The 144,179-nt window shown below is 38.0% G+C and overlaps 1 protein-coding gene, 1 non-coding gene and 1 pseudogene across 3 annotated transcripts; 2 read left to right on the forward strand and 1 right to left on the reverse strand.

The window, feature by feature from the left end:
* The first annotated feature begins 6,122 nt into the window (after positions 1-6,122).
* LOC136127716 (U6 spliceosomal RNA) lies at positions 6,123-6,228 on the forward strand. Its single transcript, XR_010656170.1, has one exon. It is a non-coding gene; the product is annotated as a U6 spliceosomal RNA (small nuclear RNA).
* Positions 6,229-40,272: 34,044 nt separating this feature from the next.
* Positions 40,273-110,849, reverse strand: ELMOD1 (ELMO domain containing 1). Of its 2 annotated transcripts, none has more exons than XM_065882151.1 (10): positions 110,754-110,849; positions 85,987-86,132; positions 85,821-85,849; positions 84,876-84,973; positions 81,668-81,797; positions 60,570-60,703; positions 56,640-56,708; positions 53,143-53,193; positions 51,910-52,043; positions 40,273-41,480 (listed from the first exon to the last, which is right to left on the reverse strand). In XM_065882151.1, exons 1-10 carry the CDS (start codon positions 110,768-110,770, stop codon positions 41,308-41,310), a joined length of 981 nt encoding a protein of 326 aa, XP_065738223.1. In that variant the 5' UTR covers positions 110,771-110,849; the 3' UTR covers positions 40,273-41,307. The 2 variants fall into 2 exon arrangements, with proteins under 2 accessions (XP_065738223.1, XP_065738222.1); XM_065882150.1 differs by lacking the exon at positions 110,754-110,849 and adding an exon at positions 56,115-56,138 and having other exon boundaries at positions 41,308-41,480; positions 85,987-86,131.
* A 32,096-nt stretch (positions 110,850-142,945) lies between these two features.
* On the forward strand, positions 142,946-143,453 carry LOC136126878 (rRNA N6-adenosine-methyltransferase METTL5 pseudogene; annotated as a pseudogene).
* The last annotated feature ends 726 nt before the right edge of the window (positions 143,454-144,179 follow it).

Here is a 144,179-nt window from a genome sequence, read left to right on the forward strand (position 1 = left end):
CTCTCAGATGCTAAAACCAGCTGCTTACAGATCTCTTTCCTTACTCTCAAAGAACATGATCTAAATATGAATCATCACAGGCACCAAGATCTTGACTAGAAAATCCTCCTAGTGACACAGTATCCTATTGCTTGAGAGATGCCAAGGGAATTCTTTCCACAGTTTGTTCCTCATAAGAGGGCATAGTGGAAAAAGCAGGGCTTTGACAGCAATTAAACTTAAGTTTTAATCCTGAGTGAGCCACTTATTAGCTTTTGATCTATGACAAGTAAGTTAAATTTCCTAAGCCACAACTTTCTAATATAAAAATGGAGATGATATCACCTACTTCAGAAGGTAGTGGAAAAAGTAGGAATAGTGCATATAAAGCACCCAAATATAGATATTCTATATAAATTATAACTTGTAATTATGAATTTTAGGTTGAGTCTCGTTCCTAGAATGGAGCACCATTTCTATATACAAGGTAAGCTTTTGAGGATTAAATGCCCCACCAAGTTTCACATGCTAATCAATGCATTTGTGTGTTGGAGGTAGGGGTATGCATGAGATAAGACAAGAATAAGAAATAAGATGCTGGGACTTCCCTGGTGTTCCAGTGGTAAACAATCCTCCTTCCAATGCAGGGGACACAGGTTCGATCCATGGTTGGGGAACTAAGATCCCACATGCTGCAGGGTAACTAAGCCCACGCACCTCAACTAGAGAGAGAAAACCCACACGCCACAACTAGAGAGAAGCTCAAGCACCACAACGAATGATCCTGTGAGCCTCAACAAAGATCCCACGTGCTGCAACTAAGACCCGACACAGCCAGAAAGAAGAAAGAAAGAAAGAAAATATTAAAAAATAAATAAGATACTTATTTTCATCTTTTTGGTAAAATTTTAGTATTCTCTTCCACCTGTCCTTTCTTATTCCTTGTTTCTCATTTAAAAAATATATATACGTTAAATAATATAGTATTTAAAGTATACTTTAAAATCAAAAGTAATACATCAATGCATTTTTATTTAAAAAATGAACACAAACATCTTTGTCATTCTGGTTTTTTTCTGACTGGGGAAAGTCAAAATAGCTGCTACTATAATGATGAAATGCTAGCAAGTAAATAACCAAGGCTGGCTCTCCCTGTTAGAAGTAAAAATTGTATTAACTATTCTCATGCATTAACTATTACATATGAAGTTTAGAGTCAGTTTTTCAAATTTTACAAAAATTGAAATTTTGATTTTAATTACATTGATTTATAAACTGATTTTACAAAATGTAATACCATTTAAAGATTAAATACTTTCAGCCATGAACTTGGTGCATTTCTCCAAATTTCTTAGTATATTTAAAAAAAAATGTCCGTCAGTAAAATTTATACAGTTAACCCTTGAACAACATGGTGGGGTGTAGGATTTCCTCCTTGCAAGGATTTCCTCCTTGCAGTCAGAATCTTCACATTCATTGCTCCTCTGTATGCACAGTTCCACATCCAAGGACTTAACCAACACTTGCATTGTGGCATTGTGTAGTACTGTAGTATTTACTATTGAAAAAAATCCATGTATAAGTGGACTCATGCAGTTAAAAAAGTTAACTGTAGTGTTATTTAAAAGATCTTATATATTTCTCCTTTTAAAAGTTTCATAATTACTTTATTTTTTAAATTGAAGTATGATCAAAATAAAACATTAATTTCAGGTGTACAACATAATGATTCAATATTTTTAGATATTATGAATGGTCACTACAATAAGTCAACATCCTTCACCATACATGGTTACAATTTTTTTTCTTGTGATGACAACTTTTAAGGTTTACTTTCTTAGCAACTTTCAAATATAAAGTATTATTAACTATAGTCATCATGCTGTACATTACACCCCTATGACTTTTATTTTATAACTGGGAGTTTGTACTTTTTGACCTTCACCCATTTTGCCTATCCAGTCTCTGGCAACCATTAAGCTGTTTTCTGTATCTTCTTTTTTTCTTTAGATTCCACATATAAGTGAGATCATACAGTATTTATTTGTCATTTTCTGTCTGACATTTCATTTACCATAATGCCCTCAAGGTCCATTCATGTTGTTATAAATGTCAAGAATAAATTCTTTTTTCTGAATGAAAAATATTCATATATATGTATATAACATTTTTTTTTCATTTATCCATTGATGTACACACCACTTAGGTTGTTTCCATATTTTAGGTATTGTAAATAATGCTGTAATGAACATGGGAGTGCATACATTTTTTCAAGTTGGTGTTTTTATTTTCTTTGAATAAATACCCAGAAGTGGAATTGCTGGATCATATGGTAGTTCTATTTTTAATGTTTTGAGGAATCTCCATACTGTTTTCCATAGTGGCTGCACTAATTTACCTCCCCACTAGCAGTACACAAGCATTTCCCCAAAGGTTTTATATATCTGCTATTAGATTTATTCCTACATATTTCATAGTTTTTTGCAATTATGAATGGAATATTTTTCTATTAATTAAAAAATTAATATTGCCATGAATAGTATGTTTATTTTATTTTTTTAATAAATTTATTTTTTTATTTAAATTTTTGGCTGCATTTGGTCTTTGCTGCTGCACGCGGGCTTTTCTCTAGCTGCAGTGAGCAGGCTACTCTTCATTGTGGTGTGCGGGTTTCTCATTGGGTGGCTTCTCTTGTTGCAGAGCATGGGTTCTAGAATGCAGGCTCAGTAGTTGTGGCGCATGGGCTTAGTTGCTCTGCAGCATGTGGAATCTTCCCGGACCAGGGCTTCCCATGTCCCCTGCATTGGCAGACGGATTCTTAACCACTGTGCCACCACAGAAACCCAGTATGTTTATTTTATATCCAGCCACGTTACTAAACTCTTGTTAGTTCCAGGAGTCTGGCAGTTGTTGCTTTGGAATTTCTAGTTGGACAATCACATATCAGGCTAGTAGTGATGTTTCATTTCTTCCACTCAAATTTGTATAGCTTATGTCCTTTGTATTCATGTTGCATTGGTTAGGTTCTCCAATAATATGTTGATTAACAATGATAATAGAGGACATCCTTTACTTGTTTTTTTACCTTAATGTGAATGCTTCTACACGTTCCCCTTTAGGTATGATATTTGATGTAAGCTTTTAGCAGATGACTTTTATCTGGTAAAGAAAGTTTCTTTTATATTCTGAATTTGTTAATTAAAAAATTCAGGGTATAGTTTTACTTTATCACATGCTTTTCCAGCATCTATTGAGATGATAATATAGGTTTTTTCTCATTTGATCTGGTAAATAATTAAGCTACTTTTATTCCTGGGATATATCCTACTTGATCACAATGTATTACACTTTCACTACACTATCAGAGTCAGCTTACTGTCTTATTTAGAATTTTTGCCTTTGTTCATAAGGGGGATTGGTTTTTCTTTTCTTTTCTTGTGTTGCCCTTGTCCACTCCAGGTTTGGTAATAGAATAACACTAGTCTTATAAAAGTTGGATAGCTTTCAATTTTCCCTTTATAACTTGTAACATTTTATGTAACATTGGAATTATCCTTTATTGAGAATTTCATTGGTAAAATTGTCTTGGTGGAATACAATTATTAGGAATAGATCTCAGACTATACAATTTCTTATATGATTACTAAGTTATTTAGATATTCTATTTCATGGGTCAATTTGTATAAATTATATTTTCTCTTAAAATTTTTTATTCTTCTTGGATTTTAAATATATAGGAAGTAAGGAACTCAGACCAATACTTGTGAAAAAGTAACTAGGAAAGCTGAAAAAAATAGTTTAAAAAATAAGTTTGTAGATTCTGGTAGCTAAGAAGGGAGTGAAGAATTACAAGGTCAAGATCATGGAGGAAAGGGAAGCCCAAGAAGTGAACTCAATATTTGGGAGTTTTCTTTCCCTATTAGTTTCTAGATTATGAAGTGACTGAGAGGGTGAGTAGTGTTTTAAGCAGCCTTTAGGACCTAAAGGAATAAACATTTGAATTCAGAGTCCTTCAAGAAGAGGAGTAAGCTCCTAGTCTTTGGGTAAACTCTCAAAATATTACCCTAGAAGTAAGATAAACCAGAAGTAAATTGGCCTTCATAGTAACTGAAATCCAGATTTTTATTCAATCTGACAATCTCTGTTTCTTAATTTGTATGTTTGGACCATTTACATTTAATGTAATTATTGATATGGTTGGATTTAATACTATCATTTTATCTGTTTTCTATTGGCCCCCCTTTTTGTTTTTCTGTTTCCATTTTCCTGTGAATGCTGTGTATTCCATTTAAATTTATCTATTGTCTTTTTGATTATATATATTTGAATAATTATTTTAGTAGTTTCTCTGGGGACTGCAACATACAAAATTTCATGGTGTACTTAGAGTTAATATTTTACCACTTCAAATGAAATGTAAAAATCTTATAATCATATAGGCCCTTTTATCCTCCTTTATTTATATTGTAGTTGTCATATGTATTGCATACACTGAAAACCTCACAATGTTATCTTTTTGTTTTTCATAGTCATACATGTTTTAAAGAACTTAGAGAAAAAATATCTTATTTATCTAGATATTTACTATTTCTGTTGCTCTTTCTTCATTCCATGTATCATTCTGATATCATTTCCCTTCCCCCTCAAGAACTTCCTTTAACATTTCTTTTAGGGTAATTCTGCTGCCAACAGATTCCCTTAGTTTTCCTTCATCTTAGAATGTTTTTATTTGCTTTTATCCTTGAAGGATATTTTCACTATATATAGAATTCAGGGTTGACCATTAGTTTCTTTCAGCACCTTAAAAATATTCTACTGTCTTCTGACCATAATAGTTTCTTATGAGAAGTCTGCAATTATTCAATTTGTTATGCTCTATACACAATGTTTTATTTCTCTCTGGTTGCTTGTAAGAATTTTTTCATTATTTTTGGTTTTCAGTAGTTTGGTCATTATGATTGTGGTTTTCTTTGAGTTTATCTTATTTGAAATTCACTGAGCTTTTTGAATCTGTAATGTCATGTCCTTCAACCAATTTGGGATGTTTTCAGCAATTATTTTTTCAAAACTTTTTTCTGCATCAATTTATTTTTCTTCTTCTTTTTGGACCTTAGGAACAAAAATATTAGACCTTCTGATATTTTACTACAGGTCTCTGAAGCTCAGTTCAATTTTTTAAAAATTGCTTTTCTATTTGTTGTTCAGATTTAATGGTTTCTATGCATCTATCTTTAACTTCATCTACTCTTTCCATTCTGATATTAAGCCCATCAATAAATTTTTGTTTTAGTTATTTTACTTTTTAATTTTAAAAGTTTCCATTTAGTTCTTGTTTTATAATCTCTATTTCTTTGCTTTGATTTGCTCAAAAATGACCACATACACAGATTTAGGGGATCTATTTCTCCAGCTCTCTCCTTTCTATAATTTCCTGAATATATTTTAGCACTTTTCATGGTCCTTAGAAAGCAGAAGTGTTGGCCTCTCCATGCTGTTACACACTTTCCATAACTGGATCTGCCTTAGGAGCAAAGGGTAGAGAGAAAATAGAAAACAATTAGAGTATTATTTCCCCAATACTCTTAAGACCATAGGAATTCCTTTTCCCAGTTCTTCTGTAATAAAGGACTTTCTCTGACTTGTAGGTGCTTGCAAGATCATGACTGCTGCTCTGTTGCAAGAGTGCAGCTTCATGACTTGCCACAGGGCAGGGTCAGGAGATTAGTAAAAGAAAAAATGGGGGATTACCGGCATATTTACAATCCTGCAGGGCCCCTTACCTGGTCTTCTAACTAGAAAAAGAAAGTTTATATTGGAGCTTTTCTGTTCATACCTGCTGTGCAGTTCTGGGATTTGGGTTGCCCTACAGTCTAAGTTAGGAGATATGGGCAGAAAAACAAAACCCAGGAAATTCACCACTGTAATGATTGTTATATGAGTTTTGAGAAGGTGATAGCAAGTTTATTCATTTTAGCCAAGACAAGAAGTCCTTGAAGTCTAGATTTGAATCGTGTAATCCCTGATTGGCTTAAGGTGAAACAATATTGTTAGTGCCACAGTAGTCTGGCAGAGCAAATGAAAACTCTAACAAGAGAGACTTTCTATCATAATCCTAGGCTTCACTTTAATTAAAAAAAATTTTCGTGCTTGCTTCTGTGCACATATATTAAAATTGGAATGATACAGAGAAGGTTAGCATGGCCCCTGTGCAAGAAAGAGATGCAAATTCATGAAGCATTCCATATTTTTAAAAAAATTTCATATGCAGTATCTGGCACTCAATAGAAAATAAATAGATACATGAAGAGAAAAGGCAAAGTAATCAAAAATAAGAGAATGATGTTCTTGGGTTAGAAGAATCAATATTGTCAAAATGACTGTAGTACCCAAGGCAATCTAAGATTCAATGCAATCCCTATCAAATTACCAATGGCATTTTTCACAGGATTAGAACAAAAAATGTTAAAATTTGTATGGAAACACAAAAGACCCAGAATAGCCAAAGCTATCTTGAGAAAGAAAAGTGAAGTTGGAGGAGTCAGGCTCCCTGACTTCAGAATATACTACAAAGCTATAGTCACCAAAACAGTATGGGGGCTTCCCTGGTTAGGCAGTGCTTGAGAGTCCGCCTGCCGATGCAGGGGACACAGGTTCGTGTCCTGGTCTGGGAGTATCCCACATGCCGTGGAGCAGCTGGGCCTGTGAGCCATGGCCACTGAGCCTGTGCATCCAGAGCCTGTGCTCCGCAATGGGAGAGGCCAGAACAGTGAGAGGCCCACGTACCGCAAAAAAAAAACCAGCAAAAAACAAAAAAAACCAGTATGGTACTGGCACAAAAATAGAAATATAAATCAATGGAAGAGGATAGAAAACCCATGCACCTATGGTCAATTAATCTACAACAAAGGAGAGAGGACTATACAATGGAGGAAAAACAGTCTTTTCAATAAATGGTGGTGGGAAAAATGAAATTATAACACTTTTAACACCATACTCAAAAATAAACTCAAAATGGATTAAGGACCTAAATATAAGACTGGACACTATAAAACTCTTAGAGGAAAACATAGACAGAACACTCTCTGACATAAATCACAGAAATATCTTTTTCAATCCATCTTCCAGAGTAATGAAAATAAAAACAAAAATAAACAAATGGGACCTAATTAAACTCAAAAGCTTTTGCACAGCAAAGGAAACCATAAACAAAACAAAAAGACAACCTGCAGAACAGAAGAAAATATTTGCAAACAATGCGACCAACAAGGAATTGGTCTCCAAAATTTACAAACAGCTCATGAGGCTTAATATCATAAAAACAAACAACCCAATAAAAAATTGGGCAGAAGACCTAAATAGATATTTCTCCAAAGAAGACATACAAGTGGCCAAGAGGCACATGAAAAGATGTTCAACAGCATTAATTATTAGAGAAATGCAAATAAAAACTAAAATGACATATCACCTCACACCAGTCAGAATGGCTAGCATCAAAAAATCCACAAGCAATAAATGTTGGAGAAGGTGTGGAGAGAAGGGAACCCTCTAACATTGTTGGTAGGAATATAAATTGGTACAGCCACTGTGGAAAGCAGTATGGAGGTTCCATAAAAAACTAAAAATAGAGTTACCTTATGACCCTGCAATCCCACTCCTAGGCATATATCTGGAGAAAACCATGGTCCAAAAGGATACATGCACCCCAATGTTCATTGCAGCACTGTTTACAATAGCCAAGACATGAAAGCAACCTAAATGTCCATCAACAGATGAATGGATAAAGAAGTGGTACATATATACAATGGACTATTGCTCAACCATTAAAAAGAATGAAATGCCATTTGCAGCAACATGGATGGACCTAGAGATTGTCATACTGAATGAAGTAAGTCAGACAGAGAAAGACAAATATTGTATGGTATCACTTATATATAGAATCCAAAAAAAAGTGATACAAATGAACATATTTACAAAATAGAAACAGACTCACTGACTTAGAGGATGAACTTATGGTTACCAGAGGGTAAGAGTATGGGGAGGGATAGTTACACAACATTGTTAATCAACTATACTCTAATATAAAATAAAATATTAAAAAAAATAAGATAAACAACAGACAATAAAGAAGACCCACAGAGAGTATAGCTAATGGAGTTATTAGACATGGACTTTAAAATAATTCTACTTAAAATGCTCAAGGAAAAATTATACATTGTTATGAAGTTGTCCCTTGTATTCTCTCATAGCTTTTAATAGTCTTTGTATCTGCAATTTAGTCTTCTTTTAAAAGGATTGCCGAGGGGACCTTGAAGATGGTGGAAGAGTAAGACACGGAGATCGCCTTCCTCCCCACGGATACACCAGAAATACATCCACACGTGGAACAACTCCTACAGAACTCCTACTGAAGGCTGGCAGAAGACCTCAGACCTCCCAAAAGGCAAGAAACTCCCCACGTACCTGGGTAGGGCAAAAGAAAAAACAGAGACAAAAGAATAAGGACGGCACCAGCACCAGTGGGAGGGAGCTGTGAAGGAGGAAAAGTTTCCACACACTAGGAAGCCCCTCCGCGGGCGGAGACTGCGGGAGGCGGAGGGGGGAGTTTTGGGACCGCGGAGTAGTGCACAGCGATGGGTGCGGAGGGCAAAGCGGGGAGATTCCTGCACAGACGATCGGTGCCGACCAGCACTCACCAACCTGAGAGGCTTGTCTGCTCACCCGCCGGGGCGGGCGGGGCTGCGAGCTGAGGCTCGGGTTTGGGTTTTGGACGGAGCTCAGGGAGAGGACTGGGGTTGGCGGCTTGAACATAGCCTGAAGGGGTTAGTGCACCACGACTAGCCGGGAGGGAGTTCGGGGAAAAGCCTGCACCTGCCGAAGAGGCAAGAGACTTTTTCTTCCCTCTTTGTTTCCTGGTGCGCGAGGAGAGGGGTTTAAGAGCGCTGCTTAAAGGATCTCCAGAGAAGGGCGCGAGCCGCGGCTAAAAGCGCAAACCCCAGAGACGGGCGCGAGTCGCGGCTAAAAGCGCGAACCCCAGAGCCGGGCGTGAGCCGCGGCTGAAAGCGCAAACCCCAGAGACGGGCGCGAGCCGCGGCTAAAACCGCGGACCCCAGAGACGGGCGGGAGACGCTAAGGCTGCTGCTGCCGCCACCAAGGGGCCTGTGTGCGAGCACAGGTCACTCTCCACACCCCTCTTCCGCGGAGCCTGTGCAGCCCGCCACTGCCAGGTTCCCGGGATCCAGGGACAACTTCCCCGGGACAGCGCACGGCGGGCCTCAGGCTGGTGCAACGTCACGCCGGCCTCTGCCGCAACGTCACGCTGCCTCTGCCGCCGCAGGCCCGCCCCGCACGCAGTGCCCCTCCTTCCCCCATCCCCCAACCCCCGGCCTGAGTGAGCCGGAGGCCCCGAATCAGCGGCTCCTTTAACCCCGTCCTGTCTGAGCGAAAAAACAGACGCCCTCCAGCGACCTACACGCAGAGGCAGGGCCAAATCCAAAGCTGAGCTCCTGTGAGCTGTGAGAACAAAGAAGAGAAAGGGAAATCTCTCCCAGCAGCCACAGAAGCAGCGGGTTAAAGCTCCACAATCAACTTGATATACCCTGCATCTGTGGAATACCTGAATAGACAAGGAATGATCCCAAATTGAAGAGGGGGAATTTAGGAGCGAGATCTATGATTTTTTTCCCTTTTCCTCTTTTTGTGAATGTGTACGTGTATGCTTCTGTGTGAGATCTTGTCTGTATACTCTTGCTTCCACCATTTGTCCTAGGGCTCTATCCGTCCATGATTTTTTTAAAAAAATTCTTTTTCTTAATAATTAAGTTTAATTGTAATAACTTTATTATGCTTAACCTTCGTTCTTTCTTTCCTTCCTTCCTTCCCTCCTTTAGACAACGAATCACCCCAAATTGAGGAGGTGGTCTCAGGGAGCAGGATTTATGATTTTTCCCCCTTTACCTCTTTTTGTGAAGGTGTATGTGTATGCTTCTGTGTAAGATTTTCTCTGTATAGCTTTGCTTCCAACATTTGTCCTAAGGTTCTATCCGTCCCTTTTTTTTTCTAAATATTTTTAAATTCAATAACTATATTATACTTTATTTTATTTTTACTGTATCATCTTTCTTTCTGTCTTTTTTCCTTCTTTCCCTCCTTCCTTCCTTCCTCCCTCCCTCCCTCCCTCCCTCCTTTCTTTCCTTCTTTGCTTCTTTCTTCCTTCCTTCCTTTCCTCCTTTCCTTCTTTCTTTACTCATACTTCTACTAATTCTCCCTACTTTTTCTCCCTTTTATTCTGAGATGTGTGGATGAAAGGCTCTTGGTGCTCCAGCCAGGAGTCAGGGCTCTGCCTCTGAGGTAGGAGAGCCAACTTCAGGACACTGGTCAACAAGAGACCTCCCAGCTCCACATAATATTAAACGGTGGAAATATCCCAGAGACCTCCATCTTAACACCAGCACCCAGCTTCACTCAACGACCAGCAAGCCACAGTGCTGGACAACCTATGCCAAACAACTAGCAAAACAGGAACACAACCCCACCCATTAGCAGAGAGGCTGCCTAAAATCATAATAAGGCCACAGACACCCCAAAACACACCACCAGACGTGAACCTGCCCACTAGAGAGACAAGATCCAGCCTCATCTAGCAAAACACAGGCACTAATCCCCTCCACCAGGAAGCCTACACAACCCACTGAAACAACCTTAGCCACTGGAGACAGACATCAAAAACAACGGGAACTATGAACCTGCAGCCTGCAAAAAGGAGACCCCAAACACAGTAAGATAAGCAAAATGAGAAGACAGAAAAACACACAGCAGATGAAGGCGCAAGATAAAAACCCACCAGACCTAACAATGAAGAGGAAATAGGCAATCTACCTGAAAAAGAATTCAGAATAATGATAGTAAGGATGATCCGAAATCTTGGAAGTAGAATGGACAAAATGCAAGAAACAGTTAACAAGGACCTACAAGAACTAAAGATGAAACAAGCAACGATGAACAATGCAATAAATGAAATTAAAACCACTCTAGATAGGATCAATAGCAGAATAACTGAGGCAGAAGAACGGATAAGTGACCTGGAAGATAAAGTAGTGGAAATAACTACTGCAGAGCAGAATAAAGAAAAAAGAATGAAAAGAACTGAGGACAGTCTCAGAGACCTCTGGGACAACATGAAACGCACCAACATTCGAATTATAGGGGTTCCAGAAGAAGAAGAAAGAAAGAAAGGGACTGAGAAAATATTTGAAGAGATTATAGTTGAAAACTTCCATAATATGGGAAAGGAAATAGTTAATCAAGTCCAGGAAGCACAGAGAGTCCCATACAGGATAAATACAAGGAGAAACACGCCAAGACACATATTAATCAAACTGTCAAAAATTAAATACAAAGAAAGCATATTAAAAGCAGCAAGGGAAAAACAACAAATAACACACAAGGGTATCCCCATAAGGTTAACAGCTGATCTCTCAGCAGAAACCCTACAAGCCAGAATGGAGTGGCAGGACATACTGAAAGTGATGAAGGAGAAAAGCCTGCAACCAAGACTACTCTACCCAGCAAGGATCTCATTCACATTTGATGGAGAAATTAAAACTTTTACAGACAAGCAAAAGCTGAGAGAGTTCAGCACCACCAAACCAGCTTTACAACAAATGCTAAAGGAACTTCTCTAGACACGAAACACAAGAGAAGGAAACGACCTATAGTAGCGAACCCAAAACAATATAGAAAATGGGAATAGGAACATACATATCGATAATTACCTTAAATGTAAATGGACTAAATGCTCCCAGCAAAAGACACAGATTGGCTGAATGGATACAAAAACAAGACCCTTATATATGTTGTCTACAAGAGACCCACTTCAGACCTAGAGACACATACAGACTGAAAGTAAGGGGATGGAAAAAGATATTCCATGCAAATGGAAACCAAAAGAAAGCTGGAGTAGCAATTCTCATATCAGACAAAATAGACTTTAAAATAAGGACTATTAAAAGGGACAAAGAAGGACACTACATAATGATCAAGGGATCGATCCAAGAAGAAGATATAACAATTGTAAATATTTATGCACCCAACATAGGAGCACCTCAATACATAAGGCAAATACTAACAACCATAAAAGGGGAGATCAACAGTAACACATTCATAGTAGGGGACTTTAACACCCCACTTTCACCCATGGACAGATCATCCAAAATGAAAATAAATAAGGAAACACAAGCTTTAAATGATACATTAAACAAGATGGACTTAATTGATATTTATAGGACACTCCATCCAAAAACAACAGAATACACATTTTTCTCAAGTGCTCATGGAACATTCTCCAGGATAGATCATATCTTGGGTCACAAATCAAGCCTTGGTAAATTTAAGAAAACTGAAATTGTATCAAGTATCTTTTCTGACCACAACGCCATGAGACTAGATATCAATTACAGGAAAAGATCTGTAAAAAATACAAACACATGGAGGCTAAACAATACACTACTTAATAATGAAGTGATCACTGAAGAAATCAAAGAGGAAATAAAAAAATACCTAGAAACAAATGACAATGGAGACACAACGACCCAAAACCTATGGGATGCAGCAAAAGCAGTTCTAAGGGGGAAGTTGATAGCAATACAAGCCCACCTTAAGAAGCAGGAAACATCTCGAATAAACAACCTAACCTTGCACCTCAAGCAATTAGAGAAAGAAGAACAAAAAAACCCCAAAGCTAGCAGAAGGAAAGAAATCATAAAAATCAGATCAGAAATAAATGAAAAAGAAATGAAGGAAACAATAGCAAAGATCAATAAAACTAAAAGCTGGTTCTTTGAGAAGATAAACAAAATAGATAAACCACTAGCCAGACTCATCAAGAAAAAAAGGGAGAAGACTCAAATCAATAGAATTAGAAATGAAAAAGGAGAAGTAACAACTGACACTGCAGAAATACAAAAAATCATGAGAGATTACTACAAACAGCTCTATGCCAATAAAATGGACAATCTGGAAGAAATGGACAAATTCTTAGAAATGCACAACCTGCCAAGACTGAATCAGGAAGAAATAGAAAATATGAACAGACCAATCACAAGCACTGAAATTGAAACTGTGATTAAAAACCTTCCAACAAACAAAAGCCCAGGACCAGATGGCTTCACAGGTGAATTCTATCAAACGTTTAGAGAAGAGCTAACACCTATCCTTCTCAAACTCTTCCAAAATATAGCAGAGGGAGGAACACTCCCAAATTCCTTCTACGAAGCCACCATCACCTTGATACCAAAACCAGACAAGGATGTCACAAAGAAAGAAAACTACAGGCCAATATCACTGATGAACATAGATGCAAAAATCCTCAACAAAATACCAGCAAACAGAATCCAACAGCACATTAAAAGGATCATACACCATGATCAAGTGGGGTTTATTCCAGGAATGCAAGGATTCTTCAATATATACAAATCTATCAATGTGATAAACCATATTAACAAATTGAAGGAGAAAAACCATATGATCATCTCAATAGATGAAGAGAAAGCTTTCGACAAAATTCAACACCCATTTATGATAAAAACCCTCCAGAAAGTAGGCATAGGGGGAACTTTCCTAAACATAATAAAGGCCATATATGACAAGCGCACAGCCAACATCATCCTCAATGGTGAAAAACTGAAAGCATTTCCACTAAGATCAGGAACAAGACAAGGTAGCCCACTCTCACCATTCTTATTCAACATAGTTTTGGAAGTTTTAGCCACAGCAATCAGAGAAGAAAAGGAAATAAAAGGAATCCAAGTCGGAAAAGAAGAAGTAAAGCTGTCACTGTTTGCAGATGACATGATACTATACATAGAGAATCCTAAAGATGCTACCAGAAAACTACTAGAGCTAATCAATGAATTTGGTAAAGTAGCAGGATACAAAATTAATGCACAGAAATCTCTGGCATTCCTATATACTAATGATGAAAAATCTGAAAGTGAAATCAAGAAAACACTCCCATTTACCACTGCAACAAAAAGAATAAAATATCTAGGAATAAACCTACCTAAGGATATGAAAGACCTGTATGCAGAAAATTATAAGACACTGATGAAAGAAATTAAAGATGATACAAATAGATGGAGAGATATACCATGTTCTTGGATGGGAAGAATCAAATTGTGAAAATGACTCTACTACCCAAAGCAATCTACAGATTCAATGCAATCCCTATCAAACTACCACTGGCATTTTTCACAGAACTAGAACAAAAAATTTTGCAATTTGTATGGAAACACAAAAGACCCCAAATAGCCAAAGCAATCTTGAGAACGAAAAAAGGAGCTGGAGGAATAAGGCTCCCTGACTTCAGACTATACTACAAAGCTACAGTAATCAAGACAGTATGGTACTGGCACAAAAACAGAAAGATAGATCAGTGGAACAGGATAGAAAGCCCAGAGATAAACCCACGCACATATGGACACCTTATCTTTGATAAAGGAGGCAGGAATGTACAGTGGAGAAAGGACAGCCTCTTCAATAAATGGTGCTGGGAAAACTGGACAGGTACATGTAAAAGTATGAGATTAGATCACTCCCTAACACCATACACAAAAATAAGCTCAAAATGGATTAAAGACCTAAATGTAAGGCCAGAAACTATCAAACTCTTAGAAGAAAACATAGGAAGAACACTCTATGACATAAATCACAGCAAGATCCTTTCTGACCCACCTCCTAGAGTAATGGAAATAAAAACAAAAATAAACAAATGGGACCTAATGAAACTTCAAAGCTTTTGCACAGCAAAGGAAACCATAACCAAGACCAAAAGACAGCCCTCAGAATGGGAGAAAACATTTGCAAATGAAGCAACTGACAAAGGATTAATCTCCAAAATTTACAAGCAGCTCATGCAGCTCAATAACAAAAAAACAAACAACCCCATCCAAAAATGGGCAGAAGACCTAAATAGACATTTCTCCAAAGAAGATATACAGAATGCCAACAAACACCTGAAAGAATGCTCAACATCATTAATCATTAGAGAAATGCAAATCAAAACTACAATGAGATATCATCTCACACCAGTCAGAATGGCCATCATCAAAAAATCTATAAACAATAAATGCTGGAGAGGGTGTGGAGAAAAGGGGACACTCTTGCACTGCTGGTGGGAATGTGAATTGGTTCAGCCACTGTGGAGAACAGTATGGAGGTTCCTTAAAAAACTACAAATAGAATTACCATATGACCCAGCAATCCCACTACTTGGCATATACCCTGAGAAAACCAAAATTCAAAAAGAGTCATGTACCAAAATGTTCATTGCAGCTCTATTTACAATAGCCAGGACATGGAAACAACCTAAGCGCCCATCATCGGATGAATGGATAAAGAAGATGTGGCACATATACACAATGGAATATTACTCAGCCTTAAAAAGAAATGAAATTGAGCTATTTGTAATGAGATGGATAGACCTAGAGTCTGTCATACAGAGTGAAGTAAGTCAGAAAGAAAAAGACAAATACCGTATGCTAACACATATATATGGAATTTAAGGGAAAAAAATGTCATGAAGAACCTAGGGGTAAGATAGGAATAAAGACGCAGACCTACTGGAGAATGGACTTGAGGATATGGGGAGCGGGAAGGGTGAGTTTTGACAGGGCGAGAGAGAGTCATGGACATATACACACTAACAAATGTAGTAAGGTAGATAGCTGGGGGGAAGCAGCCGCAAGGCACAGGGATGTTAGCTCGGTGCTTTGTGACAGCCTGGAAGGGTGGGATGGGGAGAGTGGGAGGGAGGGAGACGCAAGAGGGAAGACATATGGGAACATATGTATATGTATAGCTGATTCACTTTGTTATAAAGCAGAAACTAACACACCATTGTAAAACAATTATACCCCAATAAAGATGTTTAAAAAAAAAAAAAAGGATTGCCAACTTATTGTTTCCATTAAATGGGTTGAGTGGAGCTTGAGTTATTTGTATTAGAATATGAGGAAATCACTTTAGGGCTTCCCTGGTGGCGCAGTGGTTAAGAATCCACCTGCCAATGCAGGGAACATGGATTAGATCCCTGGCCCGGGAAGATCCCACATGCTGGGGAGAAACTACTGAGCCCGTGCACCACAGCTACTGAGCCTGCACTCTAGAGCCCGTGAACCACAACTACTTAGCCCGTGTGCCACAACTACTGAAGCCCAGGTGCCTAAAGCCCATGACCTGCAACAAGAGAAGACACGACAATGTGAGGCCCATGCACCGCAACAAAGAGTAACCCCCACTTGCCTCAACTGGAGAAAGCCCGCGTGCAACAACAAAGACCCAACATAGCCAAAAATAAAAACAAACAAATAAATTAATTAACAAAACAAACAAAAAAAACCCCACAGAGCTTCTCAGAAACCAGTCTGAAAGCCACCTAGTAGTTCTTAATTAAAAAAAAAAAGATCTTTGCATTTGTGGAAAGTGCAATACCCCAATCGAATCATCTTGCAGTCAGCTTTCAATCCTATGGTCAGGAAGCATTAGTACAAGAACATAGGATGGTCTTCCCTGGTGGCACAGTGGTTAAGATCCCACTTGCCAATGCAGGGGACAGGGGTTCGAGCCCTGGTCTGGGAAGATCCCACATGCCGCAGAGCAACTAAGCCCATGCGCCACAACTACTGAGGCTGCGTGCTGCAGCTACTGAAGCCCGTGCACCTATAGCCCGTGCTCCACAAGAGAAGCCACCGCAATGAGAAGCCCGCACACCACAAAGAAGAGTAGCCCCAGCTCACTGCAACTAGAGAAAGCCCACACATGGCAATGAAGACCCAACTCAGCCAAAAATTAAAAAATTAATTAAAAAAAAATCTAACTTGAGGGTTGGCAAACTTTAAAAAAAAAAAGGAACATAGGAACTAGGGCCCCTGCCGGCCGCTGGTGGGGGACTCTGACACCCAAAGAGATGGGAGGAACCCCAAAGTGAACTGGTAGGATGTAGGCAGACTAAGCAGGGAGGAGAAGTGGAGGCCAGACAGGATCGGCATTCCTGAAACTGGGGAGATCAGGAGAGACAGGCGGGAGGGGCCCTCCCAGCTCAGAGGAGCAGGAGAGGAGAGGAAGGTGTTTGCCCCACCCCCTCGAGCCCAGGAAGCCTGCTGTGCTCCTATGTGAGGTCCCTGGCCATCTGAGACAAGGGGTGGGGGGCACACCTGTGCCCCTTCTGTTCCTTGAGCCTAAGCCCCACCTTCCACAGCCCCTAGGGTTTTTCCAGCCCTGTGGTTCCTGAGCATTGGTCTCACCCACCACCCAAACCTCGCCTTGCTTAGGCACCGCCCTCCACAGCCAAGGCCTATCCCCCCATTTTTTTTTCTTCCTCCTCTATTACTATTGTGGTACTGTTGTACCTTCTGGTTGTTGATTCATCTATATTTTTATTTTTATATTCTTCCTAACATGGCTGTTAGTTTCCTAGTCTACTTTTTTTTTTTAAACATCTTTATTGGGTTATAATTGCTTTACAATGGTGTGTTAATTTCTGCTTTATAACAAAGTGAATCAGTTATACATATACATATGTTCCCATATATCTTCCCTCTTGCGTCTCCCTCCCTCCCACTCTCCCTATCCCACCCCTCCAGGCTGTCACAAAGCACCGAGCTAATATCCCTGTGCCTTGCGGCTGCTTCCCCCTAGCTATCTACCTTACTACTTCCTAGTCTACTTTTATTCTTTACTTTGTTATTGTTGGGTTTTTTTTTCTTTTTTTTTTTCTTTTGCCACCCCAGGCGGCTTGCAGTATCTTGGTTCATGAGCCTGGGAATGGGCCAAAGCTCCTGCAGTGGGTGCTCTGAGTCTGAACCACTGGATTAACAGAGAACCTCAGACCCAGGGAATTTTCATCAGAGTGAGGTCTCAGAGAGTTCCTCATCAAGTTCCTCATCAGCACCAAGACAAAGCTCTATTCAATAGCATACAAACCCCAGAGTTGGAAACCTCAGGCCAAACAACCAGTAAGACAGGAATACAATCCCACTCATAAAAAACAATGTGGGCAAAAAAATATGTCACAGATGAAGGAACAAGGTAAAAACCCACAAGACCAGGTAAATAAAGAGGAAATAGGCAATCAACCCGAAAAAGTATTCAGAGTAATCATAGTAAAGATGATCCACAATCTTGGAAGTAGAATGTAGACACAGATTGAGAAAGTAAAAGAAATGTTTAACAAAGATCTAGAAGAATTAAAGAACAAACAGAGATGAACAACATAATAACTGAAATGAAAAATACACTAGAAGCAATCAATGACAGAATAACTGAGGCAGAAGAATGAATAAGTGAGGTGGAAGACAAAATGTGGAAATAACTGCCCAGGACCAGAATAAAGAAAAAGAATGAAAAGAATTGAAGACAATCTCAGAGACCTCTGGGACAACACTAAATGCACCAACCTTCAAATTATAGGGGTCCCAAAAGAAGAAGAGAAAAAGAAAGGGTCTGAGAAAATATTTGAAGAGATTATACTTGAAAACTTCCCTAACATGGGAAAGGAAATAGTCACATAAGTCCAGCAAGCACAGAGAGTCCCATACAGGAAAAACCCAAGGAGATACACAGCAAGACACATATTAATCAAACTAACAAAAATTAAATTAAAGAGAAAATATTAAAAGCAGCAAGGGAAAAACAAAAAATAACATACAAAAAATCCCATAAGGTTATCAGCTGAAACTCTTCAAGCCAGAAGGGAGTGGCAGGATATACTTAAAGTGATGAAACAGAAAAACCTACAACCAAGATTACTCTACCCAGCAATGATCTCATTCAGATTCGATGGAGAAGTCAAAAGCTTTTCAGACTAGCAAAAGCTAGGAGAATTCAACACCACCAAACCAGCTTTACAACAAATGCTAAAGAAGATTCTTTAAGTGGGAAACAAAAGAGAAGAAAAAGACCCACAAAAAAACCTCCCAAACAATTAAGAAAATAGTAATAGGAACATACATATCGATAATAACCTTGAATGTAAATGGATTAAAGGCCCCAACCAAAAGACACAGACTGGCTGAATGGATACAAAAACAAGACCCATACATATGCTGTCTAAAAGAGACCCAATTCAGACCTAGGGACACATACAGACTGAAAGTGAAGGGATGGAAAAAGATATTCCATGCAAATGGAAATCAAAAGAAAGCTGGAGTAGCAATACTTGTATCAATAAAATAGACTTTAAAATAAAGACTGTTACAAGAGATAAGGAGGGACACTACATAATGATCAAATGATCAATTCAAGAAGAAGATATAACAATTATAAATGATTACACACCCAACAAAGGAGCACCTCAATACATAAGGCAAATGCTAACAACAAGGAAAGGAGAAATCGACAGTTACACAATAATAGTTGTGGATTATAGCACCCCACTTTCACCACTGGACAGATCATCCAAACAGAAAATAAATAAGGAAAAACAAGCTTTAAATGATACATTACACAAGATGGACTTAATTGATATTTATAGGACATTCCATCCAAAAACAACAGAATACACATTTTTCTCAAGTGCTCATGGAACATTCTCTAAGATAAATCCTATCTTGGGTCACACATCAAGCCTTGGAAAATTTAAGAATATTGATATCGTATCAATCATCTATTCTGACCACAATGCTATGAGATTAGAAATAAATTACAGGAAAAAAACTGTAAAAAACACAAATACATGGAGGCTAAACAGTGCACTACTAAATAACCAAGAGATCACTGAAGAAATCAAAGAAGAAATTTAAAAATACATAGAAACCAATGACAACAAAAACAAGACAATCCAAAACCTATGGGATGCAGCAAAAGCAGATCTAAGAGGCAAGTTTGTAGCAATACAATGTCACCTCAAGAAACAAGAAAAATCTCAAATAAACTATCTAACCCTACACTTAAAACAACTAGAGAAGGAAGAACAAAGAAAACCCAAAGTCAGTAGAAGGAAAGAAATCATAAAGATCAGAGCAGGAATAAATGAAGTATAAATGAAGAAAACAGTAGCAAAGATCAATAAAACTAAAAACTGGTTCTTTGAGAAGATAAACATAATTGATAAACCCTTCACCAGACTCATCAGGAAAAACAGGGAGAGGTCGCAAATCAATAATATTAAAAATGAAAAAGGAGAAATCACAGCTGACACTGTAGAAATACAAAGGATTATAAGAGACTACTACAAACAACTATATGCCAATAAAATGGACAACCACGAGGAAATGGACAAATTCTTGGAAAGGTACAATTTTCCAAGACTGAACCAGAAAGAATTAGAAAATATAAACAGGCCTATCACAAGTAATGCAATTGAAACTGTGATTAAAAATTTTCCAACAAACAAAAGTTCAGGACCAGATAGCTTCACAGGCAAATTCTAACAAACATTTAAACAAGAGCTAACACCTATCCTTCTCAAACTCTTCCAAATAAATACAGAGGGAGAAACACTCCCAAATTCATTTTACGAAGCCACCATCACCCTGATACCAAAAGCAGACAAAGATATCACAGAAAAAAAGAAAATTATAGACCAATATCACTGATGAACATAGATGCAAAAATCCTGGACTAAATACTAGCAAACAGAATCCAACAGCACGTTAAAAGTTTTATAACCCATGATCAAATGGGATTTATCCCAGGGATGCATGCATTCTTCAATATACTCAAATCAGTCAATGTGATACACCACACTAACAAATTAAGGAATAAAACCATATGATCATCTCAATATATGCAGAAAAATCTTTTAACAAAATTCAACACCCATTTATGATAAAAACTCTCCAGAAAATAGGCACAGGGTTTCCTTGGTGGCACAGTGGTTAAGAATCCACCTGCCAGTGCAGGGAACACTGGTTCAATCCCTGGTCCAGGAAGATCCCACATGCCGTGGAACAACTAAGCCCGTGTGCCACAACTACTGAGCCTGCGAGCCACAACTACTGCAACCCTCATGCTTAAAGCCCATGCTCTGTGAAAAGAGAAGTCACCAGAGTGAGAAACCTGTGCACCACAATGAAGAGTAGCCCTTGCTCACCACAACTAGAGAAATCCCATGCACAGCATTTAAGACCCAATGCAACCAAAAATAAATAAAATGAATACATTTATAAAAGAAAAAGTTTAAAGAAAATAAAAATGGGCATAGAAGGAACCTACCTCAACACAATAAAGGCCATATATGACAAATCCACAGCAAGCGTCATACTCAATGGTGTAAAACTGAAAACATTTCCACTAAGATCAGGAACAAGACAAGGATGTCCACTCTCGTCACTCTTATTCAACATAGATTTGGAAGTCCTAGCCACAGCAATCAGAGAAGAAAATGAAATAAAAAGAATACAGATTAGAAAAGAAGAAGTAAAACTGTTGCTGTTTGCTGCTGTCATGATAATATACATAGAAAATCTGAAAGATGCCACCAGAAAACTACTAGAACTAATCAATGAATTTGGTAAGGTTGCAGGAAACAAAATTAATGCACAGAAATCTCTGGCATTCCTATACACCAACAATGAAAAAGCAGAAAGAGAAATTAAGGAAACACTCCCATTTACCATTGCAACAAAAAGAATAAAATACCTAGGAATAAACCTGCCTAAGGAGGTGAAAGACTTGTACTCAGAAAACTGTAAAACACTGATGAAAGAAATCAAAGGTGACATGACATAAACAGATGGAGATAAATACCATGTTCTTGGATTGGAAGAATCAGTACTGTGGAAATGACTATACTACCCAAAACAATCTACAGATTCATTGCAATCCCTATCAAACTACCAATGGCATTCTTTACAGAATTAGAACAAAAAATTTTATAATTAGTAAGGAAACACAAAAGACCCCGAATAGTCAAAGCAATCTTGACAAAGAAAAACAGAGTTGGAGGAATCAGGCTCCCCAACTTCAAACTATAGCACAAAGGTATAGTAATCAAGACAGTGTGGTAATGGCACAAAAACAGAAATATAGATCAATGGTACAAGATAGAATGCCCAGAGATAAACCCATGCACATATAGTCAACTAATCTATGACAAAGGAGGCAAGAACATATACTGGAGAAAAGACAGTCTCTTTAATAAGTGGTGCTGGGAAAACTGGACAGCTACATGTAAAGGAATGAAATTAGAACAATCCCTAACACCATACACAAAAATAAACTCCAAATGGATTAAAGACCTAAATGTAAGACCAGACAGTATAAAACTTTTAGAGGAAAATATAGGCAAAACAGTCTTTGACATAAACCACAGCAAGATCTTTTTTGACCCACCTCCTAGAGTAATGAAAATAAAAATAAACAAATGGGACCTAATAAGCTTAAAAGCTTTTGCACAACAAAGGAAACTGTAAGCAAGATGAAAAGACAACCCTCAGAATGGGAGAAAATATTTGCAAATGAAACAACAGACAAAGGATTAATCTCCAAAATATACAAACAGCTCATGGAGCTCAATATCACAAAAAACTAACAGCCAAATCAAAAATAGGCAGAAGATCTAAATAGACATTTCACCAAAGAAGACATACAGATGGCCAAGAGGCACATGAAAAAATACTCAACATCACTAATTACTATAGAAGTGCAAATCAAAACTACAATGAGGTATCACCTCCCACCAGTCAGAATGGACATTATCAAAAAATCTAGAAACAATAAATGCTGGAAAGGGTGTGGTGAAAAGGGAACCCTCCTGCACTGTTGGTGGGAATGTAAATTGATACAACCACTGTGGACAACAGTATGGAGGTTCCTTAAAAAACTAAAAATGGAACTACCATATGACCCAGCAATCCCACTACTGGGCATATACCCTGAGAAAACCATAATTCAAAAAGAGACATGTACCACAATATTCATTGTGGCACTATTTAGAATAGCCAGGACATGGAACCAACCTAAATGTCCATCGACAGTTGAATAGATAAAGAACATGTGGCACATATATACAATGGAATATTACTCAGCCATAAAAAGAAACAAAATTGAGTTATTTGTAATGAGGTGGGTGGACCTAGAGTCTGTCATACAGAGTGAAGTAAGTCAGAATGAGGAAAACAAATACCGTATGCTAACGTATATATGTGGAATCTAACAACAACAACAAAAGGATACTGATGAACCTAGTGGCAGGGCAGGAATAAAGAGATAGACATAGAAAATGAACTTGAGCACATGGGGTGGAAGGGCGAAGCTGGGGTGAAGGGAGAGTAGCATCAACATACATATACCTCCGAATGTAAAATAGCTGGCTGGTGGGAAGCATCAACATAGCACAGGGAGGTTGGCTCCGTGCTTTATGATGACCTAGAGGGGTGGGATAGGGAGGATGGGAGGGAGGGTATATGGGGACATGTGTATGCATATGACTGATTTGCTTTCTTGTGCAACAGAAACTAACACAGTATTGTGAAGTAATTATACTCCAATAAAGGTCTATTAAAAAAAAAGAACATAGCATTGCCATTTCGCTGAAGTTTGCTTATAATAGCGATAACTTAAAAAAGCACTTTACATTAAGTTATTCAGAGCAACTTTCTTAAAATACATTCTTTTATGTAAAAAAATTCAGTACAAAAATGAAAATGTATTTCTCCTCTCATGTCTCCTTTCTCGCTACAATGTCCAGTAATAATTGTCCTTTGCTATTCACGGGGGATTAGTTCCAGGACCCCTGTGGATAGTAAAATCCAAGGATGCTCAAGTTCTTTACATAATGTGGTGCCTCTGTATCTGCAGGATCCACATCTGTGGAGTCAACCAACAGCAGATCGAGTGCATTTTTATCCCTTCTGTTTAAACACTTTATTTACAGTTATGTGATTAAATAATCACAACACATATTCTAATTTTTTTTTAAATGTGATTTGGAATCTCCATAAGACTATGAACAGATTTTGCAGCAGAAATTTTGTAGGTCAGTTGTGAGTGGCACCATATATTCAAAATGCTTAAAGAAAAACTTCCAACCAAGAATACTCTACCCAACAAATTATGAAGGAAATAAAGAGTTTTCCAGACAAGCAACAGCTTAAGGAGTTCATCACCTCAAAAATCAGCATTACAAGAAATGTTAAAGGGACTTCTTTAAGCTGAAAAGAAAGGCCACGCTAATTAGTAACAAGAAAACATATGAAAGTATAAATCTCACTGGTAAAGGTAAATATATAGTAAAAGCAATAGATTAATCACTTATATAGCTAGTGTGAAGGTTAAAAGGCAAAAGTAGTAAAAATAACTATAACTACAACAATTAGCTAAGGGATACACAAGGTAAAAAGATGTAAAATGTGACATAAAAAACATAAAACATGAAGGGGAAGAGTAAAAAATGTGATTACATGGGTATGAGGTACATCTACATTCAGATATCTTTAGCTAAAATCTCAAGAGATAAGTATGTTCCATGCACATAGTTGCTTTTTCTCTTTCTTCTCAAAGGGATTTCAAATCTGGTAGGGCATGAAGTCCTATGATATATCCTTTCATCAATCCCACCATCTCTCTTTATTTTACATTCTATCATTACTTCTGAAGGACTTAATTGTGATCTAAACAAGATATAAAATCTGGGCTTCCTTGGTGGTGGAGTGGTTGAGAGTCTGCCTGCCGATGCAGGGGACATGGGTTCGTGCCCTGGTCCAGGAAGATTCCATATGCCACAGAGCAGCTAGGCCCGTGAGCCCTGGCCGCTGAGCCTGCGTGTCCCGAGCCTGTGCTCCACAACGGGAGAGGCCACAACAGTGAGAGGCCCGCATAACGCAAAAAAAAAAAAAAAAAAAAATTTGTTTCTCAAAAAAAAAATAATATAATTGGTTGCAGCTATAAAATGAATGACACCATATATAGCACTGTGGGGGAGTGGTGGGGAGAGCAGTATCCTGCATTTAAGGAGACAGACTCTTTAAATGGCATGAGCCTTTCTGGAAATTTTCTAGCTTTATTTGGGCTCCCTCAGGAGATTCACTTCATACCTGAATGTGTGAACAGACGCATGCATGGCAGAGGGCGCCCCAGTATAACACAAGAGCCCCAGGGTCACTGATTCTTGGTTGCCCTGGGGATATCTGTTCAGTGGACATCTGGTGAGTGCCAGGTACCTATACACTTTAGGCACTTTGGACGCAAGATGAATTTGGCTAACTTCCTGCTCTCAAACTTATATTCAGTCAAGTAGAGGAGATGAGAGTATGTGTCAACTAAAAATAACAAAAGCTAACATTTATTTTCTACTTACTATGTTTCACACACTATGCTAAGGGTTTTGCCTTCAATCTCATCTATTCTTTGTAAGATTTCTTCAAGCTGGGTACAGTTATTATAGCTGGCATCACACTGTGAGAAGTGCTATAATTGAGGAATGAGCGTGATTGGAAAGAAATAAGAAAGATTTAAGTCTACCTGAGGGAGTTAGAGAAAGAATAAAGTGACATTAGCTATTTACTTCTTTGCTTTTTCCTCAACTCTGAGCTGGCTGAGTGCACAGACTGCATCTTGTTCAGTTTCAAAACCTCATAACCTACCCTCAATAAATATCTCAGGAAAAAATGAATGATGTTTGAGCTGGATTTTGAATGTTGAGTAGATTTTCACAAAATAGGAAAGAAAAAGGGGCCTTTTAGTCAGAAGGTGAAGCATAAAAAAGGCAGTGAGACATGACTGTGATATACTTAGGGAATGTCAAGTAATTTGGGGTGAGGGAATATCAGGATACGAGGTAGAGAGTGGGAGAAGCTGGAAAGTAGATTGGTGTCTCAGCTATTGCTGTGTAACAAACCACCAAAAATGGAGTTGCTTAAACAATCAGTATTCATTACTGCTTATGAGTATACAGGCTAATTTGGGGGTTCTGCTGATCTGGACCAGATTTGGTGATTTCAGCTGAGCTTGGTCATAAATCTATGGTGTTCTGATGGGTAGGCTGGAGGCTGGCTTGCCTAGACTGGCCTCATCCTCACATGTGGTTGGCTGGATGTTGGATGGGTGGATAGAAGTGATTGTGCCACGTTTCTCTCATCATTTGGTAGCCTAGCCTAGGTTTGTTCACATGGCAGTGGCAGAGCTCCGGAAAGTGAGTGCAAGTAGGTAAGGTCTCTTGAAACCTGAGCTTGGTATTGGTACTCTGTCATTTCTGCCACAATCTATTGGCCAAAGAAAGTCACAAGGCTAACTTAAATTCTAAGCGTGGGGAAATTGACTCCACCTGTTGATTGGATGAGCTGCAAAGTCAAATGCAAAAAGGATAGTGATAAAAGGGGTGAAGAATTGGAGATATGTTTGCTCTCAATCTCTTACAGCTGTGGTTAGATACCATCTGAATACCAAGTATGAACTTTATTTTGTAAAAACCGGAAGCTTTCAAAGTCATGACATAGATTTGGGTTTTAAAAAGATATCTCTGGCAGTAGTATGATACACAGTTTGAAGGGAGGAGTGATTAAAGGCAAGGTGCCTATGAGGTGCATAATGCAATAGTCCAAGATATTATGGGTTTAAACAGAACCCTATGACTTTAGTTCATTCCAACTAAACTGACAAGTTAGATCAAAACCACCTCTTCTATTCACTGCCCCACCAATTGATTTTGTGTAATTAATCCTTAATTAATTAAAGATTTAGTTTAAATATGTGAGCATATAAATTAACTTAGATGGCCTCTAAGTTTCTTCCCTATATTGTTTCCATTATTCTAAAATAAGAACTTGTCTATGGATATTCCAAATGGCTTGCAAACAAAATACTGTCTGAAGCTTTTTTCTTATAAAAAGAAATGTGGGTTGTGGGAATCAAGGAAGATTTTTGAGCAAGAGAAAAATGTGATCATAGATTCCACTGGGAAGTTAAATTTCACAATGAAGAGTAGGATAGATTGATGGGTGAAGGTTATGTTGAAGGGAACCATTTGGAGCCCATAGAAATAGTTCATATGTGAATCATAAGGCCTGAATTAGACAGTGGGTGGGCCCTGGGAGTGGATAGGGAGGAATGTATCTACGGGGTAATTCTAAGATTAGAGAGAACTTGGAGCCTGGCTGGATGTGGGGATAGGACAAGGGAGAGGAAGAATTGAAGGTAATTTCATTGATTCATGTCCACCTTAAATCTGATTCATTATATCACCAAGATCATATTTTATAAAAATTAAATTTTATTGCTTATAAAAGTAATACCTAGTCATCATGGAAAATATATTTGCTCTTTAATTTATTTATTGAACAAATATTTAAGAAGTACCTCCTATGTGCCAGTCACTGTTCTAGGCACTAGGGATAGAGTAGAAAACAAGTGAAAGAGAAATTCCTGACTTCATGGATATTACATAGAGAAAAGGAAGGGGGAAAAGTGAGGAGAATTGCCCAGATCCTTTCTTCTGCCCTTACTTAACATTTTGGAATATCTCCTCTATATCTCTCTGTCTCTCTCTCTCCTGAGCTTCTCTTCTATCTCTCCCTCTCTTTTTCTCTCTTTCTCCTTCTCTTTCTGTGTATATGTGTCTATTTAGCAGCATTTTGGTCTCTTAAATATATGACTTTTCTACCTTAAATTATGGTATAAGATTTCTCTTCCCCATGTTAGTACCTATTCTTCATTACTGTCTCTTAGCTGTGTGAACCTAGGCAATCTCTATGCCTCAGTTTCCTTATCGCTTAAAATGGTAGTACTTCCCTTTAAACACTGTTGTGAGGGCTGACTTGATACACTTAAAGTGCCTAGAATAGTGTATGTTACGGTGTAAGCACTCAATAAATTTAGCTGTAAATATTATTTTTATTATTAATATTTTAAATCATCATTAGTTACTACTATATTACTTCTTTTTTTTAAATTTGGCCCTCTCTTTTTAATAGCCTTTTTAAAAATTTTATGTATTTTATTTTTTTATTTTTGGCTGTGTTGGGTCTTCATTGCTGCGTGCAGGCTTTTCTCTGGTTGCAGTGAGCGGGGGCTACTCTTGGTTGCGGTGTGTGGGATTCTAATTGCAGTGACTGCTCTTGTTGCGGAGCATGAGCTTTAGGCACACGAGCTTCAGTAGTTGTGGCTCGCGGGCTCTAGAGGGCAGGCTCAGTATTTGTGACACATAGGCTTAGTTGCTCTGAAGCATGTGGGATCTTCCTGGACCAGGGCTCGAACTCGTGTCCCCTGCATTGGCAGGCGGATTCGTAACCACTGCGCCACCAGGGAAGCCCTATATTACTGTTTTTAATTATTTAGATTGCTTTCATTTTAAAGTAACTCTAAATGGGCATTTTTAAAATACATCTTTATTGGAGTATAATTACTTCGCAACGTGGTGTTAGTTCCTGTTGTACAACAAAGTGTATCAGCCATATGCATACATATATCCCCATATCCCCTCTCTCTTGAGCCTCGCTCTCACCCTCCTGATCCCACTCCTCTATGTCATTGCAAAACACTGAGCTTATATCCCTGTGCTATGCTGCTGCTTCCCACTAGCTATCTATTTTACATTTGGTAGTGTATATATGTCGATGCTACTCTCACTTCACCCCAGTTTCCCCCTCCCACATCCTGGGTCCTCAAGTCCATTCTCTATGTCTACGTCTTTATTCCTGCCCTGTCACTATGTTCATCAGTACCCTTTTTTGTTGTTAGATTCCATGTATATGCGTTAACGTATGGTATTTGTTTTTCTCTTTCTGACTTACTTCACTCTGTATGACAGACTCTAGGTCCATCCACCTCACTACAAATAACTCAATTTCATTTCTTTTTATGGCTGAGTAATATTCCATTGTATATATGTGCCACATGTTCTTTATCCATTCATCTGTTGATGGACATTTAGGTTGGTTCCATATCCTGGCTATTCTAAATAGTGCCACAATGAATATTGTGGTACATGTCTCTTTTTGAATTATGGTTTTCTCAGGGTATATGCCCAGAAGTGGGATTGCTGGGTCATATGGTAGTTCTATATTTAGTTTTTTAAGGAACCTCCATACTGTTGTCCACAGTGGTTGTATCAATTTACATTCCCACCAACAGTGCAGGAGGGTTCCCTTTTCACCACACCCTTTCCAGCATTTATTGTTTCTAGATTTTTTGATAATGTCCATTCTGACTGGTGGGAGGTGATAACTCATTGTAGTTTTGATTTGCATTTCTCTAATAGTTAGTGATGTTGAGCATCTTTTCATGTGCCTCTTGGTCATCTGTATGTCTTCCTTGGTGAAATGTCTGTTTAGGTCTTTTGCCCATTTTTTAACTGGATTATTTGTTTTTTTGATATTGAGCTCCATGAGCTGTTTGTATATTTTGGAGATTAATCCTTTGTCTATTGTTTCATTTGCAAATATTTTCTCCCATTCTGAGGGTTGTCTTTTCATCTTGTTTACAGTTTCCTTGTTGTGCAAAAGCTTTTAAGTGTCATTAGGTCCCATTTGTTCATTTTAATTTTTATCTCTATTACTCTAGGAGGTGGGTCGAAAAAGATCTTGCTGTGATTTATGTCATAGAGTGTTCTGCCTATGTTTTCCTCTAAGGGTTTTATAGTGTGTGACCTTACATTTAAGTCTTTAATCCATTTGGACTTTATTTTTGTGTATGGTGTTAGGGAGTGTTATAATTTCATTCTTTTACATGTAGCAGTCCAGTTTTCCTAGCACCACTTATTGAAGAGACTGTCTTTTCTCTATTGTATGTTGTTGCCCCCTTTGTCATAAATTAGGTGTCCATGGGTTTATCTCTGGGCATTCTATCCTGTACCATTGATCTATATTTCTGTTTTTGTGCCAGTACCATACTGTCTTGATTACTATACCTTTGTGCTATAGTTTGAAGTCAGAGAGCCTGATTACTCCAACTGCATTTTTCTTTCTCAAGATTGCTTTAGCTATTTGGGGTCTTTTGTGTTTCCATAAGAATTGTAAAATTTTTTTTCTAATTCTGTGAAGAATGCCATTGGTAATTTGATAGGGATTGCATTGAATCTGTTGATTGCTTTGGGTAGTATAATCATTTTCTGAATATTGATTCTTCCAATCCAAGAACATGGCCTATTTCTTTATCTGTTTATGTCATGTTTGATTTCTTTCATCAGTGTTTTATAGTTTTCTGAGCACAAGTCTTTCACTTCCTTGGGCAGGTTTATCCTAGGTATTTTATTCTTTTTGTTGCAATGGTAAGTGGGAGTGTTTCCTTAATTTCTTTTTCTGATTTTTCATTGTTGGTGTATAGGAATGCCAGAGATTTCTGTGCATTAATTTTGTTTCCTGCAACCTTACCAAATTAATTGATTAGTTCTAGTAGTTTTCTGGTGGCATGTTTAGGATTTTCCATGTATACTATTATGTCATCAGCAAACAGCGACAGTTTTACTTCTTTTCAAAATTGTATTCCTTTTATTTCATTTTCTTCTCTGATTGCTGTGGTTAGGACTTCCAAAACTATGTTGAATAAGAGTGGTGAGAGTGGACATCCTTGTCTTGTCCTGATCTTAGTGGAAATGCTTTCATTTTTTCACCACTGGATATCATGCTTGCTCTGTGTTTGTCATATATGGTGTTTATTATGTTGAGGTAGGTGCCCTCTATGCCCATTTTTGGAGAGTTTTTTTTAATCATAAATCGGTGTTGAATTTGTCAAAAGCTTTTTCTGCATCTATTGAGATGATCATATGGTTTTTATTCCTTAATTTGTTAATGTGGTGTATCACATTGATTTATTTGCATATATGGAAGAATCCTTTGCATCTCTGGGATAAATCCCACTTGATCATGGTGTATGATCCTTTTAATGTGCTGTTGGATTCTGTTTGCTAGTATTTTGTTCAGGATTTTGCATCTATGTTCACCAGTGATATTCGTCTATAATTTTCTTTTTTTGTGATATCTTTGTCTGTTTTTTGTATAAGGGTGATGGTGGCTTCATAGAATGAACTTGAGCGTGTTTCTCCCTCTGCAATTTTTTGGAAGAGTTTGAGAAGAATCGGTGTTATCTATTCTCTAAATGTTTGATAGAATTTGCCTGTGAAGCCATCTGGTCCTGTCCTTTTGTTTGTTGGAAGATTTTAAATTAGTTTCAATTTCATTACTTGTGATATGTATGTTTATATTTTCTAATTCTTCCTGGTTCAGTCTTGGAAAATTGTACCTTTCCAAGAATTTGTCCATTTCTTCGTGGTTGTCCATTTTATTAGCATATAGTTGTTTGTAGTAATCTCTTATAATCCTTTGTATTTCTACAGTGTCAGTTGTGATTTCTCCCTTTTCATTTCTAACTTTATTGATTTGCATCCTCTCCCTTTCTTCCTTGATGAGTCTGGCTAAGGGTTTATCAATTTTGCTTATCTTCTCAAAGAAACAGCTTTTAGTTTTATTGATCTTTGCTATTGTTTCTTCCTTTCTACTTCATTTATTTCTGTTCTGATCTTTATGATTTCTTTCCTTCTACTGACTTTTAGTTTTCTTTATTCTTCTTTAGTTGTTTTAAGTGTGAGGTTAGATAGTTTATTTGAGAGTTTTCTCTTTCCTTGAGGTGAGATTGAATTGCTATAAACTTCCCTCTTAGAACTGCTTTTGCTGTGTCCCATACGTTTTGGGTCGTTGTGTTTTCATTGTCATTTCTTTCTATGCATTTTTAAATTTCTTCTTTGATTTCTTCAGTGATCTCTTGGTTATTTAGTAGCACACTGTTTAGCCTCCATGTATTTGTTTTTTTTACAGTTTTTTTCCTGTAATTGATTTCTAATCTCATAGCATTGTGGTCAGAATAGGTGTTTGATATGGTTTCAATTTTCTTAAATTTTCCAAGGCTTGATTTGTGATCCAAGATATGATCTATCCTAGAGAATGTTCCATGAGCACTTATGAAGAAAGTGTATTCTGTTGATTTTGGAAGGAATGTCCTACATATATCAATTAAGTCCATCTTGTGTAATGTATCATTTAAAGCTTGTTTTTCCTTATTTATTTTTTGTTTGGATGATCTGTCCAGTGGTGAAAGTGGGGTGTTAAAATCCCCAAATACTATTGTGTAACTGTCGATTTCTCCTTTCATTGATGTTAGCATTTGCCTTATGTATTGAGGTGCTCCTATGTTGGGTGTATAAGCATTTATAAATGTTATATCTTCTTCTTGGATTGGTCCTTTGATCATTAGGTAGTGTCCCTCCTTTTCTCTTGTAACAGTCTTTATTTTAAAGTCTATTTTATCTGATACAAGTATTGCTACTCCAGCTTTCTTTTGATTTCCAGAATATCTTTTTCCATCCCTTCACTTTCAATCTGTATGTGTCCCTAGGTCTGAATTGGGTCTCTTTTAGACAGCATATGTATGGGTCTTGTTTTTGTATCCATTCAGCCAGTCTGTGTCTTTTGGTTGGGGCCTTTAATCCATTTACATTCAAGGTTATTATCGATATGTATGTTCCTATTACTATTTTCTTAATTGTCTGGGGTTTGTTTTTGTGGGTCTTTTTCTTCTCTTGTGTTTCCCACTTAAAGAAGATTCTTTAGCATTTGTTGTAAAGCTGGTTCGGTGGTGCTGAATTCACCTAGTTTTTGCTAGTCTGAAAAGCTTTTGACTTCTCCATTGAATCTGAATGAGATCATTGCTGGGTAGAGTAATCTTGGTTGTAGGTTTTTCTGTTTCATCACTTTAAGTATATCCTGCCACTCCCTTCTGGCTTGAAGAGTTTCAGCTGATAACCTTATGGGATTTTTTGTATGTTATTTTTTGTTTTTCCCTTGCTGCTTTTAATATTTTTTCTTTAATTTAATTTTTGTTAGTTTGATTAATATATGTCTTGTATATCTCCTAGGGTTTATCCTGTATGGGACTCTGTGTTTCCTGGACTTGGGTGACTATTTCCTTTCCCATATTAGGGAAGTTTTCAACTATAATCTCTTCAAATATTTTCTCAGACTCTTTTTCTCTTCTCTTTCTGGGACCCCTATAATTCAAATATTGGTATGTGTAGTGTTGTCCCAGAGGTCTCTGAGATTGTCTTCAATTCTTTTCATTCTTTTTCTTTATTCTGGTCCTGGGCAGTTATTTCCACCATTTTGTCTTCCACCTCACTTATTCATTCTTCTGACTCAATTATCCTGTTATTGATTGCTTCTAGCGTATTTTTCATTTAAGTTATTGTGTTGTTCATCTTTCTGTTTTTTAGTTCTTCTAGATCTTTGTTAAACATTTCTTATATTTTCTCAATCTGTGCCTCCATTCTGTTTCCGAGATTCTAGATCATGTTTACTATCATTACTCTTAATTCTTTTTCATGTAGATTTCCTCTTTCCTCTTTATTTACCTGGTCTTGTGGGTTTTTACGTTGCTCCTTCATTTGTGACATATTTTTTTGCTGCCTCATTTTTTTTTTTAAGAGTGGGATTGTATTCCTGTCTTACTGGTTGTTTGGTTTGAGGCCTCCAACACTGGAGTTTGTAGGCTATTGGGTAGAGTTGGGTGTTGGTGCTGAGATGATGAACTGTGTGAGACCTTACTCTGATGAATATTCCCTGGGGTCTGAAGTTCTCTGTTAGTCCAGTGGTTCAGATTTGGAGCTCCCAATGCAGAAGCTTCTGCCTGACCCTGGGCTCATGAACCAAGATCCCACAAGCCACCTGAAGTGGCTGTAAATAACAAAGTAAAAAATAAAATTAGACTAGGAAACTAACAGACATGTTAGAAAGAATAGGCCCCATGCCCATATGTAGGGAGGGCCTATGCTTAGGACCCACAGGGCTAGAAAAGGCCCTGGGGACTGTGTGGGTAGGGGTGGGGCTTAGGCTCAAGGAACAGAAGGGACCCAGGTGCCCCCCCACCTCTGGTCTCATAGGGAAGGGGACCTCACCTGGGAGCCCAGCAGGCTGCCTGGGCTTGAGTGGGCAGGGCAATCGCACTCCTCTCCTCTCCTGCTCCTCCCAGATGGCTCGTCCTGCCTACCTCTCCTGATCTCCCCAGCCTCCCTCCTATGGCCCCAGCACCCACACGGCCTGGATGGGGCTTTGGAGGGGGTGGGAGTACCAGCAGGCTCCCTGGCTCAAGTGGGCCAGGCAATCGCCCTCTGCTCCTCTCCTGCTCTTTGCAGAGAGTCCCTCCCACCTGCCTCTCCTGATATCCCTGGCCTCAGGGACGCCAATCTTGTCTGGCCTCTAATTTTCTTCCCCCCTCAGTCCCCCTACATTCTACCGGTTCACTTTGGGGCTCCTCCCATCTCCTTGGGCATCAGAGTCTCCCACCAGTGGCTGATAAGTGCCCTAGTTGTGGGGAGACACTGACTCCACATCTTCCCACACTGCCATCTTGACTCCACCTCCCCTGCATTATTTTGATTGTCATCCTCTTGGTGCTTTCAAGCTCCTGGGTTCGTTCTAGGTTCAGACTTCAAATAACTTCTCTGATTGATTGTTGCCAAGTTGCAGCTAGGTGGTTTCTATTCAGGTAAAAATTTGGTTAGTAAGTGAAGACTTATTTGTTTTCTCCATCATGTAGGAGTTTGGCCACCCTGACTGACACCTTGAGAGAAGGAAACTCTTTGAGAATGGCCATCAGTGGGAGTGTGCTTCTGGGGCAGCACCAGCTTTGGCTACTGTAGGAAGCTTCTCAAGAAGCATTTGGGATGGGAGGGCAGGCCATCCACCTGGGACCTCTGTCCATATTGATGTCAATTTTGGGGGGCTGCTATAACAAAAATACTATGGAATGAGTGGCTTAAACAACTAACATTTGTTTTTCACATACTGGAGGTTGAAAAGTCCAAGATCAAGGTGCATCTTTGGTATCTGGTGAAGACACTCTTCTAGGTTTGTAGATGGCCATCTTCTCACTGTATCCTCACAGGGCAGAGAATGAGAGAGAAAGGGAGAGGGTATGGAGAGAGAGAGAGAGAGAGAGAGAGAGAAAGCTCTATCCTGTCTTTTCTTATAAGGATAAGAAAAGGCTCTTATAAGGGCTTTCTTATAAGGGCTTTAATCCAATTCATGAGGGTTTTACCCCCAAAGGCCCCACCTCCTAACTCCATCACATTGGGGGTTAGGATTTCAACACATGAATTTGCGGGGACACAAACATCCAGTCCATAACAGCCCTCCATCTTCTCCATACTAACTCCTGTTTGTGCCTCTGGGTGCATGACAACAAAACATGTAGTCCTTTGTTAGAGATGGGCACAGGGTCAAGTTATATTGACAAAGTAAGTTGAGGGAAAACAAGGGAAGTGTTTGATTTACTTCTAAACTATTAAAAATTGAGACTAAACCTCAATATCCTCTAGAGCAGTACTTCTCATTCAGTAGGTCTGGGAGGGGCCTTCAATGATTAATTTCTAACAGTGCTCATGCTGGTGGTCTAAAGACCAGACTTCAAGAAGCAAGGCAGTAGATTTTGACTATGAGGTCCATGAGACCAAGGGCACCATATTCTTTTCCATTTTTTCCCCAGACTTGCCATGGCACCTGGCACAAAAATAAATTCTCAATAAATGCTTGCTGAATCAAATTAATGTGGGACATGGGCTACAAGGACAAATTTTATAGCTTAATTTTCTGTTAGAATAAGCTCACAGCCAAAAACCAAATAGATAAAAGCCAACCATAATTAAACATGTGTTTAGTACTTTGGAGTTTCCCAAGCCCTTTAATTAATGATAGCTTATTTGATTTCTACTCTTACAATAATCTTCTGAAAGTGAGCTGTCATTATTATTTTTCCATTGCAGATGGTAAAAGCCAAGTCGGAGAGGGTAAGTAATTGGCCTAAGGAGGCTAGCAGTACATACACTGGAATATGGGTCTTCTGCTTGCCAGTTTTTTCCTGCTGTACTCTGCATAAATAGTAAAAACTCTTGTTATCATACTGCTTGAGGCTGTTGATGTTCCTGTTCCACAGTAATTGCTACATACTTGGCACAGAAGAGCTAATACATCTAGAATTAAGTGTATGGGTGTGATATGAGATTTGGCAAAAAATAACTCACAAGCTCTCTCTGGGCTTCTAGGACAAACCAGATGCTCCTGAAGGCTCTTCTGTCTCTCAGCAAAAGAGGCTACATCCGAGCTCAGCTTCCCTGAGGACCAGAGATTTCCTTCCTCAAGGTAGCATCCCATAGACCCCAAAGTCTACAGGACAGGGCAGCTGGCAACCAGACCCAGGCTGTGTGGCTACAGAGTGTACCGATCAGATCATTCCCTCTGCCAAGGTTGCTTTCAGGTTTGCCCCCAAAGAAATGAGAACAGTAAGGGGCAGGAGCTCTCCACCTGAACCCAGACCAACAGTGTGTCACAGCACACAGGCCCTGGTGGCCTTGGGACAATGAGAAGCATTCACACCCTTTTTTCTCTTACTAATCCTTGCTTTAGAAACTTTCCTAGTAAAATCTATTCCAAACCCATGTCTTGGGATGATGTGGAATTCACTCGAGCCCTTGCATGGTAGGTGGCAATCACGAAGGGACTCCCCACCCCCACCCTCAACCCTGCCTTAACTCACCTTGCATGACAGAGGGGGTTTAACTGTTGTTTTACACTCACCTTTCTCTTCTCTTTGCCACACTTTCCTAGTTGCCATCAACTTTCTTCTATAGCCTCTTTTGCAAGGCAGACCACAGTGCTAGGTACATAATAGATAAAACAATAGAAAGGTACCAAGTCAACATTTTATTTTTTGCTGCTCTACCCTGGTTTCCGTGAAGCATCCCAGGGATGTTAACAGATGACATCACACGTTAGTGTGCCTATGAGTAGTAGCATTCTGGAGACTAAGTCAAGTCAATGGGGCACAAGAATCTTGGCAGTGAAAGGAATGTTTTATTTACAAAGAGTTCACATGTTTGAAGTTCTATGAGTTTCTATTTGCACAGATACGCCCTGAGTATATCGCAGCCAGGCCCTGCAATGCCCCCCTTGCTGAGGTTTCCCACAGCGGGGCCAGAAGGAGTTACGCAGGCTTCCATTGCTCTTGTGGGGAGACAAGGATCAGGAGACAGAGATCACAATCTTATGGGAATTGTTCTTTCTGTATCAAGGAAGAAATTCTGACCAAAAATGTGGGAAGTCCTGAGGGACAGTATGGCAAGTATGAATTCATCCTAAAGACATCTGAGCAAGAAATGTTATTTGCATATAGTATATTATCACTTGGGGGGTAGGTGTGTACATGTGTTTATAATCTACACTGTACAGTACAAAATAATTCCAATTAAGTAGATAGCATAATGATTAAGTCAAGGCTTCAGGACCTGGGTTTAAGATCTTGCTATGCTATCTTATCTATCTCTATTATCTACCTATATGTATGTATGTATCTATCATCTATCTATCTATCTATCTAACATCTATCTATCTATATTACCTTTTGACCACCTTCACCCATTTGGCCCACCCCACACCTCATGCCTCTGGCAACTACCAATCTGTTCTCTGTATCTAAAAGGTTTATTTAAGATTTCACATATAAGTGAGATCATACGGTATTTGTCTTTCTCTGACTTATTTCATTGAGCATAATGCCTTCAAGTTCCATCCTTGTTGTTACAAATGGCAGGATTTTCTTCTTTCTCATGGTTGAATAATATTCCACTGTGTATATAAATACATCATGTTTTATCCATTCATCCATCAGTGGACATTTAGGTTACTCCCATGCCTTGGCTATTATAAATAATGCTGCAATGAACATGGAGGTGCATGTATCTTTTTGAGTTAGTGCTTTTCTTTCCTTTGGATAAATATCCAGAAGTGGAATTTCTGGATCTTATGGTGGTTCTTTTATTTTTTTTAGGAACCTCTGTACTGTTTTCCGTAGTGGCTGCACCAATTTACATTCCCACTGACAGCGCACAAGGGTTCCCTTTTCTTCACATCCTCGCCAACACTTGTTATTTCTTGTCTTTTTGATAATAGCCATTCTAACAGGTGTGAGGTAATACCTCACTGACGTTTTCTTTCTCTTGAGACCTTTGGTAATATATTTTAAATCTCTAAGCCTGTTTGTCTAGAAAAGCAAGCATGCAATCTCATTTTGTATGTTGCTGAGGAGATGAAATAATGAAAGGAAATGGCTAGCACAGTCCTGGCACATGGCATCAGAACTCACTAAATGTTAGCTCTTAAAAAGGAATCCATACCAGTATCTTTTTCATCTTCTAGGACTTGATGTTATACTTTGTTCTGCTTTTCTGCCATTTTGTTTCTAGATTAGAGCTGTTACTTCTGTCAAGCTCCCTGAAGAGTCAGAGGCATTGCTTTGTTGGAGTACGTGTCACTACAGCTCAAAGTTTCCTAGATGTTGCTATGGGCCTAGCTGACACTTTCCTTTTTGTCTGTCTCTTTTTTTCTTCTCTCCATCTCCCATCCCCTAGCCCCACACTCCACCAACCCTGGTCCCCTCCTCATTCCTATTCAGTTTGGATGGCCCCCTATGTTTATGGATCAAGATAATTTGTGGCCATGGAGTTTGATGGCCAGGTTTTATTTCCCCATTGCTGACTTCCTACAAGCCCAGCCTGTTCAGCTGACCTTCCAGCTCAGACCAAGCCCATACCTCTGATGGGTCGTTAAGATTTTGGGTAGTATACATCAAAATGTCTATGTCCCTATGATGTACTTCTCCTGCCAGAGGTTAGAAAGTGAAGAAATTAGGTTGCATTTGTCTAATTGAGTGGTGGGTGGACGATCCCTACTTATGTCTGTCTCTTAGTCACCTAACATCTCAGTTTCCTCAAACTGTCCCAGTTCACCCTATTGTCCAAAAGAAATTATTAACAACATCCTCTTTTTCTCTCACAAGTGTCCTGGTTTGGAAGATATATCTTCCAGACCTTTCTTTTAGGTCTTGTATATATTTAAGCTTCATTTCAAATAGAAAAGATGGTACGTTACCAAATAAAAAATATTTTTTTCAGTACAATAACAAGAACTGTGAGAAGGAAAGTCAGAATGAAGTCATAATTTTCAGAAATGGTGCTTCAAAGAGTTTTCTTTCTGTAGTGCAAACTGGAATGTGTTTTTAATCATAGCAAGTAGTGTTTTGAAAAACTTGGTAGAAGCATGCTACATAATTTACATTTTAAGTGGTCAACTCTTGTTCAATGAAGTATAAGCAAACTAAAAATGCTCAAGGGAAAAACACATCACACTTTTTTTAATGCCTTGAAAGCTTCTCCTCTTTTTTTTCTTGCCTCACTTCATATTACAGGGTAGAATGCATCTTCCACAAAGAGGTGCAAATAAGAAATCTAATAATACTCAGAACTAGAAGAGCTGGCACAGCTTGTTCATCCTAAAATTGTGCAGCCATGTTAAGATACAACAGAGAGAAATCATTCAAGGAGCTGGGAGGGAAAGCTCCTAGCTTTGTTACCATCAACTATCTCTACCTGAACAGAAGAGACATGAGCTGCTATAGGTGCCACATATTATCAAGCCATGTCAGTGACACAGGACCATAGTGGATAGGAAGAGACAATACATACATGCGGCTTCAAAGGCTGTACTGAACATGGAAGAACACCTTCATACATAGCAGCTACAGCAAATTCAGGGCTCCTAAGACAGACCATTTACTGGGTTCACAATTCTCACTTACTCTGGAGAGGAATATTTATTCTTGTCACTACTCATGGTATATATCATGCTTTAACCAACTCCTTCCCTTCCTCATTCTAAGAAAGGACACAGGGCTATAAAAGATGCAATGCAAAATCCTTCCACCTGGCATACAGCTGAAAAGGAAAGAACAGCAAAATCCCAGAGGAGCTAGAATGGACCAGGAAACAATAGGCACCTTAATGTTTTCTATATCAGCTGTCTAGCAGTAGACAAATCAGGCTTCAGAGGAAGCTGCAAAGAAAAAGCTTGATCTTATTCTTTCATTAAAGCAACACCAGGCCTCAAGATTAGTTAAATAAAAGCAGTCTCTCAGACATGACATACTGTAATTCACACCTGATTACTCTGAATGATGGCATGATTTATATTCAGCTTCAGGTTGTCTGTCTGACATTCTACCCACTCACATATCTGCATATTCAGAAGCTGTACAAGTACAAAAATATTAAAATGAAATACACTATACATTACAGTAGAATGACATGTAATTTATTCATAACTGAGTTAGGCAGTACTCAAAATTCACTTAGATAAGCAAGTGAGTACACAAACATCTAATAATACTAAAACTGATAGTCAGAAGGTATAAAATACCATGGGTATGAAATGCCATGGTAAATACTATTCAACAGACTACAATCATAATTAATTCCAAACTAAATCATGGTTTTTAAAATGATTTTAAGCAGTTTTGAAATGACTTGATTTTGTTCTCCTTCCAAGCAATTTATTTCCTCCACTGATAAAAGACAAGGTCATTAGTTTCAAAAAATATTACAGAATGACATAGCTCAGGTTCTTCTCTTGCAACACATTTTCTTGCAAATTGTTTTTTAATATTACCTCTTGACATAGACAACAAACCAGCCACCACTCAGTGCTCCAAGCAAAGATGCCTGGATCAGAACAGTGCCAGGGTGTAACTCTGAGTTCAGCAAGAGGCAGGCAGTGAAAAAGCTGTTGGAGCTTTTGCAGTGTGCATACTTCTTTTTTGAGGCTCCAAGCATCATAAACATATTTAGGCATCCAAGCCAGTAAAATTATGGGAATAAAATAATTTGATGTCCAGATGACTATGCAACAATTACAACTGGGGGTAAATTACAATATAATTCTGTGGTACTTCAAAAAACCCCAGCACCTACCTAAATTTGCTTCTTGTTAGCCTCGTTACATTTTCATGAAGTGCAGCAGTATTTGCAAGAATGATTTGTCTTATCATGTGTCTGTTTGTATTATTTTAAAGTCATACTTTTTTGGAATGAGGTCCAAGCATGAACCTGGCTTGAAGAGCTAGCAGCTATAGTCACGAAACATCAATAAATTAAAAGGCTTTCACAGAACAAAATTCAACTAAATCTTTTACATATAAAATACAGCTAGAGAAATACAATTCTTCAACACTAAATTATGAGGGAGAGGAAGCCAATTTAAAAAAATAGAAAACTCTCTCCATACCAGGTGTCAAAGCAAGATGTAACACTGCATGATGCCACAATATGAGCAGTCACTGGATGACAGATACTGCAGAAATTGTGGTATTTGGGGATCTGGTAATTATGACGAAGATATGAAGACACTGTACTAACAGGCATGCATACAATCACTGTGTGCATTCAGTGTGTGAGCTGGGACCTAAGCAGAGATCTAACACAATAATGAGGCACTGTCCTGGGGTATCCATTAAAACCAGTGTGGGTGACTATATGTTGATTAAACCTTCCGAGGCAGCAAAATGTGGGCACAATGCCATGTCTGGATTCTGCAGCTGTTTTATGATCCTCTTGCGGAATTTCTCCCGCACACGATTAAATTCCATTATGTCCATGGGGTCCTCTTCAATCCAAAACTTATGAAACTCGTGCATCAAATAGCCTGTTAGAGATAAGACAGTGACAAGAATGCAAGGGAAAAAAATCCTTAATCATATTCAGAATGACCCTGAATGCTGAAAAAGATGTCAGACCAACTAACAGCAACCATGTCACTCAAAGACAAGATCAAAATACAGCAAACACTACTGTTAAAATTATTCTTTAAAACCAGTGCAGTGGAAGCTACCAACCTGCAAGATTTTTGCAATTGGTCCTAGAATTATTCTCACTCTGCTCAAGCAGGAAGAAAAATCAATTCTGCCATTTCTAGAATATGAGTAACAACTGGAACATATTTTGCAAGGTCGACAGTAACTACTTCATTCTTCACCTCCTGATTAAATTAACATAATGGTGTGATTTTTCAAAAGTACTCCACTCAGCCTTTTTTCTCTTGATATTTGATTTGAGTAAAGTTTTAAATTACCCTGACAAATCAAAAGAATGCATTCTGACAATCTATTATAAGACAATAAAAACTGTAAATCAACTCTGAACAATAGAGTGGTCATTAAACTATATGAAATTGCTAATAAGACATCTTTGCTCTGAAGCATAATTTTATATTCAAATAATTTTTGTCTCAAAAATGTTATGTGGATTGGGAACATTTTTGGAATAAATGTTAAATATTTGATATGAGAACCTACTTATTGTATTGTTTCCCCACTGTACCCCTCCCTCCTCATTTAGAATTGAAATGTGAATAGCTTTTTAAAAGACAATAATAAGTATTTGCATGTAGTAAAGCAAAAGCAAGCTCAAGTGTCTCTATAATAAGAAAAAAGTATTTAAGGAAATAATACTAGTTAGAAAAATGGAAACCAAACATTACACAAGTTTTAATTTGTCTTAACATTAGAAGGCAGTAGAAGATAGTTCAGAGAAGGATTCTGGAGCCAGAAACCTGGTTTAAATCCTAGCCCTTCACCTTCATGGGAAGGAGTAAGCAGTAGAGATGACAGAGGGCAGGGGAAGAGAACTTTAGAACAAACATACTCAATTCTAATAGCAAAAACAATTCAATAGCTTTTATTTTTCTGGTAACTAGCTACTTATGGGATAACATTTAACATAGTTCCATAAACAGATTTTTAAAAACCTTTATTCATATCTCACTGTAATACAAAATTAGAAATGACCTTCCTTCCTACCCCCAACACACACACTGCCAGATGTGGGTCTATTTCCACAAACTTACCTGGTTACTCATTCATTACATTTTTAAGTATGCTTGTACATCTTAAAGTATATGGTCTTTCTCTTCAACTATAGGAGGAAGGGTAGTAAGGAGAGAAAGAATTTATTTTATTTTTTCTTTGGGTTGACTCACTTCCTCTAGGCTTGGACTGCCTCTGGGCTCTCTACACACATTAACACATTTTGTTAATCTGTGTTAACACAAGTTAACATATTGACTGATTTTAACATCTCAGATGGGAACACATACCAACCCTCACCCAAATGCCTCTGGGCTACACCAACCAGGGCCCACTGTCACTGTAGTGGGAATGTGACCATATCAGAGAAGCCCCAGATCAGAGGTATCAGCAATCCCAGGAGCCATCCATCTGTCTCTGATCCATCTGATGCTTGGATTCCCTGTGGCAGCACCCAGTCTTGAACTTTTCTGGTGACAACACTAACATTAGCCTGGGCCATGAATGAAGAATCTGATTCTTTAGAGGTGCTTTCTCACACTGGGCCAAAATTTCTTGCCCCATATTTCTTGGAACAAATTCAGTCCTTCTCCAACTCAAGTATCTGAAGTGCCCTTTATGCCATGAGGTTAAGCATCCCCATTTCTTCTTACAATTTCTCATATGCCATGACTTGGAGTCTGTTTATCATCCTGGTTGTTTCAGCACACACTAACAGAAATTCTTTCCTCTCATCTCAGTATCTTATTCAGCCAAAAGAATTCAATCATCTATCCATCCTAAAGTATCCCAAGAATGGCATGAGGTACTTGTAAAAAATGAAGACCCTCCCTGATTCAACCAGACATCTCAGTTCAGTAAGATGAATCTCATGTCACTGAAGTATGAAATCCATTGATTTAGAAGATGCCCTCTTTTTAAGTTCCCTTGGTTTCTTTCTGAATGCTATAATTTTTATGGTTCTAAATAAAATCTATGATCATTTATAATTTCTTCTTCCTTGCTATATAAAATACACACATAATTTTCCTGACTTTGCTTCTGAGCTCAAATAAACATACCTGACCTGTTTTGTATATAGAGTCAGGTTTCCAATACTGATGAATTAAAAGCATCTCATTGGTACCTCATGATTAATAAGTTATTTACCCCATTGACAATAATAAGTAGGCACTGTGAAAAATACTTTAATGAGAAATTCACTTTTCCACAATGTACATTCTCACTCTAGAAGTGATCTAGGGTAGCATAGAGTTTTAGAAGAATACAGATCTCTTTGGTTTCACCCTTTTTCTACCTTACATGCAACTACAGGAAAACATTTTGAAAGGTTTAAAAGACAGGCTAGGAGAGGAGTAGAAGGGAGAGGGGTGGTTAATAATCTAACACCATTCTCCTTCCTCTGAAGGCTACAAAAGTCAAGGTGTAAATCTTGCAAACTGATTCCCTAGGACTCTCTCTATCCTGTCAGAAAAATAATTAGACACTGTATAACATGATTTTAATCAAAATGTAGAAATGGTGGCTTGGCTTCCAGAGTACATATCATAATCATAAAACTCCACTTATTTATATAACGTTACAGAGTGTTCATAAATTCATTTGGCAAATTGATCAGTTGGCCCATCTGCCAATTAACAAATATGTAACAGATACAAGAAAAAGGTAGAGTTCTTATGCTCCCCAATTCTCAGTTTCTTGGAGAGGGACCAAGGTAGACAATTTCAGATGATGATTTGCTAGCTAAGGAAGCTAACAAAATGGCATGAAGAGCAGAGGGAGGAAAGAGGGGTCAGGGTATTGCTTATAGTCTCTTATTTAATTCTTACAGCAGCTTTACGGAATAGGTAATGCAGATGAGGACATTGGGTTTAGAAGAGATACTTGAATGGTGTACAATCACACAATTATAGCTGGAAGCTGGAAGCCAGTACCTGAAATCTGCTGCCTTTTCCAGTGTACTCTCTTTTTCTGGTTCTTATTCCTACTGAATAGCTCCTTCTTTTGAAGATCAAAGAAAAGCTAATTCTTTTTTCCCTTCTTGCTATTGTACTTCCTTCTGCTCACTACACCTAACCTTACTATATTTCAATGCAGCTGCCTGTTCAGTGGAGCTTTAGATTGAATGTGATTTTCATAGCATACTGACTTGGCAGTGCAGTGCTCACTGAATAATACTGTAAAGTCAAAATGATAGACCTATTATATTCTTATATTCTTTCACCTAGATGAAATACCTGTTTGGAATAATAATTTGGCTTTCCAACCCAAGACTGCAGCATATTTGTTGTTGCTTGAATGTGTCTTGGTTTTGCTTCACTGCATTCGGTTAGTAGACTGCAGAGACACAAGGACACAGGTAATTGCAAGAATATTACAGAGAAGAGGTGCAAAACTGATCATGTCTGATAGATGAGCAACGAATTCAGAGCACAGTTTGCTTCTTCAAGAGAGGCCTGAGTCCCTCTGCCTCACCCCAATCCACAATGGGATTGCTGCTGTTTCTAAAACCTGGTGAGGGCCTTAAAAAAAAAGTAATCCCACTGCTTGCTTACTCACCCAGGTTGCAATTCTCTTGGAAGCCTATCAATTCAGGACAAGGCCAAATTTTTCCAGAGTAACTAGACTTCCTTTCTCCTGAAAAGGACACCAGCCAATATTTTTCACTCTCATCCATCCATCCATCCAACAAATATTTACTGAGCACCTATTCTGTACCAGGTTCTGTGCTGTGGATATAGTCATGAACAAAATAAATATTCCTGTTCTTATATGTCAATTCCTATGATTCTAACTTTGATTCTCTCCTGCAAGAGCTCCCCACTGTATGGCTCTGATTTTCTCCTTAATGCTAATGAACCCCAAATCTGCCCTTGTAATTCTTCAGAGCTCCACAACCTTGTATTAGAGTGCCCACTATTCATTAGAATGCCAACTATTGCCCAAAAGGAACCCACCTCTGGTATACCTAAAACTAAACTCATTCTATTTTCCCTCAGAATTGCTTCCCTGGCTTCCCTAAGGAACATGGTAACTATAGAATAGGGTAAGTACAAGGGGTAGAAAAATAAAGCAAGTGGTCCTATTTATCTACGTTTATGGTCTTTCAAATGGCTTACAAAACTCTTTCAAGATATCCCCTTCCCCATTCCTGCTCTTACTACTGTCATCTCTAGACACCCCTCCCCCCACCCCAAATCCTATGCTCTATTCCTTGAATCCACCACACTGTTTGTCTTGTGGCCTTTGCCTGTGCTACTCCCTCTTGCTGGACCACTAGGCCACCACTGCTATATTTCCTGCTACTTATTTTTCACTTCTCATGGAAAATGGAATTTGCTTTAGAAAGCTTTCCCTAATGTCCAGACTGAGATTTTACTTCTTCAATAACAAAATTCTTCCCACCGTGTTTTATTTGTTTAGATGTCTGTCTTCCTTAACACAGAATCTGATCTGTAGTAAAACCTTAATATTATCTGCTGGAAATGGTCAGAATTGTTACAAGAGTAAATATAATCATCTAGTTGTCAGAGTAGGAGCTGTAATCACAAATGTAGGGAACTTACATTTTCCATTAACAAGTCATAAAGAGGTATATATTTTAAAATTTGCTTTTTCATTCAACTTATACATAATTTATTTTATTTACTTTTTATTGATGTATAGTTGATTTACAATGTTGTGTTAATTTCAGGTGTACAGCATGATTCAGTTATACATATGTATGTCTATTCTTTTTCATATTCATATTATAGTTCTCTGTGCTATACAGTAGGTCCTTCTTGGTTATCTATATTATATATAGTCGCGGGTATATGTTAATCCCAACCTCCTAATTTATCCCTCCCCACCTTTCCCCTTTGGTAACAATAAGTGTGTTTTCCATGTCTGTGGTCAGTCTATCTCTGTTTTGTAAAAAGTTCATTTGTATTTTTTTGTTGTTGTTAGATTCCACATATAAGCAATATCATATGATATTTGTCTTTCTCTGGCTTACTTCATTTAGTATGATAATATCTAGGTCCATCCATGTTGCTGCAAAGGGCATTATTTCCTTCTTTTTTATGACTGAGTAATATTCCAGTGTGTGTGTGTGTGTGTGTGTGTGTGTGTGTGTATACATATATATATATATATATATATATATATCACTTCTTTATCCATTCATCAGTTGATGGACATTTAGGTTGCTTCCATGTCTTGGCTATTGTAAATAGTGCTGCAATGCACATTGGGGTGCATGTATCTTTTCAAATTATAGTTTTCTCTGGATATATGCCAAGGAGTGGGATTGCTGGGTCATATGGCAGCCCTATTTTTAGTTTCTTAAGCAACCTCCATACTGCTCTCCACAGTGGCTGTACCAACTTACATTCCCACCAGCAGTGTAGGAGGGTTCCCTTTTCTTCACATCCTCTCCAACATTTATAATTTGTAGAGTTTTTGATGATGGCCATTCTGACCAGAGTGAGGTGATACCTCACTGTAGTTTGATTTGTATTTCTCTAATAATTAGTTATGTTGAGCATCAAATTATACATAGAGTCAAACAGTTTAAGTCTTGTTACAAGGAGCAAACAAAAACCCAGCAACACTTCCTGTCCTAATTCCTGCTTCCTTAAAGCAGCATTTCAACTGTTCCAGCTGATTCTTTGATTATTGACCTCCATAGCTCTAAATAACATATATTTTTTTTTTCTTTCTTTTTGCGGTACGCGGGCCTCTCGCTGTTGTGGCCCCTCCCGTTATGGAGCACAGGCTCCGGACGCGCAGGCTCAGCGGCCATGGCTCACGGGCCCAGTCGCTCCGCGGCATGTGGGATCTTCCCAGACCGGGGCACGAACCCATGTCCTCTGCATCGGCAGGCGGACTCTCAACCACTGCGCCACCAGGAAGCCCAATAACATATTTTCCATTGCTTGATTTTTTGACTTCCCTCATCTCAAAGATTCTCTTCTCTTTCCTCTCCTGTCCTTTCCCCTCCCCTCCCCTCTTCTCCTCTCCCCTCCCCTCCCCTCCCTTCCCCTCTTCTCTTCTCTTCTCTTTTATTCTCTCATAGATTTCCTGCTTTCTGTACCTCACTTATTCCTCTTAGGATTACTCTCTTATTTTATGGAAAAATATCCTTCAAGAGCTTCCTTATAAAGGTACAAGAAGGTAAAATGTTTAAGACTTTGCAATCAAAAAATTTTGTTTATTCTACTCCACACTTAATTGGTAAGTTGGACTGGGTATAGAATTCAAAATTGGAAATCATATTCCCTTAGATTTTAAATAATATTTGCTTAAATTTTTGAAGACATTATTCCACTCTCTTCTAGAATACAGTGTTGCTGTTGAGAAATCCAATGTCATCTTGACTCCCAATTCTTTATGTGACAGATTTGGAAATTCTTAAAATCATCTCTTTCCTATGTATTAAAATTTCACAATGATATGGACCTGAGTGTGAATCCATTTTAATCTATTATCCTGGTGCTTACTAGTTTAAATATGAAAAGTCATCCTTCAATTCTGAAAATTTTTCTTGATTTATTTGTTTGATCCCCCCCACCCCCTTAGTTTCACTGTTCTTTTTTCTGGCACTCCTTTTATAAGACTTTCAAGAATGGTCCTTTAATTTCTCAACCTTTATTTTATATTTTTCATCTATACTTTCTGTTCTACTTTCTGGAAGTTTTCAGCTTTATCTTCTAATCCTTCTTGGAGATTTCATTCCTGTTATCTGATTTTTAATTTCTAAGAACACTCTTTTATTCTCTGAATGCTCTTTCTATGGCACCTTGTTCTTGTTTCATAGTAGCAATTTCTTCTCTTATCTCTTGGGGATATTAATGATACGTATTTTTGAAGTTTTCTTCTCTCTGCATGGTTTCTGTTTCTTTATAGTGGCTTTATTTCTGCCTGTTTTAGACCCTCTTTCATGTTTGAGGCTTTCCTTACTGTTCTTGTTATCTAGGGCTGCTTAAGAAATTATTCCAAAATTCAGTGGCTTAAAAAAAACATTTTATTATTCTCATGAATTCAGTGGGTTTGGAATTCAGAAAGGGTAGAGGAGGGACGGATCCACAATGCCTGGAATATCAACTAGGAAGATCTGAAGGTTGGGGGTGACTTGACAGCTGGTGGCAGGAATCATTTAGAGGCATCTTCACTCACAGGTCTAGTGGTAGATGCTATCAGCTGGGATCTCATCTGGGGCTGTCAGTCAGATTACCTACATATGATTGCTCTGTATGTCCTGGACTTTTTCACAACACAGAGGAATCAGATACCTTACATGGTGGCTTATGCTTCCAAAGGCAGCTCAATCCCTGATCTTCAGATCAAAGCCTTTTCTTTAAAAAAATTTTTTTTTATTGATGTATAATTGTTATGTTGTGTTAATTTCTGCTGTACAGCGAAGTGATTCAGTTATACATACATATATATATATACACATTCTTATTTTAATATTCTTTTCCATTATGGTTTATCATAGGATATTGAATATAGTTCCCCATGCTATACAGTAGGACCTTGTTGTTTACCATTCTGTATAAAATAGCTAACATCTGCTAACCCCAACCTCCCACTCCATTCCTCCCCCAACTCCCTCTTCCTTGGCAAACACAAGTCTGTTCTCTATGTCCATGAGTTTGTTTCTGTTTCATAAGTAGGTTCATTTGTGTCATATTTTAGATTCCACATATAAGTGATATCATATGGTATTTGTCTTTCTCTTTCTGACTTCACTTAGTATGATAATTTCTAGTTGCATCCATGTTGCTGCAAATGGCATTATTTCATTCTTTTTTATGGCTGAGTAGTATTTCATTGTATACATGTACCACATCTTCTTTATCCACAGATGAAATACTTTTCTCATGTAGCCCTAAAAGTCACATAGTGTCAAATCTGCTCATTCTCTTGGTCAACCAACTGGTCAGCCCAGTTGGGCTGGGTAAGAGGAACAAAAAAATCTACCTTTTAATGGGAAGAGTATCAAAGAATTTGAGGACATGTTTTTAACCATCACACTCAAACATCTGGTAATACTTGGCTACCTGTAAATATTTTTTACTAAATAAAAAGCCAACTGGATTAAAAGTTGATTGGAAGCTCTGAGCAGGTAGGTAGGGTTTGTTGATGGTGAGCATGACTGTAGAGTGATATGACTGGGCTGCTTCACTGGGGAGACCCAGAGGTCAGCATCTTCAGCTATTTTCTCTTTGGGATGTTCAGATTTCAGAGAAGGCCCTTGTCAGTCTCTTGCCAAAGTGGTAGGAATTGGGTAGGAGAAGGAGCGTGAGTCTCAGTCTTCATCATCACTTTCAGTATGGTTTGCCATCAGCTGTACCTGATTCTCATCAGACCAGAGACCCTTTATTTTTCTCTCCCTGTAAAGTACACCAGCCTCTGCTGAGGAGGGGGAAGGACAGAAGCTGTCTCCTAGAGAAGGAGATTTAGGCCTCTAGGAGCTTCTTAACGTATTTTCAAGCAATCTTGCTATTTTTGGTCTTATTATGTTAACCCTCATTTCTTTTTTTTTTGCAGTACGTGGGTCTCTCACTGCAAAAAGCCCTCTTTTTTTTGGCCTTTGCTGAAAGGCCAAAAAGTGGCCTCTCCCGTTGCAGAGCCTGTGCTCTGGACACGCAGGCTCAGCGGCCATGGCTCACGGGCCCAGCCGCTCCGCGGCATGTGGGATCTTCCTGGACCGGGGCACGAACCTGTGTGCCCTGCATCGGCAGGCGGACTCTCAACCACTGCGCCACCAGGGAAGCCCAACCCTTATTTCTGAGATATATAATGCTGCCAATTCTTGAACCTTTTGGGGAGTCCTGTGGAATAAATCAGGTTGCTTCTTACCTTTCCATGCCACCTGTTAAGGATTTGCTCTCTTAAGACTACTAAATCATTTACCACTTAATCTGTTTTCCAGCTTTCAAAATGAGATTTTCGTGCTTTGTTTCTGATTTTTATCCTTGTGGGTTTATGTTTTCTTAGAAAAATCCCTTTCTATTAACTTTAGTGTAATTTCAGAAGGGAGCATAATGCATACACTAATTATGTCATCTTTAACTGGAAGTCCTGCTTAAGCAGATGTAAAAGAAGACAGAATCCTAGATAACATAATCACTTTTAATTTAGGAATTTAGATAAAGTAAATGGCTGTTAACTTGTGACTTTATCACATTTTAAAATTGAACTGCGGAACAACACTCTCCTGTGGTAGATTTGGGGTGGAATGATTGTATCTTAACCATACTTAGAAAGAGTGGCAGACCTGTTTAGCACATAACAGCAGAAAAAAGCCTGAAAGAAACATGAGAAGAATTTTGAAATTTTCTTGCTAAGAAAGCTCAGGTACGAGGCCCTCAGTGCAGTAAGCATGGTTTAAATGGTTTAAAAGACATTTCTCCTTTAAATTGCTTAGATTGCTTGAAGACTTGGTAGACTACCATTCTATGTTCCTCCAAACCAGTTTATGTCTGGCCAGCAAGGATTATAATGACACACAGCTACATTTTAGGATTCTGCCTCTAAAATTAGAGAATAGCATCTCAGGATTCTACTAAATGGTCTCGTTCTTTATCTTCTGAAACCTCAGCACAACTGCCACCCCAAAGGATACCCCTCAGGCAAGGACAACATAAGGCTCTGGTTCAGGGTCAAAAATACTTCCCTCTATTAGCACCTACACTTAGAAAGGGCTGCAAACACTACCCTCTGTAGCACTAGTAGTGGAAGCAGTAAAAGTAATACCAATGACAACTCTACCACCATCTATATCACCCATTAAACCACCACCTTCTCTTTCTAATGTTCACGGAGCACTACTATGGGACTAGCTAATAAAAAGCCTTTTTATCCTCATCTCATTTTACCTCCATAGCAGCTCTATGAGGAAAAGACTCATTTTATAGATGAGATAGCTGAGGCTTAGAGATGGTAGTTAACGTAGATCTGAGAGTCAACTCAGGCTGTCTTCAGAGCCTGCACTCTTAAGTGTCATGCCATGCTGGATCAGAGGAAGAAAGACATCTCTGATGTCTTTAAGTCAGATGGGAAGTTGATACATTGATACTTATTAGGCAAGAGCTGGGAACGAGGAAATATTCATGATGCCTGAAAATATGTGTAGGTTGTGAATGAGAAAACAAAATCATAACCAAAGGAGGAAGTTCGAAGGCTCCAATGCAGCCAAATCACAAAGATCTCTCAGCTTCAACCCTTGTCTAGAGTGTTCTATAGAAACCTATGTCAATAATTAAGCAACAGGACACTTACAGAATGTTTGCTGGAAGTGAGATAATGTTGGAGCTTCTGGAGCGATGTTGTAGAAATGAGTTTTTAGAGCTCCACTCACCAGTAGATTATATGCCAGATCAGTTATATTGATGCCCACAATTGCAAACGAGTACCTGTAAAGTGCAAGCCACACCAACTGTATATCACATGTGAGAAGTAAGCATTTCAAAAAATGATAATTTGATATTTAAATTGCTATTATCAGAGTGTCAGATTTCCCTTCTCTCCCCAACTTATCAAAACCCTGAATCTTATAAATTACCAGAAAATTTTAATAATATATGCCAAGAGAATTGAGAGTTCATATGCTTTGACTTGGTAATGCCATTCCCAAATATATGAGAGAAAAAAACAGAAAATGGCAAAGCTTTATATACAATAATAGTCATTATAGCATTATTTATATGGCAAAGACATGTAAACTATTCATATATCCTAAAGAAGATGATTGATGAAATAAATTATGGTAATCTCATATAACATATTACAACTAGTAAAAACCATACTTCTAAAGATTATTTAAGCAGGATATAAAACATTGTGTATAGAACAAACCAAGTTTTATTATACACACAAATATGTAGAAAAACTAGAGTGAAATGCCACAAAATATTAATATGGGTATATTAGAGTAATATGATTATGGTGATTTTTTTGTTTACTTTCCTATATTTTTGAAATTTTCTATAATAAATCTTATATTACCTTTAAAATGAGGAAAAATTTAACTAGTATCTTAACACTCAGGGTATATTTTCTAGTCCATTTTCTACATGTCTATCTAAAATTAAGTGAAACTGAGTTCTTAAGTCCTCTCTGGTATTATAAATCCAGCACATAAAAAAAAGGAGTTCTCTGCTCAGAAATATTTTTGGATGAAATGGGGCATTATAAAAAAAGACTTTCTAAAGTAAACTTTTAACTAATAGCCTGATACTTGATAGAAATCCTTAAAAGCAGACTAGCAAATACAATTCCAAATTATGATTTTTGAAAATCATTTCCATACAGTTATAACTTTCTAAACTTCATCACTTGGTCACAGGCAAAGTAGTATCATATAATCATACAAGTAAATACAAAAACATATAAACAGGTCCTTTCCAAAATTCAACTGGATTATGTATTTCCATCAGGACAAGTGCATTTTCATCCTTGTCATTTTTTGCAGTACTCTTCTGACAACCTTTATATATGAAGTCCCACACTCACCCAATTGCTTTATCCATCCTTTTCTTCTCCCATTCTGCTTTGCTGAATTTGCTGAATAAATGAATGAATGAGTAAATAAATAAATAAGACTTCTCTAATTGATACCTGTTCTCCTTTAATGTTTTTGTTAAAACTGTTGACTAGATGTGGGGATGTCTGTAACTCAGTTATCAAACACTAATCAATTTAAATGTTATTAACTAAAAAGCCACAATACAATTTATATGGAGCTCAGAAATGGACTTATTTAAAGCCATGCTACTTATCCCTTATTCACTATAGTACAGCAGTGAGAGACAGACCTAAAGGCCAAACTCTTTTATATTTATATATATACTCTTTTATATTATCCATTAATTATCAAATAATACTTCCTCCTCTAGCAAGATGCTACCTCAGTCATGATTCCCCACTGCATTTCGTTTGGTTTTCCCTCATGGCAATTATCCTACTCAGCCTTATTTGTGATGTCTGGCACACAGCAGATGCCAAATAAATGTTTACTGATAAATAATTGAGTTAGTGAAAAAAAGAAAGAAGGAAAGAATAAAAGGGAGAGAGGGAGGGAGGGAATAAGGGAAGGAAGAACTTAAAGGTTTTAAAAATTCTGTTCCAACAAGTGCTGTGGCATTTCCTCTGGCTAAGCTAAGACAGCTAAATCATAGTAGCTTGATTTTAATCCATTTTTATAATTTGAGTTTCTGAATAAGACTGAAGAAATGGTTCTATAATAAAAGCATTCTGAAAATACTGACTTGCATTCTATTACTTTGTGTACTTTCTTATTCCCCCTATTCTCACCCACTTCCATACTGCCAATATCTTGTAGGTAGGAACCATGTTGCACTCTTCTTTGTGGCCAATGTGAACTTTCATTCAGTGTTCTACACTAAAAATTGTGGTTAGCCTTGGAATTAAATAAAATTTTAAAACTAGAGTTATTATGAACATTTAGCTTCCATCTAAGTAGGAGAAAGGAGAGTTCTTTATAAAACAGCGCAAACACTACATTAAAAGACAGATATGTAACACACACACAACACAGGCCCACAAAAACATGATGCAAAACTGTTATTTTACTATACTTACTTTCTACTCTGTAAATGACTGGCTCTAATTCAAAGTAATTGTCTTTAATTCATGTTAAAATAAGCCACTTCTTTTTAAAGTGCAAGTGCCAATTAACAAACCAACAAGTCAGCCAAAGAGGCATCAGGAGATTTTTACTTAAAAGACTCATATCCAAACTGAAATGAGTTAGATGTGAAATTTAAGAAATTTTATATAAACAAATTTATAAGCACTTATTTTCTCTTCAACAAACCTTTGTAAATACATAGTATCTCTGTATTTTGTTAAATTAAATCTATCTGCATTGGAAATATAAGAAAAGGCCAAATGACCTCCACTCATTTGATTACTTAGGATATCCTGGCCCAAACAGAAGGAATTCCTCTCTTCAGGAAACACACACACAACAAACAAACAAAAATACAAGCCATCAAAATTCTTCTCTTAAACTTGAACCTACTTTTATCTCTCAAGTTACTTCAGAATTCAATAGATTGATCTTCACAAAAGAAATAACATATAATGCTTGCTGAAGGGTAGACAGGAAAGAACTTTCCTTAGTATTTTATGGCATCTCCCTATTCAACACCTGAAATATTCAGGGCCTGAAAGAAACTATGTTGATATCACTATGGGTTAATATATATTTCTTTCAGACATTTGTGAAGGACAGTAGCATTTTCAAAACATTCTGATTTGTATTCAATGACATTTACCATCAATTTGAAGTGATTAATACTTGAAATTTATCTAGTCAATTTTATTGTAGCTTGAGGGACAAAGTGTGTGCGTGCCCACACAGACACACACATACACACACACACAAATACTAGTCTCTTCTTAAATAAGAGTAATCACACCCTCAAATAATTCCTCTCTAGTGGCCAACACAGGATATAAAATTATAAAGCCTTTCTTTGAGAATGGCTCATAGACAAAATCAATCCCTCTCCAATGGTTAATAAAAAAAAATATTTTAAGCTTATTGTCACTTCACAAGGACCATGGAGGATTCATGTCTTTTAATTGATGCTTCTCCAAGGAATGTCAGTGCACACAGACTCCCCAGCCAATTTTAATCAGAGAGGTTTCAGAGTCTCTACATTACAGAAACATGTAATTCAGACAATGTAGTTAAAAAATTAAAACAGTTTGATTTTAACCATGTGATATATGAAGAAAGAGTTATGATTTTAGTGCTTTTCTCAAAGAAAATAAAATGTAAAGAAAATGAAAATTTTAACTTATAAAAAGATTATAATTATAAATTTGGAAAGTATAGGATAATTTAATGAATCTTAGCCAATTGAAGCTAGAGTAAGTATAATAGTAAGATGGGAGGGGAGCCACAAAGTCAACCTGTTTATAGATTTTGAGAGTGGTATGATAAAATTTGGGACTTATTTAGCAAACATGAACACTAACAAGATAACCTGTCATGCTGAGGAGAAAAAAGTGATACAAAACTATGAGTACAAAATAGAACTCCTATAATAAGAGTAACTAAAGCATGTATACACTATCGTAATACAATTAGAAAGACATTAATAGAAGAGGAGATTTGCTCTGTGCAGCAAAATTCCCAGATGAAATGTCCCTCTCTTGGAGTAGATGGGAGCAGAAATGTGTGGTAATGTGTCAGCCTTTAGGTGAAGTTTCAAAATGTTTCTCCAACAGACATGGCTGTAGAAAGTCTCTTTGACATTTTCTACCAGGTCAGTCTAATCTGGTTTTTCCTTCATCAAAACACAGCCCAATGTAATGAACTATATTACATAAAAAGTTGGGAAATGTTTCCTTTTTGAAAAATTTTCATGAATTTATATTACTTTAAAAATTCTTACCCATACTTATTGTAAAATAACATAAAAGCAAGAAAAAACAAAAGCAAAGAAAAATACCTTATTTCCTCTTTAGTGATATCCCTAATGTAATCAGTTAAAGACAAAAATTTAGAAAGGTAAATGAAAATGCAAACAATTTAGAAGCTAGAATTTTATTAAGAAAAAAAAAAGAGCCTCAGCAATTTTAGACTTTCTCACTTGGTCCCTGACTTCAAGACTTCCATTCTTCCCTCTATTCCCCCACTGTGGTCCCTTGTCTCTGAACTGTTTCTTCCATACTCTGCTTTCTCCTTCTTTTATGCCCACCTCCTCAATCTTCCTAGACACCAGAGATGTTATCAGCCCCTCAAGTACACATCTCAGTTGAACAGTGCCACTTTACATCCTAAATCCTCTAACAAGTACCTGACATTATAACCTTCCTATTCAGCATTTGTCAAAAGGGCTTGTTTGGAAGAGCTTTAAGCCTCACTTCTGGTGGGTTGACCCTCTTGAGAATCTTATCAATAGAGCTATATAGGAGATGAAATTAATTCTACCTAATCCACAAAGCCTAATCCACCTTTCATTTTCAACAATTACCTGCATTTTGGATGAAGAGAATCAGATAGGACCTGCTGTGCTGCTGCAGCATCCCTTTCTGCAAAATACCTGCAGTTGGAAGGAAAGAAAACCATAACTCCATACCTTTTGAATACATTCATTTCAATCCAATTTGAGGCCATTTTGGATTCAGAGATGGACACCAGCATAAGCATACAACCTGTGTCAGCTCCTCCAGATAATGAACAGCTTTTCATAATAGAATTTTCCAAATATAATGACAGTATAATAGGGTAGTTGTAAAACACACAAATATTTAGGAATGATTCGAGTAGGTTTGAAAATTTAATTATGAACTTTACCATTCCCTAACAAGCCAAAGATATTCTTATTAATGAGGGTTATAGATTCTTATTAGGAAGGCAGGAGGAGGCCCCTCAGAAGGCAGAAAAAATCTGGATGAAGGGACATGGTAAGAGGCTGTGACAGCCAAAGGACAGAGAAAGGATGAGACTAGAGGAGGTGATAAAAGTTCAAATGTACTTTCTTGGAGAATATTCACGGGGTGTTAGAATTCTGGATGAAAATATCTTATGGAGCTTAGAGATGTTAAAAAATTTCTGTTCTGGGAAGAAAGGGGCAATGAAGTTTCCCTTCCCACATACAAAAAGCTTACATACCCTCAAAAATATATCATAAAAAATACTTCATAAAGACAATTATAAAATACAACTACAGGGGCTTCCCTGGTGGTGCAGTGGTTAAGAGTCTGCCTGCCGATGCAGGGGACACGGGTTCATGCCCCGGTCCGGAAGATCCTACATGCCGTGGAGCGGCTGGGCCCATAAGCCATGGCCGCTGAGCCTGCACGTCCGGAGCCTGTGCTCCGCAATGGGAGAGGCCACAACAGTGAGAGGCCCGCGTACTGCAAAAAAATAAAAATAAATAAAAAAATACAACTACATATAGCATGTATTATTTAATTTGATGTGTATTTCCTGCATATATCTAAAGGATAAAACAACCTCTTAAATTTTCTCTCATAAAAGCTCAAAACTAGTCAGCAAATTTAGTAAACATGTCCATGATTATTAATGAAATTGAGTCTCTTCATACTTTTGTTGGTCATTTACGTTTATAGAATAGGTTTGAATTAGAATTAGGTTTATGTTCACATTTCTTGGTCCAGTATATCTAAAAATGTCCTCAAATAAATAAGCCTACAGATAACAATATACTGGATATAGATCCTTTATCAACTATGTGTCAGTCTTGGCTTTCTTTTCATTTTATTTATGGTGGCTTATAGAAGATTTTGATTTTAATGTGTGAGATTTATTGATTTTTCTTTTACAGTTTGTGCTTTTTTGGTTTTTATCTTTAAGAGATCCCTCCTTACTCACATATCTTAAAGATTTTCTCCTAAAAGTTGTAAATATTTGTTTTTGACATTCAATTTATAAACTGAGGCAAGGTAGAGATTTAATTTAATTTAATTTTCAAATGGAAGGCTAATTGCCCCAGCTCTACTTATTTAAAAGCTCATCCTTTACCCACTTATTTGTAATACCACCTTTGTCATCACATTACATAATAGTGTAACATTTAAAACATTTACCAGTGGGGAGGGAGAGAAGGGAAAAAATAGGAGTGGGGGAGTGGGAGGTACAAACTATAGGTATAAGACAGGCTACAAGGATGTATTGTACAACACGGGGAATATAGCTAATACTTTTGTAATAACTGTAAATGGAGTGTAACCTTTAAAAATTGTATTAAAAAATTACCATCTTAAAAATAAAAGCATGGGTGATTATTAAACTTCCTAAATTTAAAATAAAAGATCTTAGGGGGAAATGGGTGTCATTAAAAAGGCCATTTTTTCTTTTAAAAATATATCACTATCCTCATTAGTAGGGTAGTATCAAAGGACACAAGAGCCAACCTAAAAGGACTCCTTTTTTCTTGAAAAGTAATGGCTACAAATGACCCAATTTAAGCATGAAAAAAATAATGAGCACCATTATTAAGTCACATAAACATACAAAAACCATACATACAAAAAACATACAGAAAAAAAAGTTTGATCACTAACAAGGGGACTAGGGCACCAATTCCTCACTCTGAAAATTGGCAACTTATTTACTTGAGCAGTTGTCCTGCCTATATTTTAATTTATTTATTTTACTTATTTAAAAAAAATTTTGTTTTTGGCTGTGTTGTGCCTTCGTTGCTGCGTGTGGGTTTTCTCTAGTTGGCGGTGAGCGGGGGGCTACTCTTCGTTGCAGTGCACGGGCTTCTCATCGCGGTGGCTTCTCTTGTTCCAGAGCATGGGCTCTAGGCATGCGGGCTTCAGTAGTTGTGGCACGCGGGCTCAGTAGCTGTGGCTCGCGGGCCCTAGAGCGCAGGCTCAGTAGTTGTGGCACACGGGCTTAGTTGCTCTGCAGCATGTGGGATCTCCCTGGACCAGGGCTTGAACCCGTGTCCCCTGCATTGGCAGGCAGATTCTTAACCACTGTGCCGCCAAGGAAGTCCCCTGCCTATATTTTAGAGAAACCAAATAACCGTATTTACTAAAGGAAACTGTCTTTACAGAATTTTAGGCAACAACTGTGGGAAGAATAACAGAATTAGAAAAGTACTCTTTGCCCAATTAATTGGTTCAGTGAAGATAACTGGAGGAAATGGTTAGATAAAGGGCTGATGGGGACTTTATAATGGAGCCATCAGGCTGTGATTCCTCTGATCCATCTCAGCATAAGACTGAGAGTGGGGATGATGCAGGCCTCCCACCAAGATGTCAACATGAACCTATTCAACTCTTTCTGAATACCTCTGATTATCAGGGCATACCGGGGATGGGTACAAATGCAAACAGACAAATACAGATTGTGGGATATTTTATAGGACAGTTGACCTAGAATCTTGCATGAATTAATGACATGATGGAGGGGCAAAAGGAGAGGAGGGAGGGGGAGAGACTGATTTAATTAAAAAGGACCAGAGAGCAAAGTAGAAATAGAGACTCAGAGGTAGAGGACAAACGTATGTCTACCAAGAGGGCAAGGTGGGGGGTGAATTGGTAGATTGGGATTGACATATATACACTATTAATACTATGTATAAAAGAGATAACTAACAAGAACCTACTGTATAGCTCAGGGAACTCTATGCTCTGTGGTAACCTAAATGGGAAGGAAATCCAAAAATGAGGGGATATATGTATACGTATAGCTGATTCACTTTGCTGTACAACAGAAACTAACAGAACATTGTAAAGCAACTATACTCCAATAAAAATTAATTAAAGAAAAATAAGATGACAAAAAAAAAAAAACACGAGAGAGATATAATCACTAAATGCAATGTATAGATCTTACATGGAACTGGATCAGATCAAACCAGCTGTAACAAGACATATTTGAGATAATTGGGTAATTTGAATATAGTCAGGATATAGATGATACCAAGGAATCACTGTTAATTTTGTTAGGTGTAATAATGTCATTGTGGTTAATGTAAGGTAATATTGATGTCTTTTAGAGCTATATATTGAAATATTAGGGTGAAACAACAAACAGCATAGGATTTTCATTAACACACTTCTACCAAAAAAACAAGTGTTGCAAGTATTCCAAAATCTCAATAGTTACTGAATTTGGGTGATCAGTGTAAAGGGGGTTCTTTACAATCGTTCCACTGTTTTTGAATATAATTGAAATTTTTCATAACAAAAAGTTAAAAATAAATTTGAGATTTGTTTAAAAGAATCTATGAAGTTTGCCAGATAAAAGGAAGATGGTAGGAGCCTTTTAAATTTTATGAACTTGAGTTCAAATCAGAGGATTTGAATGTTTTCCTGGAGCCTCCTGGGAAGTGGTTTTTGGGACTAATAAATCAACTTTGACATTTCAGTATGAGGAGATCAGAACATCATTTTAAAACTCAACCATTCTTCATTTTACTTACTGCAAATTGTACAGTCCCAGAAGTCCCATTCCTCGAAAATCTGTTTTAGGATCATCACCTTGGAAACCAATTTCACACCACTGCTTAGAAATCCGGGATTCCAGTGGAGTATTGGGCTTCAAGAATTTCCATAACTGAAGAAAAGAAAAAAATTAGCCTGTTGATATACACACATATAATACCTTTCTTATTGACTGAAATTTAGTAAACTACATTATTAGGACGAACTTTGGAAATCTGAATATATGCAAATACATTACAATTGAAGATTTGATTATCTTTCAATTATCTATGACAGCAGCTCTCAAACTATGATCAAAAGACTCCTAGGAGGGACCCTAAGACCTTTTCAGAGAGCCTAGGAGGTAAAATCTATCTCATAATAAAACTAAGAGGTTACTTGTCTTTCACTCTCATCTTCTCATAAGAATACAGTGGAATTTTCCAGAGGCTGAATGACATGTGATGATCTCACTGCTCTGAAGGCAATGGAATGTACACTTGTATATTTTGGTGTTTTTAATCTTTCTGTTTTAGCTCCTAAACAGAAATGTGTGTGTGGTGTGTGTGTGTGTATGTGTATATGTGTGCATGTGTGTGTTTGTATATATATATATACACACATACATATGTATGTATGTATGTATAAATATATACACATACACACAATCTTCTACAAAAGTTCTTTGGAGTCTTCAAAAATATTTAAGAGAATAAAGGGAAGGGGAGAAGAGGAAAAAATTTGAGGGTATGCATTATTCAAATCCTCAGATGATTATCTCACTTTACAAACAAAACTTTTAGCAGCATTGTTAATAAAAAGAAAAGTGAACTGAGGAGTTTTATTTCTCACCTATAACAAGGGTGAAAGTAAACAAGCATCATATAGCTGAATAAAGAAAGATCAGTAGGGAGACCTTCAAGAGGGCAGAAGAGTAAGACGTGGAGATCACCTTCCGCCCCCCCCAGTACATCAGAAATACATCTGCATGTGGAACAACTCCTACAGAACACCAACTGAACGCTGGCAGAAGACCTCAGACCTCCCAAAATGCAAAAAACTGCCCACGCACCTGGGTAGGGAAAAAGAAAAAACAGAGACAAAAGAATAGGGACGGGACCTGCACCAGTGGGAGGGAGCTGGGAAAGTGGAAAAGTTTCCACACACTAGGAAGCCCCTTCACTGGCAGAGACGGTGGGAGGCAGGGGTGGGTGGGGGGAGCTTCGGAGCCATGGAAGAGAGCACAGCAACAGGGATGCAGAGGGCAAAGCGTACAGATTCCCGCACAGAGGATCAGTGCCAACCAGCACTCACCAGCCTGAGAGGCTTGTCTGCCAGGGCGGGTGGGGGCTGGGAGCTGAGGCTCCAGCTTCTGAGGTCAGATCTCAGGGAGAGGACTGGGGTTGACTGTGTGAACATAGCCTGAAGGGGGCTACTGTGCTACAGGTAACCAGGAGTGTGTCCGGGAAAAAGTCTGGAACTGCAGAAGAGGCAAGAGACTTTTTCTTGCCTCTTTGTTTCCTGGTGCGCGAGGAGAGGGGATTAGAAGCACCACCTAAACGAGCTCCAGAGACCGGTGCGAGCCATGGCTATCAGCGCGGACCCCAGAGACGGGCGTAAGATTCTAAGGCTGCTGCTGCAGCCACCAAGAAGCCTGTGTGCAAGAATAGGTCACTATCCACACCTCCCCTCCCGGGAGCCTGTGCAGCCCGCCACTGCCAGGGTCCCGTGATACAGGGACAACTTCCCCGGGGGGAACACACGGCGCACCACAGGCTGTTGCAACGTTATGCCAGCCTCTGCCATGGCAGGCTCGCCCCACATTCCATACCCCTCCCTTCCCCCGCCCCGCCCCCCCCACCTGAATGAGCCAGAACCCCCTAATCAGCTGCTACTTTAACCCCGTCCTGCCTGAGCGAAGAACAGACGCCCTCAGGTGTCCTACACGCAAAGATGGAGCCAAATCCAAAGCTGAACCCCAGGAGCTGTGCAAACAAAGAAAAGAAAGGGAAATCTTTCCCAGCAGCCTCAGGATCAGCAGATTAAATCTCTACGATCAACTTGATGTACACTGCATCTGTGGGATGCCTGACTAGACAACAAATCATCCCAAATTGAGGCAGTGGACTTTGGGAGCAATGACATATATATTTTTTCCTTTTTCTAATTTTGTGAGTGTATATGTGTATAGTTTTACATGTGATTTTGTCTGTATAGCTTTGCTTTTACCACTTGTCCTAGGGTTATGACTGTCCTTTTTTCTTTTAGTATAGTTTTTAGCACTTGATATCATTGGTGGATTTCTTTTTCAGTTTGGATGCTCACTTCTTTCCATCTTTCTTTCTCTTCTATATTACTTTTTAATAATTATTTTTTATTTTAATAACTTTATTTTATTTTATTTTGCCTTTGTTTCTTTCTTTTTTTCACCCTTTTATTCTGAGCCATAAGGCTGACAGGGTTTTTGTGCTCCGGGTGGGTGTCAGCCCTGTGCCTCTGACGTGGGAGAGCCGAGTTCAGGACATTGGTACACCAGAGACCCCCCAGTTCCACGTAATATCAAAAATCTCCCAGAGATCTCCATCTTAATGCCAAGACCCAGCTCCACTCAACGACCAGCAAGCTGCAATGCTGGACACCCTATGCCAAACAACTAGCGAGACAGGAACACAACCCTACCCACTAGCACAAAGGCTGCCTAAAAACATAAGGTCACAGACACCCCTAAACACACCACCAGACGTGGATCTGCCCACCAGAAAGACAAGATCCAGCCTCATCCACCAGAACACAGGCACTAGTCCCCTCCACCAGGAAGCTGACACAACCCACTGAACCAACTTTAGCCATTGGGGGCAGACACCAAAAATAACGGGAACTACAAACCTGCAGCCTGTGAAAAGGAGAGCCCAAACACAGTAAGTTAAGCAAAATGAGAAGACAGAGAAACACACAGCAGATGAAGGAGCAAGGTAAAAACCCACCAGACCAAAAAAATGAAGAGGAAATAGGCAGTCTACCTGAAAAAGATTTCAGAGTAATGATAGTAAAGATGATCCAAAATCCTGGAAATAGAATGGAGAAAGTGCAAGAAACGTTTAACAAGGACCTAGAAGAACTAAAGAGCAAACAAACAATGATGAACAACACAATAAATGAAATTAAAAATTATCTACAGGGAATCAATATCAGAAAAACTGAGGCAGAAGAACAGATAAGTGACCTGGAAGATGAAATAGTGGAAATAACTATTGCAGAGCAGAATGAAGAAAAAAGAATGAAAAGAATTGAGGACAGTCTCAGAGACCTCTGGGACAACATTAAATGCACCAACATTTGAAGTACAGGGGTCCCAGAAGAAGAAGAGAAAAAGAAAGGGATTGAGAAGATATTTGAAGAGATTATAGTTGAAAACTTCCCTAATATGGGGAAGGAAATAGTCAATCAAGTCAAGGAAGTGCACAGAGTCTCATACAGGATAAATCCAAGGAGAAACACGCAAAGATACATATTAATCAAACTATCAAAAATTCAATACCACGAAAAAATATTAAAAGCAGCAAGGGAAAACAACAAGTAACATACAAGGGAATACCCATAAGGTTAACAGCTAATCTTTCAGCAGAAACTCTGCAAGCCAGAAGGAGTGGCAGGACACATTTAAAGTGATGAAAGGGAAAAACCTACAACCAAGATTACTCTAGCCAGCAAGGATCTCATTCAGATTTGACAGAGAAATTAAAACCTTTACAGACAAGCAAAAGCTAAGAGAATTCAGCACCACCAAACCAGCTTTACAACAAATGCTAAGGGAACTTCTCTAGGCAGGAAACAGGACAGGAGGAAAAGACCTACAATAACAAACCTAAAACAATTAGGAAAATGGTCATAGGAACATACATATAGATAATTACCTTAAATGTAAATGGATTAAATGTTTGAACCAAAAGACATAGACTGGTTGAATGGATACAAAAATAAGATCCATATATATGCTATCTACAAGAGACCCACTTCAAACCTAGGGACACATACAGACTGAAAGTGAAGGGATGGAAAAAGATATTCCATGCAAATGGAAACCAAAAGAAAGCTGGAGTAGCAATTTTCATATCAGACAAAATAGACTTTAAAACAAAGACTATTACAAGAGACAAAGAAGGACACTACATAATGATCAAGGGATCAAGCCAAGAAGAAGATATAACAATTGTAAATATTTATGCACCCAATATAGGAGCACCTCAATACATAAGGCAAATGCTAACAGCCATAAAAAGGGAAACCGACAGTAACACAATCATACTAGGAGGCTTTAACACCCAATTTCCACCAATGGACAGATCATCCAAAATGAAAATAAATAAGGAAACACAAGTTTTAAATGACACATTAAACAAGATGGACTTAATTGATATTTATAGGACCTTCCATTCAAAAATAACAGAATACACATTCTTCTCAAGTGCTCATGGAGCATTCTCCAGGATAGACCATATCTTGGGTCACAAATCAAGCCTTGGTATATTTAAGAAAATTGAAATCATATCAAGTATCTTTTCTGACAAAAACGTTATGAGACTAGATATCAATTACAGGAAAAATCTGTAAAAAATACAAACACATGGAGGCTAAACAATATACAACTTAATAACCAAGAGATCACTGAAGAAATCAAAGAGGAAATCAAAAAATACCTAGAAACAAATGGCAATGAAAACACGACGACCCAAAACCTATGGGAAGCAGCAAAAGCAGTTCTAAGGGGGAAGTCTAGAGCAATACAATCCTACTTTTAGAAACAAGAAACATCTCAAATAAACAACCTAACCTTACACCTAAAGCAATTAGACAAAGAAGAACAACAAAACTCCAAAATTAGCTGAAGGAAAGAAATCATAAAGATCAGATCAGACATTAATGAAAAAGAAATGAAGGAAACAATAGCAAAGGTCAAGAAAACTAAAAGCTGGTTCTTTGAGAAGATAAACAAAATTGATAAATCATTAGCCAGACTCATCAAGAAAAAAAAAGAAGATTTAAATCAACAGAATTAGAAATGAAAAAGGAGAACTAACAAGTGACACTGCAGAGATACAAAGGATCATGAGAGATTACTACAAGCAACTATATGCCAATAAAATGGACAACATGGAAGAAATGGACAAATTCTTTAAAAAGCACAACATTCTGAGACCGAACCAGGAAGAAACAGAAAATATAAACAGACCAATCACAATCACTGAAATTGAAACTGTGATTAAAAATCTTCCAACAAACAAAAGCCCAGGACCAGATGGCTTCACAGGTGAATTGTATCAAACATTTAGAGCAGAGCTAACACCTATCCTTCTCAAACTCTTCCAAAATATGCAGAGGAAGAGCACTGCCAAACTCATTCTATGAGGCCACCATCACCCTGATACCAAAACCAGACAAAGATGTCATAAAGAAAGAAAGCTACAGGCCAATATCACTGATGAACATAGATGCAAAAATTCTCAACAAAATACTAGCAAACAGAATCTAACAGCACATTAAAAGGATCATACACCATATTCAAGTGGGGTTGATCCCAGGAATGCAAGGATTCTTCAATATATGCAAATCAATCAATGTGACACACCATATTAACAAACTGAAGAATGAAAACTATATCATCCTCTCAATAGATGCTGAAAAAGCTTTTGACAAAATTCAACACCTACTTATGATAAAAACCCTCCAGAAAGTAGCCATAGAAGGAACTTACCTCAACATAATAAAGGCCATATATGACAAACCCACAGCCAACATTGTCCTCAACAGTAAAAAACTGAAACCATTTCCACTAAGATCAGGAACAAGACAAGGTTGCCCACTCTTACCACTATTATTCAACATTGTTTTGGAAGTTTTAGCTACAGCAATCAGAGAAGAAAAAGAAATAAAAGGAATTCAAACCAGAAAAGAAAAAGTAAAGCTGTCACTGTTTGCAGATGACATGATACTATACATAGAGAATCCTAAAGATGCTACCACAAAACTACTAGAACTCATCAATGAATTTGGTAAAGTAGTAGGATACAAAGTTAATGCACAGAAATCTCTTGCATTCCTATACAGTAATGATGAAAAATATGAAAGAGAAATAAGGAAACACTCTTATTTACCATTGCAACAAAAAGAATAAAATCCCTAGAATAAACCTACCTAAGGAGACCAAAGGCCTGCATGCAGAAAACTATAAGACACTGATGAAAAAAATCAAAGATGATACAAACAGATGGAGAGATATACCATGTTCTTGGATGGGAAGAATCAACATTGTGAAAATGACTATATTACACAAAGCAATCTACAGATTCAGTGCAATCCCTACCAAACTACCAACGGCACTTTTCACAGAACTAGAACAAAAAATTTCACAATTTGTATGGAAACACAAAAGACTACAAATAGCCAAAGCAATATTGAGAAAGGGAAATGGAGCTGGAGGAATCAGGTTCCCTGACTTCAGACTATACTACAAAGCTACAGTAATCAAGAAAATATGGTACTGGAACAACAACAGAAATATCCTATTCAATGGAACAGGATAGAAAGCCCAGAGATAAACCCATGCACATATGGTCACCTTATTTTTGATAGCCTCTTCAATAAATGGTGCTGGGAAAACTGGACAGCTACATGTAAAAGAATGAAATTAGAACACTCCATGACACCATACACTAAAATAAACTCAAAATGGATTAAAGACCTAAATGTAAGGTGTATAAAGCTATAAAACTCTTAGAGGAAAACATAGGCAGAACACTCTATGACATAACTCACAGCAAGATCGTTTTTGACCCACCTCCTAGAGAAATGGAAATAAAAACAAAAATAAACAAATGGGACCTAATGAAACTTCAAAGCTTTTGCACAGCAAAGGAAAACATAAACAAGAAGAAAAGACAACCCTCAGAATGGGAGAAAATATTTGCAAATGAAGCAACTGACAAAGAACTAATCTCCAAAAATTACAAGCAGCTCAATATCAAAAAAAACAAACAACCCAATCCAAAACGGGGCAGAAGACCTAAAGAGACATTTCTCCAAAGAAGATATACAGATTGCCAACAAACACATGAAAGAATGCTTAACATCATTAATCATTAGAGAAATGCAAATCAAAACTACAATGAGGTACCACCTCACACCAGTCAGAATGGCCATCATCAAAAAAGCTACAAACAATAAATGCTAGAGAAGGTGTGGAGAAAAGGGAACCCTCTTGCACTGTTGGTGGGAATATAAATTGATACAGCTACTATGGAGAATAGTATGGAGGTTCCTTAAAAAACTACAAATAGAACTACCATATGACCCAGCAATCCCACTACTGGGCATATACCCTGAGAAAACCATAGTTCAAAAAGAGTCATGTACCACAATGTTCATTGCAGCACTATTTATAGTAGCCAGGGCATGAAGCACCTAAGTGTCCATCGACAGATGAATGGATAAAGAAGATGTGGCACATATATACAATGGAATATTACTCAGCCATAAAAGGAAACGAAATTGAGTTATTTGTAGTGAGGCAGTCTAGTGACCTAGAGTCTGTCATACAGAATGAAGTAAGTCAGAAAGGAAAAAACAAATACTGTATGCTAACACATACATATGGAATCTAAAAAAAAAGGTCATGAAGAACCTAGGGGCAGGATGGGAATAAAGATACAGACCTACTAGAAAATGGACTTGAGGATATGGGGAGGGGGAAGCTGGGACAAAGTGAGAGAGTGGCATGGACATATATACACTACCAAATGTAAAATAGATAGTTAGTGGGAAGCAGCTGCATAGCACAGGGAGATCAATCAGGTGCTTTGTAACCACCTAGACGGGTGGGATAGGGAGGGTGGGAGGGAGGGAGATATAGGGATATATGTATATGTATAGCTGATTCACTTTGTTATAAAGCAGAAACTAACACACCATTGTAAAAGAATTATACTCCAACAAATTTGTTAAAAAATAAATAAATAAGTAAAGCAAAGTGAAAAAAGAGAAAAATCAGTCATGTTCATGAATAAACCTCAAAAGTTATTATCATCTTTGTTACCTGAAATAATTTTAATTATTATCAATTATATTTTAATGGACAAATATAAATTCTAAACACTATGCTCTTCACTGCTTAAGAAACTTGTTGTACTTTTTAAACTTTGTATAAAAAGATAGACTCAGTACATATCATTACTTGAGAGAGGGAGAAAGACTGAGACCCACAATTGTATAAACATGCAATTTCAAAACATAAGTTCTTTCTAGTAAATAAAGATGGGCATGTAAACAAATTTACTTTTTAGACTATTAATATTTTATATCTTCATTATAGACAGGGACATATATAAAATTTCCTATTACTACTTAAGACATAATTCTTTTTCTTGAATTTTATTCTTTTATTTTTTTATACAGCAGGCTCTTATTAGTTATCTATTTTATACGTATTAGTGTATATATGTCAATCCCAATCTCCCAATTCATCTTACCACCACCACCCTCTCCCCACACCGCTTTTCCCCCTTTGTGTCCATACGTTTGTTGTCTCCATCTGTGTCTCTATTTCTGTCTTGCAAAACGGTTCATCTGTACCATTTTTCTAGATTCCACGTATATGCATTAATATACAATATTTGTTTTTCTCTTTCTTACTTACTTCACTCTGTATGACAGTCTGTAGAGCCATCCATGTCTCTACAATGACCCAGTTTTGTTCCTTTTTATGGCTGAGTAATATTATATTGTATACATGCACCACATCTTCTTTATCCATTTGTCTGTTGATGGGCATTTAGCTTGTTTCCATGTCCTGGCTATTGTAAATAGTGCTGCAATGAACACTGGGGTGCATGTCTCTTTTTGAATTATGGTTTTCTCAGGGTACATGCCCAGTAGGGGGATTGCTGGGTCATATGGTAGTTCTATTTTTAGTTTTTTAAGGAACCTCCATACTGTTCTCCATAGTGGCTGTATCAATTTACATTCCCACCAACAGTGCAATAGGGTTCCTTTTTCTACACACCCTCTCCAGCATTTGTTGTTTGTAGATTTTCTGATGATGCCCATTCTAACTGGTGTGTGGTGATACCTCTTTGTAGTCTTGATTTGCATTTCTCTAATAATTAGTGATGTTGAGCATCTTTTCATGTGCCTCTTGCCCCTCTGTATGTCTTCTTTGGAGAAATGTCTACTTAGGTCTTCTGCCCATTTTTTGATTGGGTTGTTTGTTTTTTTAATATTGAGCTTCATGACATAATTCATCTTTTAAATTGCTAATTCTACGTTATATGGATTTTAAAGCTTAAACAGGACAGTAATACACAAACATCTTGCGTTATAGTGAACTGTCACATTTGACATAGTATAAAGCAATGTCCAAGACAGGAAATACTAACCAAAAAAAAGTTGTAATTCATCAAAGTTATTTTATGCAGTAATCCAAAATTACTTATTATTCAAATGATACAATATTTTATGTTTTAGCACAATAGGTAAATTCAATCTAAAGGGTGAGAGAAAAGTTTCAGAGGAAAGGAAGTAAATCTATCATGCTTGAAAGCAAAACATTGGTATAAGAAATCTCTTTTTATATTATATATATAAGAATTTGCCAGTGCTCTGTATTCTTCAAAACAGAAAATGTTTTAATTCATCAGAAGAGTACTAAAAACTGAGAAAAAAATGTCTCCTTTAAAAAATCCTTTGGGAGGGCTTCCCTGGTGGCACAGTGGTTGAGAGTCTGCCTGCCGATGCAGGGAACACGGGTTCGTGCCCCAGTCCGGGAAGATCCCACATGCTGCGGAGCGGCTGGGCCCGTGAGCCATGGCCGCTGAGCCTGTGCTTCTGGAGCCTGTGCTCCGCAATGGGAGAGGCCACAACAGTGAGAGGCCTGCGTACCGAAAAAAAAAAAAAAAAACCTTTGGGCACTGATTTGGTTTCTGCCACAATGAAACCAAAACAAAACAAAAGGAAACAGATTGTAAAGCTCATCAAATTCACCTGAACGATTGGAAGTAATCTCAGGGCCCTACACAGTTTAAAAATATCTTGTCTCGGGCTTCCCTGGAGGCGCAGTGGTTGAGAGTCCATCTGCCGATGCAGGGGACACGGGTTCGTGCCCCGGTCCAGGAAGATCCCACATGCTGCGGAGCGGCTAGGCCTGTGAGCCATGGCCGCTGAGCCTGCGCGTCTGGAGCCTGTGCTCCGCAACAGAAGAGACCACAACAGTGACAGGCCTGCGTCCCAAAAAGAAAAAAAATATATATATCTGGTCTCATCAAGTGAGTGGAGTAAAATGGCAACAGCAAGCATTTCATTTCCATAACTAATTTATAAACCTCTTTCATTCAGGGAATACTTTGGGAGAGTAAAAGCTTTGAATAATAAAATATTTCAAAAATAAATTACAAAAAAGAAATTCTATTTTAATAATTTCATGTACCACAACAAACTAGATTAATGGCTAAAAAGTGTTCTTAATAAGTTCTTAATACTGTCTGCTTTAATACGGGTCACTTTCATGGAAAATGAAAGTCGCTTATGCTAAACCACTTATATGAAATACTACCAAGTATTACATTTCCTGTAAGAATTCTTGAGTTACCTGATTCTCTTCTGATAGATAAGTTCTTCCTTGAAAAATAAAGGGAGGAGGGTGGGTAGCTCTGAAAGGTAAGGTCATTTCTTGTACTTAAGAAGCTGACTGGAAATCTGAACTAAGGTGGTGGGCCTCTGGTGGGGGGATCTGAGGAGTCTAGCCATCTAAAGCTGTACTACTGGGAATAGAGTTATTACAAAGCCACCTGCCAAGTGCAGGAGATGAGAGCTAGGAAGGGTGATTCCCAAGGCAGGTGACAAGCTACAGATGTGGAGGCTGCACACTGAGTCAGTCCATCATTCATCATGGCCTGTGCTCTGTTTAATTCTCTTCTCTTTGCATTCAGTCTTTATCTCAAGCTTATTTGAACACTTCTGCCCTGTCTCAGGTCTGCTACAGAACAGAAAGAGCAAGGGCATTTGTCCACCCATTCATTATAGGAGAAGCAGCTCTACCCATCAGGAGATCTTTTAATTCTGGATTATATTTTTTTCTATTAAGTACATGAATCCACCTAAATTTTTACCTTTACTATTAATTTGGTTAGAAAATATTTAATAGGAATGTCCATTTGAATAACTCATATGGACAGTGCTACATGAATGTGAAGTGATGTAATCAATTTTATCCCAGCCTATGTTTAAATGACCATAAAATCCAGGTTTCTTTTTCATAGTTTGTAGGTAAAAACACTGATAATGGTCTCCTATGTTTATATAAATGAAAGCAATTAAACAATATGGCAATATATCACCCAAGCCTCTAAACCAGCAAACTTTGCCTATAAAGGGCTAGATAGTAAATATTTTAGGCTTTGTAGGCCATAAGGTCACTGACACAACTACTTAATTTTGCCAATGGAGTACAAAAGCAGCCAAAGACAACATATAAATGAATGAGCATGGATGTGTTCCTATAAAACCTTACTTAGAAAAATGGATGGCAGGTCAGATTTGACCTACAGGCATTAATTTGCTTACCCTAGCTCTAAACAATTTTATGAAGTAGATAACAAGGGTATAATTACCCATTTTAAAGATGAAGAAGCCTAAGCTCAAGAAGTTAAATACAAACCATGGGCCAGCCTCTGGAAATACAAATGTGAACAAGACATAGTTTTTCCCTCAAGAGATAGTATAGTGCAGGAATTAAGAGCCCTTTCTAACTATGTGAAAAATGAGGATAATACGAATATCTCACTACAAGGTTATTGTGACAATTAAATGAAATAATGCTATAAAACACTTACTTTAACAATTGGCACATACTAAACACTCAATGAATGTGTTATTATTATTGATTTTATTATCAGATGTGGAATTTGAATTAACCAAAGAAGAGAATAAAGATCCCACTCCTGAATTTGCTAGAGAAGATTTCAAAACTCAATGAGTAACAATTTTTAAAAAAAGAGCCAGATTCTACTCTGAGAATAATGGGTAACAGGGAACCACATGAGCAAATATCTGGGCATATAGGATGGCATGGGTCATGGTGAATGACAGAGCATGGTGGAAACAGGCTACACATAATGGGATAGAGGAGAAATAGCTTAAAGAAATAAACTGGAAAGGGTCCAAAATACATGCTAAGATGCATGGGTTTTCTACGATCAGACATAGAGAACCTGAAGTTTATAACCTAGAGAATAACATGACTAGATAATCCCTCCGGTGGTACTTTAGAAGACGGAAGGGAGGAGGCTAATGGTTAGTGGCAGAATTAAAAGGCTATTTTAATACTTCAGGTTGGAGATGATGGCTAGAATAAGGCAGTGGGAACAGAAAACATTTGAGAGATATTTTGGAGAAGCTCTATGGATAAGATTTAGTGATTTTTGTAGATGTAGAGTACCTCCCCAATTAGACTGCAAGCCACTTGAGGGTAGAAAAGATGCCTTTCCTCAAAGTGCCTATTGTAGGGGTGAACAGTCCTGGCTTTATAATATACTAGCTGTGTGACTCAGAGCCTGAACTACAATGCTTGTAATTTGCTTATCTCTAAAGTAAACATAACCAAGGTTGGCCAAGATGGAGGAGTAGAAAGACTTTCATCTCACCTCCTCTTACAGGCACACCAAAATCACAACTATCTGCAGAACAACCATCGATGAAAAGGATCAAAACCTACCAGAAAAGATCTTCTACAACTAAAGATAAACAGAAGGAACAACAAAAAGATGGTAAGAGTGTGTGGAGTTGCAATATAGTCAAGTCCCATACCCAAGGTGGGTGATCCACAAATGGGAGAATAATTACAAATGCAGAGGTTCTCTCAATGGAGTGAGAGGTCCAAGCCCCACATCAGACTCCCTAGCCTGGGGGTCCTGCACTGGGAAGATGAGCCCCCAGAGCATTGACTTTGAAGGCCAGTGGATCTTTCTTTCTGAAGTCCCAAGGGGCTAGGGGAAATAGAGACTTCACTCTTAAAAGGCACACACAAAATATCACATTCTGCAGGATCCAGGGAAGAAGCAGTAATTTGATAGGCACCTGCTGATCTTGGAGAGTCTCCCAGAGAGGCAGGAGGCAACTGCAGCTCACCCTGAGAACATAGACACTTATGTTGATCTTGGAGAGTCTCCCAGAGAGGCAGGAGGCAACTGCAGCTCACCCTGAGAACATAAACATTTATGGCTGCTATTTTGGGGAGTTCATTCTACCACATGGACAATGGTGCTGGCAAGCACCATTGTAGAATCCTCCCTCTAGCTAATTAAACCCAGGAACAAGCCTTTCCCTGGCCCAACAGTCTGTAGGCACCAGCACTGGGGTACCTCAGGCCAAGGAACTGACTGGATGGAGACAGAGCCCCACCCACCAGCAGATAGGCTGCCTTAAGACATCCTAAACCAGCAGCTGCTTCTGGATATGGTCATGCCCACCAGAGAGCCAAGGATCCAGCTCCACCAACCACTGGGCAGGCACCAGTCCAAGAATCACCTGGGCCCCGGCCCTGCTCTCCAGGGTATCTGCTCTAGCTTCCAGAGAAGTCTCACCCACCAGGGGGCAGACAACAGCCACAAGAAAACCACAGTTCCTCAGCCTGCGTACCTGGCCTGCCTACCAGTAGGCCAGGCCCCACACTGGGGTCAGCTATGAGAAGGCCAATACAAGCTTCAGGATGCCCCAGACCCTGCACCCAACTGTATTGGGAACTGGCCCCATCCACCAGCAATCTGACACTAGCTCTGGGACCCCTGTGCCCTGCAACCAGACTCTTGGAACTTGACTCCACTCAGCAGTGTGCCAGGACTAGCCTCAGGGCCACCCAGGATTTTGCAGCCAGCTGCCTTCTGACCTAGTCCCACCAACCAGCAGCCAACAGCCCCCACACAAGGCAGAGTCTGGTAACCAACCAGATCACTGGCCAACCAAGCCTAACAGATTGCCCACATAGTCAGCCCACCACAACAGAAAGACCCATGCAGTCCTCATAGGGGGAACCCCTAGAGCATATATAGCTCAGGTAAAGAGAGGGAAGTTTGCTGCTGGGATACATAGGACATCTCCTACAAAAAGCCATGACTCCAAGGTTGGGAAATGTAACTAACCTACCAGATTCATAAAAATAAAAACACCAACGAAGTCACAATGAGGTGACAAAGGTACATGTTCCAAATGAAGGAACAAGATATAGCTCCAGAAGAAGAAATAAGTGAAGTGGAAATAGCCAATCTACTTGAGAAGGTATGCAGGGTAGTGATTATAAAGATGATCAAAGAACTTGGGAGAAGAATGGCTGCACACAGCAAGAAGTTAGTTTTTACCAGAAAGTTAGGAAATATAAAGAAAAACTAGAGGCGAAGAATATAGTAGTTGAAATGAAAAATACACTATAAGGAATAAACAGCAGACTAAATGATACAGAGGAATGGATCAGCGAGCTGGAATACAGAGTGTGTAAATCACTGATGTTGAAAAGACAAAAAAAAAGCATGAAAAGAAATGAGGACAGTTTAATGAGAACCTCTGGGACCACATCAAGCACAAGTGCATATATATAATACATAAAATATAAAAACCTCATGGTTTTTATATTTGCATTATTATTTGCATTATATTTGCATTAATCTCACTAATATTTGCATTATAGGGGTCCCAGAAGGAGAACAGAGAGAGAAAGGGTCTGGCTGAGGACATAGTTGAAGACATAATAGATGAAAACTTCCCTAACCTGGGAAAGGAAACAGTCACCCAAGTTCAGGAAGCACAGAGAGTTCCATACAGGATTAAATATTAAAAGCAGCAAGGGAAAAGCAACACATTACATACAAGGGAACTCCCGTAAGTCTGTCAGCTGATGTTTCAGCAGTAACTCTGCAGGCCAGAAGGGACTGCCATGATATATTTAAAGTGATGAAAGGGAAAAACCTGTAACCAAGAATACTGTATCTGGCAAGGCTCTCATTCAGATTTGATGGAGAAATCAAAAGGTTTATAGACAAGGAAAAGCTAAAAGAGTTCAGCAGCATCAAACCAGCTTTGTAAGAAATGTTAAAAGGACTTCTGTAAGTGAAAAAGAAAGGGCTACAACTAGAAACATGAAAATTACAAGAGGAAGAAGCTCATTGGTAAAGGCAAATGTACAGTAAAGATAGGAAATCATCTACACACAAAGATAGTGGGAAGGTTAAAAGGCAAAAGTAGTAAAATCATCTACATCCACAATAAGCAGTTAAGGGATACAAAAACAATTAGATGTAAAATATGATTTCAAAAAGAGTAATCATGAGGGGAGGAGAGTACAAATGCAGGGTTGTTAAAATGCATTTGAAATTAAGAGATCAGAAACTTAAAACAATCAAGTGCATATATATAATACATAAAATATAAAAACCTCATGGTAACCACAAACCAAAACTCTATAATAGATACACACAAAAAAGAAAAAGGAATCGAAACATAACACTAAAAATAGTCATCAAATCACAAAAGAAGAGATCAAGAAGAAAGGACCAAAAAAGAACTACAAAACAACCCCCAAACAATTAACAAAATGGCAAAAAGAACACACCTATCAACAATTACTTTAAATGTAAATGGAATAAATGCTCTAATCAAAATATATAGAATGACTGAATAGGTACAAAAACAAGACCTGTATATATATTGCCTACAAGAGACTCACTTCAGATCTAAAGACACACACAGACTGAAAGTGAGTGGTGGAAAAAGTTATTCCATGCAAATGGAAATCAAAAGAAAGCTGGGGTAGCAATACTTATATCAGACAAAATAGGCTTTAAAATACTGGTATAGGATACAAGGAAGGACATTACATAATGATCAAGAGATCAATCCAAGAATGAGCTATAACAACTGTAAATATATTTGCACTCAACATAAGAGCACCTAGATACATAAAGTAAATATTAACAATGTAAAGGGAGAAATTGACAGTAACACAATAATAATAAGGGACTTTAACACCCCATTTACATCAATGGACAGATCCCAGACAGAAAATCAATAAGGATACACTGGACTTAAAAGACACATTAGACACATGGACTTTATATATATGCATATATATATATATATATATATATATATCCATATATGTGTGTATATGTGTATACACACACAACACACACACACACACACAATGCATTCCATCCAAAAGCAGCAGAATACACATTCTTTTTGAGTGCACGTGGAACATTCTCTAGGATAGATCACATGCTGGGCACAAAACAAGCCCCAGTAATTTCAGGAAATTGAAATCATATCAAGCATCTTTTCCAACCACAATGCTATGAGACTAGAAATCAACTACAAGAAAAAAACTGCAAAAAACACAAACACATGGAGGTTAAACAATATGCTACTGAACAACCAATGGATCACTGAAGAAATAAAGGAGGAAATTAAAAAGTACCTGGAGACAAATGAAAATGAAAACCCAATGAACCAAAATCTACAGCAAAAGCAGTTCTAAGAGGAAAGTTTATAGCAATACAAGTTTACCTCAGGAAACAAGAAAAATCTTAAATAAACAACCTTACACCAAAAGAACTAGAGAAAGAACAAATAAAACCCAAAGTTAGTAGAAGGGAAGAAAAATTATGATGATCAGAGCAGAAATAAATGAAATAGAGTCTAAAGAAACAATAGAAAAGATTAAACTTAAGAGCTGGATTTTTGAAAAGATAAACAAATAGATAAACCTTTAGCCAGATTCACCAAGAAAAAAAGAGAAGGGGCCCAAATCAATAAAATCAGAAGTGAAATAGGAGTAATTAAAACTGACATCACAGAAATATACAGAATCATAAGAGACTACTATGAATAACTGTATGGCAATAAAATGAACAACCTAGAAGAAATGGACAAATTCCTAGAAATGTACGATCTCCCAGGACTGAATAAGGAAGAAATAGAAAATGTGAACAGATCAATTGCCAGTAATGAAATTGAATCAGTAATAAAAAAAACTCTCAACAAACATAAGTCCAGCACCAGCAGTCTCCCAAGGCAATAGAAGTAAAAACAAAAATAAATAAATGGGGATAATCAAACTTATAAGCTTTGCCCAAAAAAGGAAAACATAAACAAAATGAAAAGACAACCTATGTACTGGGAGAAAATATTTTCAAACAATGTGACCGACAAGGGCTCAATTTCCAAAATATACAAACAGCTCATACAACTCAATGACAAAACAACAAACAGCCCAACCAAAAAATGGGCAGAAGATCTAAACAGACATTTCTCCAAGGAAGACATACAGATGGGCAATAGGCACATGAAAAGATGCTCAACATCGCTAATTACTAGAGAAATACAAATCAAAACTACAATGAGGTATCACCTTACACCAGTCAGAATGGCCATCATTAAAACCTTTACAAATAACAAATGCTGGAGAGGGTGTGGAGGAAAGGGAACCCTCTTACACCGTTGCTGGGAACGGAAACTGGTGCAGCCACCTTGGAAAACAGTGCAGAGGTTCCTCAAAAAACTAAAAATGGAGTTGTTATATGATCCAGTAATCCCACTCCTGGGCATATATCTGGACAAAACTATAATTCAAAAAGATACATGAACCCCGATGTTCATAGCAGCAATATTTACAACAGCCAAGATACAGAAGCAACCTAAGTGTCCATTGACAGATGAGTGGATAAAGACAGAATACAGCTCAGCCATAAAAAAGAATGAAATAATGCCATTTGCAGCAACATGGACGCACATAGAGATTATCATACTAAGTGAAGTAAGTCAGACAGAGAAAGACAAATACCATATGATATCACTTATATGTGGAATCTAAAATATGACACAAATGAACTTATTTATAAAACAGAAACAGACTCACAGACATAGAGAACAGATTGTGGTAGGGGAGGGATTGATTGGGAGTTTGGGATTAGCAGATGCAAACTATCATATATGGAATGGATAAACAAGTTCCTACTGCTATATTAAATACACTGTAATAAACCACAATGGAAAAGAATATATATATATATATGTGAGTGTGTGTGTATACATATATATATGAAACTGAATCACTTTGCTGTACACCAGAAACTAACACAACATTGTAAATCAACTATACTTCAATAAAAATAAAACTTAAAAAAAAACCCGATTAAAAAATAGGCAGAAGACCTGAACAGATATTTTTCCTAAGAGGACATAAATTTGGCCAACAGGCACTGAAAAGATGCTCAACATCATTAATCATCAGAGAAATGCAAGTCAAAACCACAATGAGATATCACCTCATGCCTGTCAAAATGGCTATCATCAGAAAGACCACAAATAATAAATGTTGATGAGGATGTGGAGAAAAGGGAGCCCTTGTACACTGTTGGTAGTAATATAAATTGGTGCAGTCACTGTGGAGAATAGTATGGCAGCTTCAGAAAACTAAAAATAAAGCTACTATATGACCCAGCAATTCCACTCCTGGGTATATATTTGAAAAACTTGAAAACACTACTTTGAAAGGATACATGCACCCCAATGTTCATAGCAGTATTATTTACAGTTGCCAGGATATGGAAGCAACCTAAGTGTTCATCAGCAGATAAATGGATAAAGAATATGTGGTTATAGGGACTTCCCTGGTGGTGCAGTGGTTAAGAATCTGCCTGCCAATGCAGGGGACAAGGGTTCAAGCCCTGGTCAGGGAAGATCCCACATGCTGCAGAGCACCTAAGCTCGTGTGCCATAGCTACTGAGTCTGTGCTCTAGAGCCCACGAGCCACAACTACTGAGCCTGTGTGCCACAACTGCTGAAGCCCACGCGCCTAGAGCCCATGCCCCACAACAAGAGAAGCCACCCGCAATGAGACACCCACACACTACAATGAAGAGTAGCCCCTGCTCGCCGCAACTAGAGAAAGCCCGCATGCAGCAACGAAGACCCAATGCAGCCAAAAATAAATAAATAAATAAATTTATTTTTTAAAAAAAGAATATGTGGTGTATATATATAATGGTGGTATATATATTCAGCCCTACAAAGAATAAAATTTTGCCATTTGCAGCAACATGGATGGACTTGGAGGTACTATGCTAAGTGAAATAAGTCAGACAGATAAAGACAAATACTGCATGATATCACTTATATATGGAACCTAAAAAAATAAAACAAACTAGTAAATAAAACAAAAAAGAAATAGACCCACAGATATAGAGAACAAACTAGTGGTTACCAATTGGGAGAGGGAAGCATGGAGGGTCAAGACAGGGGTAGGGGATTAAGAGGTACAAACAACTATGTATAAAATAAGCTACAAGGATATTTTGTACAGCACAGAAAATATATCCAATATTTTATAAGTATAAATGGAGTATAACCTTTAAAAATTATGAATCACTATGCTGTATAACTTGAAATATACAATATTGTACACCATCTGTACCTCAATAAAAATGTTTTTTAAATAAAGTTAATGATGAAAAAAATAAAGATAACTGTCACCTTGCCTTCCTCTTATAGCTGTGACTATAAAAAATAATACCTACATACTCAAATTGTGACCACAGGTAAAAGTCATATCTTAAAAGTTCTTGACCTGTATCTAATGACTTCAATAAGTCATGCATTCAATCATATTTGTTGAAAACCTGTGCCAGCACACATACAACAGATCAACTAAGATGACATATAGCAGGTACCCAAATGTCATTGATTCAGAGGGCATTTCAGCCATTTTAATGAATTGTTCCGGAGCTGTGGCCAGTCTGTTAATTATAACACCTCTTTTCTCTTTATATCACCTCTTATTTCCCACCTTGAGTTCGTTTTATTAAACTTGACTATCTCTATCAGAACATAAAGAAAAAAGCAATCAAAGAGATGAAGCTCAGCCAGTAGGTTGGCTAAAATTAAGCAGAGGAGAAAGGGAAGAAGAAACCATTGGTAGGACGCGCAGGCTCAGCGGCCATGGCTCACAGGCCCAGCCGCTCCGCGGCAGGTGGGATCTTCCCAGACCGGGGCACGAACCCGGTCCCCTGCATTGGCAGGCGGACTCTCAACCACTGTGCCACCTGGGAAGCCCAGGCCTCTTTAATTTTAATGATTGACATCAGGTCTAGCACTAATTAGTAGAGACAAATGAATCATCTGCTTAAGTACCTACATACACAAAAATACACACTCCACACAAAAACGCAACAGGATACATTTTTTAAATGGCAGCTTCTATTTACATCTTTCAATAAAATAAAGTTAAGGCAACTAAACAAATGTATTCCTCCAATTTCATTACTGCCTTTTTGAATTCTAGGAAAGGACAAAGAAGGACTCCATCCTAAAAAGCATTTATTTTCAGAAATGAATTTATAAAATATTTCAGATTAGTAATTCTAAAGGTTTGTCTTAATTTTTTTAAGTTTTATTGATGTGTCATAATACACTATCAGATCAAATAAGATTTTTAAGGTTTTGTTTGACAGCCAAGAAGGAGTATTTATAACTGCATATTATTCTTCAAGCAACTTTAATACACCATATGTAAACCTTTATTTACTCTTCTAATACTCAAGTTACATGAGTAAATAATCAGCATTAAGATCTTGGGTAATTTCCCCAGGGAGCTATTGTGGAAGCAGAAACCAACTTCATCTTCTTTGATGTCTATTAAAAGTCGTAAATGGAAATCCTAGGTCACTCTTTGACAAATTCTATTTCTCCTATTGGCTTTCAACACAGTTAAACAACCTAAACTTGAGCCAAATGTGAGAGGCCATAGAAATCACCTCTGATGCTTTCTCAGATTCCAAATGAAAATTCGCTTTATATTTAACTTCTCACATGAATTTTCTATTGAAAAATTTACCTCCAACATCTGAACCAGCAAGAAAATGTAGGCTTTACCAATTAGTTCAGTGTCCATGTTGTATTCACCTTTGTGCCCCGCCATGTCCAGAGCAGTGCCTAGCACACAGCAGGAGCTTGGCAAACATTAGCTGACCTAAGTGAAGAACTGAAATGTGTTCAAGGACTAACCTTCAAAAGCATTTCTTCATGTTGGGGATTATCAGAGTCATAGGGTTCTCTGCGCAGTTTTTCCACATCCGCAATAAGGTTTCTGTACCCAACAATTTGCAGAAGGCAAGCTTGAAGAGAGATTCCCAGCCTAACATGTTAAAAAATAGAAGAAACACACATGAGGGAAAAAAACCCACATTCTCTGGCATTTGTTCACTTGATGTATGTACAATAGGACTTTTCATATTTATATAATATTTGGAAATTGCTCAAATAGGATTTTTCTAATAGAAGCACATTTTTTAACTGAAGCTCCACATGGACAGCTGTGGAACTTGGCTAAAATTTACCTCTCATTCCAGCCTTTTCTTAAGCCAAATTGAAATAATATGGCTTAAAAACAAGGGAGCTCTTTATGCAAGTGACTTGAAAGATGTAGAAAATATAGGTGATCATGGTTTCTTAGGGATCATTTAGCTCCCCTAGGTAGATATATCAGAAACACTTCAGAAGGGTGTGTGTGGGGAGGTGTCAGTGAGAGAGAGATAAATAGCCCTCAGGGGCTTAGGGGTAAGAAAAATTTTGAAACAAATAAAAACCACAACAATAAAAATACCTCTGCTTGCAGAGCACCCCTGACAGATAAGGCAAGGCTAAGAGAAAGAACTCAGTACTTTACAAAATTTCCCATTCCATTCTGACTGCTCTACTTGTCTGAATGCCTATTCTTATACTGAAACAAAATCTGCTTTCTTTATTACCAAGAGGTTCAAACACTGTTCTCAGAGCAAATTCATTTCCACTTTTCCCTACCATGCCTATTCATTTTAAGACAGGAAGAATTCTTTCTTCTAGTCTCATCTCCAGGGTTAAAAACAAACAAACAACAAACAAAAAAACTCCCCTCTTCCTTCAATTCCTTCTCATGGGACATGGTTTTCAGATGTTTTACTATCTTGCTCAGTCTTCTTGAATGCACAGTTTGTATGATTAACAGTTCCCTTAAAACGTATCACTGGAACAAAAAAGAATCTGGCAAGCGTGACATAGAGAGGATCATTACTTCCTGTGATCTGAATGCTGTTTTTCTCTCCTACAACACAGAAAGTAAAATAGGGTCTCTTTAAGCAGTCACATAACATTACAAGTTTATTAAACAGGTGGCTAAATAATCACCAAGATCCTTTTTTCCTATAAACTACTGTTACATAAATTATCTTCCTGTACTCATTTGATGGCATTTTTTAATCTAAAGGTAGTATTTCATGTTTATTTTTTCCTGCTAATTTTATAGTTATTCACTTTTGTGATTCAATAATAGCAATTGCATATGATTCAGCCTAAGAGTTACTGTTCAATATACTCCAACTTCTAATTCACTCACTAAATTTAAGCATTTTTTGTTGGAGTTGGGGGGTCACCGTAATCACAATGACAGTGTCATAATCATCTTTTTTGGGGGGGGATGAGATGTATAGAGGTTAAGTCTAAAGTTGGGGGCAATAGAAAAATTTAAGTTTTAGGATTGTATGCTTACTCCCAACATAGATGGCAGTGTCAGATAACCCAGAATACTAAACTTAAATAAAATTGAATGTTCAATTAAAAAAAACTAAATCAGATATTTAGGAAAAGGGCACAGTGGTCACCCATAAAATCAACACAGGACTGAGAAGAGAGTTAATCTTGAGGGAAAGAAGGGAGTGGTAGAAATAAAAAAGAAGAAAACAAGGGACCCAATTCAATTTTACTGTAGTAATTCTTATCACCACTGTAAGTGGCACCTGAAAAAAAATGTATAAAACAAAGTAAGGTTAATAGTAGTAATGGCTTGATAAATTATAAGGTATTTCCCCTAGCCCTCTCTATTTCTTGATTTTTTTCCAGAAAATTATTCAATTAAAAAAAATCACATTATGTCAATGTCAACCTGGAAAAAAGCCCCACTAAAATCCATATTGAGCTTTAAAAAACACAATCTACTACCTATAAGGGTTTTTTCTCCCTAAAGGAAATCAAAAGAATAGATGGTAAGGAAATACCTTTGAATGAAATATATAACTTTCATAAAAGAGACAGAAAAGATTTGCTATTAAATCTAACCCAATCTCTAAATATGATTATAGGTCTAATATATCTCTCCTGCCTAATTGTAATCATAAATCTTTGGTTCAACTTAATTTAAAATGAATTTCATTCTTACCAGCTTCCCAGAGAAATAAAATATGTCAGAAGGTTTCAAAAAGACATTTACTGTATAATTAAATCACATTTAATGGCTGAATAAGGAAAAGGCAGCTAATTAGCTGAAGCTTCTATAGAAGAATACTATGGAGACTACGTGGAAATGGAGTTTTGTGATGAGTCTCCATCAGCTAGTACTAGAATCCCTTCAAGATACAGACCTATGCAAAGTGCACTCTGAAATTCCCTTTGACTACAGCTCCTCATCTTTGGCAAGTAAAAGCTTTCTTTAGTGATAACATCTGAAGTTCTTAAGTATGCACATCTAAAAGACAGTTTGTTACTTACCTAAACTTTATCTGAATATATCTGCATACAGAATTTATTCTACCCAATATCCTAAGCCTAAAATTTTACAGAAAAATTCCTGTACACAATGGAAAATATAAAGCTAATTTTAAATGTCATGTACATCGCCAAATGCATTTTAATACTTCCAAGATGAGATGACTAAATTACAAAGTTCTAAAGTCTTCATATAAAAACTGTCTATCTCTCTCTCCCACACATGCCTGTCTTCTACACAAGCAGGTAGAAACTGTCTCCAAGATTATCAGCCTGTCATGAACTGAAGAAATATTCTTTATGGAGCAGAATCAGCTCAGGCACATTTACAATCTAAACATTTACTGTTAATGTAAAACACAGGCATCATATGGAGCGACTGTTGATGAATGGGCTCCCTTTATTTCACCTTCTGATATCATGGGCATGCACCAGATTTCTTACATTCATTGCGGTTCAGAAGCATAAGCATAAATCACAACAGAAGTACAAAGCTGCTGCTATTTACAAATAATAAAAAGGCATCTTTTTTCTTTATTTTTCATCTGAAAGTCACAACATGCAGATGATTATTTGGGGCAGGAAAGAGAGAGAGGGAGAAAGAGCGTGTGAGAGCATAGTTAGAGTATTTAGAACTACTAAATATGTGGCATGTGACTTCTGTTTTATATTTACAACATAATAAACATATTCTTACTGTGGATTTATGTCAGGGTTAATTTTTTTCAGTTCCATAATGTCTTCTATAGTTTTTTCAATAGCATCAGGATGAACACTCACTGAAGTCTGCAGTAGCTGGAAAACATGTTTCAATCAGTTGCTTTGTCATGAACACTGGTGTCTTAAGTGGGGTCTATTTAAATAGGGGCCTCAAATGTTTGTTTAAAGCTTCTATATGAAGATAAGAAACTAAACTAAAGGCAAAAAATTCATGTAGTATTTGAATTCTAGTAAATTTGATATTTTCACAGTGGGGGTAGTACAATTTTCCTGATTAAGGTAATTAACATAACAAAACAAAAATACATAATTTTTTTTACCATCTTCATCTGTTTTAAGCTACTTACACAGAAATATTATATTTTCCTTTTCTCACTCAACACACATGGCTTCCATTGTTAATGGGCATTATGTCTACAACTGTGTGAAGTACATGGGGGATATAGTCCTAAGGATGCCAAAATTAAATTAAATATTCAAGAATCTTGAGAAGCAGATTTTTCTTTCTTATGTGGATGCTTAACTACGTGCTATAAATGCTAGCATAGTGGCTTCTTTGATTTTCTTGGAAAATCTTGAGTATAAAATTAAATGATTTGGATATTGATGAAATACCAGAGAGTTACCACTGCTCTTATTTTCAAGGAATATTTATTTTATGATTTGGAAAGAGGTATAAAAAAGGATTAATTCAACAATGAAGTAATATGTGTGTCATAAATCTGCCTAGAAATTCTTGAGTGGCTGCTCTCATGTAAAAAGTACAGTGGTTTGTGATGGGAAAACAATTCATTCTTCTCAGTTTGCATTAGTATTCATAGCCAAAAGTATCTTTTTGTTTCTTAAAATTTTTACTTTTTGATGATGTAGGTAAGTCTTCAATTGAAAAGTTACTGAAAAATATAGGAACAATTTTACTTACCTTACTTTTTGAATCCCTCAGTGATGTTTCTGGAAAAGAGATGATTTAAAAAGCCATTCAAAAATTATCTTTTACAAGTGGTTTACAATTACTATACTGAAAAATAACAGTGTATCCTCAATCCCAGAAAGCCTACATTTTGCTTACTGCTTTGTTTCATGCTTACCGATTTTCATAGTTCTAGAAGCTCCAGGCTTGGTATTGTAACAGATCCGTTGCAGTTCACATCTTCCAGTCAGCTTTCTCATTACAAATTTCAGGCAACGCCACAAAAATTTACAGTAAAAATACAGGCACACCTGGATCAGCATTCTGTCAAAAACAAAAGATAGCACTCTTCCAATAGAATTCTGTAAGAGAATAGAAAGCAGCCACCACCAGCAAGCAAACAAGCCCAGAAGAAAATCAATCATTAGACTTCTGGGTTTACAAACATATTTCATTACTCTAACCCCATGTTATTTTATTTGAGGTAGCTACAAAACCCATCATTGGGAGGGAAGCCCAAGGTCTATAAGTACACACTTACTATGACTGCAAGCTCCAGAATTCCCTATTCTAGAAAATTTGACACACCAACAAACTAAGAGTGAAGCACAGGGATCCATTCTTTTCCTACCTTTGCCTAAAAATATTTTCAAAGCAAATCAGTACCTCGAAAACAGAACACTTGTGTTTTAGAAGCTGTCCCCCATAGACACAGGGAAAGGGTATGCTGTGGCATCTCCCATCTTCTGCCCCCACGAATAGCCTCTTAGCCAGCCCCAATTCACTTCCAGTTTCTCCTTAGTGTCTTATTTTTGGCTTCTGTGTTATTTCTTCCCCTGCTCCCATTTTTTCCCCCTTCCCTCTGCTTTCTTTTTGGTACTGTTGTCCTCTTTGAGGACTTTGTTGTGTGGCCACCATCTTCTCTGCTGACCAATCCCAGTACTTCTTGGATATGCCAGAATGCCTCCACAACAGTTCACTGAACAAGCATGTTGACCTTCGGTTCTTCAACATTCTCTGATATAAACCTTCCAAAAACTCCGCCTCTTGACAAGTTTGTTCTTGACTCCTGCTAAACAAAGTTTTCTTCATTGCACACCCTATCTCACTCCAATAATACCTTAACAAACTATAAAGTATATGGCCACCAATCATGCACTTATTCACAATGTCTCTGGCACATGTGAATTTGTGTTGTATGCCAACTTTTAGTTTTTAATATGTGAGTGTCTACTACTTCATGGGACTGCTCAGCATCTCAAAATGACTCAAGCTGTAGAAGTAAAGAGGACTTATCATCCAGGAACTTATATTCAACCCTTCTTCTCTGAATACTAGAGTTTTCCTAGAAGGCAGAATTATTTTCCTAGAAGGCAGAATTATTTATATTACTTCCTATTGGTGTGATTTCTAAAAGATATTTCTTTTTCTCACATGTTCACTAATTTCCCCCAGCTCTAACATAAGGTGATCCAGGGTCATTAAGATGAATTTGTGTAGTTAATTAATATCCTCAATGATGTGATTAATCCCTGAATTTGAACCAAAACCTTGATTGTGTTCCTTTGTAAAATTGCTCTGGCTCCAATATCTTGAACAGCCTGAGTTAAAAATAACAATTCCAACGGACTTATACAAAATCATGGTCTATATCATATAAATGCACTGGGACAGAGACCTTCAAGATGGCACAGGAGTAAGACATGGAGATCACCTTCCTCCCCACAAATACATCAGGAAAACATCTACATGTGGAACAACTCCTACAGAACACCTACTGAATGCTGGCAGAAGACCTCAAACTTCCCAAAAGGTAAGAAACTCCCAACTTACCTGGGTAGGGCAAAAGAAAAAAGGAAAAACAGAGACAAAGAATAGGGACAGGACCTGCACCTCTGGGAGGGAGCTGTGAAGGAGGAAAAGATTCCACACAGTAGGAAGACCCTTCACTGGCAGAGGTGTAGAGGGGGGGAAGCCTCGGAGCCACGGAGGAGAGTGCAGCATCAGGGGTGCAGAGGGCAAAGCGGAGAGATTCCCGCACAGAGGATCAGTGCTGATCAGCACTCACCAGCCTGAGAGGCTTGTCTGCTCAACTGCCAGGGCGGGTGGGGGCTGGGAGCTGAGGCTCCAGCTTCGGAGGTCAGATCCCAGGGAGAGGACTGGGATTGGCTGCGTGAACACAGCCTAAAGAGGGCTAGTGCACCACAGCTAGCTGGGAGGGAGTCTGGAACTGCCTAAGAGGCAAGAGACCATTGTTTCGGGTTGCATGAGGACAGGAGATTCAGAGCACTGCCTAAACAAGCTCCAGAAATGGGCGTGAGCCATGGCTATCAGTGAGGACACAAGAGATGGGCATGAAACACTAAGGCTGCTGCTGCAGTCACCAAGAAGCCTGTGTGCAAGCACAGGTCACTATCCACACCTCCCCTCCTGAGAGCCGGTGCAGCTCGCCACTGCCAGAGCCCTGTGATCCAGGAACAACTTCCCTGGGAGAACACACGGCACACCTCAGGCTGGTGCAACGTCACGCCGGCCACTGCCGCCACAGGCTCACCCCACATTGTGTACCCTTCCCTCCCCCCGGCCTGAGGGAGCCAGAGCCCCCGAATCAGCGGCTCCTTTAACCTCGTCCTGTCTGAGCAAAAAACAGAAGCCCTCCAGTGACCTACACACAGAGGCGGGGCCAAATCCAAAGCTGAACCCCAGGAGCTGCGTGAACAAAGAAGAGAAAAGGAAATCTCTCCCAGCAGCCTCAGGAGCAGCAGATTAAATCTCCACAATCAACTTGATGTACCCTGCATCTCTGGAATACCTGAGTAGACAATGAATCATCCCAAAATTGAGGCAGTGGACTTTGGGAGCCACTGTAGACTTGGAGTTTGCTTTCTGCATCTAATTTGTTTTGGTTTTATGTTTATCTTAGTTTAGTATTTAGAGTTTATTAACATTGGTAGATCTGTTTATTGATTTGGTTGCTCTCTTCCCTTTTTCTTTTTAATATATATATATATTTTTTCCTTTTTCTCTTTTTGTGTGTATGTGTATGCTTCTTTGTGTGATTTTGTCTGCATAGCTTTGCTTTTACCATTTGTTCTAGGGTTCTGTCTGGTTTTTTTTTTGTTTGTTTAAAATTTTTTTTTTAGTATACTTTTTAGTGCTTGTTATCATTGGTGGATTTGTTTATTGGTTTGGTTGCTCTCTTCTTTCTTTTATTACTTTTTAATTTTTAGTATTTTTTATTTTTATAACTTTATTTTATTTTTTTCTTTCTTTCTTTTTTTTTTCTCCCTTTTCTTTTGAGCCATGTGGCTGACAGGTTCTAGGTGCTCCAATCAGGTGTCAGGCCTATGCCTCTGAGGTGGGAATCCCAAGTTCAGGACACTGGTCCACCAGAGACCTCCCGGCTCCACGTAATATCAAATGGTGAAAGCTCTCCCAGAGATCTCCATCTCAATGCTAAGACCCAGCTCCACTCAACTACCACCAAGCTACAGTGCTGGACACCCTATGCCAAACAACGAGCAGGACAGGAACACACCCCCACCCATTAGCAGAGAGGCTGCCTAAAAACATAATAAGGTCACAGACACCCCTAAACACACCACCAGATTCAGTCTTGCCCAACAGAAAGACAAGATCCAGCCTCATCCACCAGAACACAGGCACCAGTCCCCTCCACCAGGAAGCCTACACAAGCCACTGAACCAACCTTAGCCACTGGGGGCAGACACCAGAATCAATGGGAACTACGAACCTGCAGCCTGTGAAAAGGAGAGCCCAAACACAGTAAGTTAAGCAAAATGAGAAGACAGAGAAACACACAGCAGATGAAGGAAAAAGGTAAAAACCCACCAGACCAAAAGAATGAAGAAGAAATAGGCAGTCTACCTGAAAAAGATTTCAGCATAATGATAGTAAAGATGATCCAAAATCTTGGAAATAGGATGGAGAAAATACAAGAAATGTTTAACAAAGACCTAGAAGAACTAAAGAGCAAACAAACAATGATGAACAACACAATAAATGGAACTAAAAATTCTCTAGAAGGAATCAATAGCAGAATAACTGAGGAGGAAGAACAGGTAAGTGACCTGGAAGATAAAATAGTGGAAATAACTATTGCAGAGCAGAATGAAGAAAAAAGAATGAAAAGAATTGAGGACAGTCTCAGAGACTTCTGGGACAACATTAAACGAACCAACATTAGAATTATAGGGGTCCCAGAAGAATAAGAGAAAAAGAAAGGGACTGAGAAAATATTTGAAGAGATTATGGTTGAAAACTTTCCTAATATGGGGAAGGAAATAGTCAGTCAAGTCCAGGAAGAACGGAGAGTCCCATACAGGATAAATCCAAGGAGAAACATGCTAAGACATATAATAATCAAACTATCAAAAGTTAAATACAAAGAAAAAAATATTAAAAGCAGCAAGGGAAAAACAACAAATAAATGGATTAAAGACCTAAATGTAAGACCAGACACTGTAAAACTCTTAGAGGAAAACATAGGCAGAACACTCTATGACATAAATCACAGCAAGATCCTTTTTGACCTACCTCCTACACAAATGGAAATAAAAACAAATGGGACCTAATGAAACTTAAAAGCTTCTGCACAACAAAGGAAAACATAAACAATAAGACAAGACAACCCTCAGAATGGGAGAAAATATCTGCAAATGAAGCAACTGACAAAGGATTGATCTCCAAAATTTACAAGCAGCTCATGCAGCTCAATATCAAAGAAACAAACAACCCAATCCAAAAAGGGGCAGAAGACCTAAAGACACATTTCTCCAAAGAAGATATACAGATTACCAACAAACACATGAAAGGATGCTCAACATCACTGATCATTAGAGAAATGCAAATCAAAACTACAATGAGGTATCACCTCACACCAGTCAGAATGGCCATCATCAAAAAATCTACAAACAATAAATGCTAGAGAGGGTGTGGAGAAAATTTACATTGTACTGTTTGTGGGAATATAAATTGATACAGCCACTATGGAGAACACTATGAAGGTTCCTTAAAAAACTAAAAAGAAATACCATATGACCCAGCAATCCCACTACTGGGCATGTACCCTGAGAAAACCATAATTCAAAGAGTCATGTACCACAGTGTTCACTGCAGCTCTATTTACAATAGCCAGGACATGGAAGCAACTTAAGTGTCCATGTGGCACATATATACAATGGAATATTACTCAGCCATAAAAAGAAACAAAACTGAGTTACGTGTAGGGAGATAGATGGATGTAGAGTCTGTCATGCAGAGTGAAGTAAGTCAGAAAGAGAAAAACAAACATTGTATGCTAGCACATATATATGGAATCTAAAAAAAGTGGTTCTGAAGAACCTAGGGGCAGGACAGGAATAAAGATGCAGATGTAGAGAATGGACCTGGGGACATGGGAGGGGGGAGGGTAACCTGGGATGAAGTGAGAGAGTGGCATGGACTTATATACACTACCAAATGTAAAACAGATAGCTAGTGGGAAGCAGCCACATAGCACAGGGAGATCAGCTTGGTGTTTTGTGTCCACCTAGAGGGGTGGGATAGGGAGGGTGGGAGAGAGATACAAGAGGGAAGAGATATGGGGATATATGTATATGTATAGCTGATTCAGTTAGTTATAAAGCAGCAACTAACACACTACTGTAAAGCAATTATACTCCAGTAAACATGTTGAAAAAAATTTTTTAAATGAACAGGGAATGGAGGAAACATATAAGTAACTAAATTTCTACACTAAAATGTGGTAGAATCCTTTGTAGGCATTAGAATTGTATTCTGGAGTAACTAATAACATAAAATGTCCATAATATGCTTATCAAATAGAAAAATGTTTGGAAAGAACATGTGTGGAATAATATATTTTTTCTTTAGCAAATAAAACAAAATATTTAATGATGATATATAAACAAGGAGAAAAAGACTGGCAGGATATACAACAAAAATATTAACAGTGGTTTTTCTGGGTAATGGAATTATGAGCAATTTTTATTTTCTTTTCTGATTAAGTATATTTTCTTTTTTAATATGTATATATTATTTTATTTAAGAAGAAAGTTATAACTACAATTAAAATGATCATTACACTAATGAAACTTCAAAGTTTTTGCATAGCAAAGGAAACCATAAACAAGACCAAAAGACAACCCTCAGAATGGGAGAAAATATTTGTAAATGAAGCAACTGACAAAGGATTAATCTCCAAAATTTACAAGCAGCTCAATAACAAAAAAACAAACAACTCAATCCAAAAATGGGCAGAAGACCTAAATAGACATTTCTCCAAAGAAGATATACAGAATGCCAACAAACACATGAAAGAATGCTCAACATCATTAATCATTAGAGAAATGCAAATCAAAACTACAATGAGATATCATCTCACACCAGTCAAAATGGCCATCATCAAAAAATCTAGAAACAATAAATGCTGGAGAGGGTGTGGAGAAAAGAGAACACTCTTGCACTGCTGGTGGGAATGTGAATTGGTTCAGCCACTATGGAGAACAGTATGGAGGTTCCTTAAAAAACTACAAATAGAATTACCATATGACCCAGCAATCCCACTACTGGGCATATACCCTGAGAAAACCAAAATTCAAAAAGAGTCATGTACCAAAATGTTCATTGCAGCTCTATTTATAATAGCCCGGAGATGGAAACAACCTAAGTGCCCATCATCGGATGAATGGATAAAGAAGATGTGGCACATATATACAATGGAATATTACTCAGCCATAAAAAGAAACGAAATTGAGCTATTTATAATGAGATGGATAGACCTAGAGTCTGTCATACAGAGTGAAGTAAGTCAGAAAGAAAAAGACAAATACCGTATGCTAACACATATATATGGAATTTAAGAAAAAAAAAGTCGTGAAGAGCCTAGGGGTAAGACAGGAATAAAGACGCAGACCTACTGGAGAACGGACTTGAGGATATGGGGAGGGGGAAGGGTGAGCTTTGACAGGGCGAGAGAATGTCATGGACATATACACACTAACAAACGTAGTAAGGTAGATAGCTAGTGGGAAGCAGCCGCATGGCACAGGGATATTAGCTCGGTGCTCTGTGACAGTCTGGAGGGGTGGGATAGGGAGAGTGGGAGGGAGGGAGACGCAAGAGGGAAGAGATATGGGAACATATGTATATGTATAACTGATTCACTTTGTTATAAAGCAGAAACTAACACACCATTGTAAAGCAATTATACCCCAATAAAGATGTTAAAAAAAAATCATTACAAAAGTACATATGAAGTTTCTATGGGAAGTCATATTCTGCTGAAAGACAAAAAATGGATTTACTATGTTGTGAAGTCTGAAATTCAACTGTTTTAGTCAAATATGTTCTAAGATCTGTTAGGATTTAGATTATCAGCTTCCAAAAACAAGTAACCCTGAAAATAATTAATGGAACATTTTAATTAGTTGAGTGAGAAATTTTACAAAACCACAACATGGTCTCTTGGAAAAAGTTTTCCATTCTTCCAACTATTGGATAGCTATGACAGAAGAAAAGATTGAGCAATATCCTTGTTAACTTGTTATCAGCCAAATGGTAATGATATTAATAACTGGTTGGCATTAATCCTATTACAAGTCAGGGATAAATCTTTCCATGATATCTGCCCTTATGATACCCATGTGCAAATTCCAGTAAAGTTTGCCCAGTATGTGGGCCAGCTTCTCAAATGAAGCCTATTTTAAGTCTATGCATTAAGACTCCATAATAATCAGGTTCTTGTAGTACTAAATCGTCCTAGAGAAAAAGGTTCTAATTACAGTTTAAGGAGTATTTTTGTATTCAACCTACTTAGGATACAAGCCAATTAAATTAAACTACAGAAAGTTTCCCCTATGCAACTTCTTCATCAGATCTATACAAAGATGTGGCTTGAGACCTAGAGGTGTCATCCTAGGTGGCAGGAAGCATCCAGATGAGAGTGACTTACAGCCCATCTAAAATTTCTCCCACTGGCCTCCTTGCATATAAGAAGAAAATGCCTGGGGAATTGTTTTGCATCAAGACAGTATTATATAAAAGGAGAGAAAAGACATCATGTTCTATGCTTTTCTTTTTTCTTTTTTTCAATTCCCCTGAGGGTATTCACACTGTCAAAGACAGGGAAACCCAGTGGAAATCCACAGTGAGGGGTTAGAGATGGTGCATCATTTCTTAGGGCTCAATGCTCTGTGAGGTGTATCACAACCCTCTCACATAATCACAGAAACAATAACACAAATCATGAAAGAGAAATGCTCATTTCAATTGTGAAATGACATTTATACACTGCTTCCTTACCCTTTCATAATTTCTGGGCGAGTGTCCTGATAATGTTATTTATTATCCAGGATATATTTTGATTTTTTCCTTGTTTTTGTAATGGGCCAACATGCCCACAAATATTTCATTAAAAACCAGCTTGTTATGCTAGGCACTGTACTTTCTTTCTATGTTATGTATTATATTTTTTCAAGCCAGATCATCAGATCAAACAATGCCTTGACAGATACAGTTTATTTTGCATTTAGATCGATCGTAAATGTAAGGCATGGTCAGAGATGGAAATACCAGCGCTACCCCTTACTTTGGAAGCCCGATTTTATTTTATTTTTTTTGCAGTACGCGGGCCTCTCACTGTTGTGGCCTCTCCGTTGTGGAGCACAGGCTCTGGACGCGCAGGCTCAGCAGCCATGGCTCACGGGCCTAGCCGCTCCGCGGCATGTGGGATCTTCCCAGACCGGGGCAAGAACCCGTGTCCCCTGCATTGGCAGGCGGACTCTCAACCACCGCACCACCAGGGAAGCCCGGAAGCCCGATTTTGATGAGAGAACAAGTACCCAAGTTGCTTTCTCGTGAAAGGACCAGATCAGCAAAACCTCCATATGAGCATCTCAGGATGGCTGTTCTTCACCATCAAGTGCTACCAAGAGATCACTTCTTAAATGTCTGGTCCTATTTAAGTGCCTCAATTTGTGGGAAAACTGCTTAAGATCCAGAGAACAATCAAAATGATTAAATATTTGGGGAGAATGTTAAATTGGTTTGGCATGTTTACCCTTAAAGGAAGAAATGAATCTTTAACGCTTTAAAGCTAATCAGTAGTTGGTTTAGGAAAAAAGAAAGAAAGGAAGGGAGAAAGGGAGGGAGGGAGAAAGGTAGGAAAAGTGCATCCCTTTCCAATCTGAGTTTAGGAATAGGAACTTTTGGATTTATAGTACTTTTCCTCCTTTTAATTTCCTTTATCTCCTTTATGTTTCTGACCATGTGCCTGGAGTGAAGGCATCTCAGATGTACCTGTGTAGCAGATCCCATTTGCTTTCTTTAATCCTATCCTTCTGTTCCTATTATTAGAAGAAGAATTACTGCCACACTCTCTCCACCATCTGAACCCTATGTTCAGAGGGTTTATAGCTGTGCTTGTTTTGTTTTTATCTCCTAGCCTGAATCATCAAACCAATAATCTTAGTTTTATTTAGAAGAATATTTTGCTTTTATTCTTCATAACACTAGACTTAGTTTTCTTATTTCTGATGGAAGATTCTCAAATCACTATTGAAAAGATTTGCTACATTTTGTAGGAACAACAATCAAATTCTCAAGACTACAAGGAGAAAATACTGATCACCATCTCTTATATTTTTTTACATGTGTGTTTTTGGTCGTTTGGTTGGTTTTGGTTGTTTTTTTTTTTTTTTTTTTTGCTGTACTGCGTGGCTTGCTGGATCTTAGTTCCTCAACTCAGGGATTGAACCAGGGCCCTCCAACAGTGAAAGTGTGGAGTCCTAACCACTGGACCACCAAGGAATCCCCACCATCTCTGATTTTTAATAACTATATGCATAGACAGCAGTTTTTTTGTGTTTGTTTCTGTGTTTTCAATCATAGCTTTTTGATTGCGTTCCAAAAGGAGCCACTGTAGTTTCCAAAGATGAATGCCTTGCTTAAGCACTGGAAGAATCTGATTTAATAAAAAGAGCTACTTACACATGTTCTATTTCCAACATTTTCTGTTACTGCCATTTACTGATATGCTGCAGAGTGAAGTTTATGCTGAGTTCATAGCAGTATCCTTCCATAAGGCAATTATGATCACTTTTATCATTTAACATTCATCCTCTAGCTGGCACAAGAATAGCCACCCAATATAAATAAATTATTCAAAATAAATCATATTTCTGCTACCAAATAAAAGTGAGCTCCTGTCTTGTGCTTCTTTGTTAGAGGAATCCATTCAGCAGGGATGAAGCCTCTGAAACAGGAGATGCACCTAGGACCATGTACTCTCCTGCCTCTGGGGTGAGGGGGTGTGGGTACCTGTAGTACAACACTACTCCATCATCTTAAATTTGTGACTCTGACATCTTCTTTTGGAATAGTAAGAGAAAAGCGGCTTATTTTGAACAATTTCAATGAATTTGCTAATGAAAGTTAATTCTTGCTTGAAGAAATCCTGTAATAAACAAGAAGTACACTATTGGTAAGGAAGGATACATACAAAATAATCACAATTCTTGTATCAAATCACTTTCCTAAACAGAACACTTTTCATCTAAACGGCCATAAAGAACAGCAGACTGCTCAATGTTTCCAGCATTTCATGTACTTTCTAAAATGACATTTTAAAAAATTTTAGCTGCTCTGTTGAAGTTCCTAATTAGGGGCACTGGCAGCCAGTTGGAAATTAACTTGTCAACAGGTATTTGGCCTAGTAAATGGGCCCCTCTAAATAATGAGCATCCTACTAGGAAAAGAGGCCACAGAGGACTTGATACATGAACTGGAAATGTGAAATCATACAAAGAAACCATTTGTGGGCCTCTAGAAAAACAAGATTATTAGATAGAGAGATATACCACATTCTTGGATTGGAAAAATCAACATTGTGAAAATGACTCTACTACCCAAAGCAATCTATAGATTCAATGCAATCCCTGTCAAACTACCACTGGCATTTTTCACAGAACTAGAACAAAAAATTTCGCAATTTGTTTGGAAACACAAAAGACCCCGAATAGCCAAAGCAATCTTGAGAACGAAAAACGGAGCTGGAGGAATCACGCTCCTGGGCTTCAGACTATACTACAAAGCTACAGTAATCAAGACAGTATAGTACTGGCACAAAAACAGAAAGATAGATCAATGGAACAGGATAGAAAGCCCAGAGATAAAACCACGCACATATGGTCACCTTATCTTTGATAAAGGAGGCAGGAATGTACAGTGGAGAAAGGACAGTCTCTTCAATAAATGGTGCTGGGAAAACTGGACAGGTACATGTAAAAGTATGAGATTAAATCACTCCCTAACACCATACACAAAAATAAGCTCAAAATGGATTAAAGACCTAAATGTAAGGCTAGAAACTATCAAACTCTTAGAGGAAAACATAGGCAGAACACTCTATGACATAAATCACAGCAAGATCCTTTTTGACCCACCTCCTAGAGAAATGAAAATAAAAACAAAAATAAACAAATGGGACCTAACGAAACTTCAAAGCTTTTGCACAGCAAAGGAAACCATAAACAAGACCAAAAGACAACCCTCAGAATGGGAGAAAATATTTGTAAATGAAGCAGCTGACCAAGGATTAATCTCCAAAATTTATAAGCAGCTCATGCGGCTCAATAACAAAAAACCAAACAACCCAATCCAAAAATGGGCAGAAGACCTAAATAGACATTTCTCGAAAGAAGATATACAGACTGCCAACAAACACATGAAAGAATGGTCAACATCATTAATCATTAGAGAAATGCAAATCAAAACTACAATGAGATATCATCTCACACCAGTCAGAATGGCCATCATCAAAAAATCTAGAAACAATAAATGCTGGAGAGGGTGTGGAGAAAAGGGAACACTCTTGCACTGCTGGTGGGAATGTGAATTGGTACAGCCACTATGGAGAACAGTATGGAGGTTCCTTAAAAAATTACAACTAGAACTACCATATGACCCAGCAATCCCACTACTGGGCATATACCCTGAGAAACCATAATTCAAAAAGAGTCATGTACCAAAATGTTCATTGCAGCTGTATTTACAATAGCTCGGAGATGGAAACAACCTAAGTGTCCATTATCGGATGAATGGATAAAGAAGATGTGGCACATATATACAATGGAATATTACTCAGCCATAAAAAGAAACGAAATTGAGCTATTTGTAATGAGGTGGATGGACCTAGAGTCTGTCATACAGAGTGAAGTAAGTCAGAAAGAGAAAGACAAATACCGTATGCTAACACATATATATGGAATTTAAGAAAAAAAAAGTCGTGAAGAACCTAGGGGTAAGACAGGAATAAAGAAACAGACCTACTAGAGAATGGACTTGAGGATATGGGGAGGGGGAAGGGTAAGCTGTGACAAAGCGAGAGAGTGGCATGGACACATATACACTACCAAACGTAAAATAGATAGCTAGTGGGAAGCAACCGCATAGCACAGGGAGATCAGCTCGGTGCTGTGACCACCTAGAGGGGTGGGATAGGGAGGGTGGGAGGGAGGGAGACGCAAGAGGGAAGAGATATGGGAACATATGTATATGTATAACTGATTCACTTTGTTCTAAAGCAGAAACTGACACACCATTGTAAAGCAATTATACTCCAATAAAGTTGTAAAAAAAAAAACAAGATTATTTCCCCACATTGAGCAGTGGTGAGGCAGTGTGGAGCCCCTTGTCTTTTCCATCATTCTTTTTTTTTTTTTTTTTTGGTTGAGTGGCATGTGGGATCTCAGTTCCCCGACCAGGGATCGAATCCACGCCCCCTGCAGTGGAAGCACGGAGTCCCAACCACTGGACTGCTTTTAATTCCAGGGAAATTTCATATGAGGGATTAGAGAGCAATAGCTGACTTTGGTACAACTAAAATAATAAATAAATTAATGGTTTATCCTTTTCCTTTCAAAGAAAAGGAGACAAGTTTCTCTTAAATTATTAATGACATCACTATTCAAATAAAAATTTAATGATTAAATTCATATACTTTCCAAGATTTATTTTTAAAATTCAGATTTTTTTCTACTTGGATAATACATTTATTAGTTTATTTATAAGGGAAGCAGCAAACACATTATGCTTTGACATTTAAGAAGCATTTAGACAGGGGCAATGACCAAGATGGTAGAGTAGGAAGACCCTGAGCTCACCTCGTCCCACAGCACACCAAAATTACAACTCTTTACCGAGCAACAACTGATAAGAAAGACCAGACGACTAGCAGAAAAAATCGTCTACAACTAAAGATATAAAGAAGGAACCACAACAAGACGGGTAGGAGGGGTGGAGATGAGGTACAGTCAAGACTCCTGGGCAGGCTATCCACAAATGACAGAATAATCACAATTGCAGAGGGTCTCCCCAAGGAGCAAAGGGTCCAAGCACAGCATCAGGCTCCCCAGTCCAGAGGACCTGCACTGGGAAGATAAGCCTCCAGAAGGTTTAGGTTTGAAGACAAGTTGGGAGACCCAGAGTGTTGTGGGAAATAGAGACTTCACTCTTAAAGGGTGCACACAAAAGCTCACACACTCTGGGAACCAGGGCAGAAGCAGTTATTTGAAAGAAGCCTAGGTCAGACCCACCTGCCGGTCTTGGAGAGCCTCCTGGATAGGCAGGAAGCAACTGCAGCTCAACCTGGGGACACAGACACTGGCAGCAACAATTTTGGGGAGCGTGTTCTACCACAGGGACATTTGTGCTGGCAAGTGCCACTTTGGAATCCTCCCTGGAGCTTATTAGCTCTGAGACCTGGCTCCACCCACAAGCCTGTCAGCACCAGTACTGGGACGCCTCAGGCCAAGCAACTAGCTGGGCAGGAACACAGTCCCACCTACCAACAGGACTACTGCTTTAAGAACCCCTAAGCCCACAGGCAGCCTGAGGTATGGCCCTGTCCACCAGAGGGCCCAGGACCTGGTCTCATACACCAGGGTGCCGGCACTAGCCCTGGGACCCCAGGGCCTCAGCTCTACCCACCAGCAGGCCAACACCAGCTCTAGGACCCTGGGTCCTGCAGCCTGAAACCCCAGGACCTGGCCTCAGCCAACCGAGGGGAGGCACCAGCCCTGGGATCCCCTGGGCCCTGGCCCCACCCACCAGTGGGTGGATACCACTCCCAGGACCACCAAAGTCCCCCCACAGCCTACCATGTCAGAACCCAGCCAACCCACAAACAGGACAACAACAGTTCTGGGACACCTTGGGCTCCTTAGCCAGCCACTCCAGGATCTAGCCCCACTTACCAGTGAGCCTATAATAGCTTTGGGATACCCAAGATCCTATAGCCAGCTGTGTCAGGAACCAGCCTCACCCAGTAGCATGCAGACACCACCCCAGGACCATCCCAGGCCCCAGATTTCCCCACCAGCAGGTCAACACCAGCACCAGGACCCCCAGGGCTGTGCAGCCAGAGAACCCAGGACCTGGCTCTGCCTACCCCAGGCTGACACCAGTTCTGAGACACCTTGGACCCCTCAGCCAGCCATCCTGGGATGCAGCCCCACTCACCAATGGGCTGAAAGCATTTTGGGACACTCCAGGACATTCAGTGAGATGCATCATGAACAGGCCCTGCCCACCAGCAGGCCAACACTTGATCCAAGACCCCCATCCCCACAAACACTGGATCCCAGGTCTACCCACCAGTGTGCCAGCACTAGCCCCTGGACTCCCCAAGGCACTACACCCAACTGCCTCATGACCCAACCCTGTTCACCAGCTGCCAGCAGCTTCTGCACAAAGCAGGTCTGGCAACCAAGTGACCGAGGCAGGGGAGGGGGTGGGAACAGCCATGCCTACCAGACCATCCACAGTATTCAGCCCACCACAGTAGAAGGACCCACACAGTCCACATAGGGGGCACCCCAAGAGCATATAGCACTGGTGACGAGAGGTGAGTGTGCTGCTGGGACACATAAGACATCTTCTACAAAAGGCCACTTCTCCAAGGTTGGAAAACATAACCAACCTACAAAATATATAGAAATAAAAACAGCAAATTAGGCAAAATGAGGTGACAGAGAAATATCTTCCAAACAAAGGAACAAGATAAAACCCAAGAACTAAGTGAAGCAGAGATAAACAATTTACCTGATAAAGAATTCAAGGTAATGACTGTAAAGATGTTCAAAGAACATGGTAGAAGATAGGATGAACAGATTGAGAAATTAGAAGTTTTTAACAAAGATTTAGAAAATACTAAGAAGGACCAAACAGATATGAAGAAATACAATAACTAAAATAAGAAATACACTAGAAGGAATCAATAGTAGCTTAGTTGATACACAGGAACAGATCAGCTAGCTGGAAACAGAGTAGTGGAAATCACTGAAGCTGAACAGAAAAAAAATAAATAAATAAATGAGGACAGTTTAAGAGACCTGTGTGACAACATCAAGCATACTAACATTCACATTATAGTGGTCCCAGAAGGAAAAAAGAGAGAGAAAGTGACAGAGAATATATTTGAAGATATAAGAGCTGAAAACTTCCCTAACCCAGGAAAGGAAATAGACATTCAGGTCAGAGGTAGGAGAGCTGGGAAGCCAATACTCAAGTTCCCAAAAAAATTTCTCATGGCAGACTCTGGTGAGATCACCTACAGGAAATTGCCTAGAAAACTATTCAGGTTAACATATTTCAACAAGGGTGTGGAAACAATTTTTGTTTGTTTTTATGCAGGAAACAAAATAATTTAAAATACAGGTATGTGTAAACATACATGTACATGTGTATGTGTGTATACATACACATATATGTATGTATACATATGTATATTTATCTATGTATATACATACGTGGTGTGTATGTGTGTGTCCTAAAAAAGATAAAACTATGGCTAAAAGTACCAGTCTACAGTGAGAGAGGTATTCAAATGTACCATAAAGCTAACCCTTTTCAAGACTTTGCTTTTACATCTCATAAATAAGCTCAGTCAATGTCTCAAGCAATGATAGTCAAATTCTGGAATAACTACATGACCCTGCACCTTCAGCCCTTCAAATGCAGTGGAAATTAGTTCGTGGTAAATGGAAATACTACTTGATTAAATAGGAAAGTGTCTGAAGTCTGACTTCAGGTCTAGCCTCAATTTGCCATTATGAGCTGTGTGACTGTGGACAAGCTACTTTGTTTCTCTGAGGCTCTGCCCTCTCATTTGTAAGCTGAAAGGAATGGACTAGATATCTGGCTCTAAGATAAGGCTAGACACATATTGTAAGGGAAAAAGATTTTTTGTCTGACTCACCCTTCTCTTTAAGGTGTACATTAGGTCTGGGTGAAAGTGTTACCATGCTTCTGGGCTGTTTTATACCATGCTTGCAAACGTGTCCAAGAGCTGCTCCCAACTTTATCTTTGCAACTTATCTTCTACTCTCCCTAAACGGGGTCTACAGCCAATAAACCTGGACCACCTGCTGCTTGTGGCAGCTGGTCACACTTTCTCAGGCTTTGTTCATAGGACCTTCTCCACCTGTTACATCCTCTGTCTCTTTCCTTCAACATCACCTCCGTGAAGACTTTCCTGAATAGTCCCATCACAAAACAGCTGTAGCATGCCATCAATCACATTCCTTCTTATATCTTAATTTTGTATGCATGGCTTCATCTTGTTGCCAAGTGGTATGTTACTTTGGAGCAAAGGCCACCTCATATTCACTTCTGTATCACCCAGAACACCTCACAACAGGTACACAGTACCATGATGCAAAAATTATGAGAAAAAACTTTGAAGTCAGATAGGCCTGCATTCAAATATCTGTGTGCCCTTAGATGAGTTTATTAACTTTGCTAAGCTTTTTGCCCTGTGCTGTAAATGGGGTATTAATTCCTATTTTATTACAATTGTTATGAAGAGAAAATAAAAATTAAAATGTGGCATAGTACTGGAATTATCACTAGTACTAAACGCTTTCTAAATGAATCAGTGGACCAAGATATTAATCAAGTGTGAATGACTTATAAAACCCCATTTACAGATTTGTTTTGCTAATTGGAAGCCTTTATTTACCTAATCACAGTAGTAAAATATTGTTTTCCCCTTTACTGTTTCACAGCCAGGACTTGGGTACAAGTCTGCGTTATATCTCAGTTTCTCCCATGGAGGTTTGAGTTTGGCAGATGGTTTCATATCCTCTCTTCTGCCTAAGGAAGGAAAGTATGCAGTGAATTCCATGGCCAAGAAACTGAGATATTGAGGCTGAAATAGTTGGAAGCAATTATTTATATGGGGTGACTTATACCCTTTATTAGGAAAATTCAAAATTAATAATGTTTTGATGACCTTAAAAGCATTTAATTTCAATAACTAAATCCTAGCAAAGGAAAAGATCTTAATACAAGTGTTAGGTCCTCTCTGTTATAAACATTAATTGAGTTGAAATTAATGAAATATATTAAACAAACTAAACTCTAAGCCTCAGTTCTATTTAGGGCTCAAAAAGTGTCCCCTCTTTTTCTGATCACACATAGACACACTTTCTTCTCAGTTTTATCCCTGTATTCTTTTAATGCAGATCACGGCTAAAGTCATATTGGGTGACTATGGGGTACTTATCCAATATCCCATATCTACTGTCAATTTAAAACACACCCTTCAGCTGGGTGTACTAATCCTGTAGCATTTATTTCTAATATCTTATGTAATGTTTTTTCTACTCCCTTAAGCTCTGAGTAGTTACACCATTAATATATGTGATGGTAGCAGGGAGTTAGAGAGAGAAGAGTATGGGTTCCATGTATCTTAAGTGTGGATTAAAATCCATTTTTTCCCCACACCTCTTTTCTCTAAGATTAACTTTACTTCTTCTGAGGCTGTACATGGCCTCAGAAGTTGCTCATCCTAGAGCAACTCAGAAATTGACAGATTAATCACTCCGTGGGCTTTTTAAATATTGCTGATTCTTCTCAGTGAAAATCAACTCCTTACTCTGCATAATGTATTTGCTGAGCTCAGGAATTAACACCTGATTTGTTCAAGTTATGTTTATATAACCTCCTCTTTGGTTTGAATGAAAAGATTGCCAAATTGTGAGAATGGACTACAGGGAATAGAAGGCAATCTAAATTATCTGATAGTGCCTGTAATGCAGAATTATTACTCCTTGCCCTCCTATCCCTCCAATTACCACAAACATTAAGATATAATGAATACACACAAGTTATAACAATAAAAAGAATTAAAAACAAAAATTAAAGCCAAAAGCAATAATCAACTAAGGAGAAACAATGATTGAGTTTTGGGACCTCTCTTGTGGTCCAGTGGTAGACCACATTGCCTTCCAATGCAAGGGATGTGGGTTCAATCCCTGGTCAGGGAACTAAGATCCCACATGCTGCTGGGCAACTAAGCCACATGCCACAACTACTGAGCTCGCACACCACAATGGAATGCTGCAACTAAGACCCGATGCAGCCAAAAAAATAATAATAATAAATATTTTTAAAAAATGATTGAGTTTCCTGTTATTATTTTGAAACCAATGATCAATGAAAATCATCAAGTTTCTTTCTTGATGTGTAATTTATTACGCTAGCTTCAGTTTCACACAAATTATCAATGTTAAGTAATATTTGTAAAACAAATATATCAAGTTAAAAGAGAAAAATTTGTATCAGAACATATAACTGATAGGGATATGCCAGTTCCATTACCCTTGGTGCTGCTCTGTGTGAAATTAGAGTGGTAGATTTTGCACTATATCAGTTTTAAATCATCAAATACAAATTAATTTAAAAATATAATCTCTATTAAACATAGTGTTGCACCTATTCAATTTAACAAAAACTAACAGAAACAAATGCTACTATTTCTCCTAAAATGGCTGGTTTTGAGCCCACTCAAGTTTTTCTAAAACAAAAACACTGAAGAAGAAATTCAGTAGTACAAGTCTTGGGACAAACTTCATCACTACCACCTCCCCTATTACAAAAGGAGCTCCCGACTTCTAAGCTTCAGCTAACACTAAAGCTCTCTGTTAACACGATTCTACAGCTTAAAAACATCACTTTTAGGGCTTCCCTGGTGGCGCAGTTGTTGAGAGTCCACCTGTCGATGCAGGGGACACGGGTTCGTGCCCCGGTCTGGGAAGATTCCACATGCTGCGGAGCATCTGGGCCCGTGAGCCATGGCCGCTGAGCCTGCGCTTCCGGAGCCTGTGCTCCGCAACAGGAGAGGCCACAACAGTGACAGGCCCATGTACCACAAAAAAAATAAAAATAAAACACCACGTTTACACTCAAGGGGGATTTATAGATACCAATTTTTCAAGAGTGTGTAAACAGATATGTTAATGTCATGGCAACCAAAAATGTATCGAGTTAAATACTTTGCTGGTAAATGACCTAGTGATTTTTCAAATACTATCTTTTTACACATCTGAGATAAACAGGCTGAGGAGTATTCTGTAAAATAAAACAAATGTTAATGCCTGTAAATGGTTTAATAGTGACCTTCTGAGAGGTTTTCACAATTCTAAGATTGAATTGTGAAACACAAGTAGCTATAGCAAACCATAGTGAATCCCACCCAAAATGACCTAGATGCTCCAGAAATAAAAATGCAATGAAAACCGTAGGAAAAAGAAAATCTTAAATTGCAGCCACTGAAAGAATTAAATCACATCCTAAAAGAAGTAAACCCACTAATTATTTTCTTACAGAAAATAGCCAGAACAAGGGACGAGAATAGGCAATATAGGTAAGCCACCATCTTGCAGGAAAGAAACTCAATATTCTAGAAAGTGTGTCTTATTTTCTAACTTTCAGGACCAAATTAACTTTATTTTGTCATATTTTAATATAATGTAAAATTTCTCTGAGAATTTTATTTATAAAATTCTGAATGACAGTCAATACTCTTGAAAATAATTATAACTATAGGTCCAGCTAAATGGCTTTCAAAACAAAACATGATCACTCTAAAACACACAAACATATATGGTACCCTATACAGCACAATCTTCAGGGAACCAAAAATTAATGCAGAACCAGAAGGGGGTGGCAGGACATACTGAAAGTGATGAAGAAGAAAAACCTGCAACCAATATTACTCTACCCAGCAAGGATTTCATTCAGATTTGATGGAGAAATTAAAACCTTTACAGACAAGCAAAAGCTGAGAGAGTTCAGCACCACCAAACCAGCTTTACAACAAATGCTAAAGGAACTTCTCTAGACAAGAAACACAAGAGAAGGAAAAGACCTATAATAACGAACCCAAAACAATCTAGAAAATGGGAATAGGAACATACATATCGATAATTACCTTAAATGTAAATGGACTAAATGCTCCCACCAAAAGACACAGATTGGTTGAATGGTTACAAAAACAGGACCCTTATATATGCTGTCTACAAGAGTCCCACTTCATACCTAGAGACACATACAGACTGAAAATAAGGGGATGGAAAAAGATATTCTATGCAAATGGAAACCGAAAGAAAGCTGGAGTAGCAATTCTCATATCAAACAAAATAGACTTTAAAATAAAGACTATTAGAAGAGAAAAAGAAGGACACTACATAATGATCAAGGGATTGATCCAAGAAGATATAACAATTGTAAATATTTATGCACCCAACATAGGAACACCTCAATACATAAGGCAAATACTAACAGCCATAAAAGGGGAAATCGACAGTAACACATTCATAGTAGGGGACTTTAACACCCCACTTTCACCAATGGACAGATCATCCAAAATGAAAATAAATAAGGAAACACAAGTTTTAAATGATACATTAAACAAGATGGACTTAATTGATATTTATAGGACACTCTATCCAAAAATAACAGAATACACATCTTTCTCAAGTGCTCATGGAACATTCTCCAGGATAGATCATATCTTGGGTCACAAATCAAGCCTTGGTAAATATAAGAAAATTGAAATTGTATCAAGTATCTTTTCCAACCACAACGCCATGAGACTAGATACCAATTACAGGAAAAGATCTGTAAAAAACACAAACACATGGAGGCTAAACAATACACTACTTAATAACGAAGTGATCACTGAAGAAATCAAAGAGGAAATAAAAAAATACCTAGAAACAAATGACAATGGAGACACAATGACCCAAAACCTACAGGATGCAGCAAAAGCAGTTCTAAGGGGGAAGTTGATAGCAATACAAGCCCACCTTAAGAAGCAGGAAACATCTCGAATAAACAACCTAACCTTGCACCTCAAGCAATTAGAGAAAGAAGAACAAAAAAACCCCAAAGCTAGCAGAAGGAAAGAAATCATAAAAATCAGATCAGGAATAAATGAAAAAGAAATGAAGGAAACAATAGCAAAGATCAATAAAACTAAAAGCTGGTTCTTTGAGAAGATAAACAAAATAGATACACCATTAGCCAGACTCAACAAGAAAAAGAGAGAGAAGACTCAAATCAACAGAATTGGAAATGAAAAAGGAGAAGTAACAACTGACACTGCAGAAATACAAAAGATCATGAGAGATTACTACAAGCAACTCTATGCCAATAAAATGGACAATCTGGAAGAAATGGACAAATTCATAGAAATGCACAACCTGCTGAGACTGAACCAGGAAGAAATAGAAAATATGAACAGACCAATCACAAGCACTGAAATTGAAACTGTGATAAAAAAATCTTCCAACAAACAAAAGTCCAGGACCAGATGGCTTCACAGGCGAATTCTATCAAACATTTAGAGAAGAGCTAACACCTATCCTTCTCAAACTCTTCCAAAATATAGCAGAGGGAGGAACACTCCCAAATTCCTTCTACTAGGCCACCATCACCTTGATACCAAAACCAGACAAGGATGTCACAAAGAAAGAAAACTACAGGCCAATATCACTGATGAACATAGATGCAAAAATCCTCAACAAAATACCAGCAAACAGAATCCAACAGCACATTAAAAGGATCATACACCATGATCAAGTGGGGTTTATTCCAGGAATGCAAGGAATCTTCAATATACGGAAATCAATCAATGTGATAAACCATATTAACAAATTGAAGGAGAAAAACCGTATGATCATCTCAATAGATGCAGAGAAAGATTTCGACAAAATTCAACACCAATTTATGATAAAAACCCTGCAGAAAGTAGGCATAGAGGGAACTTTCCTCAACATAATAAAGGCCATATATGACAAGCCCACAGCCAACATCATCCTCAATGCTGAAAAACTGAAAGCATTTCCACTAAGATCAGGAACAAGACAAGGTAGCCCACTCTCACCATTCTTATTCAACATAGTTTTGGAAGTTTTAGCCACAGCAATCAGAGAAGAAAAGGAAATAAAAGGAATCCAAATTGGAAAAGAAGAAGTAAAGCTGTCACTGTTTGCAGATGACATGATACTATACATAGAGAATCCTAAAGATGCTACCACAAAACTACTAGAGCTAATCAATGAATTTGGTAAAGTAGCAGGATACATAATTAATGCACAGAAATCTCTGGCATTCTTATATACTAATGATGAAAAATCTGAAAGTGAAATCAAGAAAACACTCCCATTTACCACTGCAACAAAAAGAATAAAATACCTAGGAATAAACCTACCTAAGGAGACAAAAGACCTGTATGCAGAAAATTATAAGACACTGATGAAAGAAATTACAGATGATACAAATACATGGAGAGATATACCATGTTCTTGGATTGGAAGAATCAACATTGTGAAAATGACTCTACTACCCAAAGCAATCTACAGATTCAATGCAATCCCTATCAAACTACCACTGGGATTTTTCACAGAACTAGAACAAACAATTTCACAATTTGTATGGAAACACAAAAGACCCCGAATAGCCAAAGCAATCTTGAGAACGAAAAGCGGAGCTGGAGAAATCAGGCTCCCTGACTTCAGACTATACTACAAAGCTACAGTAATCAAGACAGTATGGTACTGGCACAAAAACAGAAAGATAGATCAATGGAACAGGATAGAAAGCCCAGAGATAAACCCACGCACATATGGACACCTTATCTTTGATAAAGGTGACAGGAATGTACAGTGGAGAAAGGACAGCGTCTTCAATAAGTGGTGCTGGGAAAACTGGACAGGTACATGTAAAAGTATGAGATTAGATCACTCCCTAACACCATACACAAAAATAAGCTCAAAATGGATTAAAGACCTAAATGTAAGGCTAGAAACTATCAAATTCTTAGAGGAAAACATAGGCAGAACACTCTATGACATAAATCACAGCAAGATCCTTTTTGACCCACCTCCTAGAGAAATGGAAATAAAAACAAAAATAAACAAATGGGACCTAATGAAACTTCAAAGCTTTTGCACAGCAAAGGAAACCTTAAACAAGACCAAAAGACAACCCTCAGAATGGGAGAAAATATTTGTAAATGAAGCAGCTGACCAAGGATTAATCTCCAAAATTTATAAGCAGCTCATGCGGCTCAATAACAAAAAACCAAACAACCCAATCCAAAAATGGGCAGAAGACCTAAATAGACATTTCTCGAAAGAAGATATACAGACTGCCAACAAACACATGAAAGAATGGTCAACATCATTAATCATTAGAGAAATGCAAATCAAAACTACAATGAGATATCATCTCACACCAGTCAGAATGGCCATCATCAAAAAATCTAAAAACAATAAATGCTGGAGAGGGTGTGGAGAAAAGGGAACACTCTTGCACTGCTGGTGGGAATGTGAATTGGTTCAGCCACTATGGAGAACAGTATGGAGGTTCCTTAAAAAACTACAAATAGAACTACCATATGACCCAGCAATCCCACTACTGGGCATATACCCTGCGAAAAACAAAATTCAAAAAGAGTCATGTACCAAAATGTTCATTGCAGCTCTGTTTACAATAGCCCGGAGATGGAAACAACCTCAGTGCCCATCATCGGATGAATGGATAAAGAAGATGTGGCACATATATACAATGGAATATTACTCCGCCATAAAAAGAAACGAAATTGAGCTATTTGTAATGAGGTGGATGGACCTAGAGTCTGTCATACAGAGTGAAGTAAGTCAGAAAGAGAAAGACAAATACCGTATGCTAACACATATATATGGAATTTAAGAAAAAAAAAGTCGTGAAGAACCTAGGGGTAAGACAGGAATAAAGAAACAGACCTACTAGAGAATGGACTTGAGGATATGGGGAGGGGGAAGGGTAAGCTGTGACAAAGCGAGAGAGTGGCATGGACACATATACACTACCAAACGTAAAATAGATAGCTAGTGGGAAGCAACCGCATAGCACAGGGAGATCAGCTCGGTGCTGTGACCACCTAGAGGGGTGGGATAGGGAGGGTGGGAGGGAGGGAGACGCAAGAGGGAAGAGATATGGGAACATATGTATATGTATAACTGATTCACTTTGTTCTAAAGCAGAAACTAACACACCATTGTAAAGCAATTATACCCCAATAAAGATGTTAAAAATAAATTAATGCAGATTTAAGGGGCATCACTGAGGCAGAAAAAGCAAAAGCTTAGAACATATTTTTCACCAAAAAAGAACATTTGAAAATGCCTGTATGGGTTGGCCAGCCAACCAAAATCTACTTTTAAAATTACTTTTTTTAGGAAAATGATTCTACACAGATTATATTGATTCCTTGACTACTAACGCCTCAAACCTAAACCTTGGGGCTTTAGAAACACAAGATATCAAAGCGTGTCTGCCCCATGGTTTTGTGCCTATATTCTTTTATAATCTCTTGTAATCTCCTACTTGTAGGTGCTCTCTCTTAGCATCAGTATGGGTATAGAGTTGGCAGAGAAACCTTATGTCCAAATTGTTCTCAGCCAAAATACAATGTTATTTTATGCAGTCCTAGAGAACTGGTTATAGAATCACAAATGGTGAACAGAAATATACTAATTGTTAAGGAAGTTTCTCCATTTCAGACTGCTCATCCAGGAAACCATAAATACTTACCTCAGGAAGTGCTTCATTGTGCCTGTTTTGATTATCCAGGTGTTATACAAATGGTTCTCAAGTAATTGCTTCCAAATTTGCCTTTGTCAGAGTAAATATAAGCTGTGGAAGAAATTAGATATATTTACTGTTTATGGAGCTGGAAATCCCAACCCCCAAATTTCTGCTTACCTTAGTAAGCAGATAAGGTGCTATGCACCCAGAACTTTACCAGCTGAACTGCCCACACAGCAATACAATTCAATGGATGGCAATTATAGCTAAAGCCTTTCACTTTATAATTACACAATTAGTCTCTTATTTTAAGTCACTTGCTGGAGAAATTGTTTGTTTCACGAGCAATCCCTTCAATAGTAAACTTTGCCTCTATTTTGGATACTGTTCCTATATTTTGAAGAACAGTATTTGTATGAAAGATAAAAATGAAGAACCATTAAATTAACTATTCTGATTTCCAGATAGCAAATGTTCTTAAATCTGGCAGCCTCAACCTTCCAGAAGTACAACTCAAAAAATAACTAAAAGCAACTGGTAATGTCTCTAAGCTAAAAAATAGCTGATAAAGAGCAAGTACTCCAAACAAATGAATGATATGCCCCCGGCCCCATTTTTGGGGGCTCCGTGAATAAAACAGTGAAATTATATAATTGTTTAGCACATTTCAGTTTACAATATACTTTCACAAAATCCACTATATCAAGTTATTGGTCTTCCAACAAGGAAGGACACCAGAAGCTGCCTACAAAGCAGCAAATTAGTATGAGATGTGAAGAAACAGACTAGAGAAGAGAGAGTGGCTGGAAGAAATAGCAGAATGAAGTTACCTCATGAGAGAGAGACAAACGGAACGCTAGCTACAACAACAAGGTAAGGTACTAAATGTGTGGACAAATGGCTTATGGCAGAGACACAATTACCTACTAGAACAGCCCAGGGAATACAGAAACTTGGCCTAACCAAAAGCCAGTCTTTTCACTTTTTTAAAAAATTGAGGTATAGATGATTTACAATATTACATAAGTTTCAGATATACAACATAGTGATTCACAATTTTTAAAGGTTGTACTCCATTTATACTTATTGTAAAATATTGGATATATTCCCTGTTCTATACAATATATCCTTGTAGCTTATTAATTATATATATAGTAGTTTGTATCTCTTAATCCCCTACTTGTCTCTTGCCCCTCCCCCATCCCTCACCCCACTGGTAACCACTAGCTTGTTCTCTATATCTGTGAGTCTATTTCTTTTTGCTATACTTACTAGTTTTTTTTTTTAGCTTCCATATATAAGTGATATCATGCATTATGTTATTCTCTGACTTATTTCACTTAGCATAATACCCTTCAAGTCTATCATGTTGTTGCAAATAGCAAAATCTTGTTCTTTTTTTATGGCTGAGTAGTAGTCCATTGTGTATATATACCACATCCTTTTTACCCACTCATCTGTTGATGTACTCTTTACTTGCTTCCATATCTTGGCAACTGTAAATAATGCTGCTATGATATTGGGGTGCATGTATCTTTTAATGTTTTCATTTTTGGGGGGAAACATACCCAGGAGTGGAATTGCTGGCTCATATGGTAGTAATATTTTTATTTTTTTGAGAAAGGGCTATACTGTTTTCCACACTGGCTACACCAATTTACATTCCCAACAGTGGACAAGATTTACTTTTTTTCCACACTCTTACAAGCATTTATTGTTTGTCAACTTTTTGATGATGGCCATTCTGACCAGTCTGAGGTGATACCTCATTGTAGTTTTGTATTTCATTAACAATTAGTGATGTTGAGCATCTTTTCATGTGTTTTTCGGACATCTGTAGGTCTTCTACAGAGAAATGTCTATTTAGATCTTCTGCCCATTTTTGATTGGGCCATCTGTTTTTTTGATATTGAGCTGCATGAGCATATTTTGGAGATTAATCCCTTGTCAGTCACTTCATTTGCAAATATTTTCTCCAATTCTGTGGGCTGTCTTTTGATTTTGTTTATGCTTTCCTTTGTTGTGCAAAATTAGTTCTCCATTTTTTAATTTTTGTTTTTATTTTCATTATTCTAGGAGGTGGATAGAAAAAGATATTGCTGCAATTTATGTCGTAAAGTGTTTTGCCTATGTTTTCCTCTAAGAGTTTTATAGTATCTGGACTTACATTTAGGTATTTAATCCATTTTGAGTTTATTTTTGTGTATGGTGTTAGAGAATGTCCTAACATTCTTTTTCATTCTTTTGCATGTAGCTGTCCAGTTTTCCCAGCACCACTTATTGAAGAGGCTGCCTTTTCTCCACTATATATTCTTACCTCCTTTGTCAATAGATTAATTGACCATAGGTGAGTGGGTTTAGTTCTGGGCTTTCTATCCTGTTCCATTGATCTACATTTCTGTTTTTCTGCCAGTACCATACTGTCTTGATGACTGTAGCTTTGTAATATAGTCTGAAGTCAGGGAGCCTGATTCTCCAGCTCTGTTTTTCTTTCTCAAGATTGCTTTGGCTATTTGGGGTCTTTTGTGTTTCCCTATAAATTAAAAAATTTTTTGTTCCAGTCCTGTGAAAAATGCCATTGGTAATTTTTTTTTTTTTTTGCCATTGGTAATTTAATAGGGATTGCATTAAATCTGTAGATTGCCTTGGGTAGTATAGTCATTTTGACAATATTCATTCTTCCAATCCAAGAACATGGTATGTCTTTCCATCTGTTTGTGTCATTTTTGATTTCTTTTTTTTTTTAAATTAATTAATTTATTTTTGACTGTGTTGGGTCTTTGTTGCTGTGCACAGGCTTTCCCTAGTTGCAGCGAGCAGGGGCTACTCTTCATTGTGGTGCACGGGTTTCTCATTGTGGTGGCTTTTCTTGCTGCAGAGCACAGGCTCTAGGCATGTGAGCTTCAGTAGTTGTGGCACACAAGCTCAGTAGTTGTGGCTTGTGGGCTTAGTTGCTCCATGGACTGTGGGATCTTCCCAGACCAGGGATCGAACCCATGTTCCCTGCATTGGCCACCGCACCACCAGGGAAGTCCTCATCTTCAATTTCTTTCATCAGCGTCTTATAGTTTTCAGAGTACAGGCCTTTTGCCTCCTTAGGTACATTTATATCTAGGTATTTTATTCTTTTTGATGTGATGGTAAATGGGATTATTTCCTTAATTTCTCTTTCTGATGTTTCATTGTTAGTGTATAGAAATGCAACAGATTTCTGTGTATTAAGTTTGTATTCTGCAAATTTACCAAATTCATTCATGAGCTCTAGTAGTTTTCTGGTAGCATCTTTAGGATTTTCTATGTATAATATCATGTCATCTGCAAACCAAGTTGGCTTTACTTCTTTTCCAATTTGGATTCCTTTTATTTTTTTTCTTCTCTGATTGCTCTGGCTCAGACTTCCAAAATTATGTTGAATAAAAGTAGTGAGAGTGGACATCCTTGTCTTGTTCCTGATCTTAGAGGAAATACTTTCAGCTTTTCACTGTTGAGTATGATGTTAGCTGTGGGTTTGTCATATATAATCTTTATTATGTTATGTTATAATAAAGGTACTTTCCCTATATGTCCACTTTCTGGAGAGTTTTTATCATAAATGGGTGTTGAATATATACTGTTCATCTCTGTTTGTTTGTTCTTTAAATCTTCTAGCTCTTTATTAAACTTTTCTTGTATCCTTTCAGTCTGTGCCTCCATTCCTTTTCCAAGATCTTGGATCATCTTTACTAACATTACTCTGAATTCTTTTTCAGGTAGATTGCATATCTCTACTTCACTTAGCTGTTCTTCTGAGGTTTTATCTTATTCCTTCATCAGGAACATCTTTCTCTGCCATCTCATTTTGTCTAACTTTCTCTGTGGTCTCTGTTCCTCAGGCTGCAGGAATGTAGTTCCTTTTTCTTTTGGTGTCTGCCCCCTGGTGAGTGGCACTGGTCTAGAAGGTGTGCAGGCTTCCTGGTGGAAGGAACTGGTGCCTGCCCACTGGTGAGTGGAGCTGGGTCTTATCCCTTTGGTGGGGAGGGCTGTGTCAAGGGGTGTGTTTAGAGCTGGCAGTGGGTTCAGAATGACTTTAGGCAGCCTGTCTGCTGATGGGTGGGGCTGTGTTCCCACCCTGTTGGTTGTTTGGCCTGAGCATCCCAGTACTGGAGCCTGCAGACTGTTGCATGGGGCCAGATCTCATGCCAAAATGGTGTCCTCCAGGAGAGCTCACACCAATGAATATTCCCTGGGGCCACTACCACCAGTGCCCTCGCCCCCACAGTGAGCCATGACCACTGCCCATCTGCCAGAAGACCCTCCAAGAAATGCAGATAGGTCTGGCCCAGGCTTCTATGGAGTCACTGCTTTGCCCTGGGTCTCAATGCATGTGAAACCTTGTGTGTGACCTCCAAGAGTGGAGTCTCTGTTCCCCCCAGTTCTGTGGAGCTCCTGCATTCAAGCCCCACTGGCCTTCAACATCAGATGTTTTGGAGGCTCCTCCACCTGATACCAGACCCCCAGGGTGAGGAGCATAATGTGGGGCTCACAACTCTCACTCCTGTGGGAGAACCTCTACAATATAATTATTTTCTAGTTTGTGGGTCACCCATCTGGCAGTTATGGGATTTGATTATATTGCAAAATCACTCCTCCTATCATCTCGTTGTGGCTTATTTGTCTTTGGGTGTAGAATATCTTTTTCGGTAGGTTCAAGTCTTTTTTGTTGATGGTTGTTCAGCAGTTAGTTGTGAATTTGTTTTTTCAATGAGAGGAGATGAGCTCAATTTCTTCTGCTCTGCCATCTTGTCTCTTGCCCCTCTCAATCATATGGTTTTTATTCTTCAATTTGTTAATGTGGTATATCACATTGATTGGTTTGTGATACTGAACCATCCTTGCATCCCTGGGATAAATTCCACTTGAGTATGGTAAATTATCCTTTTAGTGTACTGTTGGATTCAATTTGCTAAGATTTTGTTGAGGTTTTTGCATCTATGTTCATCAGTGATATTGGCCTGTAATTTTCTTTTTGTGTGATATCTTTGTCTAGTTTTGGTATCAGAGTGATGCTGGCCTCATCGAATGAGTACAGAAGCATTTTTTCCTCTGCAATTTTTTGGAATAGTTTGAGAAGGATAGGTGTCAACTCTTCTCTAAATGTTTGGTAGAATTCATCTCTAAAGCCATTCGGTGGCTGGACTTTTGTTTGTTGGGAGTTTTGCCAGTATTTTCTTTAATACACAGCTATTTCTGTAAATATTTCATGCATGCTTGAAAAAAATTTCTACATATCAACTTAAGATTGTGGTTGCTTCTGGGAAAAGAGGGAGTGTTTTAGGATCAGGGACTGGGAAAATGGCCTTCAATTTTATAAATGTTTTATTTATTAAAAAGCAAAATAAAGAGGAATAATGTGTTCATTTTGAGTGGTGGGAATGTATATTATTCTTGTACTTTTGGGTCTTTTAGAAACAAATCCAAATTTTAATTAAAAACTGTTAGTGCCCACCCAGAGCCCAGATCATGGTTTCAAATACATTCTCCAGTTAAAGGAACCAGGGCTTCTTGGAAAAATGGCTGATTCTAGTGTTTGGGCAGGAAATATACAAGGTAAGCCTGCTGTGTCTTCTTGTTCCAGAAAGTAAGGAAGTGCTCAAAAGACAAACAACTGGGGATATATCAAATAAACACAGGAGCCAACTGAAGGAGTTCCTGATGGTCAAAGCAGAACAATTTGAGTAACAAAATAAATAAAGTATTATTGGATAATAACTCAAAGTATAAAATAAATATCCATGACTCTATACTGATATAAATAAATGATTGAATACATAAATAAATGTACATAAATCTTTCACACAAAAGAATTCCAAATAATTTCTGTAGATACTCTGTCCTCAAGGAGGTGGAGCATAACTCTTTACCCCTTAAATACAGGCTGGACATACAAGCATACCTTGTTTTATTGTGCTTCACTTTATTGTCTTCACAGATATTGCCTATTTTTAAAAATTGAAAGTTTGTGGCAATCCTGTGCTAAGTGAGTCTATTAGTGACATTTTTCCAATAGCATTTCATCACTTTGTGTCTCTATGTCAGATTCTGGTAATTCTTACAATATTTCAATATTTTTCATTATTATTATATTTGTTATTGTTATCTGTGATTATGATCTTTGATGTTACTATTGTAATGTTTTGGGGCACCATGAACTGCTTCCACATAAGATGGCAAACTTAATTGATAAATGTTGTGCATATTCTGATTGCTGCACCAACCAGCCATTCCCCTGTCTTTCTCCTTCTCCTTGGGCTTCACTATTCCCTGAGATGCAAGAATATTGAAATTAGGTCTGTTAATAACCGTACCATGGCCTCTAAGTGTTCAAGTGAAAGGAAGAGTCACACATCTCTCACTTTAAATCAAAAGCTAGAAATAATTAAGCTTAGTGAGGAAGGACTGTTGAAATCAAGGTAGACCAAAAGCTAAGCCTCTTGCGTCAAACAGTTAGCTGAATTCTGAATGCAAAGAAAAAGCTCTTGAAGGAAATTAAAAGTGCTACTCCAGTGAACACACACATAAAAAGAAAGTAAAACAGTCTCACTGCTGATATGGAGAACGTTTTAGTGATCTGGATAGAAGATCAAACCAGCCACAATACTCCCTTAAGCCAAAGCCTAATCCAGAGGAAGGTCCTAACTCTCCTCAATTCTATGAAGGCTGAGACAGGTGAGGAAACTGCAGAAGAAAAATTTGAAGCTACCAGGGGTTGGTTCATGAGGTTTAAGGAAAGAAGCCATCTCTATAACATCAAAGTGCAAAATTCAGCAAGTGCAGACGTAGAAGCTGCAAAGAGTTATCCAAAAGATCTAGCTAAGATAATTCATGAATGTGGCACCTCTAAGCAGGTTTTCAATGTAGACAAAACAGTCTTCTACTGGAAGAAGATGTCACCTAAGACTTTTACAGCTAGAGAGGAGAAGTCATTGCTTGGTGTCAAAGTTTCAAATGACAAGCTGACTCTCTTGTTAGGGGTCAATGCAGCTGGTGACCTTAAGTTGAAGCCAGTGCTCATTTACCATTCAGAAAATCCTAGGTCCCATAAGAATTAGGCTAAATCTACTCTACCTGTGCTCTATAAATGGAACAACAAAGTCTGATGACAGCATATCTGTTTACAACATGGTTTACTGACTCTTTTAAGCTCACTGTTGAGAACTTCTGCTAGAAAAAAGTATTCCTTTGAATATATTACTGCTCATTGTCAATGCACCTGGTCACCCAAGAGGTCTGATGGAGATGTACAATGGGATTCACATTGTTTCCATACCTGCTAAGACAATATCCATCCTGCAGTCCATGGGTCAAGGAGTCATTCCAACGTTAAAGTCTTATTATTTAAGAAATACATTAGTAAGGCTACAGCCGCCATAGATGATTCCTCTAGTGGATTTCAAAGTCAACTGAAAACCTTTTGGAAAGGATTCACCATTCTAGATGCTACTGAGAACATTCATGATTAACAGGATTTTGGAAGAAGTTGATTCCGACTTTCATGGACGACTTTGAGGGGTTGAAGACTTCAGTGGAGTAAGTAACTGCAAATATGGTGAAAACAGCAAGAGAACTAGAATTAGAAGTGAAGTCTGAGTCTGTGACTAAATTGCTTCAATCTCATAAAATTTGAACAGATGAGGAGTTGCAAAGAAAGTGGTTTCTTGGGATGGAATCAACTCCTGGTGAAGATGCTGTGAAGACTGTTGAAATGACAAAAATGGATTTAATAAACTTAGTTGATAAAGCAGTGGTAGGGCTTGAGAGGACTGACTCCAATTTTGAAAGAAGTTCTTCTGTGGGTAAAATGCCATCAAACAGCCACAGAGAAATTGTTCATGGAAGAAAGGGCCAATCGATGCACCAAACTTTGTTGTTGTCTTATTTTAAGAAATTGCCACAGCCACCCCAATTTTTAGCATGATCAGTCGGCAGCCATCAACATTGAGGCAAGACCCTTCATCAGGAAAACACCTAATGAGGGATATACCAGAAAATATCCAGTATTCCTCAAAACTCTCAAGATCAAAAACAAGGAAAATCTGGGAAGCTGTCACAGTCAAGAGGTACCTGAGGAGACATGATTACTAAATGCAATGTGGTATCAAGAATGGGATCCTAGGATAGAAAAAGGACATTAAGTTAAAACTAGGGAAATCTAGGACGGATATGGGAAGATGACAGAGAAGTAAGACATGGAGATCACCTTCTTTCCTACAGATATATTAAAAATACATCTACATGTGGAACAACTCCTTCAGAACACCTACTGAATGCTAAGAAGACCTCAGACCTCCAAAAAGGCAGGAAAATCTCCATGTAACTGGGTAGGACAAAAGAAAAAAAGAGAGAGAAAAAGGAATTGGGATGGGACCTGCACCTCTGGGAGGGAGCTGTGAAGGAGGAAAAGTTTCCGCACGCTGGGAAGCCCCCTCACTGGCAGGGACGGGGGGAGCTTTGGAGCCTCAGAGAAAAGTGCAGCAACAGGGGTACAGAGGGCAAAGCAGAGAGAATCCTGTCCAGAGGATCAGTGCTGACCAGCACTCCCCAGCCTGAGATGCTTGTTTGCACACCAGGGTGGGTGGGGGCTGGGTGCTGAGGCTTGGGCTTTAGAGGTCAGACCCCAGGGAGAGGACTGGGATTGGCTGCATTAAGACAGCCTGAGGCGGCTAGTGCGCCACAGCTGAGGGAGTCTGGGAAGAAGCCTGGGCCTACCAGAGAGTAAGTGACCATTGTTGTGGGGTGCTCAAATAGAAGGAGGGGCCCGCCATAGGAATGTCTTTCTCTGTGTGCTCACAGACAGCAGGGCACAGCCTAAATGAGCTCCAGGTGGGTGCAAGCCGTGGCTGCTACCTCGGACCCAAGAGGTGGGTGCGACGGCTACCACTGCCACCACTGCCACCAAGCAACCTGAGACCAAGCACATGTCACTGCCAACACCTTCCTGGGAGCCCCTGCAGCCCTCTATTGCCAAGGGTCCTGCAATCTGCGGCCAACTTCCCTAGGAGAGTGCACGGCATGCCTCAGGCTCTTGTAACTTCCTGCCAGCCTCTGCCACTGCAGGCACTCCCCTCAGAACCCAATTGTGACTGTAATCCCTCCTTCTCCCTGGCCTGAGTGAGCAAGTGGACCCAAATCAGCTGCTGCTTTCTCGCCCTCTTGCCTGGGGGGAGAACAGATGCCTGAAGGTGGCCCACATACCAAAACCACATGCTTTGGTTTTGGTGGGGCCAAAACCAAAGCTGAACTCCAGGGGTGGTGTGACCAAAGAAGAGGAAGGGAAATCTCTCTGTGCAGCCACAGGGGCATTTGATTAAATCCCTGCAATCAGCTTGGTAAACCCTGCATCTGTGGAATATCTGAAAAGATGAGCTTTCCCACAGTTGAGGCTGTGGACTTTGGGGGCAAGTACACACAGGAGTTGGGCCAGGTCAGAGTCTGAGCTGGCCCCACAGTGCCCACAGCAGGTCTAGAGACCTACCTAGAGTTTGCTTTCTGCTTTTGATTTGTTTTTGGTTTTTTATTTTTGTTACTTTAGTTTTTAGTGTTTGTTTTCATTTTTGGGTTCATTTATTTGTTCAGTTGCTCTCTTCTTTTTTGTTTTCTCTTGTTTGTGTGTGTATCTGTTTTTGCTTTTACCATTAGTCTTGGGGTTTTGTTTGTTCGTTTTTTTTTTTTTTTCCTTTCCTTCTGTGCTGTGTGGCTTGCAGGGTTTTGCTGCTCTGGACAAGGTTTGGGCCTGAGTCTCTGAGGTGGGAGAGCCAAGTCCAGGATGTTGGACCAACAGAGAACTCCCAGTCCCAGGGAATATTAATCAGCAAGAGCTCTCCTAGAGGTCCCCATCTCAACATCAAGACCCGGCTCTACCCAATGCCCAGCAAACTCCAGTGCTGGAGACCTCACAGCAAACAACTAGCAAGACAGGAACACAACTCCACCCATTAGCAGAAAGGCTGCCTAAAGTCATACTAAGCTCACAAACACAACAAAACACACCACCAGACATAGCCCTGCCCATCCAAGGGACAAGATCCAGTTCCACCCACCAGAACACAGGCACCAGTCCCCCACTCCAGGAAGCCTACACAAGCCACTGGACCAAGCTCACCCACTGGGGACAGACACCAGAAGAGGAACTACGATCCTGCAGCCTGCAGAAAGGAGACCCCAAACACAGTAAGTTAAACAAAATGAGAAGACAAGAGAAATATGCTGCAGATGAAGGAGCAAAGTAAAAAACCATAAGCCCAAACAAATGATGAGGAAATAGCAGTCTACCTGAGTAATGATAGTAAAGGTGATCGAAAATCTCAGAAACAGAAGGGAGAAAATAGAAGAAACATTTAACAAGGACCTAGAAGAACTAAAGAACAAACAAACAGTGATGAACAACACAATAACTGAAATTAAAAATACACTAGAAGGAATCAATAGCAGAATAACTGAGGCAGAAGAATGGATAAGTGAGCTGCAAGACAGAATGGTGGAAATAACTGCTGCAGAGCAGAATAAAGAATGAAAAGAATTGAGAACAGTCTCAGAGACCTCTGGGACATTAAACTCATGAACGTTCAAATTATAGGGGTCCCAGAAGAAGAAGAGAAAGACAAAGGGTCCGAGAAAATATTTGAAGAGATAATAGTTGAAAACTTCCCTAACATGGGAAAGGAAATAGTCAATCAAGTTCAGGAAGTGCAGAGAGTCCCATATAGGATAAAACCAAGGAGAAACATTCTGAAACACATGTTAATCAAACAATCAAAAATTAAATACAAAGAAAAAATATTAAAGGCAGCAAGGGAAAGCAACAAATAACATACCAGGGAATCCCCATAAGGTTATCAGCTGATTTTTCAGCAGAAACCCTGCAGGCCAGAGGGAGTGGCAGGATACATTTAAAGTGATGAAAGGGAAAAACCTACAACTAAGATTACTCTACCCAGCAAGGATCTCATTCAGATTCAACAGAGAAATCAAAAGCTTACAGACAAGCAAAAGCTAAGAGAACTCAGCACCACCAAACTAGCTCTATGAGAAATGCTAAAGGAATTTCTCTAAGTGGAAAACACAAGAGAAGAAAAAGACCTACAAAAACAAATCCAAAAAATTAAGAAAATTGTAATAGGAACATACATATTGATAATTACCTTAAATATAAATGGATTAAATGTTCCAACCAAAAGGCACAGACTGGCTGAATGGATACAAAAACAAGAACCATATATATGCTGTCCACAAGAGACCCACTTCAGACCTAGGGACACATACAGACTGAAAGTGAGAGGATGGAAAATGATATTCCATGCAAACGTAAATCAAAAGAAAGCTGGAGTAGCAATACTCATATCAGATAAAATAGACGTTAAGATAAAGGCTGTTACAAGAGACAATGAAGGACACTACATAATGATTAAGGGATCAATCCAAGAAGATATAACAATTATAAATATATGTGCACCCAACATAGGAGCACCTCAATACATAAGGCAAATGTTAACAGTTATAAAAGGAGATATCGACAGTAACACAATAATAGCAGGGGACTTTAACACCTCATTTACACCAATGGACAGATCATCCAGACAGAAAATCAATAAGGAAACACAAGCTTTAAATGACACAATAAACCAGATAGATTTAATTGATATTTATAAGACATTCCATCTGAAAACAGAAGAATACACTTTCTTCTCAAGTACACATGTAATATTCTTCAGGATAGAGCACATCTTGGGTCACAAATCAAGCTTTGGTAAAGTTAAGAAATAGGAAATTGTACCAAGCATCTTTTCCGACCACAATGCTATGAGATTAGAAATGAATTGCAGGGGAAAAAAAACTGTAAAAAACACAAACACATGGAGGCTAAACAATGTGCAACTAAATAACCTAGAGATCACTGAAGAAATCAAAGAAGAAATCAAAAAATACCTAGAGACAAATGACAACTAAAACACAACACAAAACCTATGGGATGCAGCAAAAGCAGCCCTAAGAGAGAAGTTTAAAGCAATACAATCCTACCTCAAGAAACAAGAAAAATCTCAAATAAACAATCTAACCATACACTTAAAACAACTAGAGAAAGAAGAAGAACAACAAAACCCCCAAATTTAGTAGAAGGAAAGAAATCATAAAGATCAGAGCAGAAATAAATGAAATAGAAAAAAGAAAACAACAGCAAAAATCAATAAAACTAAAATCTGGTTCTTTGAAGAGATAAACAAAATTGATAAACCTTTAGCCAGACTTATTAAGAAAAAGATGAAGAGGACTCAGATCAAGAAAGTTAGAAATGAAAATAGAGAACTTACAATGGACAACACAGAAATACATAGCATCATAAGAGACTACTACAAGCAACAATATGCCAATAAAATGGACAACCTGGAAGAAATGGACACATTCTTAGAAAGGTATAATCTTCCAAGAATGAACCAGGAAGAAATAGTAAATATGAACAGACCAATCACAAGTAAGGAAATTGAAACAGTGATTAAAAATCTTCCCACAAACAAAAGTCCAGGACCATATGGCTTCACAGGTGTATTCTAACAAACATTTAGAGAAGAGCTGACACCCATCCTTCTCAAACTATTCCAAAAAATTGCAGAGGAAAAAATGATTCTGCACTCATTCGATGAGGCCAGCATCACCCTGAAACCAAAAGATATCACAAAAAAAGAAAATTACAGAGCAGTATCACTGATGAATATAGACACAAAAATCCTCAACAAAATACTAGCAAACAGAATCCAGCAAAACAGTAAAAGGATAATACACCATGATCAAGTGGGATTTATCCCAGGGATGCAAGGATTCTTCAGTATATGCAAATCAATCAATGTGATACACCACATTAACAAACTGAAGAATAAAAACCATGTGATCATCTCAATAGATGCAGGAAAAGTTTTTGACAAAATTCAACACCCATTTATGATAAAAAAAACTCTCCAGAAAATGAGCATAGAGGGACACTACTTCAACATAATAAAGGCCATATATGATAGACCCACAGCAAACATCATTCTCAATGGTGAAAAACTGACAGCATTTCCTCTAAGATCAGGAAGAAGACAAGGAGGTCCACTCTCGCCACTACTGCTCAACACAGTTTTGGAAGTCTTAGCCATGGCAATCAGAGGAGAAAAAGTAAGAAAAGGAATACAAATTGGAAAAGAAGAAGTGAAACTGTCACTGTTTGCAGATGACATGATACTATACATAGAAAATCCTAAAGATGACACCAGAAAAATACTAGAACTAATCAATGAATTTGGTAAAGTTGCAGGATGCAAAATTAATGCACGGAAATCTTTTGCATTCCTATAAACTAACAATGAAAGATCAGAAAGAGAAATTAAGGAAATATTCCCATTCACCATTGCAACAAAAGGAATGAAATACCTAGGAATAAACCTACCCAAGGAGGTAAAAGACCTGTACTCAGAAATTATAAAAGAAATCAAAGATGACAGAAACAGATGGAGAGATATACCATGTTCTTGGATTGGAAGAATCAATATTGTGAAACTAACTATACTACCTAAAGCAATCTATAGATTCAGTGCAATTCCTATCAAATTACCAATGGCATTTTTCCCAGAACTAGAACAAAAATTCTTAAAATGTGTATGGAGACACAAAAGACCCTGAATAGCCAAAGCAATCTTGAGAAAAAAGCAGAGTTGGAGGAATCAGGCTCCCTGACTTCAGACTATACTACAAAGCTACCGTAATCAAGACAATATGGTACTGGCACCAAAACATAAATATAGATCAATGGAACAGGATAGAAAGCCCAGAGATAAACCCACGCACCTATGGTCATCTAGTCTATGACAAAGGAGACAAGAATATACAATGGAGAAAAGACTGTCTCTTCAATAAATTGTGTGGGGAAAACTGGACAGCTAGAGGTAAAAGAATGAAATTAGAACACTCCCTAACACCACACACAAAAATAAACTCAAAATGAATTAAAGACCTAGATGTAAGACCGGACACTATAAAACTCTTAGAGGAAAACATAGGCAAAAGAGTCTTTGACATAAATCACAGCAAGATCTTTTTTGACCCACCTTCTAGAGTAATGGAAATAAAAGCAAAAATAAGTGGGACCTAATGAAACTTGAAAGCTTTTGTACAGCAAAGGAAACCATAAGCAAGATGAAAAGACAACCCTCAGAATGGGAGAAAATATTTGCAAATGAATCAACGGACAAAGGATTAATCTCCAAAATATATAAACAGCTCATGCAGCTCAATATCAAAAAACACACAACCCAATCCAAAAATGAGTGAAGACTTAAATAGGCATTTCTCCAAAGAAGACATGCAGCTGGCCAAGAGGCACATGAAAAGATGTTCAACGTCACTAAGTTTTAGAGAAATGAATATCAAAACTACACTAAGGTATCACCTTCCACTCATCAGAATGGCGTCATCAAAAAATCTACAAACAGTAAATGCTGGAGTGGGTGTAGAGAAAAGAGAACCCTCTTGCACTGCTGGTGGGAATGTAAATTGATACAACCACTATGGAGAACAGTATGGAGGTTCCTTAAAAAAATAAAAATAGATTTACCCTATGACACAGAAATCCCACTACTGGGCATATACCCAGAGAAAACCATAATTCAAAAAGACACATACACCCCAATGTTCATTGCAGCACTATTTACAACAGCCTGGTCATGGAAGCAACCTCAATGCCCATCGACAGATGAATGGATAAAGAAGATGTGGTACATATATACAATGGAATATTACTCAGCCCTAAAAAGGAACGAAATTGGGTCATTTGTAGAGATGTGGATGGACCTAGAGACTGTCATACAGAGTGAAATGTCAGAAAGGGAAAAACAAATATCGTATATTAACGCATATATGTAGAATCTAGAAAAATGGTAACTGTCTGCAAGGCAGAAATAGAGACACAAACGTAGAGAACAAACATATGGGCACCAAGAGAGAATGGGGGGTGGAATGAATTGGGAGATTGGGATCGACATATATACACTAAAACGTATAAAATAGATAACTAATGAGAACTTGCTGTATACCACAGGGAACGCCATTTCTCTGTACAGTAGAAACTAACACAACATTGTAAAACAATTATACCCCAATTTTAAAAAAATAGGGAAATCTGAATAAGCATAGATTTTAGTTAAAAATTTGGTATCAATATCAGTCCATTAATTGTGACAAATGTATCATATTAATGTAAGATGTTAACAATAGAGGAGACTGTGTGCTAATATAAGGAAACTTTCTGTAGTATCTTTGTAATGTTTCTATAAACCTAAAATTATTCTAAAATTTAAAAAAATTATTACAATGTGTAAGTGCCTACTATGCTCTAGACATAGAGTTAGGCACTAGGGATACAGGGTGAACAAGAGGGGCATGAATTCCATCCTCCAGACCCAAGAGTCTTGAGGAAGACAGAGAAGAAGATGATACACAAATACAAATAGGTACTTAACCACAATATTACAAGTGGAAATAGGTGCTGTGACAGTGAATGTGAGAGATGTTTACCTTAGATGTAGGGTTCTGGGGGTTCCCCAAATAGCACATGCAAATTCCTAGAAGCAAGAAAATATATGATGTATAGAGGGGAAAACACTCAATATGACCTAGTGTGGTGCTCAAAGAGGAACAGGTAAAAACAGGGATGGCAAAATACGGAAGGGCAAGAAGGGGTCAGATCATCAAAGGCTTTATGCAATATTAAAGAACTTTGAACCTTATCCCATAAGCAGTGAAGAACTATTGAAAATTATAGACTTGGATGTGACATAATCAAAGTTCTAGTTTTAAAAGTGTAATCTCACTGTAGTATAGAGAATAAATTAGATTGTGGTGAAATTATAGGTAGGGGCATCATTTATAAGGTTACAGTCATCTAGGCAAACATAATAATGGCAGAATAAAGCAAAAGACAGAGACAGAATGTTTTGGATTGGCGAGATATATAGAAGACAAAATCAATAGGACTTTTGTTGATTGATTGGGGGCTTAGTTAATGAAGGAAAAGGAAGAGTCAAACATTATGCCCATGTTTATGGCTAGCAGCTAGGTAGACAGTGTAATCTTTCACTAAGATATGGAATTCTGGAGATACAGATTTGGGGGTCTAGGTGTATTTGGGGATCTTTAGTTCATTTTGAATTTTCAGGGTAAGTGGGAGTGTGGATATATAATACATGGATCTGAAGATCAGGAGAGAAATCCCAGTTGGAGACAAAGATTTGGGCTTCCTCAGCATATAGATGGTAATTAAAACCATAGCCCAGACGAAATACTAAATAAACAGCATATGCAACATTTGTTGGTCATAACAATATTTTTTTGTCATTAGGATAATATTAAATTAGAACTATAATACTACTGAGGCAAAAAAGTAATGGAATACATTTCAGAAAGATTTTATCAAAATTAAAAAAAAATTATCCTTAAATAGTTTAATTTCAGTTAGCTATAAAACTGGTTTACCTAAAAAACTCATTCATAATGATGTGGAATAAATGAAGTATTATAATACTTCAGCTTCCAGTCCTGTACATAGGGGTTCTTGAGTCTGTCCATTAAAACAAAACAAAACAAAAAAAATTTCTCGAATGTTTATGTGCTCAGCACTGTTCTGGTAACATAGTTTAATATGGCAAAGGATCTTTATTATTTAAGGGAAATTTGGGCAAATTGGCAGAGAGTGTGCATGGTAGTTAAGAGCACAAGTTTTGGAGACAGAGAATTCATGTCTGAGGCACTACCAATAGCCAAATGGCTTTAGACAAGTTGCTTAATCTCTCTGGGGTTCAGTTTTCTTCTCCTTAGATGGGGAGAGAAATCACAACTACCTCGTATGACTGTTCTAAGGATTGAATGAACCAAAGCATGTAAGGTGCTTAGCATAGTTAGATGTATATAATATGCAATCAATGAGTTGCTACTCACTTCTGGTATTATTATTTTCTCATTCTTATTATATTGTCCTCTAAAGCAAAAGATCATTTTGTCAAGTCAAGAATCACTTAGGAGACTGTTTAGATAAATTCTGGTAAATTGTGACCTGAACTGGGACACCAACAGTGGTGATGAAGAAGGTAGAATCAATTGGAATTGCTGATTGGGTGGGACAGGTGAAGGGAACTAATAATTAGTTCTAATTATCTGTCTCCCAAACAGGAAACAAAGACAACAATTAGTTCTAATTATTTGTCTCCAAAGAGGAAACACCAAAAATGGCTTTGGGTGGTAGAAGAAAGCCTTTTGCAAATGCTATTTAACTCACTGTTCTTTGGGTACTCATTAACTAACTTCTTTAAATTTTTTCCATAGAAAAGCAAAAAGAATTACTGCTTATTTTATTTTTAAATCTAGCTTTGTTTTAAAGGAGGCACACTTGTTAATGTCCTAATTACAGTTAACTAGAAAATCTATATAAAAGACAGGAACAAATCATAGTTGGTGTGCAATGTACAGTACCCTGAGCCACTATTGATAAGAAATGACCTTTGAACAGTTTTTCCAGAGTGGCGCTGAGTTAATCTACTCCTTTGTAGCCAAAACAGCATTTCTCAAGTGGTTGGTCAAGACCTAAACTCAGGAAGAATTTGAGTTTACTTTTTGTTTGCACAGTCCTCTAATAAAACGGTAGCCCTGATAGACTTCTCAAGTATTTTACACACCAGCCTGTTTTATGCACCAGACTTTAACTTGATGAAATATGTTACTTGTCTTGTTTATATCTGTCTCACTAATTGAAAAACACTGATATATATTAACTTTTTGTTTAATTCAGACTTATTGAGGTATTATTTACATAAAGTTCACCCATTTTTGGTCAGACATTAGCTCCAAAGCCACCTGTTTCACAGCACACAAGGAGAACACGGAAACAGCTCTGGGTGCTATCCCTTCCCTGTAACTTCTTTTCTAAAGAGGTTTTAAACCCAGGGTGGATATCAGAATTACCTGCTATATTTTAAATCTCTCCTATTGTTCTGAAATTATCTATTTCATGTTTCTTTTCCCTCTGGACTACATACTCCTCCAGGGCATCAGGGAAGCCGCAGGGCCTCATACAGTGCCTGGTACATTCAGTGCTCAATACATATTTATTGAAATGAACTCTGCATCTTTTTCGAGAAATTCACTTCTTTAACAGCACTGTTCAATAACAGCACTAATAAAAACAAAAAATCTCCCCATTGGAAGAAAAAAAACCCTGTTTTTTTTTTAAACCAAAGTAAAGAATATAATCATAATCCTGGTTCCCTGACCTTTTCCCCTTATCTGCAGTAATTCCTCTCCATGTGTACAGGGATATTGTCCTGCCCTATTCTTAAGGGAAGGATCAAATGATTGTGCTCTGGAGATCGACTGACACTTCAGTGCTGTGTGCGGGGTTACGTGACCCTTGCGGCACAAGGAATGGTCTGTTGCTTCTGAAAATTCATCCTCTTACCTGGCATCGAGGAACTTGCCCTGCTTCCTATGAGCAAGAAGCCACCGAGGCTCTTTGTAAAGTACCACAGGGTGACCCCACCTCTTAGAAACCAATCCATCTATTGAGCACTGCAGGGAATGAGAGACTCAACTACAGGGAAAAGAATTCCCTTCTTTAAGATCTGAATCCCTATATGAGACTGAAAAGGCTATTCTGTGGGCCAAAAAGTTCGTTCGGGATTTTCCGAACGAACTTTTTGCCCAATACAATACTTTCTATGTAGTCCTTCAAATTCTAACTGACTGCATGCCCTGTAACAACCAAAATGCTTGTGGACTCATAATGCTTATACATAAATAAAAGACAATCCACAAGGCAAATACTGTTCCATTGTTATAATTTGCCTAATTTGAAATGATAATGTTTTTTAAATGTTGTATACAATACATTTAAAAATAAAATTTAATTAAAAAAATTTAGCCTCAGCTTAAGATGTTGTGAATAACAGCCAATATTTTCAAAGTGCTTACCATATGCCAGGCAATATTCTTTTTTTGTTTGTTTGTTTATTTCCAGTTTACCATCCTGGGCTGATGCATTTTTTTTAACATCTTTATTGGAGTATAATTGCTTTACAATGGTGTGTTAGTTTCTGCTTTATAACAAAGTGAATCAGCTATACATATACATATATCCCCATAACTCCTCCCTCTTGCATTTCCCTCCCACCCTCCCTATTCCACCCCTCTAGGTGGAGACAAAGCACCAAGCTGATCTCCCTGTGCCATGCGGCTGATTCCCACTAGCTATCTATTTTACATTTGGCAGTGTATATATGTCTGTGCCACTCTCTCACTTCATCCCAGCTTACCCTTCCCATACCCTGTGTCCTCAAGTCCATTCTCTACATCTGCATCTTTATTCCTGTCCTGCCCCTAAGTTCTTCAGAAACTTTTTGTTTCTTTTTTTGATTCCATATATATATGCTAGCATATGATATTTGTTTTTCTCTTTCTGACTTATTTCACTATGTATGGCAGACTCTAGGTCCATCCACCTCACTACAAATAACTCAATTTTGTTTCTTTTTACGGCTGAGTAATATTCCATTGTATATATGTGCCACATCTTCTTTATCCATTCATCTGTCGATGGACACTTAGGTTGCTTCCATGTCCTGGCAATTGTAAATACAGCTGCAATGAACATTGAGGTACATGACTCTTTTTGAATTATGTTATTTTCATGATATATACCCAGTAGTGGGATTCCTGGGTCATATGGTAGTTCTATTTTTAGTTTTTTAAGCAACCTCCGTACTGTTCTACATAGTGGCTATATTAGTTTACATTCCCACCAACAGTGCAAGAGGGTTCCCTTTTCTCCACACCCTCTCCAGCATTTCTTGTTTGTAGATTTTTGATGATGGCCTTTCTGACTGGTGTGACGTGGTACATCATTTTATTTTGATTTGCATTTCTCTAATAATTAGTGATGTTGAGCATCCTTTCATGTGTTTGTTGTAAATCTGTATATCTTCTTTGGAGAAATGTCTATTTAGGTCTTCTGCCCATGTTTGGATTGGGCTCTTTGTTTTCTTGGTATTGAGCTGCATGAGCTGCTTGTAAATTTCGGAGATTAATCCTATGTCAGTTGTTTCATTTGCAAATATTTTCTCCCATTCTGAGGGTTGTCTTTTCTTCTTGTTTATCTTTTCCTTTGTTGTGCAAAAGCTTTTAAGGTTCATTAGTTCCCATTTATTTTTCTTTTTATTTTCATTTCTCTAGGTGGTGAGTCAAAAAGGATCTTGCTGTGATTTATGTCATAGAGTGTTCTGCCTATGTTTTCCTCTAAGAGTTTTATAGTGTCTGGCCTTACATTCAGGTCTTTAATCAATTTTGAGTTTATTTTTGTGTATGGTGTTAGGGAGTATTCTAATTTCATTCCTTTACATGTAGCTGTTCAATTTTCCCAGCACCAGTTATTGAAGAGGCTATCTTTTCTCCATTGTATATTCTTGCCTCCTTTATCAAAGATAAGGTGACCATAAGTGTGTGGGTTTATCTCTGGGCTTTCTGTCCTGTTTTATTGATCTATACTTCTGGGTTTGTGCCCGTACCATACAGTCTTGATTACTGTAGCTTTGTAGTATAGTCTGAAGTCCAGGAGCCTGATTCCTTCAGCTCCATTTTTCTTTTTCAAGATTGCTTTGGCTATTTCGGGTCTTTTGTGTTTCCATACAAATTGTGAAATTTTTTGTTCTAGTTCTGTGAAAAATACCATTGGTAGTTTCATAGGGATTGCATTGAATCTGTAGATTATTTTCGGTAGTACAATCCTTTTTACAACGTTGATTCTTCCATCCAAGAACATGATATATCTTTCCATCTGATTGTAACATCTTTGATTTCCTTCAGCAGTTTCTATAGTTTTCTGCATACAAGTCTTTTGTCTCCTTCGGTAGGTTTATTCCTAGGTATTTTATTCTTTTTGTTGCAATGGTAAATGGGAGTGTTTCCTTAATTTCCTTTTCAGATTTTTCATCATTAGTGTATAGGAATGCAAGAGATTTTTGTGCATTAATTTTGTATCCTGCTACTTTACCAAATTCATTGATGAGCTCTAGTAGTTTTCTGGGAGCATATTTAGGATTCTCTATGTATAGTATCATGTCATCTGCAAACAGTGACAGTTTTACTTCTTCTTTCCTGAATTGGATTCCTTTTATTTCTTTATTTTCTCTGATTGCAGTGGCTAAATCTTCCAAAACTATGTTGAATAACAGTGGTGAGAGTGGACAGCCCTGTGTTGTTCCTGATCTTAGAAGAAATGGTTTCAATTTCTTACCATTGAGAATGATGTTGGCTGTGGGTTTGTCATATATGACCTTTATTATGTTGAGGTAACTTTCCTCTATGCCTACTTTCTGGAAGGTTTTTATCACAAATGGGTGTTGAATTTTGTTGAAAGCTTTTTCTGCATCTATTGAGATGATCATATGGTTTTTATCCTTCAATTTGTTAATAAGGTGCATCACATTGATTGATTTGCATATATTGAAGAATCCTTGCAATCTGGGATAAACCCCACTTAAACATGGTGTATGATCCTTTTAATGTGCTGTTGGATTTTGTTTGCTAGTATTTTGTTGAGGATTTTTGCATCTATGTTCATCAGTGATATTGGCCTGTAGTTTTCCCTCTTTGTGACATCTTTGTCTCGTTCTGGTATCAGGCTGATGGTGGCCTCATAGAATGAGTTTGGGAGTGTTCCTCCCTCTGCTATATTTTGGAAGAGTTTGAGAAGGATAGGTGTTAGCTCGTCTCTAAATGTTTGATAGAATTCACCTGTGAAGCAATCTGGTCCTCGGCTTTTGTTTGTTGGAAAATTTTTAGTCACAGTCTCAATTTCAGTGTTTGTGATTGGTCTGTTTATATTTTCTATTTCTTCCTGGTTCAGTCTCAGAAGTTTGTGTTTTTCTAACAATTTGTCCATTTCTTCCAGGTTGTCCATTTTACAGGCATATAGTTGCTTGTAGTAATCTCTAATGATCCTTTGTATTTCTGCAGTGTCAGTTGTTACTTCTCCTTTTTCATTTCTAATTCTATTGCTTTGAGTCTTCTCCTTTTCTTGATGAGTCTGGCTAATGGTTTATCAATTTTGCTTATGTTCTGAAAGAACCAGCTTTTAGTTTTTTTGATCTTTGCTATTGTTTCCTTCATTTCTTTTTCATTTATTTCTGATCTGATCTTTATGATTTCTTTCCTTTTGCTAACTTTGGGGTTTTTTTGTTCTTCTTTGTCTAATTGCTTTAGGTGTAAGGTTAGGTTGTTTTATTTAAGATGTTTCTTGTTCTTGGGGTAGGATTGTATTGCTATAAACTTCCCTCTTAGAACTGCTTTTGTTGCATCCCACAGGTTTTGGGTCGTTGTGTTTTCATTGTCATTTGTTTCTAGGTATTTTTTTATTTCCTCTTTGATTTCTTCAGTGATCTCTTGGTTATTCAGTAGTGTATTGTTTAGCCTCCATGTGCTTCTATTTTTTACATATTTTTTCCTGTAATTGATATCTAGTCTCATAGCACTGTGGTCGGAAAAGATACATGGTACGATTTCAATTTTCTTAAATTTACCAAGGCTTGATTTGTGACCCAAGATATGATCTATCCAGGAGAATGTTCCATAAGCACTTGAGAAGAAAGTGTATTCTGTTGTTTTTGGATGGAATGTCATATAAATATCAATTGAGTCCATCTTGTTTAATGTATCATTTAAAGCTTGTGTTCCCTTATTTATTTTCATTTTGGATGATCTATCCAGTGGTGAAAATGGGATGTTATAGTCCCCTAGTAGGACTGTGTTACTGTCGATATCCCCTTTTATGGCTGTTAGCATTTGCCTCACGTATGGAGCTGCTCCTATGTTGGGTTCATAAACATTTACGATTGTTATATCTTCTTGGCTTGACCCTTTGATCATTATGTAGTGTCCTTCTTTGTCTCTTGTAATAGTCTTTATTTTAAAGTGTATTTTGTGTGATATGAAAATTGCTACTTCAGCTTTCTTTTGATTTCCATTTGCATGGAATATCTTTTTCCATCCCCTCACTTTCAGTCTGTATGTGTCTCTAGGTCTGAAGCAGCCCTGTTGTAAACAGCATATATATGTGACCTTTTTTTGTATCCATTCAGCCTGTCTATATCTTTTGGTTGGAGCATTTAATCCATTTACATTTAAGGTAGTTATCAATACGTGTGTTCCTATTACCATTTTCTTAATTGTTTTAGGTTTGTTATTGTAGGTCTTTTCCTTCTCTTGCGTTTCTTGCCTAGCGAAGTTCCTTTAGCATTTGTTGTAAAGCTGGTTTGGTGGTGCTGAATTCTCTTACCTTTGCTTGTCTGTAAAGATTTAAATTTCTCCATCGAATCTGAATGAGATCCTTGCTGGGTAGAATAATTTTGGTTGTAGGTTCTTCCCTTTCGTCAGTTTAAATATGTCTTGCCACTCCCTTCAGGCTTGCAGAGTTTCTGCTGAAAGTTCAGCTGTTAACCTTATGGGGATTCCCTTGTATGCTATTTGTTGTTTTCCCTTGCCATTTTTAATATCTTTTCATGGTATTGAATTTTTGATAGTTTGACTAATATTTGTCTTGGTGTGTTTCTCCTTAGATTTATCTGGTATGGGACTCTCTGAGCTTCGTGGAGTTGATTGACTATTTCCTTTCCCATATTAGGGATGTTTTCAAGTATAATCTCTTCAAATATTTTCTCAGTCCCTTTCTTTTTTTCTTCTTCTTCTGGGACCCCTATAATTCGAATGTTGGTGCATTTAATGTTGTCCCAGAGGTCTGAGACTGTCCTCAATTCTTTTCATTTTTTTTTTCTTTATTCTGCTCTGCAGTAGTTATTTCCATTATTTTATCTTCCCTGTCAGTTTCCGTTCTTCTGCTTCACTTATTCTGCTATTGATTCCATTTAGAGAAATTTTAGTTTCATTTATTGTGTTGTTTTTCATCATTGTTTTTTGGTCTTTAGTTCTTCTAAGTCTTTGTTAAATGTTTCTTGTATTTTCTCCATTCTATTTCCAAGATTTTGAATCATCTTTACTATCACTACTCTGAATTCTTTTCAGGTAGACTGCCTATTTCCTCTTCATTTGTTTGGTCTGGTGGGTTTTTACCTTGCTCCTTCATCTGCTGCATGTTTCTCTGTCTTCTCATTTTGCTTAACTTACTGTTTTTGTGGTCTCCTTTCTGCAGGCTGCAAGTTCATAGTTCCCATTATATTTGGTGTCTGTCCCCTTTGGTTAAGTTTAGTTCAGTGGCTTGTGTAGGCTTCCTGGTGGAGAGGACTGGTACCTGTGTTCTGGTGGATGACACTGCATCTTATCTTTCTGGTGGGCAAGACCACGTTGGTGGTGTGTTTTGGGGTGTCTGTGACCTTATTATGATTTTAGGCATCCTCTCTACTAATGGGTGGGGTTGTGTTCCTGTCTTGGCATAGGTTGTCCAGCACTGTAATTTGCTGGTCATTGAGTGGAGCTGGGTCTTAGCATTGAGATGTAGATCTCTGGGAGAGCTTTTGCCATTTGATATTATGTGGAGCCAGGAGGCCTCTGGTGGACCAATGCTCTGAACTTGGCTCTTCCACCTCAGAGGCACAGGCTTGACACCTGGCCGAAGCACCAAGACCCTGTCAGCCACACGGCTCAGAAGAAAACGGAGAAAAGAAAGAAAGAAAGAAAAAATAAATAAAATAAAATATAGTTATTAAAATTTAAAAATATTATTAAAAATTAAAAAGTCATAAAAAAAGAAAGAACAAGCAACCAAACCAAAAAACAAATCCACCAATGATAACAAGTGCTAAAAACTATACTAAAAAAAAAAAAAATCAGACAGATAGAACCCTAGGACAAATGGTAAAAGCAAAGCTATACAGACAAAATCACATAAAGAAGCATACAGATCCACACTCACAAAAAGAGAAAAAGGAAAATATATCTATATATTTAAAAAAACAGGAAGAGAGCAACCAAATCAATAAACAAATCTACCAATGATAATTAACTCTAAGTACTAAACTAAGATAAACATAAAACCAGAAACAAATTAGATGCAGAAAGAAAACCCCAAGTCTACAGTTGCTCCCAAAGTCCACTGCCTCAATTTTGGGATGATTCATTGCCTATTCAGATATTCCACAGATGCAGGGTACATCAAGTTGATTGTGGAGATTTAATCCACTGCTCCTGAGGCTGTTGGGAGAAATTTCCCTTTCTCTTCTTTGTTCGCACAGCTCCTGGGGTTCAGCTTTGGATTTGGCCCCACCTCTGCATGTAGGTCGCCTAAGGGCATCTCTTCTTTGCTCAGACAGGATGGGGTTAAAGTAGCAGCTGACCTGGCTCACTCAGGTGGGGGGAGGGAGGGGGTACAGAATGCAGGGCGAGCCTGTGGCGGCAGTGGCTGGCATGACGTTGCACCAGACTGAGGCATGCCATGTGTACTTCCAGGGAAGTTGTCCCTGTATCACGGGACCCTGGCAGTGGCGGGCTGCACAGGCTCTTGGGAGGGGAGTTGTGGATAGTGACCTGTGCTTGCACACAGGCTTCTTGGTGGCTGCAACAGCTGCCTTAGCATTTCATGCCCGTCTGTGTTGTCCACACTGATAGCCGTGGCTCGTGCCCACCTCTGGAGCTCGTTTAGGTGGTGCTCTGAATCTCCTCGCCTCGCACGCCCCGAAACAATGGTCTCTTGATCCTTAGGCAGTTCAGACTTTCTCCCAGACTCCCTTCCAGCTAGCTGTGGTGCAGTAGCCGCCTCAGGCTGTGTTCACGCAGCCAACCCCAGTCCTCTCCCTGGGATCTGACATCCGAAGTGGAGCCTCAGCTCCCAGCCCCCACCTGCCCCCAGCGGGTGAGCAGACAAGCCTCTCAGGCTGGTGAGTGCTGGTCAGCACCGATCTTCTGTGCGGAAATCTCTCTGCTTTACCCTCTGCACCCCTATTGCTGCACTCTCCTCCATGGCTCCAAAGCTTCCCCCCTGCCCCGTGCCATCTCTGCCAGTGAAGGGGCTTCCTAGTGTGTGGAACCTTCTCCTTCACAGCTCCTTCTCCAAGGTGCAGGTCCTTTCCCTATTATTTTGTCTCTGGTTTTCCTTTTTTCTTTTACCCTACCCAGGTACATGGGGAGTTTCTTGCCTTTTGGGAAGTCTGAGGTCTACTGCCAGTGTTCAGTAGGTGTTCTAGGAGTTGTTCCACATGTAGATGTATTTCTGATGTATCTGTGGGGAGGAAGGTTATCTCCACATCTTACTCTTCTGCCATCTTGAGGGTCTGCCAGGCCATATTCTATGAGCTTTATTTATATTAACTCACTTAATAGTCATCCTACGAAGTGAATAATAGTATCTCCATTTTACAACTGAGAAAATTGAGGTATATAAAAATTAAGCAATCTTTCAAGGTCACCCTAGCAGCCTGGCTCCTAAAGCATTGCTATTAATCACTGCCCTGTGCTGCCTGTGGAAAACGCTGAGGTAAAATTCTGTATTGGCATAATAGTGTGTATTCCGTTCAAATGAAAATGCTGAGCTGCAGATAACCAAGGCCTGGATGTATAGCTGCACCTCAAAACTTAAGCATTCCTTGGAAGCTAGCTGGGGGATTCTTGAATAATAAAGAGTTACTATGCCACTGAAAATTAACCTCTTTCCTTTCTCAAAGCAAATGTACTACTAATCTGAAAAGTTTCTAAAGCAAGTTTTATGTAAAGAAGTTATACAACAGAGCCAAAAAAGGACGGTTTTACATTCTTCCTTGAGGCCTAATTTCCAGGGGTGTATGAATCCTTGGCAGTGTATTTCTGAAATAACTTAATAAAAACACCCCCTCAATGTAAATCTTGTGTTCCCTTGGGTTTAGAAAAATCCAATGAAATTCAAGCTCCTGATCCACACTGCTATTTGTGTGGTGATTTCATTCTCCTCAAATTATTCTTTGAGTCATTGGTCTGTGTGACAGTGTCTCTAAATCAACTTTTTCCCTTGTTTTTCTTTCAGTCTACCTCTATATGTTTTAGTTTCTGTAATACATTACATCTTTCCCTTTGTAGATCACAATATTTGTTTGCCTTTTTTTTTTTTTTTTTTTTACCATACATAAAATACATCTAATGGCTGGTAAAATATTCCAAATCTACCTAGGAGATACATACTAACTTGAATGAGTTTTCTTATATTCATCAAAAAGCAAAATAAGTTCCATTCTCCTTTACATTTCCCTAATTCCTTCTTGTTTTTGTTTCCTTTTCATACTGCAACACTTCTAGGAGGAAAAAAATCAATCAAGTGGGTCAACCTCAAAATATAACTTACTGTAATTAATTATAATCAAAAAATGAAAACACATTCTACTCCCCCTCCCCAGAATCTAGATTAAAAAGAGAAAGTTTGGGCAACATTTTTTAGCAGTAGTGAAAAAAATTCATTTAGCAGTTGGGAGAGGGGAGCACACAACTTTACTCTGCCGATGATAAATTCAAAATCAGCAATATCAATATTATTTGTCACTGATTTAATTTCTCAGTTTGAACTATTCTTCTTGTTTCAGGTGAAGGAAGAACAAAAGCAATGACATGTTAAACCATAAGATTCATAAATAATAACTTTTACAGTTTTCTTCCCTAAGAGTAAGATTGATCAAAAGCGGCTTTGGGTATCATAAGAAAGCCTATGGCTAATTTGATTCAGTTCCATTTATCCTGTGTCTTCATTATACTATGTCACTTTAAATATTTTCTAAAAGTAACTGAAAAAATTTCCTGATGACAAATGATAAACTCCAAGTAAATGACCTTAACCTATGTGGAAATTTTAGTTTTCCTACTAAACGGTCTCATAGTATGTACTTGTGCCCTGCTAGAGTCTAATGAAATCATAATGGTGACTTCTCTCAATTAGTCAGTCAGGTAGACACTTTTGCAGAAACAGATATAGACTTCTCTTTTCCCATATTTTCTTCAGCAAAAGCTATATCTAGGTGTAAAAGGTAAAATGGAAGAGAAAGGCCACTATTCTGATATAGGCCAAAACTTACAGATAATTGAAGGGATATGATTAATTCAGCTCACAGTTTTCAGTAATTCTCTATTATGCTCTGCAAGTATGAATGCCTGTGGATGGTGTTCAAGAAATTAGAGAAAGTTCTCCGAAACAAGCCTGACCTTTCGGCAGGAAGCGCATCTCTGTGGGAACACCAGGGAAGGGCACAGGTGGTTTGTGGGTAAGAAGGAGCAGGTAAGTCACCTGCAATGTGAGTTGCTGGGCTCTGGCTGAGCCAACCCCAGAAACAAAACAAGGAGGTCAGTTTTCTTAAATCAGGTGGGTCAAGTATCAGGTTCAAATTAGGCAAATAAATAGGTTCTGAATTAGCAAATTCAGATAATGACTAAGTTTGCATCATGCTCCCTATTTTGTCAAGTCCTAAGAAGCACAGTTTCAGTTAAAGGAAGACACAGACAGATGAGGAACTCAGTCTTCAAAAGATGTACTGCAATCAGACTTACCATGTGAAACAAGAAGGGAAGGGAACGGAATGGGAAGGGAGGAAGGAGAAGGGAAAGAAAAATTTCTAAGGCTATTTATGAGCACCTGAAACATGTACAAATTGCAATTTTTTACTTAATATAGATATGCACATGAGGAGAGAGGAGAGCAATATAAAAAATTACTATCCCAGAGAAATTTAAAAATCTTTCATATTATGCATTTACATTTCACACATGCTATGCAGCATGTCATATTAGAGGTATAATGCTCATGCATAATAATCTGCCTAAGGCCACATTCCAGAACTCTCCTTTCCTCTTTCTCTGGTGATTCACTTGAAAAAATGTTCTGGTGATACTCACTAAAATGACAAGGAAGAAGTTGTTTTCTTTGTTCAGGAATTAAACACTCATCCAAAGTTTATTTTTGTGATTTATAACAATGGAGGCCATGCCAGCCACAGAATTCAGGATTGTCTGCAAATATGTTTATGATTTACTTTAAAAGTATAGTGATTTTCTGGCTTTCACTGTGGTCACCTACATCCATCTATTGTTTTCAGGGAGGGAGCAAAGAGAGGGAGAGCAGGATTGATGAAATTTGTCTTTAATCTACAAAAGAATAAGGAAATTTCTAAATCTAAATATTAATCCATTTTCTACAAAAATACTCAATCTAGATTTTGTATGTTCTCAACTATATAATAGTTTTAGTTTTAAAAACTTTTTAGCTTTAAAAGTTAAATTTCTAAATTAAACCACAATAAAAGAATGGTAAACTTATGTTTGCATAAAAACTAAATGAATGTGATTTTGCCAATCTAGCCTGACGCTTTTTGCAAACTTTTCACTTTCATATAATGAGAACATAGAGAGGGTATCTACCTATAAAATTTGACAGAAAAGTCCAAACAAATTCGGATATTTCCAGGGGCCTGGAGGCAAACAGGGTATCTTGCTCTGAAGGCATCTGCTGACTCTGATCACACAGATGAGATAATAGCATTCTTCTGAGAATGCTTCTGAGAAGTAGACCATTTAGATTGGGCTTCTGCAACAATTTGTGCTGTAAAACAAATTTTAAAAATAGTTTTAACCTCACTTTAGAGCTACGATTTGATATGCATGACTTGGTAAATGTATGCCGAATGAGTGTTGTTTGATTCTTTCCAGTGGAATTTCATCAGCACCATCAATGGTAAAGTGTACCTTTATGACATGTGCCTTTAAGGAAAAATAAAATGTTGCTAGTTAAATTATGATGCATCCCAACTTCAGTGATGGGGGTGGGGGGAAGAATTGATGAAATACAGTAAGATTGAAGCCCATTTATTTCCAAATTCCAGGCTACAGTGTTTCTTCGAAGAATCCATTGGTTGATGAAAAAGAATACAAATGGCCTGCAGCAAATCACACAAGAATCTTACTCTCTGACTCAAACATTTTTATTCAGGTTAAACCAGGTTAATTAAGTAATTCTACAATATGTTATAGGTTGATTACACATGACTAACTCATGTCCTTCTTAGCCTCATAAAGAGCCTCCCAACTCCTTCCTGCATAGTCTCTCTGAGCTCTGGTTTCCTTCCCCTATCACAATCCCTCCATTCACACTCACACACATATGCGTCCTCACACATACACAGGGCTCAAGACAGCTTCCTTATACTACAAAGATCGCTCTGACCATAAACATCTCAGGAGTGATAAACATTTATCTACGCAATGAGTGAGTGAGTAGATAAATGTTTGGTTGAAGGCAGAGCATGGTCTAGTCCAAGCTCCATTTTCTTATCTTTATCTTATTTGATGTGATTTCATGTGATGCTACTTCTTGAAAGGCCTGCTTTTGGCTTCCATGTTTCCATGTTCTCCTGGTTTTCCATCTATCTCACACTCTTCCTCTGCCTGCCTTTTAAGTGTAGATATTCCCCAATGTTCCATTCTTGACCTTTTCTGACACCATGCCTTTCCTAAGTGACCTCTTGGAGCCTCAAACAAATCCAACAAATGACTTATCCAAGGACAGACAGCCAATTGGTAGGAAAAGACCTCAGCTCTTAATTCTAGTCAGTAAGCTTTATCATGCACTTAATATGTTCAGTTCTTTCTAAGCACTAGAGATACAAAATAAGACAGTCTTTGCCCACAAGGAATGGGAAATCTAGCAGTTCTCACACATGGAATCTAGTGCCCTTTCTGAAGTCAGTATAGAAGCTCTGAGCTGTCTTCAATGAAAATTCATTTCAGTCATGTCAGACTAAACTGGACTATACTCTAAGACAAGGGTACCTAACCAACATGTCACAGTTCTATGGACTCTTCACAGATGTGTGACAAAATTCTGATCACTAATTGTATGAAATTCTTCTTCTTTACAACTGGGGATACATATTATTTACAGTAGTATGTGTTAAGTAGGATATTTTGCTAAGAAGGTGGTATGACTAGGTTAAGAGAGTATTAAAATTTACTATGGGTAGAGGAGAAAAGAGAAGTAAGCAAAACAAGTATGGTAATTGTGGAAGTTTACATAGGCAATGTGAGACACTTACTAAGCAGTAATTAATTCACTATAATTATTGCTGATTCATTTACATTATTTCACATCTTTAATTCCTTTTAAATGTGCCCTTAAAACTTCTGTCATGGACTTCCATCTAAACATGACAAATAAAACACATGTAATCCCACCAACCTAAGAGTAAAGAAATCAAAAAGCATAAATCCATAAGGCTAAGGGTAACAGGAGTGCACATGAGATGTCAGCAGAATTCTGGAAGCTGAAAGAAGATGGGAAAATGGTAATTTACTTAGCCTAATTGACTAAACCTGCAGTGAGGGAAGTGACCCGAAGGCAATACAAATTAGAGTACGTAATCTCAGTCATGTTCAGGAGTTAGGGATGCCTAGGTCTTCTGAAAGTGGAGTGTAAAATGAAGTCAACCACAACTTGGCTGAAAGTTTTCATAAGGATTAGTTAGGCCTTAGATCTCCTCCCCACCTTATGAAAGTAGGCATAACCCCTTCTCCATTCTATCAAAAGAGGTAAGATTAACTCTTGAAGAGGTTGCGCTAGAGAGGCTCTGAACTTTTGGAAACAAGAAAATGAGATTGAGCTGTCATACTTAATACTAGGAGGTTAAATGAAAGTGTACATGATAAACATGAGATTTATCCAGCCTCCTTCTCCCACTCAACTCCCAGAACAGAGGCAGCCAGAATACTAGTCCTCAGGAGATTTATCCCTCAGAAAACCATCCAAACCAAGACACATGTGGATCTCTCCTAGGCAAAAACAGTGATAATGGGAGAACTGAGGAAGCAGAAGTGAGTGAATGCATATAAGGGAGAGAAGTTAGGTATGAAAGTTAAATCTTCACTCTTGTAGTAGAAAATCAGTAGATCTGATATTTTTATATATTGAGGAATAACAATATTAGCAGATTATGAGGTGGAACACATCAGAAGAATCAGCTAAAAGAATTAAAGTGATTATACCTGAGAAAGAAATCTGGGCAACAGGTCTATTTTTCATTATGTTGTATAATTATATGATGTTTTTAATGATATGTAAGTATTACTCTGATTAAAAACAAAAACTTAAATTTAAAAAAGGTGACACACATATGGTGGGGCTTCCAGCCTCCTGAGGTCCATCAATGTCCTTTAACCCTGTGAACCCACACTTTAAAAAAACAAAAAAGAAGAAACTAAGGTTCAAGGAACTAGAAAGTCACCTGCATCAAGTAGATGGATTCAGAAGCCCAAGTTACTTTAGAACAGTATCCCACCAGGCCACGCACTGCAGGTTGTTTGTTGAATTTGACACAGATGAAAATATTTAATAGAAAAGTGGAAGAGTTTGAGCTGACAAATGTTGACATGGTTCAAGTCATTTGATATAGTAATTATGAATCCTCCTTTTGGGACCAAAAATAATAAAGGGATAGATATAACTTTTCTGAAGATTGCTTTGGAAATGGCAAGAACAGCAGTATATTCTTTAAACAAATCCTCAACTAGAGAACATATTCAAAAGAAAGTTCAGAGTGAAAAATCAAGATAGACATTATTGCAGGATTGTGATACGACCTACTAGCATCACATAAATTTCTTAAAAAGAAATAAGTGGACATTGAAGTATTCCTCACTTGGTTTTCTTTTTAAAAACCTCCCCCCAAAAGGTAGCTTAAAACCTAATTAAAATAAATACAAAATTTGTCTATTAAAAAAGGTGCCACAAACTATAGATTTTATTTCTAGGAATGTAGTAACAATATTTTGAGTATGTGTTTTAGAGCTATATACTGAAGTATTTACAAATGGTATGGTATAGCACCTGAGATTTTCTTCAAAATACAATTGGGTGAATAGAGAGTAGGGCTAGAAACAAAACAGCATTGATCATGAGTTGATAATTATTGAATACTAGGATCCATTATGTTATTATTCTGTCTACTTTTGTATATATTTGAAAATTTCCAAATAAAAAAGTTATCAAAAATAAATGTGCCATCCACAAAACTGAGAATCACTCTACCGGGCATATTTTATAGCCAAGCAAGGCTATAATGATTAGTACCTGAATTTGTTCACAACAGAAGTTAGAGGTGAATCTATTAGTCTTCAACAGCTTTGGGAGACTACTAGAACAATGAAAAGGAATTTGGTGTTTAACTCACATTTCCATGACTGATCTAATTCTCCTAGGTTCTCTTTAAATCTTCTACTCTAGAGCCCCTGGTATGATGTTAAGTATCATCATCTTTTAGTAATTACTTACTGAGCTTTTTTTCTTAATGGTAAAAAGTGTAATAGCATATATATCAATTACATCTTAGATTTGGTAAAATACGTTAGATGGATTGAGGAGAAAAAGTGGCAATTAAAACA

Source organism: Phocoena phocoena, chromosome 8 (assembly GCF_963924675.1).
Source record: "Phocoena phocoena chromosome 8, mPhoPho1.1, whole genome shotgun sequence".
In the NCBI taxonomy this organism is placed as follows: domain Eukaryota; kingdom Metazoa; phylum Chordata; class Mammalia; order Artiodactyla; family Phocoenidae; genus Phocoena; species Phocoena phocoena.

Coding starts and splice junctions, on each gene's coding strand:
- ELMOD1 (XM_065882150.1), bottom strand. CDS start 86,131: ATGCTGATCCAGGTGTGCCTGTATTTTTACTGTAAATTTTTGTGGCGT. Junction 84,974..85,820: donor TGAGGGATTCAAAAAGTAAG/GTAAGTAAAATT, acceptor CATGTTTTCCAG/CTACTGCAGACTTCAGTGAG. Junction 41,481..51,909: donor TCACTTCCAGCAAACATTCT/GTAAGTGTCCTG, acceptor TATCTCTAACAG/GCTATTTGATGCACGAGTTT.